This window comes from Squalius cephalus, assembly GCF_949319135.1.
Source record: "Squalius cephalus genome assembly, chromosome: 1".
Taxonomy (NCBI): domain Eukaryota; kingdom Metazoa; phylum Chordata; class Actinopteri; order Cypriniformes; family Leuciscidae; genus Squalius; species Squalius cephalus.
Window position 1 is genome coordinate 56,382,568 of NC_137122.1, and position 144,179 is coordinate 56,526,746.

Sequence of the window (144,179 nt, forward strand, 5' to 3'; positions counted from 1 at the left end):
AATGTTTCCATAGGTTCTTTAGTTTGGGTCGCTTGACTTGGTCTAAGCTCCTCAGTGTCGTGTGTGAAACCTGAGGAGTTTAGAGCAAGTAAAGGGTCCTTCACGAACTCGTCCTCTAATCCTGAAGACATCACATCCCGCCAGGAGCTTGACGGACATGTCTGAACGCATCATGGTACTAAATCTAGCTCTACCTAAGAAAACTGCATGTGCTTTTCTAATGTTTCAGTTCAATAAAGATTCAACAGAGAGCGGGCATGAAGCGAATCTGTGTTTATTTACAAAAATAAGATTGCAAAGCAACAGCAGATACAGTACATTGTAGCAAAAAAATGTTTGTTCTCTCTGTAAGGTTGGACCATATTTGCACAAAAGCAAAAAATATAACAGCTTCGAATAAGGTTGCCATAGCAACCACTGTCACTCTCTCAGTTCGAGGCACTGGGGAAACAGCCAGTTGACATACAATTGAGGAACACAGAGATGTGGAAGATAAGGTTAAAAGAAAGAAGTGTTGCTGTGCTTCAAACGAACACCGACCGACGGCAGAGGCAAACGCACACAGAGGATAATGGGGACGTGCGGGGGTAGGGGGGGAGGGGGCAGTGCTGGTGCATGTGTTCTCCGTCCCTCAATCCGCTCATCTAAGGTTTAATCAGGAAGCAAAAGCTAAATGGTTTTATCAGTTAACTAGCCAAACGTTCACAGTGTACTGCATTAATTGGCCCAGTATTGCTAATATGGTTTCAAATGCCTTCGAGATAAAAAAAATCGCCCGATCTTGACATTAGCAGACAAATGTGACACACTGAAACTGAGGAACAGATTAGACAGAGATGAGTTTTACATGCCATTTTCACTCCTTTCGTTTTGTCATGTAGGAGTATATGTAGGAGTATATGGAGAAGTATTCACAGTACTTGCTTCATTCAGAGCTTTTTTGTTTTGTCTGTAACACTTTACAATAAGGCTTCATTTGATTAAATACTTAACCGCATTCGTTAATAATAACATTTTTAAAATTAAAAGTTGTGTCTGTTAACATTAGTTAATGCACTGTGAACAAACATGAACGAACAATCTTAACAAAGGTTAATAGATGCTGTAAAAATATGTTTCTCACAGTGAGTTCATGTTAACCAATGCATTAACTAATGTTGAGGCCTTATTGTAAAGTGTTACAGTTTTGTCCGATGAAGTAAACATTCATGACACGTATAAACCAACCAAAACCAGTCAGAAACCAGTATGTTCTGTAACATACTATATTGTGGTTCCTTAAGCCTAAAGTATACTTCCACCATCCGCGTTCTGCGCCGCCCGCGCACTGTTCGAGTGACGTCATTTTTGTCAGCAGGAGGGTCGACAACTGCACAATAGTAATGCACAACTGCTCATGCTCAAGTTCAAAGTTCAGACAGAAAAGACAGTAGTCGAAGAAGTGTGTGGACAGAGGGATACAAAACAACATGCTGTTCCAAGAACAGTAAAACCAAGCAGCATATCATTCTCCATCGATTTGGTTCTGGTTCTTGTTATAAACTTTGCATGCAATGGCAGATCCGCTTCTTCCTCTATCCTTCTGAGTGAACGCCCTGCGAGTGACACGACTCAGTGCTGCCCTCTGATGTCTGGTAGTTTGGACGTTTGGACACAACTGTGCGCGGGACGGAGCGGAGCGCAGAAAATGAAGTATACCCCGGGCCTTTAATGTACACTGCAGATATCAAATTGTTAAAGGAATCGTTCACCCAAAAAAGAAATTCAATATTCACTCGCCATCACATCCGGCCAAACCTGTATGAATTTCACTCTACCTTGGAACACCAAGAATATAAAAAAAAGTAAAAAAAAAATAAAAATAAATCGAAGAATATTCTGGATGCTCTCATCTAAATAATACTGGCAAATAGAAACCTTTTTGCCGTGTGTGTGTTCCACAGATGAAAGAAAGTCATATGGGTTTAGAGCAATATAAAACGAGTAAACATGAAAGAATTAGAATTTTTGGGTGAATTCTCCCTTTCATTTTGAAGCAACTTTATTAGGCAGAATTAAACCAAAATAAACCAAAAATGACCAGTTTTTTTATCAGAAAAGTAGATCCATAACTGACGGTTTTAATGCAGAATATCACTTGAAGGTAAAAACAGATGTACAGGAAAGTGAACACTTGCATAATTTCTATTCTTTGCACTGGAATCTAACTTCATATCTGGATGTGTGTGTAAATTTACAGGTTTGGGTAATTGTGCATTTATTTTGGAATTCATGTAATTTGGCAATGGGAGTTTGTTTCGATTGTTTTGACGAATAAAAGCGGTTTATTTGAGAAATTAAGGTGATTGTAGGGCTTGGTTGTGCTGGGAATGGGGAACTGCATTGGCACACCTCTCAACTGCATAAGATACTTCCCTAAACTCTACACCTCACCTTTGCCTCTAACCCAAATGTGTCTGTTGGCTAGTCGTCTACTGTGATATTGCGGAACAGGTAGGCCATTGACTCCCCGTTGTGAATGCGTCGGATAGCCTCGGCCAGGATCATACTGACATCCACAGTCTTGATCTTAGGACACTGCAGCTTTTGCACCTCATGAGGGACAGTGTTGGTCACCACCACCTGAAAGACATCCCAAACATTTGGTCATGCAACATCATTTTAATATCTGTTAAAATCAACGTTTGTTGATGAATGCATTAAGCATCCATGTACATGAGGGTAAGTCACTGCTGATGGACATTTAAGCTCATTATCAAGAAATAGTGCCTCTTGTGAACTTCATAAATATCTTTTTATTCCATTTGAAAGAGTTACTGCTGAACTTTTTTTTCCAAGAAATCACCTTTTATTCCCAAATCGCGCATAACGTATCAGGGCCATATTTTCCATAGACATTCGCCTCAGTTTTCAAAGCAATGGTCAATTACATCTTTGAATGGCAGTTTCTTGAGGTTCCTCCAATCCTAAATGGTAAGGGCTGGTTAGAGCCTTGCAAAATGTAACTGTTACTTAAGTTACATTACTTTAACCCTCATCCTTCCCTCGCACTTTCTAACACGTCTTTCCCTCGCGGGTCAAAATGACCCGAAGCCCTAAAATTATACTTTTTTTTTTCTTCTTTTCTATTTCACTTTGATAATATTTTTTCTATTTTTTTATGCAATTATTGGGAGAATTTTTTGTTATTTTTTATTTTATTTACCTTTAAATTACTAGATTTGATCAATAAATAAATAGTCATTTAAGCACATTCCTCACATTCTTTCAACTTAAATTCAAAATAACTCACAATGTCATGCATAACCCTTTTAATTCAGCTCAAAATATCTTACATTTGGTGTCTTTGTCGACCTCTTGTGGGAAAAAATATATATATATATCATGACTCTTGCCACGAAATGGCCTTATTTCCTAAAGTCCTAAAGTCAGTTCCTTCAGTATGCATTCAGATACACATGTAGACATTATAAAATGTTTTTTTGGTAAAGTTTTAGCATTTTTTGTTTAAATTTTGAGCATTTTTATGTTTTTCTGTATGGACAGAAGCATTCCTCACATTCCATTCATTCCAATTGGGGTCAAATTGACCCACGAGGGAAGGATTTGTTAATTTTTTTTTAAATTTCAACCAGAAAACTCCTCGAATCCATTCAAATTATTATTATTATTATTATTATTTTATGTATTCATGGTTCAAGTGCGACAAAAGTCCCAGAGATTTGGACCCCTCTGATGAACACTCAATTTTAAAAGAAAAATTTAACAAATGAGTTTCAGGTCAAAATGACACAAGGGAAGAATGAGGCTGTCTCATGGTAAAACTGGAATTTTCATGCCTCAAATGTGCATAGCATAACTTAGTCTTTAATGTGCTTTTTTAGAGAACCAGAATGTAAATGAACCAGAAAGAACCAGAGAGTAAATGGGCTGAAAGACTCACTTCGTCTATAGCGGACTCCTCGATGAGGCGCGGGGCGTCCGCAGACAAGAGCCCGTGGGTGGCCATGATGTAGATCTTATAAGCTCCTCTCTCTTTCAGAATCTCAGCTGCTGCCACAAAGTCCTCCACATCATCAATGATGTCATCCTACAGGACGGAAACCACATGCATTGCTCATCATGTCAATCAAAAAACAATTACTGTCATACTGCTAACTAGTCCAAAAATCTGCATTTCTTACGACAATGATGGCGATGCGGCCTCCAACATCTCCGACAACAGTGATGGGTGGTTTCTCCTTGGCCATCATTACTATAAAGACACATATAAACTGGTGTTGCACATCATTTCAGGAAATCGTTTTTTTTATAACCAAGAGTCCAATCAAATCACATTCCATCATCAAAGTAGATTGGGTAAGATGGGGTAAGAAGTGTATATGTAATGGCCCAACCAACCCATATAATCAAATGGTAAAACTCAAATTTAAAGAGTCCTGAAGGGACCCGATAGCATAGCATAACACTAGCCTATTTGTTGGAGAATGCTTCCCATTTTACCCCACCTACAATTGAATTCAATCCAAATAGCAATGAAAAAACTCATCGCGGCACATGCCATGCAGAAATCAAAATGATCATCTCTTGGTCCCCAATGTACCCAATCATAGAGGCAAATGTCTAGAGGTTTACACTAAGAGTCAGTGCAGGAAACTACACATCAATCAATCAATCTGTCCTCGAGTCAGCATGACAGACTCCAGGACATTGCTGTAATTTAGGAGAGGTCAAGAAGGGCTAATGTCATTCATCCAGAGGAAAGACACTGGAACACAGCCAAAAACACACCGACCCAAGTAAACACGAGAGAGGAAGACTGGCGGGTCGATTTCAGAATACATAGGGTTAAAGGAGTTGTGCATGCCTTCAACACATGCCTTTCATCAACAGCAAGACCCACAAAGCTTTTCGATATTTACACTATCAGATTAACAAGGTTTGCAGACCTTACGGGCTTATAGACCCACTTCTGCAAGGAGCTGCTGTGATATAAAAATCTAAAATGGCACATTTGAAAGGAGCAATTCACAGAGGACGAGATCTTGACCTGAAAAGAGCTAGAGCTGATGGAGTGCATTGGAGGCGCCAGCACACAAATATCTTTCTTCACTGGTGACCAAAACCCACATGCACATGGTCTCTTTTTACAGACTGCGATAATGCATTTCCACCATTATTAACATTGTAAATCTAGCAATTTTAAAACCTATATTCATTTATTTTTATGTAATGAACATCTAGATTTTTAACTCGTACTGTGTGTTACATTGGCTTTGCATTAAATTTCAGAAAACTAGTTTACACAATGAGCGTTTCTTACATAACGGTCGAGAGAGCGATGGCAAATTTGACATCTTTCTGTCTTCTGACCAACGTACTAAATAACTTGAATTTTTTTTTTTTATTTTTTTTTTTTTTCCTTTTCGGAACATCATAGAAACGCCATTGTGGATTTTATTTTCTTCAGCTATTGGAGCAAACGGGAAAGCAAAAGTTATGTATGTATGACATAGTTTCTGTTTACCACTATAGGTTTTCCTCTTCTGAGAACACCGGAAATGTGAAGGGGGCCATTTTGTAATTTTTGTGAGCAACATTTTAAAATAAAATCAAATATTTCATTGTAGATGCAATCTGTTTAAGACTGTGTGCATTCTTGCAGTGTCATCAGCCAATCAGTGTTGAAATTACATCATTTTCCACAGTGATTAGTCACATGGCAGAGATTATCTTGGTGCAAATGATCAGAGACCTGACGCAGCGACTACCAATGCAGTCAGTGATTTCCCGCCTGACATAGGCTAGTTAGATATTGAATTCGAGTACTAGAGAGCAGCAGCACACAGACTCCAGGAGAACTCCAGGTTTAATGGCTTTCAGTGTGAACAGGGCTTTACGTGACACAATGTCGTGAAAATAGTAATGCACTGAATCTCTGGCAACTGAAAATATTTGGCCAAACCAGCAGAAAAAGGAATGTATCTATATTTTTCTTATTGTGACACATCTAGTGGTGTTAATTTTGTCAACTTCTTTCTTTCTTTCTTTATTTTTATTTACTCTTAGTCCTGTGTCAAATGTACTTTTTAGTTTATCATCATATATAGTCAACCTTGTCATGTTTTTGTTTAGTCAAGTTTTAGTCAACTTAATAGCTGGGCATTTTAGTCTAGTAAATGAAAACTTCACATTTTTGTCATGCTGCATAATGGTTAAATTGATAATCATTGCCTTCCATAGTATGAAAAAAATATATATTATGGAAGTCAATGGGGTCCATCAACTGTTTGGTTTCTGACATTCTTCAAAATATCTTCTTTCGTGTTCAGCAGAAGAAAGAAATTCATACAGGTTTGGAAAAACTTGAGGTTGGAAAATGATGACAGAATTTACATTTTTTGGGTGAACTATCCCTTTAAGGTTTTTCTATTAAACATGGTTGCCAGATTGCAAAGATGAAGTAAAACACCTGGCAAAAACAATTATCCTTTTAACAGAAAAGCTCTGATTGGGGGATTTAAACTCCTAACATCTGGCAACCGCAAGCATGAAAGCTCATAGTCAGTGTTGCCAAGTTTTTGTAGTCCGCAGGTTAAAGCAACCAGAAAGCAATTTTTACCTCCAAGAACACTAGTTTTGGCCATGATCAGGCTAGTTTTGATTAGCAAATGGCCAGGTATAGTTGTGCAGACCTGGAAACCCTGCTCGAGGTAGAGGCTTGTACAGCAGTTTGTAAATTATTTGTCTCTCTTTTTTTTTTTTTTTTTTTTTTTTGACAAAGGTAAAGTTTTTATTTTTTAACTACATATTAGTCTCGTTTTTTTCGTCAACAATATTGCATATTAATATAGTCACAGTTATCGTTTAATGACCTTGTTGTCTTGTAATCAGTCTTAGCCATAAAAAAAAAGTCACTGAAGAAAATTTTTCATCATCATTTTCGTTAACAAAATTAGACACCAAATATAGAAATGATGTAAAATAACGCAGATGGAATGCAAGATGACGTCCTGTGTGAACGACCCCAACAAGTGCTGATAGACAACGGCAATTTTGAAGTCTGGTAGTACATATTAACAAGTTTTCTATTGCATAAGTTATATTCTCAATGGTGATGTTAAACTGTTTCTCACTGTGTATTTCTACAAGCTTATGTGGCCACAAAGCATATGCTGACTTCACATATGCTAGCTTGTTTTTACATTAGCCCTGTATCAAAAACTCTAACCCTTGATAGGAACTTTCAGCGAACACCTTCCTCTAGTTATCAAGGTCATGTGTTTCAAGACGATGCAAGAGCTTTGGATACAAGCAGCTAAAAGACTACCATTTAAAAACTCCAGTCTAGGGGTTTTCATAAGCAGGCATGGTGTGTTGATTGGCAAGATGAGCCTGGATCACAAATAAAGGCATATCTCTCGGACAGACATTCAATGGTTCCATTTCGATGGAACAAATGATGATAATTACATGGAAATTGAAAAAAAAAAGCACTTCATTTGAGGTTTCTTAGTTCTGTTTGAGTGAAGCACTCTGAAGCTTAAACATACATTTTTACAATTATTTGGTAAAATTATATTAAGGCTGGGCGGTATGGCAGCATCTATGGTGGATGTATTTGAACAGCCATGTACAACGGCTTCTAATTAACCATTTCAAATAAACATATAACATAAGATGAAGTACCTGATTTGTTTAATAGTTAAAGGGGTCCTATTATACCCTTTTACAAAGTCTTGTTTTTGGGGTGTACTAGAATATGCTTTCATGGTTGATTGTTCAAAAAACACACATTATGTTTCACATATGTTACATTACAGCACCCCTCTCCCCAGTCTGACTCGAATGAGTCATTTACTATGATGCCCCTCCTTCCGAAATACGAAATCTGCTGTGATTGGTTAGCTGGCCCAGTGTGTTGTGATTGGCACCACTTAGCACGTGTTCGAGAAATGTCACGCCCCTTACCATAACCGCAAGCTCCTCTCAGATGTTAATATTAAGGATGGCGTCAATTTCAAACCAATTCAGACTTAAGAATGTTAAAATGAGGATCGTTCAGAATGGATTTCATGCACAGATTTCACAGGACGTTTCAGTGTTGTTGTTGTTTTCTTATACATTTTAGATACGATGTTATACACAATTTAATCATGATATTTGTCGGAAACTATGGTAACACAAACAGTAATCAATCTTAAAACCATGGTTAATTTTCCTAATGGGTGGTAAACGAAGGCAAGAGCAAACAAGAGCTACAGTAAACACTATATCAACACTAAAGTTGGCTAGCAGGCTAGCGAAGTCAAACAGCTTTGCCCTTTGTTACATCGTAGCAACAACATAAAACGTATAATTGGATCTGTTAATTGAAAACGCATCTACAAGTAATAAGACATACTTACAATTTGTGATCCACAAACAACAGATTGTCCCGACAAAGTGGGAACTGCTCCATTTCAGAAGAAGCTTTTGTGCATTGTACTCTATTAGGTTCTGGAAGCCGTTCTCCGTAAAATGTGCAGCACAGAGACAAACGTTTGTGTTTAAGAACAGTGTTTAAAATAAGTCAAGCACTCTAAGTTAGTCCACCTTAGGAAGGTCAAACAAATGAGTTTTGGAAACGGGGTGGAAAAAACAGCATCTTTTTGACAGTGACAACAACGTCTTCTCGCTCAACCAGGCCTCGCACTGTTTTTGCATATTCTGTGGGCGGGGATTATTTAAATGAGTAACATCTGGGAAAAACATGTTGTAGTTCTTGGAAAGTGGATTCTCTTAAATAAAATAGCTTCCCTTTGGAGTGGACTTTGAGCTTTGTAAACTTCTTTTTTTACACATTACACAGCAACTAAAATTGAAAAAGCATAAGACCCCTTTAATTAAATGGATTATCCAAAAATAGTCAGTACGACATGCTTATTAAAATATAAACTTTTATAATTGAATTTATATTGAAAATAACTAAATCGAGATACATATTGTTTGCATACTTGTATTGTGATATTTTAGATATACCGCCCACCCCTACTCTTCGTAATAGCTTACAATTGCTATTGTTACAATAATTTAAACATTTTTAACTGCTCTTGTGCTCATAATAATTATAATAATAATAATAATAATAATGAGGAAAATATAAAGGGTTTGATCACCCAAAAAGTTTAATTCTGTCATCATTTACTCACCCTCATGTAATTTCAGACCGTGTTACGCAGCACGTTTGAGCTTCTGCAAGAACCAGTGAGATTCATTCTTTTGTTATGCAGCACGTTTGAGTTTCAGCAAGAACCAATGAGATTCATTATTGTGTTACACAGCACGCTTGAGCTTCCTCAAGAACCAATGAGGTTAATTTTCATGTAACGCATCACGTTTGAGCTTCAGCAAGATTCATTATTGTGTTACGCATCACGTTTGAGCTTCAGCAAGAACCAATGAGGTTCAATCTCGTGTTACGCAGCACGTTTGAGCTTCAGCAAGAACCAATGAGATTCATTATTGTGTTACGCATCACGTTTGAGCTTCAGCAAGAACCAATGAGGTTCAATCTCGTGTTACGCAGCACGTTTGAGCTTCAGTAAGAACCAATGAGATTCATTATTGTGTTACGCAGCACGTTTGAGTTTCAGTAAGAACCAATGAGATTCATTCTCGTGTTACGCAGCACGTTTGAGTTTCAGCAAGAACCAATGAGGTTCAATCTCGTGTTACGCAGCACGTTTGAGCTTCAGTAAGAACCAATGAGATTCATTCTCGTGTTACGCAGCACGTTTGAGTTTCAGCAAGAACCAATGAGGTTCAATCTCGTGTTACGCAGCACGTTTGAGCTTCAGCAAGAACCAATGAGATTCATTATTGTGTTACGCATCACGTTTGAGCTTCAGCAAGAACCAATGAGGTTCAATCTTGTGTTACGCAGCACGTTTGAGCTTCAGCAAGAACCAATGAGGTTCAATCTCGTGTTACGCAGCACGTTTGAGTTTCAGCAAGAACCAATGAGATTCATTATTGTGTTACGCATCACGTTTGAGCTTCAGCAAGAACCAATGAGATTCATTATTGTGTTACGCATCACGTTTGAGCTTCAGCAAGAACCAATGAGGTTCAATCTCGTGTTACTCAGCACGTTTGAGCTTCAGTAAGAACCAATGAGATTCATTATTGTGTTACGCAGCACGTTTGAGCTTCAGCAAGAACCAATGAGGTTCAATCTCGTGTTACGCAGCACGTTTGAGTTTCAGCAAGAACCAATGAGATTCATTATTGTGTTACGCAGCACGCTTGAGCTTCAGTAAGAACCATTGAGATTCATTCTCGTGTTACGCAGCACGTTTGAGTTTCAGCAAGAACCAATGAGGTTCAATCTCGTGTTACGCAGCACGTTTGAGCTTCAGCAAGAACCAGTGAGGTTCATTCTCGTGTTACGCAGCACGTTTGAGTTTCAGCAAGAACCAGTGAGGTTCATTCTCGTGTTACGCAGCACGTTTGAGCTTCAGCAAGAACCAATGAGATTCATTATTGTGTTACGCATCACGTTTGAGCTTCAGCAAGAACCAATGAGGTTCAATCTTGTGTTACGCAGCACGTTTGAGCTTCAGTAAGAACCAATGAGATTCATTATTGTGTTACGCAGCACGTTTGAGCTTCAGCAAGAACCAGTGAGGTTCATTCTCGTGTTACGCAGCACGTTTGAGCTTCTGCAAGAACCAATGAGGTTCATTCTCGTGTTACGCAGCACGTTTGAGTTTCAGCAAGAACCAGTGAGGTTCATTCTCGTGTTACGCAGCACGTTTGAGCTTCAGCAAGAACCAATGAGATTCATTATTGTGTTACGCAGCACGCTTGAGCTTCAGTAAGAACCAGTGAGGTTCATTCTCGTGTTACGCAGCACGTTTGAGCTTCAGTAAGAACCAATGAGGTTCATTATTGTGTTACGCAGCACGTTTGAGTTTCAGCAAGAACCAATGAGATTCATTATTGTGTCACGCAGCACGCTTGAGCTTCCTCAAGAACCAATGAGGTTCATTCTCGTGTTACGCAGCACGTTTGAGCTTCAGCAAGAACCAATGAGATTCATTATTGTGTTACGCAGCACGCTTGAGCTTCAGTAAGAACCAGTGAGGTTCATTCTCGTGTTACGCAGCACGTTTGAGCTTCAGTAAGAACCAGTGAGGTTCATTCTCGTGTTACGCAGCACGTTTGAGTTTCAGCAAGAACCAATGAGATTCATTATTGTGTCACGCAGCACGCTTGAGCTTCCTCAAGAACCAATGAGGTTCATTCTCGTGTTACGCAGCACGTTTGAGTTTCAGCAAGAACCAATGAGGTCCAATCTCGTGTTACGCAGCACGTTTGAGTTTCAGCAAGAACCAATGAGATTCATTATTGTGTTACGCAGCACGCTTGAGCTTCCTCAAGAACCAATGAGGTTAATTTTCATGTAACGCAGCACGTTTGAGCTTCAGCAAGAACCAATGAGATTCATTATTCAGTTACACATCACGTTTGAGCTTCAGCAAGAACCAATGAGGTTTGTTCTCATGCATCAAGCAAATAAGGTTGAGCTTCTGTTTATGTTCACTCATCAATGTTTATATGTGAATAAAAGCCTAAATCAAATCTATTTATCATATAAAGCGATCTAGAGAAAAAAGATAAACTGCTCGATTCATATGGATTAGTTTTACGATCCCTTTATGAACTTTTTGAAGCGTCAAAGTGGTAGCTGCGTAGCTGTCAATGGAGGGACAGAAATCTCTCACATTTCATTTAAAATATCTTGATTTGTGTTCCAAAGATGAACGAAAATATTAAGGGTTTGGAACGACACAAGGGTGAGTAATAATGAAACATTTTTGGGTGATTGATAAGATAAAGACCCTATGGTGAATAGAGTAAGTACTTCAGAGTGCTGGGATCACAGACACTGAGAGACCTCAGCCACTGCACGCATGCAATAGGAAACATTTCAGCGTGTTCACTGATGTGATCGGTAGCAAATATAGTTAACCATCATACTTGGGAGCTCTATGCCTGGGAACGGAACTTGTTGTTTGCCTATTACCAATAAATAAACATCACGTTAAACAAAAATCCACACACAAATGATAGAACATACAAACAAGAAACTAGGACTTCAACAATCCTTATTAAACCTTAAAATATTTTTCTAAGCTTTCAAATAAACTTTTTTTACACTTCATGTTAAATTAAGTGCCTTCAAATTGAGAACAAAGACAAGAGAGGGTCTTTTGAGGATTGTTAAAGTCCACACAAAAACCATAAATGTACATAGAGCTAATTGGAGTGAACTCCTCTCAGGCAATGTGAGTATATAAAGGCCAAGACACATACCACACAAAATCTGCTCATTAATTAATATGCTAAATATCACAGTGTGTTTATGAACTTCTTAAGTAAACTGTGCTCAAGGGAAGACGCAGGTATCTTAAAATCTAAAACAAATAGCACATGGAACATTGAAAATAATAGCTGTCTCTCAAAACCTAGATGACTTGTCTAATTCCTTTATTGGCCAGTGTCTACCTAAACAGAATGCCGTAAAACTTTCGTTGTGGAAAACAAGTCTTGTAATGGTAACTAAAAGGGCTGCACAATATATCGAAATTATCTAAATATCGCAAATGTATATATTGCAATATGCATATCGCAACGGCTTGCAATAACTGGGGTCATCAACAAAAGACAGAGAGAAAATCACTCACTGCTCTTGGCTGAATTACTTTTGTAGCTTTAATAAGCATCAGTATATATTTAATGCATACAGTGAAAACTAAGCAGTTTTATTTTTACATTTGATTATTCAGTTTCTGTTGTTAAATAAACCTAATGTAGGCCTACCTGAACCCCTGAACCCCTTAACCCTGTGATTTACACTGATGTTAAAATAACACTTACTTCTTATTCTACAGTAAAACACTGCTGTTCATTTTCAGAAGTTGTAGGGATGTTTTCTAGTCACAAAGAATGTGAAACACGTATGTAGGTTATGTAATTTTAAATATATTTTAAAGATAATTTAAGTTTATTTTACACACTTTAAGCATTATCGTATTGCATATCAAATATCGCACTATATCGTGCAGCCCTAGTACTAACTAACATGAGTCAAGCATATTCTAAGAGTTTGTGCAGTTCTTTAATTGTTGGTTTATATTTGCACATGCTTCAGAGAGATATATATTTCAAAGTTTGTTTAAAAATCTCAGGACCATACAGTATTGGGCACTGTTGATTATTGGAATGAAAGTTACCAATCAATTTGCCGACCCACTCTAACCAATTGGACTGCTAGTAGGTCCCACTCAAAATCTTAAGAGTTAAAGCTGAGGTCTCCATTTTGAAATATTTGGTTAGTTTCACTGTGATATACAGTATGTCACAATAGGGAAGAACTTTAATCAACTTCTAAATACTTAGACATTAATCAAGAGCTACCAATATTGCATAAACTGTTTTTCTAGTTTGGTGGCTTGCTGGGTTTTGGAACAGAACTGAGCGGATTGTCTAGGTAGCTCACGTACTGACTAGGTTTTGAGACAAAGCCTTAGTAAACATCTAGAGACAGTGCTAAATGAATGTGGGAGGGTTAAAAAACCTCTTGACCTATCTTGAACTACTTAACAGATCTCCAGAATCAGCTATTCGGCAGGCTGAATGCTGCAATCGACCCCCTCATTAACTGGATCACGGTATAAATCTTACAAAAACATGTCTAGATTACATTTCACCCCAAAATCAAAATATATATAGATTTTTTTGGTACATTTAAATTGCATAGGCTAAATCAAATTAAACATAATTGTTTCCCCACCAAGTCTTGTTTGTACTGTGGCTTTATTTTCATGACAGTTTTTCATTTTGTGTACATTCTTTTTTTTTTTCTTTTTTTTTTTTTTCGGTTTAATACTGGAAGCAGGAAAAAAAAATAATTTACAATTAAAATTTTCAACAAGAATTTGGCTTGATCAAAAAAGGCTGTTGTATCACTTTTCTACTTTCAATATTAAACCAAAAACTAATGAATGCAACACACATTTCCACCCTAATTCTCAAAACCACACTGCTTCTTTATATTCTACTTTTGAGTTTTTTATTAAATTCCCATATTTCTTACTGGTAATTATTAATACTGTAATATAAGTAAAAGATTACTGAAATACAATGTTTTTACTTAATAAACTTAAAGGCAGTACAACACATACTACCATGAGGTACAAATACTTCACAACCTAAATTTCATATCTTTGTTGTGTTTTTAATTAATTAAATGTTTTTAATTATTATTATTACACTAATAAGAATGAGATTTTTGCCAGAAAATAAAATCTCAATGTAAAATTATTAACATTCATTTTGTTTATAAAAAATAACCATTACTTTTTTTGATTTCAGGGTCAAACATAAGCAGGACATGTTTTGTGAGAGTTTGGTGAAGCCCAATCAGCTTTCTTGCTGGTCTAGTTAGAGTTTATAAACTAGTTAAAACTCTTAATAATGCTTAGTCACAGGGTTCAAGCTGCTGGGTCGTGCAGATCTACAGTGTGGTGGCTCTTACATGGCAGCTCCAAGCCGGAGTGTCCAAAGGTGTTGCGGACACATGGAGGAGAATGCCGCCCATCCGCCATGTCTGACTCCGAACACTGAGCTTCTCCGTGCATGACGGCCAGACCGAGGCGCAAACGCTCCGCATACGACTGAGCCCTGAAGAGACAACGACAAGAGAGGGGACACGTACAGAGATGTTGCTTATGGGCCTCTTGCCTAGATGATCATGAGTGTCAGCTTGTGATTCAGTGATTCTAGGAGTTTTAGCATTCCTGAAAACTTTTCCATAATAATGACAGTTCATAGTAACCGTGTCTGTCAAGCTCTTAAACTGAAAAAGCATGTAAAATCCATTCAACTTGTCTTACATTATCTTGTGTGGGAAATAGAAAAAAGTTTTTTGTTAGAACTATACAGTTAATGGAATTGTTCTGGTTCTGATTCAACTTGACAATTCTGGTTTGTTACCAGTGTAAATCTGTATGACACTTATTAAAGTGCCCCATTATCCTTTTAAAGTATGTTTTGAAGTCTCCTAAAATAGGTTTACATGCATCCAAGGTCAAAAAACACTTTCATTTTCTCATAATATTCATTGCAGCATCTCACAGTGTCTGAAACTGTTCAATAAAAGATTTGGTCTCCCTAAACCCCTCATTTCCGAGAGGATAGTCTACTCTGCTCTGATTGATGTACTCATGGTCAACATTGGTCATGTTGTGATTGGTCAGATGACCCAGTCTGTTGTGATTGGTCTACTCTGCTCTGATTGGTCAGATGGTTCAGTCTGTTGTGATTGGTCTACTCTGCTCTGATTGGTCAGATGACCCAGTCTGTTGTGATTGGTCTACTCTGCTCTGATTGGTCAGATGGTTCAGTCTGTTGTGATTGGTCTACTCTGCTCTGATTGGTCAGATGGCCCAGTCTGTTGTGATTGGTCTACTCTGCTCTGATTGGTCAGATGACCCAGTCTGTTGTGATTGGTCTACTCTGCTCTGATTGGTCAGATGGCCCAGTCTGTTGTGATTGGTCTACTCTGCTCTGATTGGTCAGATAGCCCAGTCTGTTGTGATTGGTCTACTCTGCTCTGATTGGTCAGATGGCCCAGTCTGTTGTGATTGGTCTACTCTGCTCTGATTGGTTAGATAGCCCAGTCTGTTGTGATTGGTCTACTCTGCTCTGATTGGTTAGATAGCCCAGTCTGTTGTGATTGGTCTACTCTGGTCAGATTGGTCAGATGGCCCAGTCTGTTGTGATTGGTCTACTCTGCTCTGATTGGTTAGATGGCCCAGTCTGTTGTGATTGGTCTACTCTGCTCTGATTGGTTAGATAGCCCAGTCTGTTGTGATTGGTCTACTCTGGTCAGATTGGTCAGATGGCCCAGTCTGTTGTGATTGGTCTACTCTGCTCTGATTGGTTAGATAGCCCAGTCTGTTGTGATTGGTCTACTCTGGTCAGATTGGTCAGATGGCCCAGTCTGTTGTGATTGGTCTACTCTGCTCTGATTGGTCAGATGACCCAGTCTGTTGTGATTGGTCTACTCTGCTCTGATTGGTTAGATAGCCCAGTCTGTTGTGATTGGTCTACTCTGCTCTGATTGGTCAGATGGCCCAGTCTGTTGTGATTGGTCTACTCTGGTCAGATTGGTCAGATGGTCCAGTCTGTTGTGATTGGTCTACTCTGCTCTGATTGGTCAGATGACCCAGTCTGTTGTGATTGGTCTACTCTGCTCTGATTGGTCAGATGGTCCAGTCTGTTGTGATTGGTCTACTCTGCTCTGATTGGTCAGATGACCCAGTCTGTTGTGATTGGTCTACTCTGCTCTGATTGGTCAGATGGTCTAGTCTGTTGTGATTGGTCTACTCTGCTCTGATTGGTCAGATAGTCCAGTCTGTTGTGATTGGTCGACCGGTTACAGTGATTGTCAGAAACACTATTACCATAGCTCTTGGAGCTAGGGTGTAGGGTTTACCCTATCAATTTTTAACAGGAAGTAAGACTGTAATTGTAATCGTTTCAGGCAGTTCAGAAGTGGTAAACTCCATTTATCTGCACTATGATCTTCAAAATTTCAAAGACCTTTAACATTCACAAACAGCTATATTATATATTACATGAAAGGAAATATCCCAAAAAAACATAATGAGGCAATTCAAGCAACCTGGAAGTTTTGTTTATGAAATACTATAAACAAGCAGACCCACATGCAATCTGCACTCACAAATCTCTGCAAATGTGCAGCCATCCACAAAGTGATATGCTTTATCTGCCCCTTGCATGTTATTTAATTGGATAACACTTTCATCTAAAAATGTAGGGTTCTCAGCTCGGTTTAAGCCATTTCACAATGTTTAAATCCACTCCCTCATCCACTTCCATCTAGGCCTGCTTTCACCCACAAAACAAACACACATGGAAAACAAATCCAGGAGCAGTTACCGTTTTGCAGCAGATGGGGACTTGGCTACAATGATAGCATTTCTATAATCAGGAACCTATGCAAAACAGAAATAGGAAAAGGAGAATTGATCAATATTAATTAATTATTTATCATTTTAACAATTAAAAAGGTGACGCTTTTGGCTGTGGATGCTGCCAACCTCCTCCTGAATGTACTGCAGCAGGAATGGAGAAGCCCGCAGGTTGTCCACAGGGAATGTAAAGAAGCCCTGGATCTCTTTCTGGTGCAGATCCATTGTGATTATATGAGTCAGACCTAGTCATCAATGCAGAGAGTAAAATTTTTTTGTAAAATTATTAAATTAATAGTTTTCATTTGAAGCAGACACTAAAGGAACAGCAGTCATCAAGTGTTCAGCATGCACGTATAATAATAAACACTGAATGTTACGTCCAAACATGTGAGTGGTAGTGTGAAAACAGAAGTAGGTACATCATAGACATTATAATGCATTACCTGCTTTAGCTAACATGGAAGCGAGCAGTTTGCACACTATAGACCCTCTCTTCCTCATCTTACACTGTTTACTGTAGGGGAAGTAGGGGATCACGCCGATGATGTTCTTGGCACAGGAGGTCTTCAGTGCATAGGCCATGATCAGCAGCTCCATAATAGCCGTGTTGACATCTCTGACAGAGACAGAAAAATAGATTTTAGCTGACTGTCCTAAGACGCTTCTGGGCCTGAAAGACGACTACATGCAGTTCAGAATAAAAGGTAAGATGCCATGTATATAAATACTAAAAAGCATGGCTTTTCACCTTTTGATTTCAATGGAGGGTGAGTAAATGATTTTTGGGTGAACTAACCCTTTAACTGGCAACTGCAACTCACATTAAAAACATCACCTTGTGTGCAATGATGCATTATATATGATTTTAGATTGCAAAATGCACAGACTCAAAAGTGCTGATTGCTGATTTTTTAACTCTTACCTGGGAATGGTTTGAATGATGAAGATTGTTTGGCCTCTCACAGACTCTTTGATCTCAACTCTCGTTTCTGTAAGATAAAAGCAAACGCATCGAAAAAGCAACATTACATGGATTATTTAGTTGCTACTAACTGGTGTTTGGATGAAATGTAATATTTCACCTCAAACAAAAATAAGAAATTTACTTGGCGACCATTGAAAAACATCTGTATATAGTTTGAACGCGTGTAGAGTATGAATGAGGTTTGGACATCTGTCATCATCATGTGACTTAGTACATCGCTTGAGCTTCACTGTCACAAATCCTCTCATGTGGCCTCATGGGATAGTAAAGTGTCGATCAGATACGCATTTCATACGTGGATACACAATCTGGCCGTATGAAGAAGGTCATCCGGGTACTTTTCACCTACTGGTCTATGAATGCTATGAATTCGGACATACTGTGTTTTTTCAGAGTGTTTTTCTACTATAAAGTTGTCTTATTCGGACACATGGTCACTAACACACAAATGTTGACAATTCTTATTTATATGGAATATTGCAGGATTTATTATAAACAATTTATCCATGCACATATTTTGTTTTTAATTAATGCGTCTTGTAGTCTTTAATCCAAATATCTTCCCCTCCAGCATCTCTCCTCTTCTCTGATGATGCGTTTACTGGCGCGAGGGCGGAGCAACCTGTCACTCACATGAGATCCACCAATAGCAAACCACAGCCATCCAACCAATTCCACATGGACACAAACAAGTCTCGTCCTACAGTTTTTTCTTATTCGAGAAGCCGTTTCACTCTGACTTACGACACAAGAAAGAAGAAAAGACTATTGCAGCTTCAATTTCATCATATCCAGTGAAATATTAAGAAGTAAGCCGTGTTATGGCTCATCTGCAAGGTTTCTCGTGGTAAAATCTGGGTAAAAGCTGTTTGTTGTGTTTGAGCTGGTTTTTGCAGATGCATGTGCTCTCAGATACGTCTTTAGAGAAGGCCACATGTTTGCTGAGCGTGACGAAAGGCTATAAAGGAAGGGTCGCACAGAAAGCCCTTATTTGGAGATTGTTTGGGTGTGTTTTATGCAAACGACTATAACCTCGGGCACACGGTCGCTCATTTAGAATACTCCAGATTCATTAACATTAGAACAAATTCATGTGTGTGCGCATGTGTTGTCAATTAGCTAGAATAATTTTGTGAGAAGTTCTCCTGTGCGTACAGATATGAAATAATCCTTTTAGCTTTGTGTGATGTAGGAACATCATTGTCATAAATAGTGCAGACTTTGAGAGATCCAGATGAAGCTTGAAATTGAGAAAATGCAGTGATGGCCTTCGAAGTCTAGTAATTACAAACAATTCAGTAAGGAGAATCACATTTTGGTTACACTTTAATTTACAGTGTCAATGTTACATATGTTACATTTAGTTACTGTAGTACTAAAATTATGCATAATTACATGCAATTAACCCTCAACCTAATCCTAATCCTCACACTATATTAAGTACATGTAGTTACTTAATATTACTCAGTACTTAAATATATAATTACAGTGTAGCAAAGACATTGTACAGTGTAATTATATATTTAAGTACTGAGTAATATTAATCAACAACATGTACTTACTATAGGGTTAGGGTAGGATTAGGTTGATGCTTAGTTGTATGTAATTATGCACAATTTACTGTTATTACTATGGGAAGTGAATGTAACATATGCAACCAAATAAAGTGTAGCACTTTATTTCAAGGAGTCCTTGTTACAGTGTAATTATATAATTAAGTACCAAGTAATATCAATTAACAACATGTACTTACTGTATAATTAGGGTTAGATGTTTGCAATTATGAATGATTTACTGTTATTATTACTTAAGCACATGTAACATGTACAAGGACACTTAACCCATTTATGTATTAAGATTATCAGCATTCAAGCTTTATGGTTTGCACAATACATGACTTTTTAAAATCAAATTATAGTGAAAATGCGTTCAGTCCATGTCAAAACGTACAGGGTATCAAGGGTCAACCTGTATTTGAACAAAGCAAGCATTATTGATCACCTCTGTTTGACTCCTGGTAAACAACTGATTTCCCCAGCTCCACTCCAAGACGCCTGTGCAAACACAAGCAGAAAATCAGGACAGGTTTGCAAAGAGTGTCTTATCATGAAAGGAACTGTGAAGCAGAGTTGCATGACAATGTGATTAAATAGATTTGTATTCCTTCAGTCAAGAGTTTGCAATGAATGCAGGATATTTGTCAGTCACATGCACAGCTTATGTGATGAATAGCCCACTGTTCCTGAGCTCTTCACGTGCACAAGATAAACATTAAATTTACTTCCCAAAGCAAGTACACTTATTACAGGTCCACTTCTCTGATGTTCAAGAGCACAATGGTGATGATCAATAGATCAGTTATCAATTTTACAACTAGCCTACATGAAATCATCAAAGTGATGATGCGAAGAAACAGGCCAGGATCTGCTGATCTACAGGCCACTGTCACAATAACATCACATTTATACATCAAGACCATGTTAAATATCGAGCAATTGGTCGTAGGATACTTTACTTACTCAGTAATCCTCTTAGAGAGCTCAATGCATGCGGGCGTAGAGTTGGCCGAGAAGACACGATAACCACTTTTAGCCACGTTCATGATCAACTACCTATTGACCAACAACAAAACTGAGCCGTTTTACAGGTGTTCTGCTACAGAGTCTCGTGGTTTTATCTTCGTATTTACAAAGGAAAACCTGTGAATGTTGTAATAGCTATTAAAGAAGACCAACGTTTACTGCGGTTTCCAAACAACCATACCGATTTCTTCTGCGCGAGCTCCAATGTTGTCTATCAACGTACGGCGCCTCACTACTGACACCTAGTGACGGGCGTGCGTGAATCACTCCTTTGTGAAGCTTCGAAACCATAGAGTTTGAGAATCAAAACCTTTGAGAATCATTTGGTTTGAATCAGTGATTCGGAGCGGGTGTCGCACTATTTTTTACAGTCTACTGCTCTATGGTGTCGCACTGCTAAAGTCACGTGATTTCAATAAACGAGGCTTCGTTACTTCAAACTGTTTTCAAACGTTTCGATATGTCACTTTATGAACCAGTGTCTATATAGTTTTACCTGATTTCTGTAGACATTGTAATGCCACATTTGTATAAAAGGGACACTTATAGTCTCTTAGACCTGATTAACCAAGCAGCCCCCATAAAACAAATCAAGCCCTATATTTGAACAAAATAACACATTTTATACAGACACTTCATTTGTTATGGTATATAATAGCATTTAATAGAGTACACTTTCAATCAAATATTTGCAGTTGGTACGTAAAAGGTGTTTTTATGGATGTTTGGGCTGAATTTCGACGCATTTACACGACATTGACCAGCAGGGGTCACCGGCGTGTCGCGTTTTGAGGGCTTCGAAACAACGAATCATTTTGCGAATCATTCAATTGATTCAAAGTTAAAAAAAAAAAAAAAAAAAATCTGGCAGTAATAAAGTGAATTGTTTCAGTAATAGCTTTGTTTAAATGCATAGGTGACGACACTTACTAAGGAATTAATGCTAGGCAATATATTGAATTTTAGGCTATAGTTATGTGTGTGTGTGTGTGTGTGTGTGTGTGTGTGTGTGTGTGTGTGTGTGTGTGTGTGTGTGTGTGTGTGTGTTGTTCATATAAGAAACCTGCACTCAAATTGTCTTTGAGTGAGATGGTATACTCTTTTATTCATTTGTGTAATTTTTATCAGGGCTTCAGACTAACTTTTTTTACTAGAAGCAATGTAGCCCCTTACTGAAACTTTTAGGAGCACAAGCATAAAATTTAGGGGCACACCTTAAATCAACCTGCAACGCAATTAGATATTCACTATACACCAAAACCACCAGCAGAAAGTAACAGTTTCCTTCGTTTCCCCGTAATCACAATGAACAGTTGTGGCACCTACAAATAATATATATTTATTTTAGGCTTAAAAAGTTTAATGGTTTCACTCTTGTAGTAATTCCTGGCATACATTTCTGAAGTGACTGTTGTGTTATTGAGAGTAAGCACTAAATTGGAGTCAAATTCAGTTACTGTAAGTAACATACCTTGAGTATTTGCATGCTGAACTTCCATGTGGTCAATCAAATACTCATTGGTTTACCTTATTGCAGGATCCTTGCGTACACTATTTCACAATCTTTAGTTGAAGCATCTGTGTCACCAATGCCATTGATTATGAATGAGAGATTACTAGTTTCCTTATTCTTTTCATGAGTCTTCTGTTTGAGTGAATCTGCAGTAATGCCAATGAACTACGCCCATGCTGTGTCATTGCTGTGTGTAGAATAACATTTTTTAACAAATCAGTTTGACCCTTGAATTTGGTGAATAGTTCCTCCTTAGCCATGAAATACGCTGTGTTAAATTTCACTGTCATTTTAGCCTCATCTGCTGACTGAATGTTATAGCTTCCTGTCTTCGAAATGCTGTTGGAAATGGCAATGCAGTTTAATTAATGTATCTGTCTCTGCATTTTTATGCTTCAAGCTGCTGTTGTACTTCACTACTTCACCCATACATGTGTAAGTACCGATCTTTTATACTACAAGTATTAGAACACGGTTGGGTAGATGAGAAGGTAATAAGTGATGTAACAATTGAGTCTTCCCGGCAAAACTTACGCTAAAGTTTTCATTTCATGGTGTTAGTGTTTTTGCGATATCTAGCCTATGCCAAATAAACTCCCTCAGCCTATTCCTAAGTATCTAAGCCTAGTAAACTCTAACTATTTTCCTGTCGAAAATATTGTTGTCTTGCCTTTTTCTCAGACTCCTGCTTCTTCTGACTCGTCATCTGATTTTTCCTTCTCTGCAATTTGTGTGCTGTAGAGGGTCTAGCTCTGGTGATAAAAATGGTTCGTTTCGTCATTTCTGACTGAGCTGTGATGTTAGAAGTGACAACAGCATGACACACACGACTCGTGACCCACGCAGTTGACTACTCGCTCCCAGAATCTCACCCTCTCACACACATAGGCCTACACTGGTGGACTCGCTCCTTACTAATTTTTTTAACATGAAATAAAATATACTCAAATTTGCAGGTCACACGCCCATGAGTAGTTGTAAAAACAATACTTAGCCCTCGTCCCTCTAGCTTCGCCTTGGTCAGTCGTTGTTATGCCTAAGCCATTAACTTCTGGATCTCTGGCAGCACCTTGTCCCTCCACCCCTTCAGCTCCATCAGGCTCCTCCTTCCCCTCTGGCTCCAGCTTGGTGTCACGATACACACACATGGGAAAAGGTAAGATCCAATCGCAGTATATATTAGGGAAATCCGTACTCACAAACTAGTCCAGGCAAGGGTCAAAATCCAATAAGGCAATCCAAAAACAAGAAACAAACAAGAACAAGCAAAAACAGACTTCCAGAAGTGGTGTGACAATATACAAGGACTCCGTGACAAACACTAAACAGACAGGGTATACAGGTGCTGGTCATAAAATTAGAATATCATCAAAAAGTTGATTTATTTCAAGAATTCAACTTAACAGGTGAAACTAATATATAGACTCATTACATGCAAAGTGAGATATTTCAAGCCTTTATTTGTTATAATTTTGATGATTATGGCTTACAACTTATGAAACACACAAAATCAAAATCCCAGAAAATTAGAATATTACATGAAATCACACAGTATTTACACAGTGATACCATGGTCATTGAACCAGGTTTTGGTTCTTTTGGCAGTGTGGGCAGGTGCAAATCCTGCTGGAAAATGAAGGAAGCATGAAGTGCTCTGGAAATGTCCTGGTAGACGGCTGCGTTGACTCTGGATTTAATAAAGCACAGTGGACCAAAGTCCTCTTTTCTGATGAGAGCAAATTTTGCATCTCATTTGGAAACCAAGGTCCCAGAGTCTGGAGGAAGAATGGAGAGGCACACAATCCAAGATACTTGAAGTCCAGTGTGAAGTTTCCACAGTCTGTGTTGGTTTGGGGAGCCATGTCATCGGCTGGTGTTGGTCCACTGTGCTGTCCACTCAACGCAGCCGTCTACCAGGACATTTCCAGAGCACTTCATGCTTCCTTCAGCAGACAAGCTTTATGGAGATGCTGACTTCATTTTCTAGCAGGATTTGCACCTGCCCACACTGCCAAAATAACCAAAACCTGGTTCAATGACCATGGTATCACTGTGTAATTACTGTGTGATTTCATGTAATATTCAAATTTTCTGGGATTTTGATTTTGTGTGTTTCATACATAGACTGTAAAAAAAGATGGACGACGCCCCTTCGCTCTCTTCCATTGATGAGAACTGAAGCCGCCAGAGTCCCGATATGGCGCTGACATATTGGAACTTGAGTCTGCGCAGTAGCGATCTCGGGACCAGACCTGCGCAGTAGTGAGCAGGAAGTAAAGCCGCGAAATCAACGCTCCGCCCTCACTCGCCTCAGGGAGAGTGGATTCTGCACACTTTTTTAAAAATTGATTGCAGTACGACAAGAGGCTTGTTAAAATAAAGTAAATACAATCTCCTCAGTCCTCCGAAGATCCCGAAAAAATGTCCGTTGGTGCTTCAGTGACTACTTCGCTCGGAGAACCTGTCAATCATGACGTTACACCACCGCATCACGTAACTAACTAAAAAACAACTTATTTTTGAAACAGACACTTGAACTTACATCAGCGTGATACAAAACGACAGCAAATGAAAGAAACCACCTTTGGAAAAAGATATTTGAAGTGTAATTTAATTGTTTAGTTGGTCTCACATCCCGTTGAATAACACGGGGAGGCGGGGCTTATGACCTATACTAGGACCAGCCACCGGGGGGCGATCGAGACGTTTTGGCTTCACTTTTCAGGGCTTGTGCGGCACGCTTGGTTTCATAAGCTGTAAGCCATAATCATCAAAATTATAACAAATAAAGGCTTGAAATATCTCACTTTGCATGTAATGAGTCTATATAATATAGTTTCACCTGTTAAGTTGAATTCTTGAAATAAATCAACTTTTTGATGATATTCTAATTTTATGACCAGCACCTGTACACAGATACTAACAATGTGATAGGGAACAGCTGAGTGCAATAGCCGCTTTCCGACCGGAGGAACCTTTTCACAGTTCCTAGAACTATTGGCTAAAGTACCCGTATGTTCCTGCGGTGCAAACACGCCGACTAGGAACGATTTTAGTTCTAGGAACTCCATTTGGAGGAACTAATTTAGCTCCTACTTCAGAGTAGGGGAAAACAGTGATAGATGGGCCTCTAAACCTTTATGCTGAAGAGAAAATCCAACGCAACTTTGAGGGGACCAAGCCAAACATGATTATGTATTTCAGCCCAGCTAGCAACTGGACATCAACCACACGGCATAGGCTAATAACTTTTTTTTCATATACTGTGTACTTTCTATAACAATTCTATCTAATAACATGTTAAACAGTACTGTTAGACAGATCGCTAACTAATGAACACAGAGAATGCGAGCATTGTTTGCTCTGTCGTTCTCAGCGCCGTCAAAATAAAGGTCCGTCGCGCCGTCAAAATAAAAGTCGCCGTGCTTGCGTCACTCCCTTACCCCTCCTACCAGTTCCTATGGCCACTTGGCCAGTGCGAACGCAAACAGCAAAACCGAGTTTGGGGGAGAGTAGTTCATAGAACTGTTTAGAAGTGGACAGTTCCTATAACTAAGTTCCTGTAACTACTTGGTCGGAAAGCGGCTATTGATCAGTGATGAGTCCAGACAAGGATTGTGGGAAATGCAGCTCATGAAGTAATGGTGACAGTATGGGGAAGAGACATCTAGTGGACACCCGGGATACACAAGCCAGACACTGTGACACTTGGTCCTCGGTCTCACAGGCTCTGCCTCAGTCCTCCGGCACCCTCACTCCACCTAGGCCACTAGGCCCTAGGTAACTCCCAGTCTCCTGCAGTCTCTAGCTCTCCTCCAGAGCACCTACCCTCCCTCGTTTGTTGGACTTTATTGTTTGTTGCAGCGCGAGGACGTGCCTTCCGTGAGGTGGTGTAATGTCAGGTTGTTAAGTTTCATTGTGTTTTGGTTTCGTTTTCCCTGTTTCTGTTTGCCTGAGTTCTCATTCATTGTTAGTTGCCATAGTTTCTGATTTGAGTTTCGCACCTGTTCCACTTTATGTTTATAAACCACTTTATGTTTATGTTTATTTAAGGCTGGTCACACACACAAGAAGATTTTAAGGCTAATTTTGAACCCGATTAGCATCCCCCAACAATCTGGGGGGTGTGGCTACGTAGCAACTGAATTTTTGTCCAAAAAATCTTCAATTGTTTGGTGTCATTACTATTATTTTACTGCTCCTGATCGCATCAGAGCCTCCACGATCCAAAATCATAAATATCAAACTTGTGAACCTGCCGTTATGATGATGACTGCGTGTGTGTGCTTTTCCGGACAAGCCTCAATGTGTAGATGAGAGCGTGGTTGCCCAGAAATTAGCCTCTAGGGACTTTCATGGAGTACGTGGAGTGGGTACTCCTCCACAACAGTCTGCGAGACCGAGGAAGAGATCAGCGTACCAGCCTCTGACAGCAGCACAGCGCAGATGGCGAGCCAGAGCCCGCCACGATACCAGCGCCAGTGCCAAAGGAGACTGAGCCAAGGAAAAGTCTGACCAGGTGCGTGAGCTAGCATCATTGCCTGTGCCCCCAGGGTTACTGATGGAGTTTAAGGGGATGTCATGGAGCCCAGCAGCTGATGAGATGCTTATAGAATTTGAGTGTATTTGTCCTGCCCATTTTTGTTTCCTGCACCGAACCTGTCTTCGTTATCAGTACTTAAATTTTAGAATTTGAATTCCCGCCCTGCCTCCCGGTCCCACCTTCTCTGCCGGTTTTAAGTATGCCTGTTCCAAGTCTACCTGTTCCGTGTCAACCTAGAGATCCATTCCTGAATTGTATGCCTGTCCCGTGTGACCATGTTAAGTCTGTTTACCCCCACCTGCACTATCCAGACCGCCAGCCCTGCCTGCATTGCCTCTCCTCAGCCCCTTCATCTCTCTCTCTGGTTATTATTGGTTCTCCTTGGTCAGAGTATTTGCAAGCTCAGTCCATGATTATTGACCCAGTAGCTCCACCTAGGACCTCTAAGCAGCCTGTGGAGAGCTGTGTGGCCCTCATCGGTATCTCTTTGTGAATGCATCCAAGTTTTGGACAGAAGCTCAGAGATAATGCAGAGATACATACAATGATATAGGTACTGTTGAAAATTAACAACTGACAACAATATTTAACTGATCTATTGATTCCGTACACTCCTTTTAGAAACCTGAGATTTTGTGACCTTGGCCTTCTCACAGTTCCTAGAGTAAAACTTGGTGATTGCGCTTTCCCCACTGTTGGACCAAAGCTGTGGAATAGCCTTCCTCCCTTTATTACGCATGCCCCGTCTGTAATTTTAAATCTTATCTTAATACTTATTTATTCACCCTGGCTTTTAACACTCCATAGTTTGTCATCCTAGTTTTCTCTTTTATTCTATTGATTGCTTATTACTTATTTTGGCTTGTTTGGTATATATGAATATAATTTTTGTGCAGGAGGAGCTGGAGAGAGTCAGTGGTGCAGGTGGAGCCGAAGAGCTGGAGAGATTCAGCGGTGCAGGTGGAGCTGAAGAGCTGGAGAGAGTCAACGGTGCAGGCGGAGCCGAAGAGATGGAGAGATTCAGCAGTGCAGGTGGAGCTGAAGAGCTGGAGAGAGTCAGTGGTGCAGGTGGAGCTGAAGATCTGGAGAGAGTCAGCAGTGCAGGTGGAGCTGAAGAGGTGGAGAGATTCAGTGATGCAGGTGGAGAAGAGGAGATGGAGAAAGTCAACGGTGCAGGTGGAGAAGAGGAGATGGAGAGAGTCAACGGTGCAGGTGGAGCTGAAGAGCCGGAGAGAGTCGGAGAGAGTCGGAGAGAGTCAGTGGTGCAGGTGGAGCCAAAGATCTGGAGAGAGTCAACAGTAACATTGTTCCAATATTATTTTAGCATTGATTTTTCAACATTGATCCAATATTATTTAGCATTGAATTTTCAACCTCAACCAAAATGATGATTCTGATGGAATTTCAACATTTAATCAATGTCACCTTGCTATCTGGGTATATATTTATACCAGTATAAATATAGATATAGATATAGATATTTCCAGTCGCCTGAACTTAAGAGGGGACTGAGAAATGTGTGAGAAATGGAGGTTGGTCCGGCCTCGGCGGGACTAAAACACTCTCTTTTCTCCTTTCGCTGGTGCGTGACGCGGCAAGAGTAAAAGTCATAGAATTTTGTACGAGTACACTTGTACAATATCATATGAATTTGCTGACTTGGTAAATTGTATGAATTATTACTACTTTGACATGACGCTTTATTAGGGATTCTTACTGATGGGGACATGTGGTATGTAAAACAAAGTTTAAGAAAGATCAAATGCTGTGCAAAATGTAACTGCAGTAATGTTCAATCAAGGGTTAAGACCAACATAGACATACCATTGGAAATGTTTGCCTTTGCAGCTTTTTGTCTTCTGCGTTACGCACAAGATGGCCGAACTCATCCCTCTCCATGAAGACAGGTTTAACAAGCCCTTGACAGCACTTCCTTTTCAACTGAAACAAAGAGAAATAAATAATGTTGAGACGTGTGTTAAAAATAATCTGTGACCAAAATATTTGTGAGGAAGGACTTTAAGGAAAGTTAATAACACACAAAATAAGGATACGTTCGTTAAAGCAAATCACTTATAACTAAATGTGTTCAACATTACCTGTGAATGTTGAACCTTTGAAGAACTTGTTCAGCCTCCTTCTTCAAGATCAGCTGTTCTTCAAGGCAGCTTCTTCAAGATCAGCTGTTAATAGCAGCTTTCTGACAGAATTGGTCAAAAAAAAAAAAAAAAGTATATGCCATGATAAAGAAGAGAAAGAAAGAGAGCAAAAATATGTGTAAATGAATTACAGTTCAGAAAAAAAGCTGAGAAAGAGAGAGACAGACAGACTCACAGGTTACTCATAGTTACTATGCTTTTGCTACAACTACCACAGTAAAACTATGGTAAGTACTGTGGTTACTGTTCTTTAACAACACTTACCACAGTAAAACTGGTTACTGTGGTAAAACCATGTCAAGTGTTGTGATTACTGTGCTTTAACTACAAAAAGTAGACAGTGACAGTGTTACTGTGGTAAAAACATGGTAAGTTACTGTGCTTAAACTACAAATTCCACAGTAAATCTACAGTTACTGTGGTAAAACCATTTGAGGTACTGTGTTTTAACTACAAATACCACATTAAAACCACAGTGTTAAAGTGTTATGTTACTCTTATTTAACTACAAATACCATAGTGAAACTGGTTACTATGGTAAAAATATGGTAAGCGTCGTGGTCACTGGGCTTTTACTAACAGGATCGAGCTACATTTACTATGGTAAAATCACAATTGTTTAGTGGCATTAGCAACTGATTTGTAAAGAAAACATCAAACTGCACTTACTTACACATGAATGGCCGACAATCAGAACGATAGCTTAAAAAGAACATTAAAATAAAAATTCACCTGTATTGATGTTCAGGGTCACTCTTTCCTCTCACCGCATTTTTTTTTATTTTTTTTATTGCCAATGACGGTCAAAGGTCATTTGATGACGATACGCCTGATAAACGACACTGTTGTTATTTATAAGACCACTAGATGTCGCCTAATTTTAAAATGTAACTATAGGTCGTAATACGCAGCGTGTACAAACGACTTATACGGTCGTTTTTCACAGGAGGACAGTCTCCGATCTGCAGCCAGATGAAAAAGATGGGCTGAGGAGTTTTTCAGCAAGATCTGCCATACAGTCAGAAGATCAGGACAGTCACTCCATGAGCCAGTCAATGAGTGCTGGATCATCAACTTCGACATGGAGCAGCTCCTGTCCATCTCCAAACCCCCAAACTCTTCCCTTCTCACTACGGTCCTGTCAATGTCATTGATAACCCTGTCCCGCCCAATGTCCTGCCCACCCCATTGTCTCCACACTCACGTCCGGCTCCACCCAGTCTCCTGGACTCACCTGTTCCTCTTGTGCCACGCAGCTCTTCAGCTCCACCTGCACCGCTGATTCTCTCCAGCTCTTCAGCTCCACCCTCACCACTGACTCTATCCCACTCTTCCACTCCGCCTGCACTGTTGACTCTCTCCAGCTCTTCAGCTCCACCTGCACTGCTGACTCTCAGAGAGTCACCGCTGACTCTCTCCAGCTCTTCAGCTCCACCTGCACCGCTGACTCTTTCCAGCTCTTCAGCTCCACCTGCACCGCTAACTCTTTCCAGATCTTCGGCTCCACCTGCACCACTGACTCTCTCCAGCTCTTTAGCTCCACCTGCACCGCTGACTCTATCCAGCTCTTCGGCTCCACCTGCACCACTGACTTTCTCCAGCTCTTCAGCTCCACCTGCACCACTGACTCTCTCCAGCTCTTCAGCTCCACCTGCACTGCTGACTCTCAGAGAGTCACCGCTGACTCTCTCCAGCTCTTCAGCTCCACCTGCACCGCTGACTCTTTCCAGCTCTTCAGCTCCACCTGCACCGCTAACTCTTTCCAGATCTTCGGCTCCACCTGCACCACTGACTCTCTCCAGCTCTTCAGCTCCACCTGCACCGCTGACTCTCTCCAGCTCTTCGGCTCCACCTGCACCGCTGACTTTCTCCAGCTCTTCAGCTCCACCTGCACCACTGACTCTCTCCAGCTCTTCAGCTCCACCTGCACCGCTGACTCTTTCCAGCTCTTCAGCTCCACCTGCACCGCTAACTCTTTCCAGATCTTCGGCTCCACCTGCACCACTGACTCTCTCCAGCTCTTCAGCTCCACCTGCACCGCTGACTCTCTCCAGCTCTTCGGCTCCACCTGCACCGCTGACTTTCTCCAGCTCTTCAGCTCCACCTGCACCACTGACTCTCTCCAGCTCTTTAGCTTCACCTGCACCGCTGACTCTCTCCAGCTCTTTAGCTTCACCTGCACCACTGACTCTCTCCAGCTCTTCAGCTCCACCTGCACCACTGACTCTCTCCAGATCGTCGGCTCCACCTGCACCACTGACTCTCTCTGGCTCTTCAGCTCCACCTGCACCGTTGACTCTCTCCATCTCCTCTTCTCCACCTGCACCGTTGACTCTCTCCATCTCCTCTTCTCCACCTGCACCGTTGACTCTCTCCATCTCCTCTTCTCCACCTGCACCGTTGACTCTCTCCATCTCTTCGGCTCCGCCTGCACCGTTGACTCTCTCCAGATCTTCGGCTCCACCTGCACCACTGACTTTCTCCAGCTCTTCAGCTCCACCTGCACCACTGACTCTCTCCAGCTCTTCAGCTTCACCTGCACCGCTAACTCTTTCCAGATCTTCGGCTCCACCTGCACCACTGACTCTCTCCAGCTCTTCAGCTCCACCTGCACCGCTGACTCTCTCCAGCTCTTCGGCTCCACCTGCACCGCTGACTCTTTCCAGCTCTTCAGCTCCACCTGCACCGCTAACTCTTTCCAGATCTTCGGCTCCACCTGCACCACTGACTCTCTCCAGCTCTTTAGCTCCACCTGCACCGCTGACTCTATCCAGCTCTTCGGCTCCACCTGCACCACTGACTTTCTCCAGCTCTTCAGCTCCACCTGCACCACTGACTCTCTCCAGCTCTTCAGCTCCACCTGCACTGCTGACTCTCAGAGAGTCACCGCTGACTCTCTCCAGCTCTTCAGCTCCACCTGCACCGCTGACTCTTTCCAGCTCTTCAGCTCCACCTGCACCGCTAACTCTTTCCAGATCTTCGGCTCCACCTGCACCACTGACTCTCTCCAGCTCTTCAGCTCCACCTGCACCGCTGACTCTCTCCAGCTCTTCGGCTCCACCTGCACCGCTGACTTTCTCCAGCTCTTCAGCTCCACCTGCACCACTGACTCTCTCCAGCTCTTCAGCTCCACCTGCACCGCTGACTCTTTCCAGCTCTTCAGCTCCACCTGCACCGCTAACTCTTTCCAGATCTTCGGCTCCACCTGCACCACTGACTCTCTCCAGCTCTTCAGCTCCACCTGCACCGCTGACTCTCTCCAGCTCTTCGGCTCCACCTGCACCGCTGACTTTCTCCAGCTCTTCAGCTCCACCTGCACCACTGACTCTCTCCAGCTCTTTAGCTTCACCTGCACCGCTGACTCTCTCCAGCTCTTTAGCTTCACCTGCACCACTGACTCTCTCCAGCTCTTCAGCTCCACCTGCACCACTGACTCTCTCCAGATCGTCGGCTCCACCTGCACCACTGACGCTCTCTGGCTCTTCAGCTCCACCTGCACCGTTGACTCTCTCCATCTCCTCTTCTCCACCTGCACCGTTGACTCTCTCCATCTCCTCTTCTCCACCTGCACCGTTGACTCTCTCCATCTCCTCTTCTCCACCTGCACCGTTGACTCTCTCCATCTCTTCGGCTCCGCCTGCACCGTTGACTCTCTCCAGATCTTCGGCTCCACCTGCACCGCTGAATCTCTCCATCTCTTCGGCTCCACCTTCACCACTGAATCTCTCCACCTCTTCGGCTCCGCCTGCACCGTTGACTCTCTCCAGATCTTCGGCTCCACCTGCACCGCTGAATCTCTCCATCTCTTCGGCTCCACTTGCACTGTTGACTCTCTCCAGATCTTCGGCTCCACCTGCACCGCTGAATCTCTCCATCTCTTCGGCTCCACTTGCACTGTTGACTCTCTCCAGATCTTTGGCTCCACCTGCACCACTGACTCTATTGTGAAAAAAATAAAATCTATTGTTATAAAGCGATTTGAATCTATTGAGTACTCCTGCCCTGAGAGCAGCGCGTAATACACTAAAATAACAGCGATTTGAATCTATCGAGCTCCTGCCCTGAGAGCAGCGCGTAATACATTAAAATAAAAGCGATTTGAATCTATTGAGTGCTCCTGCCCTGAGAGCAGCGCGTAATACACTAAAATAACAGTGATTTGAATCTATCGAGCTCCTGCCCTGAGAGCAGCACGTAATAAACTAAAAATAACAGCGATTTTTATCTATTGAGTACTCTTGCCCTGAGAGCAGCGTGTAATACACTAAAAATAACAGCGATTTGAATCTATTGAGTACTCCTGCCCTGAGAGCAGCGCGTAATACACTAAAATAAAAGCGATTTGAATCTATTGAGTGCTCCTGCCCTGAGAGCAGCGCGTAATACACTAAAATAACAGCGATTTGAATCTATCGAGCTCCTGCCCTGAGAGCAGCACGTAATAAACTAAAAATAACAGCGATTTTAATCTATTGAGTACTCCTGCCCTGAGAGCAGCGCGTAATATAACGAGAAGCACCTGGCTGCAGCCTGCAGATTTGGGCAGGATGCTTCTCATTGGTCAGTGGCAAGTGATGACATCGATCGGGGCGGGGCCGCACCTGGGGCGGGGCTGCACGTCTCTTTCCGCCAACATCTCTTCTCATTGGTTAGTGGCGTGAAGTCATGACGTCGATTCTAGCATGTTTTCATTTCCGATGTTCATCGCTGCATAGTGAGTACTGTGAATGTAGGTAAGCTATTCTTTTATTTACATTTTATTTTACCATTTTTAATTCTGAAGGGGTGTTTAGTGTTATGTTAAAATTAAGTGGTGTAAAAATGAGATCGTGTAACTAACTTTACTCATCATATCACACAAATAACTTGGGCAGCGTAGGTCTAAGTGTGTGTGTGTGTGTGTGTGTGTGTGTGTGTGTGGTTTTGGTGGGATTAGGATATAGTGTTAAAACCACAGGTTAAAACAATAAGGCCCTTAAAAAGAAATACAGTGGCAAAACTGAACCAGGAGAAGAAATATAGGATTTAAGAGTTAATAGTTAATAGTAATATACAAAGCTATTGTAGGATTTTTTTTTCTATGAATAAATTGATTAAATGTATTTTGATATTATTGTTATTAATATGTAAATATATATAAATATAAGGTTATGAAAACCTTCAAGCTTTTAAAACTATTTAGAACTATATAAAACTTTATTTAGAACTTTCAGGATAGGCTTTCTCAAGCCAAATTAAAGTTTGTGTTGACACACTTTTTTTAACTAGTTTGTTGTTCATAAACAAATTAAGTCTCTTAGGTACTTTACAGGCAAACCCAATAACACTCATGCATATCTTGTCTAACATTTTCCTATAATATGTTTAAAATGTATAAAAAAGAAATTCCTTGTATGACTCTGTACTATGTTAATGCCTTTCTTCAAAATTATTAAATATTGTTTGTTCTGTATTTGATCTAAATTAGGTGTTGTGAACTGGAGTGCATTTTCCAGACAATATAGGCAAGAGTTCCGGGTGCCCTACTCGCTGACTGTGTGCTTGCACTGCACTGAAGTATTCAAGGGCTGCACACCTGGATATGTGGGTGATGGCCGAAGGGGAGTCCTGCGGGGACTTTATTCTGAGAAGGAGGTTGAGGGCTATTGCTCGGTTGACTGTTTTTTTTTTTTTTCAGGCTGAGTAGATTGTGTGTGAGTGTAAGTACGTCTGTGAGTGTACGTACGTGTGTGAGTGTAAGTACGTCTGTGAGTGTACGTACGTGTGTGAGTGTACATACGTGTGTGAGTGTACGTACATGTGTGAGTGTAAGTAAGTCTGTGAGTGTAGGTACGTGTGTGAGTGTACGTACGTGTGTGAGTGTAAGTACGTCTGTGAGTGTACGTACGTGTGTGAGTGTACATACATGTGTGAGTGTACATACGTGTGTGAGTGTACGTACATGTGTGAACATACATGTGTGAGTGTACATGCATGTGTGTGTACGTACGTGTGTGAGTGTACGTACGTGTGTGAGTGTACATACATGTGTGAGTGTACGTACGTGTGTGAGTGTACGTGTGTGAGTGTACGTACGTGTGTGAACATACATGTGTGAGTGTACATGCATGTGTGTGAGTGTACGTACATGTGTGAGTGTACATACATGTGAGTGTACATACGCGTGTGAGTGTGCGTACGTGTGTGAGTGTGCGTACGTGTGTGAGTCAGGCAGGTGTATGTGTGTACACGTACGCACGCGCGTGTGTGTGTGTGTGTACGTACGCGTCTGTCTGTGTGTGTATGTATGCGTGTGTTTGTACGTATGCGTGTGTGTGTACGTACGGGTGTGTACGTACGTGTGAGTGTACGTACGTGAGTGTGCGTACGTGTGTGAGTGTACATACATGTGTGAGTGTACGTACATGAGTGTGTGTGTGTGTGTGTGTGTGTGCGTACGTGTGTGAGTGTGCGTATGTGTGAGTGTACATAAATGTGTGAGAGTACGTACATGAGTGTGTGTGTGTGTGTGTGCGTACGTGTGTGAGTGTGCGTACATGTGTGAGTGTGCGTACGTGTGTGAGTTTACATACATGTGTGAGTGTGCGTACGTGTGTGAGTGTACATACATGTGTGAGTGTGCGTACGTGTGTGAGTGTACATACATGTGTGAGAGTACATACATGAGTGTGTGTGTGTGTGTGTGTGCGTACGTATGTGAGTGTGCGTACATGTGTGAGTGTACATACATGTGTGAGTGTACGTACGTGTGTGAGTGTACGTACGTGTGTGTGTGTGTGTGTGTGTGTGCGTACGTGTGTGCGTACGTGTGTGAGTACGTGTGTGAGTACGTGTGTGAGTACATACATGTGTGAGAGTACGTACATGAGTGTGTGTGTGTGTGTGTGTGTGTGTGTGTGTGCGTACGTGTGTGCGTACGTGTGTGAGTACGTGTGTGAGTACGTGTGTGAGTACATACATGTGTGAGAGTACGTACATGAGTGTGTGTGTGTGTGTGTGTGTGCGTACGTGTGTGAGTGTGCGTACGTGTGTGAGTGTACATACATGTGTGAGTGTACGTACATGAGTGTGTGTGTGTGTGTGTGTGTGTGCGTACGTGTGTGAGTGTGCGTACATGTGTGAGTGTGCGTACGTGTGTGAGTGTACATACATGTGTGAGAGTACGTACGTGTGTGAGTGTACATACATGTGTGAGTGTGCGTACGTGTGTGAGTGTACATACATGTGTGAGAGTACGTACGTGTGTGAGTGTACATACATGTGTGAGTGTGCGTACGTGTGTGAGTGTACATACATGTGTGAGTGTGCGTACGTGTGTGAGTGTACATACATGTGTGAGTGTACGTACATGAGTGTGTGTGTGAGTGTGCGTACGTGTGTGAGTGTACATACATGTGTGAGTGTACGTACGTGTGTGAGTGTACGTACGTGTGTGAGTCAGGCAGGTGTATGTGTGTACACGTACGCGCGTGTGTGTGTGTGTACGTGATTATCTGTATGTGTGCATGTCTCTTTTACACAATATTTGTTTTGGTTTTGAAATAAAAAGTTATCACTGGTATGAGTTTGTTTTTTTGAGTTGGCATGCATAATATGGGATACAGAGATTGACAATGTAGTAGCTACAGTACATACAGTAGCTAACTACAAATGTATTAGTTTAACTTCAAACTACTTTATTGGCATAAATGTTTATAATAACCTAATGCACAAAAATAAACAAGAACTATTACAGAGGAATGATTTAAATAATAAATATATAAGGTGCCATTAATGTTTACAGTAATTTTGTAATTTACACATTGAAGTGCAACAGAATGTGAAAAACTTAAAATACTACACAGATATTACACAATATATAGCCTACTCTGTAACTCCTTATAAGTTTACCTTAGATCAGGCATAGTTAAAACTATGGATAAGCGCTCTACTACTTTTTGCTGCTTTCATTATTACTGTAGAGTTGTTTTAATACTTTATTATTTTATTAAAGTTTTGATTTCAAATTTGCTCATGCGTTTTGAAGACGCGTGACGTCACCACTTAAAGCAAATACGACGCATGCGCTGTCAGCGCGATATGGCGCATGCGTTTTAAAGACCGCATTGTTTTCAACCGCATTTCCTGTGTTACCGTGGCGTCGACGTCATCACTTTGCCCCAACCAATGAGAAGCGTTATGGGCGGGGCCCAGGTGCAGCCCCGCCCTGATCTGCAGGCTGTAGCCAGGTGTACTTGAATATAACAGCGATTTGAATCTATCGAGCTCCTGCCGTGAGAGCAGCGCGTAATACACTAAAATAACAGCAATTTGAATATATCGAGTACTCCTGCCCTGAGAGCAGCGCGTAATACACTAAGCGATTTGAATCTATCGAGCTCCTGCCCTGAGAGCAGCACGTAATAAACTAAAAATAACAGCGATTTTAATCTATTGAGTACTCCTGCCCTGAGAGCAGCGCGTAATACACTAAAATAACAGCAATTTGAATATAGGCCTATCGAGCTCCATGCCCTGAGAGCAGCGCTAAGGCGGGAGATGTATCATTTTGACCGTTGAAATATCGCGGAAAATTTGAAAAGTTCTGTTCTCGCATATCAATTTAACAGACAGCGAGGTAGCATTGGAAAAGCATGTTTTACACCAGTTACCCCATATGCAGCTTTGTTTTGGTCGACTGATGAAACAGTCAAATCAAAATGCATACAATACGATATTTAGACGATGATTAGTCCTGTGCATTTTTAAATGTTCGCTTATTATCTTAGTAAACTTTAGAGGATGTTGAATTGTAACAAAATATAGTAGTAAATTCACTTACCTTGCAATAAATGCGTTCTCCCACAAACATCGGTCTTTTTTCCCGACTATTCCTCAAGAATCCCTCCGCAGACCGCAGCGCACATCAAATTCAAACGTCTAAACCCCGCCCTTGCTTCAGTTTCATTGGTTGAAGCTGTAAACCAATCATTTTCCTTTCTGCCCTCAGAACATGTTTGAGTAAGTAAAACTCCCATCTGCAAATAGCCTACACGCATTTGACAAGCAGATTTTCTCTCAATTTTCTCAAGTTTGCTTTCACTTTAGACATAACCGACTTTGTTTATGTAAACCTTGTGTGTATTTAACAGTATTAGCACAATAAGACTCGAAAGATAACTTAGAATTAAATGTTTAACCGACAAGGCATTAAAGCACATGCAAATTATGAACTTTTGTGAACTGCAGTGTCCCGTTCCGCTGCGTTAACATTTTATGTGAATATACGTCGCATTGTTCAGTATGTTGGGACAGAGGTGCCAGAACAGCAACTGATAGAATGCACGATACTACGATATTTCTTTAAAAGCAGATCGTGGAGACATTTTAATCGTCCACGATCAAAAATCATCATATCACACACCCCTAAGCTAACTTAAAAAAAATAAAATAAGGCAACCTATTGCATTCAACTTTAAGTTAACTCAACTAATACCCAGTTAAAATCAACTAATAATTGTTAATCTAATAGCAGGTAGTCTTAACATAAAACTTATTGTCAAGGCTACTAAACAATGTTTAGCATTTAGCAATGCAAGCAGCTACAATCTGTCACATCCATAATAAGGCAGACAAGGTAGAGTGTACAAAGAAACAAACTTTATTAAAGTGCAGAGTGAGCGATGCAGGATGAGAACACGGCAAGGCAGGCGAAGACGGATATCTCGGGAGGATAACCATACTTTTTGTCAAGGGTGATACTGTGGTGCCTCAGATCTTCGGGCGTTGGCCTGAGCTGTGTGTCTCCGCACTGCCTACTGTAGATGTACATGAGCTGAGTCCCACACCCTCTCGCTCTGCTCGAACCAGTGGTTAACAGCTGGAACCTCAGATGGCTCACCGGACCAGGGAAACAGGGGAGGTTGATATCCGAGGATACACTGAAACGGAGTAAGGCCGGTGGTAGACTGGCAAGAGAATTCTGGGCATACTCCGCCCAGGGAAGGAACCGGCTCCAGCTGTTCTGGTTCTGGTGGCAGTATGACCTCAAGTATCTCCCGATCTCTTGGATCTTACGCTCAGTCTGGCCGTTGGTCTGAGGATGATAACCGGAAGATAAACTGATGGAGACTCAGAGGAGCTTGAAGAAGGCTTTCCAGACACGGGATGGATAAACTGAGGACCTCGGTCGGATACAAAATCTTCAGGAAGGCCGAAATGATGGAAGACATTGTGGAAGTGCTTTGGCTGCTTCGAAGGATGTAGGCAGACTCTTTAGAGGGATCAATTTGCAGGCTTTGGAAAATCGGTCGACAATGACGAAGATGCAGGTATTGGATTCAGAGGGTGGAAGGTCAATCATGAAGTCGATTCCCAGATGGGACCATGGGCGATGATGAATTGGTAGTGGGACCAGTTTGCCTGCTGGCAGTCGACGTGGAGTGTTGAAGGCACAGACTGAGGAGCCATTGAGATATCAGGAGATGTCTTGGGTCATAGAGGGCCACCAGTAGCGTTGACTGAGGAGCGAGAGGGTCCGCTGGCTACCTGGGTGTCCAGAGCCCGGAGAGGTGTGAGCCGAGTCCAGAAGGGGTAGACGACAGGATGTTGGTACGTAGATACACACTTCTGGACCTCCCGGCTAAGCAGGTTCAGTTTGCGTGGCTAGGTGAATGTCTTCATCTATAGACCAGAGGATGGGACTGACGATCATGGCTGGAGGGAGGATGGGTTCAGGAGTAGTGGATTCCAGATTAAGTTGATGAAGACGAGAGAATCGGCTTTGGAATTCTTGTGCCCAGGTCAGTAAGTGACTAGGCAGTCGAATCTTGTGAGGATGGACCATCTGGCTTGACGAGGATTGAGACGACGAGCTTCTCTGAGATTTTCAAGGTTTCTATGGTCGGTGATTACTTCGAATTTGTATTTGGCTCCCTCCAGCCAATGTCTCCATACCTCTAGTGCAAGTTTGATGGCGAGGAGTTCCCTGGTAGACACCAAAGAACAGTTGTGTGTTTAGTGTCTCATAGGAGTCCTATGAGACACTAAACACACTAGGCTACTGAGGAGGACTTCGAGAACGTTCAATGCTGCCTGCTTTTCCCAAAAGCATCGTAAGCAGTTGATCGTAGAACAATTGCCACCAGTGGTCTCCACGATCAATTTAGGCTTACGATGCTTTTTGGAAATGCAGCCCAGACCAGTCAAAATACAAATTCTATTCTTGGTAAGAATAGGTAATGCACTTCTTGGGTAAAGCATCGTTTAAAAATGTATATTTGCATATTAATTGTAATTATCCTAATTAATCTAATGCAGCATGTAGTTCCTGAGCGATCGTGACAGAAGTTAAGTCCAACAACGGATGATTAACATTTTGTATAATCAGAAAAGGTTTGCTCATGGGAGGGTGTAAAAAATACCATTCAGTGCCTATAGAGAGCAGCATCAGCCCGTGGACTCGGAGCATATCACCTTATTCACTGCGGCCAGAAGGGACTGTTTTTTTTTTTTTCTTATCCGAAACTTTTCCTCAGAAAACGCAAAGCAAACATCAAGTGTATTAATGGTTGTGTAATCACATATTTTTCTGTCAGTCATATCTGTTTTCTGTCATATTTTTCACACAGTCTTCTCAATCGCAAATGGCTCAATTCTCGAATGAGATTTTTTTTCTTCTTCTCAAAACAAGCTTAGATCTCTGAACAATTAGTTTCTTGTTCACATCAGATTTGAATTTCTTATTGATTTAAGCAAATTTCATGTGTGCAAAAGAGTCTACAATTTGCACAATAACTAAATGCAAATGTCTTGTTGATCAAAACTGATGAGTTGATTCACAGTGAAACGGTCAAACTCTTAACGCCAACAAAATAGAAAAAAAAAAACCAAAAAACATTAAATTTGTATATAACAAATATTACCATGGTGAAAAGACATTTAAACATTTTGACCAGTGTGGATCACACAATGACAAAACATTTTTTATTTTGATGTCATTGGCCAATTTATTGACACAATAAGCAGGTTTTGATGTTCATTTAAACAGTGACAATTCAGCGTACAGTTCAGATAAAGTTAAGACTGTTCCAAATGTGCCAAAGCAATTGAGAAAAAAACTGTAATGTAATCTTACACTCGCTTATTGCATACGAACATAAATTATTCGTTCTAAAACAGCAAAATGCCAACATTGGCATTATAGACTTTTATTGTGCTTTATAAATGCATTGATTGATTGATCTCAAACAAGCCTTTTGTTTGTGTAACTGCCGTTCCATGAGTTTATGCTGTGTCAAGTTTACGCTCAAGCCAAGTTTCACCTTTGTTCAGGTCATTGTTTTGTTCTGTTTATGTTGTATTCATTCACTTTTAGCCTGCTTTAATAAAACTGCAATTGGATTCTACACAACTCATCCTCAGTGGACTCACTCTAACATAATTCATTTTAAAGCAGTATCTATTGTGAAGGGTTATTTGTAGCACTGTGCTGGAATTTATTCTCAAGTACTATTAATGGGTAAAGCCACAGTAACATCTTCAGCTAGTCACCTGGAGATCCTTTCCATCTGTTATATCTCTTAAGCCTAGTAGGGAATGTTTTATGAGCAGTAGGAAAACTTGTTCTTCTGCAAAATGCATGCATGCAAAGTCTCAGCCTTTTAATTTTTTTTTTTATAATACAAGATAGTGATCCACATAAACTTTAACATTCCAGATGTCTTATATATTAGTACATTAACAACATATGTTTACAATGTGTATAGTAAGGCATTATAAATGGAAATAAAGAGTAGGACATTCTACAGCTCTCAAAACATTGCCATTGTAAGCCAACATTTATATTAAAGACATTTAAATTTATTTATTAATTTTAACATTCATTTTTGTAGCAATCTCAGAACTTAATCCATCCTCAAATCCTTGATTAAATGTAAGAACAGTTTTCTTTATCAATACCCTTTATATATTGAAATCTTGTTTCTGTGCTGAAGTTGATGCATTGTTTTGTTTTCAATGTCTCCTTTATGAGGGCCGCCTTTAAAGTGAGTGTGAGATTTGTCAAAATAATGATGCCAGGTTCCATTACTTGTAGCTCCAAACCCAAAGACATTCACCTGTGTAAAAGACAGAGCTGTCAGGAGTTTTGCCATTTCGGGGTTATCTAGCTGGTGGCAATATGGCACTGGGTTAAAAGCTATTCAGATATCATTTCATAACGGTACATTTCTACATGCATTTCTTAATAGTGCATTCAGTATTTTTTTCTCATTAAATAAATTGGTAATATTTTTGAAAAGATATGCACAAGGTTTGGGGCTGGGATAAAAGGCATATATGCAAATACAAAATGTTAATAACATTACTGTTATTTAAAAAGGAAATGATCATTAAAGTTAAGGACTGTCACCAAGTGCAAATAGCCCACCTTTTTGGCAGAGGTTATTTACTCAAACTCTGCCACCATTATCTGATTGAGCCAGACAGAATTACCAAAGAAATCCAGCAGATAACAGAATCAGTGAAGTGGAGAGTAAGGTGGGTGCAGGCTTCACCGTAATTTTGCCAAGCAAGGCATGTTCCTGGATCAACATATTTTGTTGAAACTGGAAAAATATTCCTGTCCGAAAGGACAAACCCTATCCATACCCCTAAATCTATGACCCTTCCCATAACTTATCCATAAAATCAGATGAAAATAACACTGAGGTAGAAGCACCTAACCCTGGTTGTAAGCCTAAACTTGACATAAACTGTAAACTTGTCCCTCAAATCAGATTGGTTCACTGGAATGTTTTTCCAGACCAGGATCAACAAAGATGTTAATCCAGGAACATACTAGGCCTATGAGTAGCATTTATTTTAAATAGAGATTAAGAAAATATTTGAACAGTTGAAATAAAGTGCCTAGCGGGCATTTAATAGTGGAATATTATTATAAGTAATGTCCCAATAATACAGCATATGACTTTAACAAATATAATCATACTACACAGCAAAATCCCCAGTGTTAAATTAACACTGCTCAGAGTTTATATGAGTCCACACTCAGAGTGTTATAATTAACACTGAAGCAGTGTTAAAGTTAATGAGATAATTAAGTGATTAATTGATTAATTGAGTGATGATTGACCATTATTGAAGACATCTGATGTTAACAAGCAGAATCACTGAAGGAGAAAATAAATTTTTTAAATGGTCACCATTATGGTGATGGGTGTTTGGTTTAGTTGGACTCTTGACCCTTACTTTATTAACTTTAAATTGTGTTTGGCTGCTGTAATTCAGTTATAACAGCCAGATGAGCAAAGAGAAAAGGTGATCTGATGGTGTTGGTTGTGTTTTAACATAATCAGTAGTTGGCCTGAATCACTGAACTCATTGAGAGTAAAATTTCTGAGTTAAGTTTCCCTAATGGATTATAGCAGCACTGTCCTTGTTGAGCATGCCATTTTTAGCCTTTTCAATGAAAACCAAATGATCAAATCAATTACGAAAAAAAAAAAAAAATCTTAAAAAGTGTTCTTTTCAGGCACACACAGACATCAGGAATTAGCGTATGAATCTCAACAATGGTGACAAACAGATCAACTCTGAACATAAGCTCATTATTTATTCATGCAGCAATGCATGATGGGAGCCATGAATGAGTTTTGATTGGTGGTACCCAGAATGCACTGCAACATGCTTTATTATTGTCACCATTGTTGAGATTCACAGGCTGATTCTTGATGTCTGTGTCAAAAAAAAAAAAAAATTTGGGGGTAATTAGTTGGATTACATTGTAAAAGTTAAAAAATATTATGCTTTCCAAGGACAGTGCTGCTATAATTAATAAAGTATATATAATTCAAAAATTAGGCACTATATGAGTTCAGTGATTCAGGTTAAATGATTGTGAAATAATGATTATATTAAAACATAACCAACACCATCATAACACCTTTTCTCTTTGTTGATCTGGCTGTTATAATCGAATTACATCAGCCAAACAAAATCTAAAGTTAATAAAGTAAGGGTCAAGAGCCCAACTAAACTAAACACCCATCACCATAATGGTGACCATTAAAAAAATATTTTCTCCTTCAGTGATTCTGCTTATTAACATCATATGTCTTCAATAATGCTCAATCATCACTCAATTAATCAATTAATCACTTAATTATCTCATTAACTTTAACACTGCTTCAGTGTTAATTATAACACTCTGAGTGTGGACTCATATAAACTCTGAGCAGTGTTAATTTAACACTGGGGATTTTGCTGTGTATGTTAACAATAAACAAACAGCTATTATTGCACACTGATTTATTTAAAATTAAAATTGCTATTTGCACTTAGTTTGGGAGGGATTACATTTAAATTACGATTAAATTTGCACAGTTTAAAACTGAAGCATCATGTGAAAAATGCAAACAGTTTTACCTGATCACAGACATGCAGGGCAAATACTATTGTAATGAAGCCAGTAGAAGGATATTTGCCATTTTTCTGCAGCCATTTCTCGTAGGCGTATTTCATAAAACCAGGGTGGAGGATCATCACCTGGACAGAAACCAAAACATTTATGAGACATTCATTCCTGCTTATTATAGGGCTTAAAAAAGAGTTTCATTTACATTGATTTAATGACATGGGCACTTACCTTGTTCTTGTTTACTTTGATTGAAGATTTGACTCCTGTGTATGTGCTGAGAAACAAAAAGATATAGATAATCATTTATTTGCTTTCATGATTTTTTTTATTGTTTGATTAAACAGTACTCACCGTGTGATGTGTCTAGTGGTGAAGATGCTTATGAGCCACTGCATGTCACGAATCTTAAAGGGAAAAAGCACCAGATGTGTGTTGTCATCCAAGTCCACAGCGCTCTCGGGATACATAATCCGGTGAGTGGTCTTAGACCCCACGTCCTTCTCGTAACCTTTTGTCGGGCCTTTATTTATCCTGAGAGAAAAACAGGCAACGGGTATTGACAGGCTACCAAAAGAAGATTATTGCTAAAGATATACCACGAACAGGGTAGAGAACCACTGCTGTATAGAGAACATTTATCAGACTTATTCTGTGCAATAATCTGTTCTTCTAAGGCCGGCTACACACTGGCTGCGTGGCGTGTCCGTTTTTATTTCGGCTCCCATGTTAACAGGTTAGAGCTTGCAAACGCGTTCATGTTAGAAATAGAACCGACGCCTATTTTTCACGCGACACGCAAGCGTGCCGGAATCGTTTCCAAGCAAAATAGAATAGGAAAAGATGTCTATATGTCATTTTGACACGAATACATATTAATAAATTACATTTTGATATTTGAAAGTCTCTAGGTTTTGACATAAATGCAGATTTAAATGTAGCCTAATTTTAAAATAATAACAATGATAATTATCGATTTTCAAATATTGCACCTGTCAATACAGAACGAAATATTCTGTGACCTATTTTGCCGTCAATACATGCCGACGCTGTCTTTGCTGCTATACAGGGGCGGAGCTAGACTCTCATTTTAAACAAGTCATTTTAAAATTAAAACCGTAAAAAATAAAAAAAATAAAAACGTAAAATATCTGATGAATGCATATGTAATAAAGTGTCACTTGTTGAGCCAAGTAAGCTTATATGTTAAATAAAACACAAAGAAAAGGCACTTTTTTTGACAAGTTTGTATTGACAATCAAAGAAAACAGTTTGCCAGTCAAGTAAAAATGTTTCAGCACCACACTCTAAAAAGAGATGTGTTAAAAATGACACATGTTGTGTCAGTTTTAACACATGTAGTGAGTGTGCTCAGGGACAACACATGTTGTGTCAGTTTTAACACATGTAGTGAGTGTGCTCAGGGACAACACATGTTGTGTCAAATTTAACACAATAAATGTGTAAGTCATTTTAACACACAAATTGTGTCATTTTAAAAAATAAAGCGAAAGCGGCAGATGCAAAAATATTAACCGTTTAATCAATAGTCGAGTACAGCATGCATGTGAACACAAAGTACAACACAATGTTTCAAGCTCAATGACTGGACAGACTCACTGTACTGGACATTATTCAGTTATTCACGCTTCAACCCCTAACTGATAATGCTGCTTTTGACAAAAGTTCATGAAGAGACAACAGTTAACCGAGTTTGCACTTTGAATTTAATTAAAATGTAACAACTGACAAAATATTGTATATTAATAACTTGTATTTTCACTGGCCTGTTTGTTTGAGAACATAGCAAACACTGCATACCATTCACAGTGATGGTGAGTGTCGGCACTCAAAATGATGAGTTGAAAACAACACACCCTGTAAAAAGAGATGTTAAAAATGACACATGTTGTGTAGATTTTAACACATGTAGTGTGTGTGCTCAGGGACAACACATGTTGTGTAGATTTTAACACATGTAGTGTGTGTGCTCAGGGACAACACATGTTGTGTCAAATTTAACACACAACCTGTGTCGATTCTTAACACATCTCTGTGTTTATAAGGACTACACATTTTGTGTTACCTTTAACACAACTAATGTGTTATTCCTCTTACACAGAAGTGTGTTGCGTTCTCATACCCAAGGCGTCACTTTCAACCATGCTTCAATATCTGACGCTCAAAGCACCCTTTAGCGTCCATATGAGACGCATAACCCTACCACATACCTAAACCTACCCAACCGAAGCGTCACATATGGACGCTAAAGGGTGCTTTGAGCGTCAGATATTGAAGCATGGTTGAAAGTGACAAAAAGTGACGCCTTAGGTATGAGAATGTGTTGCTAATGTGTTATAGTTACACAACTTGTGTCAGATATGTGTCATGTGACTGTAGTCGGTGTGTATTTGCCAGAGTTACTTCCTGTGTTTTTACAACTGAGTGTTTGGATGAACACTGAAACGTATTGTTAACTTGTGTTTATGGAGTCCAGTGACGTTTAATAAAGAGTTTGTTTGAACATTTGGATGGTTTAGACATCATGAATCTACATAGACAAGCTCTTATTGAGAATTAACTGAGGTTTAGATGTTGATGTTTCACTGAATGTTTTATTTGAAGTCACCAGAATCGTGATTAATGGCTCCTTTATTTGAGCTCTTGACCCTTGACTCTTCTTTTAGTTTTTCTCTTGCTGTAACTGTATTTTAATAAAATACATTTGTTATGGCGAGTGAAAAGATGATCAGATTTTTCTTGATGATGTCATAATCAACAAGTGCTGATCAAGTTTATGAGTAAATGGATGGTGTGCATTTAATTTATTTATGTGCTGTTAGTTATAATGATCTTGTGACACTACATCGTGCTATCCAGCAGTGCAGAAAAATAAAATAAATGTTTTCTGAAAAAATGAATCTGCAGCAGAAATTAGTCAAACACAGACATCAAGAATCAGCGTATGAATCTCAACAATGGTGACAAACAAAAAGCTTCATGCCGCAATGCATGCTGGGAGTCATGGATGAGATTTGCACTATGGTGGCACCCAGCATGCATTGCGGCATGAAGCTTTTTGTTTGTCACCATTGTTGAGATTCATGTGCTGATTCTTGATGTCTGTTTGATACCTTAGACAAGGTGTCACCAACCCTGCTCCTGGAGGGCTACTGTCCTGCAGACTTTAGGTCCAACCCTGTTCCAACACACCTGCCTGTAATTATCAAGCAACCCTGAACAGCTTGATTAGCTGGTCCAGGTGTGTTTGATTGGGGTTGGAGCTGAAATCTGCAGGACTGTAGCCCTCCAGGAGCAGGGTTGGTGACACCTGCCTTAGACTGTAAGATTCTGGAACTGTGTATTTAAAAATTAATTTTAAGCTAAGTGCATTATGCTAATCTTTTATGTGTTACACTCATCTTTCAAATATTAAACTCTTTCTGAGCTCCATTTGAATAATCGTACATGTTCATGATGATAATATTATCATCTGAGCATATTTTTCTCATGATTATTTCTGCTTTTTCAAATGTGCAGATTAAATACACATTTACAGCAATCAGAGAAAACTAATGTTAAAGAGTCAATAGCTCAAATAAAGCTGACACTAATCACGATTCTGGTGACTTTAAATGAAACATTCAATGAATCGTCAACACCAAAACCTGTTAATTCTCAATAAGAGCTTCTGTAGAGTCTGACAGAAATAAAGTTAATCTGGTTATTAACCCTTGTGCATCAATTTAAAAAAGTTACTCATAGGTCCAAAGCGGACAAAAATGTCCATGTCAAAAAACGGCCATAAAAAGTTGAAGCTTGGGAGCACAGACTTAACTTTGGTATCATTTTAAAGAATACCCTTGGCAGATTATTGCTGAAGTTACATTTTTTTATAAGTAAATCCAAAAAAAAGTTATATAGGTTTAAGTTTATGAAAATTATTTATGAATATTATTTTATATAAAATATATATTTTATGAAACAAGTTGAACTCTAAAACGGCTAGAAAATCAAAGCCATAAATCTAAATAAGTTGTGTTCCAAATTTGAGGTTGATATCTCAAAAAATGAGCTTTCAGTAAGATTTTGTTTGGGCGCAGTACCAAACTTTCCCCATTGGATCCCAGCAAAACTCCTCTGGTCACACAGTGATTGGCTTTGTTATTTGCAGTTGAGTTTTTCTCTATCAATACTACAAACACACAAACACATTTTTTTTAATATAACACACATACCAACCACACTCTGACATCCATACCAACACACCCACACAATTATCATTGCATAATTTATCCAGTTGGCTCTATAATATGCCGAAGCAGAAAACAGGAATAAAGCGAGTATTTGCTTTATAGGCCTAACCTGAAAAAATGGCACCATCTGATAAAAAATGGTAAAAATGTCAATTTTGAAGCCTTGCCAACAGAATGAAAGCCTATTAAAAAAGATTACATCATTTTATAGTTAAACGGCACAGGGATTAAAAAATGCAGTTTTAATGGGTTTCAATGGGGACATTTTTGTCCAAAAGGCGCTGAGAGGAAGTATTTTGTGTAACTAGTGCAAAATAGATTTTTTAAAGGAAATGGTGATGAAATAGTAAAATTCCAATAAAAATACACACCTGTGCCAAATTTTATGCAGTTAGCATTAACACAGGCAAAGTGATCCAAAAAACAAAACTGAAAAGGACAAAAATGTCCTCAAGGATGCACAAGGGTTAATAACAAGTGAAAGCAGCATTTGAAAAAGACATTGAAAAAGAGGCATGATGTGATTGGCTGAAAAAAAACCCACCCGTTAAGTTTTCATTAATTAAGATTTAATTTATTTATTTGAATATATTGCTTTATTTATTTTAGAGCATTTTATGGGATACCATATAAAATATACCTATAATTTTTTTCATAAAAACAAACTCTCCTCCACCCAGTGCTATTCTATCCAGAGTTACATTTTAACACACATTGTGTGTTAAAAATCTACACAACATGTGTCAAAATACCATCAACACATGCTGTGTGTTGTTTTTTAACACATCTCTTTTTAGAGTGTTTCCAGAGTTACATTTTAACACACATTGTGTGTTAAAAATCTACACAACATGTGTCAAATTCCATCAACACATCTTGTATCTCTTTTTAGAGTGTTGCAGACAGTAATGCACACTTCACAAGATATCACAGCTGGATTCGATTAAATCTGCAAGGTTTGTGAAATTAAATGTTTATTAGATATTCAGAGATTTGCTTTGATGTAGATGCGCATTTGCTGAATGTTGACGGCAAATGAGAAAGTAGGCTATTTAGCCTGATTGTTTGCCTTTACTGTTACAAATAATATTAAAGCAAACGCTTTACTTTCCTTACTTCGCATAAGTTACCATTTACTTTCTTTGTTTACCAGTTGTCTAACAAAGTATTAGATGTGACTGACAAAGATCGTAAATTAATGAAGATGGAGACTGTGAGTGCTGTGTGCGCAGACGCTGGTGTTCTCAGCGCCGCCCGTCAAAATAAAAGTCCGGAGCGCCGTCAAAATAAAAGTCACGCTTCCAACACATCGGCCAATCAGAAAAACGTATCGGCCGATGCCGATATTTCAAAAATGCCAAATATCGGGCGATATATCGGCCTTGGCGATATGTCGGTCGACCACTAGTTAGAAAGAAACAAAGAAGGAAAGATTAGTCAGAAAGACAGAAAGAAAGAAAGAAAGAAAGAAAGAAAGAAAGAAAGAAAGAAAGAAAGAAAGAAACAAAGAAACAAAGAAGGAAAGATTAGTCAGAAAGAAAGAAAGAAAGAAAGAAATATTAGTTAATTACTTAATTATCTCATTAACTTTAACACTGCTTTGTGTTACTTTATGTGTGCTCTGAGCACTGTTGTTTTAACACTGGGGATTTTGCTGCCCTGAAGATATTGATCAGCGTGTTAAGGTGTGCAAGACTGAAACATGATCTCTTGTTGGCTTCTGTGGAATCACGTCCAAACTGCCCAGATAAGCAGATTTCCAGAGAGCAGGTTATGTGACGTACCTTGGTCTTTTAATAGTAAGTAATCTGATAACCAAAACCTTCAATTCCAATAACCGAGGTAACTTTCCGGGTATGTAAGAGGCCATAATTATACAGAGAACTGGACATTTTGATTTTGTACATTTGCAGAACCAACTCTGAATATTTGGACAGCAAGCCTCATCCTGGACTTGCTGTCATAGCAACAGGTCTGTAAACTTAAACCTGCTCGGGAGGATTATTTCATGTAAACAAGATTAGATTGCGGCTTTATAAGCGGAGGTGATATTGGAAGTCCTTTAACACAGCGCGATAGTGTACTTTTTGAGAGATATCGTTTTACTCGTCATTTACATAATTAATATGCTGGAACCACACAAATGTTTGACTCGGAGTCGCACTTTAACAACAGCACAAACTGTGTGCATTGCCCTGAGATTCTTTGCAAGTCCATTACTGAAGAAAAATATATGGCAATATACTGCAAAATACAGTGCTATATATTACATAATACATTTCCATAAAATGGGAAACTAGTGAAAATATATATGGCAATATACTGCATATATGCGATACTGCGCCACAAAGTATGTATGTATTATGCAATATATTACATAATACATTTCCATAAAATGGAAAACTAGTGCAAATATTTTTCAATATACTGCAATATATGCATTGACCATATATGGCTATATTAATACATTAAATATTTTAAATTAAGACAAAAATAGCATTACATGTAATATTCAAACAGTTGTATCCTTTATTGTGTACATATATTGCACATACATGTTCCCATATAAATGTGAATTTATGTTCACACACACACACACACACACACACACACACACACATACTTGGATATGTGGTTTGCGGGGACTCTCCATAGGCGTAATGGTTTGTATAAACTGTATAATCTATCTCCCTACACTCAGTGGCGTACCGCACATCTCTGAGGCCCCCCCACAAAGAAGGCGACGGGGCCCCTCCCACCAGCAGTGATGCTATGCCACGAATTAAAATTTTATGGCGCATCTGCTGCAGTATACTATTGAGTCCGTCTTCCCCATTTACAGAACTGATTTAACAGTAATGAATGTGAAAATTAGCATTGCATTGGTGCATTTTATATTATTATTGAATAACATTACAAATATGCGTACTGGTTTTGATATCGCTTTTTAGTAAGAAATATCCGCTGGAATAAATAATTAGTCTGAACGTGGAGGCATTAAAAGTGCCGCTGCCTCAAGTTATTTTAGCAATAGCATGAGGATCATTCAATAGGCTAATAATAATATTAATAATAATAACACACAATGGCCCCGGTACGTATTTTATTTAACAGTATAGGCTCAATAAAAGGTGCAGAACAAGTCTAAGCTGGCCTACACAAGTATGCGTAATTGTAGAAAATAAATTATTTTGTAGTAAAAAAAAATGAACAGTAAAAGAAAAAAGAATGACTCTACATTTTACGATATATGCTACATTTAAAGAACTACTTTACATTTGTAATGTGCCGGAGAAAGCAGGCGGAAGCAAGGATCTAAGCGCAAGTTTTTAATGAAATAAACATAGAACAAATAATAAAGAACTTCAGGGAAAAAGAAACAAAACCACGAGCATGACAAGACTAGAAGCAACCCTTACATGTACAACAACTGACAAAGTAACAAGTGAAACACAAGGGCTATAAATACACAGGGACCAACAAGCTAAACAAGATAACAAGGGGGTGTGGCTAATTAGAAACACCTGGGGATACTAATAAACTAGAAAAACTACAAGGACTACAAAACATGACACAGAACAGGAAATAACAAGTCCACACAAGACGAGGGAAACACAAGACAGGAATCATGACAACATTTAAAGAAATTCGCATACCAACTTCTGACGATCAACTGGCAAACAAAACATCTAGCGAATCCTTTGTGCTCTCCGCGCGTTTTGCTGCGCAAAGTCTTTCACTGCATCTTTAATGTCAATGTTGCGAGCACAGGCATTCTCAATACTCAAGAGAGCTAAACTCGACAGTCTTTCTTGTGACATTGTGCTCCGGAGGAATGTCTTGATCAATTTCAACTTCGAGAACGATCTTTCAGCAGTTGCAACCGTTACAGGTAAAGTCAGGAACAACTTGAGAGCTGTTGCAACATCGGGGACACTGGGCAGAATAGAGTGGTGTTTAATAAACAACAGCTAAGCAAGATCTGCAATGGAGCCACGCTCAATCTCCTGTATTTCGGGCTTCAGCGCATTTCTGAACGATAACAATTGCATGGCAAAGTCTGGTGACAGGTCGTCAGTGTACTGAACCGCTAAAGTATTTGACATTTGAAACAGGTCGTTGTCAGAGAAGCGCAGCAGCGGACCAGGGTTCAAAAACCCAAAACGCGTTGCCACTTCATTCATTCCACAGAACCTGCATTGCAGTTGTCCTGTACATGTGTCAATCGTTGCGCAAAAAACTGACACCCTGAAGTACTCCTTGGCGTTTTGCAGACGCTGGTCTTCACATAATTCATCAAAGTGTGTCTTAATGCGCCTTGCGCGCTTGTGAGTAAATGAAGACCTAATGCCCCATGATTCTGCCAAAGCTTCTGCTGTGGCTTGTAGGCTCTCAAACTCCCCTCTTAGTTTGGTGAGAGTGTCTAGTGCATTCCCTAGGAGTTTGCTGGCCAGCATGATGTCAATGTTTTTGTCTTGGAGCGCACGCGAGGCAACGTTTACGGTCTTCAAAATTTTGCCCTGCATTACTGTCATTAGGACAAATTCGAAACTTTCCATTGCTTTTTTCAAACCTAGAGCTTCTGCGCACTCATTAGGTTTATTGGAGAGAAGAATGATTTTACTGAGCGCTTGTAAAACATCCACATAGCGAAATCGCAAGGATTCGATTGCGTCATTTCTGGATGGCCAACGCGTGGGACATAGTCGCTTCAAAGTGCGCTGGCCAGATGAACCAGAGAGATGTCCCTCTAACAGTTCCCACCTCTTTATGCTCCCACTAAAGAAGACAAAGTTTCTGTATGGTGTCATAATATTCACGCACCTCTGCCACATTCTGGCAGGCGTCGTTAAGAACCAGATTCAAGTTGTGGGAGGCGCAGTGGATGTAAATTGCCTGGGGTTCCTTTGCAAGAATGCGTTTCTGAACTCCAGAATATGCTCCACTCATTGCACTTGCACCGTCATATCCCTGACCTCGGCACCTGTTTATAGATATGCCTTCAGTCTCTAAAAGCTTTACTATTTCTTTTTCTAGCCCCAAAGCACTTTGGTCATGTACTGCAAGGAAACCCAAAAAGCTCTCATTAATTTTCATGTCAGTCGGTGTCTCACTGTGATCCTTAACGATGGTGACATATCTGAACACTTGGCTCAGCTGATCTACTTTGGAGATGTCTTGTGTTGTGTCCATTATAACAGAGTAAAAGTCGGCATCTTTTATTTCGTTTACAATTTGGCACTTCACTTTTTGAGCGAGCATAGTTATGATTTCGTTTTGAATGCGAGGACTCAAATAGTTTATCTTGCTTTTCCTTTCAAGCAGCCTTTGCAATACCGGGTCATATCGCGCAAGAAGTTCAATGAGCGACAAAAAAAATCCGTTGTTTGATTCACCAATTTTCTCCCGATGACCACGAAACGCTGCGTTGCAAGATGCAAGTGTGAGTGTCACATCTACAATTCTAGTGAGAACCTCTGTCCAATAACTGACCTCTTGCGCGTATGCGGATGACATTTGGGCATCAACAGTAAGGTTCCGTTTCCATGTATCGTATATCACACATGCAGACAAGTGTGAACGGGTAAGCTCATGCTCTTTTATCTTCCGAGAAAGCCCCTGCCAGTCCTTTATACCAACAGTCCAAGAGAGATTATGACACGCAGACTTTCTCTCTCCTAAAAGCCAGCATGGCTCGCAGTAAACTCGATCCATTTTAGGCGAGTAACAAAGCCATCTACGAGGAATTTTACTACCCTTTTTAGATGTTCTGTAGTAAAATTCTGCGGAGAAGCATCTATTCTTTACATCACGGGGGAATGGTCCCTCGGGCTGGCACGGGCCATTTCTTAGAATGCATCGTTTAATTTCATCATCCGCGATATCGACTGGGTAATTTGCCCTGTCTGATGGATACTGCGAGCAGGGTACTGGAGTGGATGCTGCTGAAGTGCAGGTGTTATCGCTGACAGTTTGGCTGGGACCGGGGTTGCTACATTCTGGGACTGGTGATAGTGGGGGAGTAGTGGGTTTTGATTTTGAACTACTAGGTGAAAGAAGGTCGATGCATGGTGATACTTCAGGCTCAGCCTCAGAGTTTGCTGGTTTGAGAGCGCTGCCGTTTTCTGAGAGTGATTCTAAGTTGGTTTCACTGTTGCTGGGCAGGGTCAAAGAAGCATGACAGTCCAGGAGCTGATCATTACTAGCTACGCTGACGGCCGATGGTGTAACTACAGGGCGAAATTAGCGATTTGTGATAAATATAAATAAATAAATAAAATAAAATAAAATAAAATAAAATAAATTAATAAATAAATGCCTCGGCAAAGATCAGGAGACTGCAAATTTGATTTTATCTGTTTATTTGTCTGTTTAGCTAACGGCACACTCCTACTAACGGTAACACTTACCTAGCACGTCAAGATGCGTGGGGCTGTCTATGGGTGATGGAAAGAATAGCGACGTTATTTTCGTAAATTTAGCCCTATTTTCTATGCTCTTTTGTTTAATCAGCCTTTTTTGGGCTCCACTTAAATATTTCCTTTTCATTTTCAGCGAATTAATCTTTAGTCAAATGAAGCGTCAGGCTAGCCGTTTTTTTTTTATTAATAACAGTGGGGGATGGGTGCTCGCACACGGACCAACCTCACTGGACCAACAGATAAATACGTGAGGGTAAGTGTAACCCCCCCATTGGCCCATTCCCCAGTCTGAGATGCTTAATGTAAAACTTCATGCGCTGCGTTCATATACTGGGCTCTTCAGCAGTTCGATCTTTTAATATCATAGCCAGTTAAGCGTAAAATTTGCTCTTCAAACACATTGTGTTTGTAGGCTATAGTGTTAATGACAAGTCAAATGTAAGAGAAAACTGATTTTCCCTGATTGCTGTTTTAGAAAATTATTTAGCATTATTAAGAGTTTTTCACATACTTTTTCAATCATTGCACTACCTTCACGCTTTGCGTGCCGTTTCTCCAGCATGACACGGCATTCTAAATTCATCTCAAATTCATTTGCCGCGTCTTGAGTTTTTCAAAGCAAAAACACGTTCTATCCTATGTGGTGTGTGAACGCATTTTAGAAGGGCCTGGGCGGGGCCCTCCAAAGAGGCGGGGCCCCCACGCACCGCGGGGGCTGCGGGGGTGTCCGGTACGCCACTGCCTACACTAACCCTACCTCTAAACCTACCAATCACAGAAAACTTTTGGCAACTTCTTGAATCTGCAATCCTATTACAGTATTTTTCATAAAGTAAATCCCAGTCAACACTATGATCTCACAGTGATGTCACCATGTGGTCACAACGTCTGCAATCTGAGTTCACAGTGTTCTAAAAGTGTAACCGCACAGCACTCTCACTGTGTGCTCAAACTATGACCACAATATGAGCTCATCCCAGCTAGAAATGTTATTGTTCTATGAATGTTTTGAGAGCATTATGTTATGTTCTTGTAATATTTTCTGTAGTTAATTTTATTTTTGTAACCAGAATGTTCTCCTAAAAGGTAGGATAACACTCTCTATAAACATTTCAAACATGTTTAGTGATGACATTGATAGAACATTATCCCCCCTAACATTCTTAGACAGTTATAGTGGGAAGTTTCGATGTTTAGAAATTATGTTTAAGAGGTTTACATGTTGAAGTTTGTTTGAAGAGTTTGGTCACCATTGTAGAGGTCAGTGTTTGCTGTAGTTGGGCTCTTTGGTCTTGACTAGGGTTGGGCGCTTTAAATCGCGATATTGTTATCCGCATCTCGTCAGTAAAGCCGGTTCCTTGATTAGTAGTAAATTGCCATCACCTGCTTTCAGATGGAGCGACATTGACTACAAAGAGCCGTAATTAACTGACAAGCTGAGCCATATCGCACTAATATCGTGGACGTATCGCCAGCGATAATTAATGCGATATGGCTCAGCTTGTCAGTTAACTACGGCTCTTTGTACACAGCAAGAACTCCAGTGTTAAATTAACACTCCTGGGAGTGTATGAGTCCACACTCAAGAGTGTTGAAGTTAATGAGATATAATTAAGTGATTAATTTTGTGATGATTGAACATTATTGAAGTCACCTGATGTTAACAAGCAGAATCACTGAAGGAGAAAATCTCAAATTGTAAGTTACCGTTATGACGATCAATGGTTGCTTTAGTTGGGCTCTAGGCCCATATATTATTAACTTTAGATTTTGTTTGGCTGTTGTTTCTGAATTATAATCACCAGTTGAACAAAGAATAAAGTGATCTGATGATGTTGATTATATTGTGACAATCATCATTTGAACTTGATCACTGAACTCATTAAAATCCTTCTTTCTGACTTCGATTTATGTTGTTGGTTAGTGAATCTGCATAAATGCCCAGAATTTTTTTATATAATATAAAGGATTTCTTAAAAGTTGTTAAAAAAAAAAATCATTCTTTTAGGCACACACAGATGTCAAGATTCAGTCTATGCATCTCAACAATGGTGAGGAGCAGAATATTCAATTAGGAAAAGTAAATTACATAGACAATTCAGATCATAATTTATTCATACCGCAATGCATGATGGGAGCCATTAATGAGTTGTGATTGGTGGCAGCCACTGCAAAATGCTTTATTATTGTCACCATTGTTGAGATTCACAGGCTGATTATTGATGTCTGTGTTTTAAATGAATTTATCTGAATGTCTATTGATCAGAAAAATGTTTATTAAGTATTTTGAATTATAAGTAAAGTATTGATATCATAGGCTGAAGAATCACTAAACTGCTGCTAAGTTAAACCAAACTATCTCAATAAGTTTCCTTTTTCAGATCACAGCATGATTATGTCAAAACATAACCAACACTATAACATAACATTTTACTTTGTTCATGTAACTGTTATAAATCAATAACAGCAGACAAACAACAGTAAATATTAAAGTAAACATATAATGGTCTAGAGCCCAACTAAAGCAAACACCCATCACCTTAATGGTAACTTACAATTTGTGATTTTCTTCTTCAGTGATTCTGCTTGTTAACATCAGGTGTCTTCAATAATGCTCAATCATCACTAAATTAATCACTTAATTATCTCCTCAGCCCTAAATGCCGCTTCATCTGAAAGCAGGTGTGGTGATTTACTACTAATCAAGGAACCGGCTTTACTGACGAGATGCCATAACAATATCGCGATTTAAATCGCCCAGCCCTAGTGTCCATAATATGAGCACACAGTGAGTGCACAGTGCGGTTACACTTTTAGCTCACTGTGAACTCACATTGTGGTCATATGGAGAGATCACTGTGAGATAAACATGTTGGGTGGGATGTTTAGAAATATGAATATGTGAATAAAAATAGTAAAACACTGTAAAAGGGCACAGTAATCTGGTAATTTCGTGCTGGCAATCATATTTTTTCAATAAAGAAAAGGTAACGCTAATTTTACATACAGCACAGTGAAAACGATATGAATATGACACAGTTGGCAACTATAATATCTATAAATATCAGCATATTTTAATTAAAATGAAGGATTTAAAGTTTTTCGATCGCGTCTCCCGAAGCTGATCTTCTGTTGGCATTCACTCATCGCACGGACCGACCGTCACTTGCAGACAGTAATGCACACTTCACAAGATATCACAGCTGGATTCGATTAAATCTGCAAGGTTTGTGAAATTAAATGTTTATTAGATATTCAGAGATTTGGAGATTTGCTTAAATGATGTAGATGCGCATTTGCTGAATGTTGACGGCAAATGAGAAAGTATTTTAGCCTGATTGTTTGCCTTTCCTGTTACAAATAATATTAAAGCAAACACTTTACTTTACTTACTTCGCATAAGTTACCATTTACTTTCTTTGTTTACCAGTTGTCTAACAAAGTATTAGATGTGACTGACAGAGATCGTAAATTAATGAAGACGGAGACTGTGAGCGCTGTGTGATCAGGCGCTGGTGTTCTCAGCGCCGCCCGTCAAAATAAAAGTCTTCTTCTTCTTCTTCTTTTTGATTTTTAACGGCGGCTTGCAACCAACTTAAATAGGTGCATTACCGCCACCTTCTGCTCCGGAGTGTGGAACAGAGTTTTACAATCTATTCACCAAACCCGTTTCTCTAATAAAATCGAAGAAAACTTTACTATTTATTTCACTTGCCCATTTTATTAAAACCTTAAAATGTATTTCCTGCTTTACCTTCTTTCTTAATTCTTCTATCATTGTTCCTCTTTCTTGCTCATATCTTCTACAATCAAGAAATACATGAGTTACTGTTTCTTCAACCTTACAGATTTCACATAACCCGTTTGGGTGTTTCCCTATTATTTTAAGTGTGCTATTTAAATTTGAGTGCCCTAATAATATTCTGCTGAAAATAATCTCTTCTTTCCTTGACTTACCTATACTCTTTATATTTTGATTTACCTTGTTTAATAAGCTGAAAAGGAATCTACCCTTTGTCCCATTGTTCCACTCTACTCGCCATTCTTCTATCAGTTTACTCCAGATTAAAACCTTCATCTCTGATTTACTTAATGGAACTTGTAACCAGGGCCTGAAGTTAACTTTTTTGACCACCAGCCACTGTGGCAGGTGGATTTAAAAATCCACCCGCCACAGTGACTTTTTACCTGCCTTTTTTTTTTTTTTTGGCCTCATAAAAGGTGAAAAAAAAAAGGATTTGCACAAACATTTGTTCTTTAACTTGTAAGAATACACATTTAAGTGCTGTCAAGTTATTAACGAGATCCATACAAGTAATAATAACTCTTAGAATACAGATATAGACCTAGTGCAGCTCGTATGTAAACAAATCACACGCGGCTGTGTTGATGGCTGGGCAGCTGTTAGTTACAGCGTTCAGGAACCGTTAAGCAGAACTAAATTAATATTGTTATTACTGGTAAAGTTACCGGGTAGGCTACCAGACATTTGGACAAAACATCTGTGCAACTGTCATCATTGTACTGTAGCCTATGTCAGCGTTGCATCATCTCACCAACAGTTTAATACAACTCACACATTCAAACGTAACTTAGTCAGAGAAGACGCATCTTTCTCTCCGATCACATACGTTCCGAAACACTCAAACTGCGCTGCTTTCACAGATGCTTTCTTTACTCCAGTAATGTGCCGCCACATTTTTAGCTAAAATCCAACGAAACATACAACTTCGTTTGAATCGTCAAAGAACAGTTGCAAAAAAAAAACACACACACACACACAAAAAAAAAACAATCGCCCCTTTAGTTACTGTTGCTATGTCCGACAAGCTACACCGCGCGCGCTCACGCCAAACCATGATCTCACGCAATGAAAAACAGATCGCGCAGCAGAGAGGACACTGACAACACGCTGACAGACAAGACAGTCCAGGTTACTTTTGATATTAAACAAAGTCTCAACGTTAAAATTTGGTCATTTTTAAAGAAATTTAGACAATACCGTTTTGTGGCTCTGTAATGTATCTTGACAGATCGCTGTGGTGCCTCAAGTTAAAGCTGCTCGTGAACCGATCATCTCTTCCTTCTAGTTAATTTATAGCATCAAATAAACATGAATGAACATAAGAAGGAATGTAGTTTTAACTGCGGAAAGATGTCAGTAGGCTTACTCAGTACACTCCGTTTTTTCAAGTTCAAATCCTCCAACTTTGAACTCTCCTGACTGCTTTGTCGGACAAAAAAAAGGCGGATTATGATTGGCCAGATCGCCTGTCAATCAAACTCCCCGCGAAGGGTCGATTCTCATTGGCTGCCTGCCAATGTGGCAGGTAGATTGACAGTGTTACCCGCCAATTGAAGAATTCACCCGCATTTGGCGTGTGGTCGGGTGTTAATTTCAGGCCCTGCTTGTAACTCTATTATATCTTTCTGTAAAGCTTGTTTTGCTAATATATCCACTTCTTCATTTCCCCTTATTCCTATGTGTGCTGGAATCCACATAAAACTGATTGATATACCATTTTGGACAATTCTTGAATGCATATGTAGTATATTAAAAAGAATATCTTGATGATTAGATTTGTAAGATCTCAAGCTCTTCAAAACTGAAACTGAATCTGTACAAATTAAAACATTGTCAGGTTTTATTTCCTCTACCCACTGTAATGCCAAAAGGATTCCTATCAATTCAACAGTATAAACTGCCAAATGATTTGATGTTCGCTTTACTCCACTAATCCACTGATTACTAGTAACTTTGACTAAAAAAGCAGCCCCAGTTGTTTGATGTTCTGGATCTTTTGATCCATCTGTATATACTTGTATATGTCGAGGATATTGGGCTCTGATATATTCTGAGAAAGCATATCTAAAGTCAACTTCTCTTTCTGTTCTTTTAACCTCCAGCAGATGCAGATCTATATGAGGTGTTATATAAACCCATGGTTCATAATCCTGGATTTCAACTGTTGGACTCATCTTGATATTATTTACCTGTAATTCTTCTGCATAAATTTTACTACACCACCCAAAGCTTGTTAAACATCTTACATTTTGTTCCCAACAATTCTTTAAAACCACTTTTGTAGGGTGTTCATCTTTATGCCCCTGGAGGTTAGCCCAGTAATTAATCATTAATTGTTTCCTTCTAATCTCTAGTGGCATTTCTCCTACCAGGACTTGTAAAGCTGATATGGGTGTAGTCTTTACTGCTCCACAACATTGTCTCATTGCTTGAGCTTGGATTTTACAAAGTTTTCCTAACAGGTTTTTTGAGGCAGAACCATATACCACACAGCCATAATCAAAAACAGACCGAATCATTGCTACATATATAGTTTTTAAAGAAGAAAAACTTGCCCCCCATTCCACTCCACTTATACATCTCATGATATTTAAAACCTTTTGACATTTCTCAACTATTTTATTAATATGTTCAGTCCATATAAGTTTTACATCAAAATAAATACCTAAAAACTTAAACACCTTTACCCTTTCCAATGTTTCCTCATACATCTTCAAACTCATTTCTGGAACAACCCTCTTCTTAGAAAAAATAATTGTTTTAGTTTTCTCCACTGAGAATTTAAAACCCCAGTCAAATGCCCATTCTTCAACTTTCCTAATTGCCTCTTGTATTTTCCTATTAATAAATAATAAATTTCTACCCTTTTTCCAGAGAGCCCCGTCATCTGCAAACAAAGACCTACCAATATCTGGTTCTACTTGGTTAAAAACATCATTAATCATTATAGAAAACAATAATGGACTTATTACACTCCCTTGTGGAGTTCCATTTTCTATCTGGAACGTACTTGACACTTCATTCCCTATTTTTACCTGGAAACTCCTATTCTCCAGAAAATCTTTTATCCAGTTATATATTCTTCCACCAATATTCATCTTTCTTAATTTTATCAAAAGTCCCTCCCTCCACATCATATCATAGGCCTTCTCGACATCTAAAAATACTGCTATCACAGATTCTTTATTTACCTGCGCCTTTCTAATTTCATTTTCTAAACATACTATAAAAATAAAAGTCCGGAGCGCCGTCAAAATAAAAGTCAGGCTTCCAACACATCGGCCAATCAGAAAAACTTATCGGCCGATGCCGATATTTCAAAAATGCCAAATATCGGGCGATATATCGGCCTTGGCGATATGTCGGTCGACCACTAGTTAGAAAGAAACAAAGAAGGAAAGATTAGTCAGAAAGAAAGAAAGAAAGAAAGAAAGAAAGAAACAGGCAAACAAACAAACAAACAAACAAACAAACAAACAAACAGAAAGAAAGAAAGAAAGAAAGAAAGAAAGAAAGAAAGAAAGAAAGAAGGAAAGATTAGTCAGAAAGAAAGAAAGAAAGAAAGAAAGAAAGAAAGAAAGAAATATTAGTTAATTACTTAATTATCTCATTAACTTTAACACTGCTTTAGTGTTACTTTATAGGTGCTGGTCATATAATTAGAATATCATGAAAAGTTGATTTATTTCAGTAATTCCATTCAAAAAGTGAAACTTGAATATTATATTCATTCATTACACACAGACTGATATATTTCAAATGTTTATTTCTTTTAATTTTAATGATTATAACTGACAACTAATGAAAATCCCAAATTCAGTATCTCTGAAAATTAGAATATTACTTACGACCAATACAAAAAAAGGATTTTTAGAAATGCTGGCCAACTGAAAAGTATGAACATGAAAAGTATGAGCATGTACAGCACTCAATACTTAGTTGGGGCTTCTTTTGCCTGAAGTACTGCAGCAATGTGGCGTGGCAGTCGATCAGTCTGTGGCACTGCTCAGGTGTTATGAGAGCCCAGGTTGCTCTGATAGTGGCCTTCAGCTCTTCTGCATTGTTGGGTCTGGGGTATTGCATCTTCCTCTTCACAGTACCCCATAGATTTTCTATAGGGTTAAAGTCAGGCGAGTTTGCTGGCCAATTAAGAACAAGGATACCATGGTCCTTAAACCAGGTACTGGTAGCTTCGCAGGTGCAAAGTCCTGTTGGAAAATTAAATCTGCATCTCCATTAAGTTGGTCAGCAGCAGGAAGCATGAAGTGCTCTAAAACTTCCTGGTAGACGGCTGTGTTGACCTTGGACCTCAGAAAACACAGTGGACCAACACCAGCCGATGACATGGCACCCCAAACCAACACTGACTGTGGAAACTTCACACTGGACTTCAAGCATCTTGGATTGTGTGCCTCTCCATTCTTCCTCCAGACTCTGGGACCTTGGTTTCCAAATGAGATGCAAAATTTGCTCTAATCAGAAAAGAGGACTTTGGTCCACTGTGTTTTATTAAATCCAGAGTCAACGCAGCCGTCTTCCAGGACATTTTCAGAGCACTTCATGCTTCCTTCATTTTCTAGCAGGATTTGCACCTGCCCACACTTCCAAAAGAACCAAAACCTGCTTCAATGACCATGGTATCACTGTGTAATTACTGTGTGATTTCATGTAATATTCTAATTTTCTGGGATTTTGATTTTGTGGGTTTCATAAACTGTAAGCCATAATCATCAAAATTATAACAAATAAAGGCTTGAAATGTCTCATTTTGCATGTAATGAGTCTATATAATATATTAGTTTCACCTGTTAAGTTGAATTCTTGAAATAAATCAACTTTTTGATGATATTCTAATTATATGACCAGCACCTGTATGTGCTCTGAGCACTGTTGTTTTAACACTGGGGATTTTGCTGCCCTGAAGATATTGATCAGCGTGTTAAGGTGTGCAAGACTGAAACATGACCTCTTGTTGGCTTCTGTGGAATCACGTCCAAACTGCCCAGATAAGCAGATTTCCAGAGAGCAGGTTATGTGACGTACCTTGGTCTTTTAATAGTAAGTAATCTGATGACCAAAACCTTCAATTCCAATAACCGAGGTAACTTTCCGGGTATGTAAGAGGCCATAATTATACAGAGAACTGGACATTTTGATTTTGTACATTTGCAGAACCAACTCTGAATATTTGGACAGCAAGCCTCATCCTGGACTTGCTGTCATAGCAACAGGTCCGTAAACTTAAACCTGCTCGGGAGGATTATTTCATGTAAACAAGATTAGATTGCGGCTTTATAAGCGGAGGTGATATTGGAAGTCCTTTAACACAGCGCGATAGTGTACTTTTTGAGAGATATCGTTTTACTCGTCATTTACATAATTAATATGCTGGAACCACACAAATGTTTGATTCGGAGTCGCACTTTAACAACAGCACAAACTGTGTGCATTGCCCTGAGATTCTTTGCAAGTCCATTACTGAAGAAAAATATATGGCAATATACTGCAAAATACAGTGCTATATATTACATAATACATTTCCATAAAATGGAAAACTAGTGCAAATATTTTTCAATATACTGCAATATATGCATTGACCATATATGGCTATATTAATACACATTAAATATTTTAAATTAAGACAAAAATAGCATTACATGTAATATTCAAACAGTTTTATCCTTTATTGTGTACATATATTGCACATACATGTTCCCATATGTGAATTTATGTTCACACACACACACACACACTTGGATATGTGGTTTGCGGGGACTCTCCATAGGCGTAATGGTTTGTTTAAACTGTATAATCTATCTCCCTACACTAACCCTACCCCTAAACCTACCAATCACAGAAAACTTTTGGCAATTTTTGAATTTCAAAAAACAACATTATGTATGTTTTTAAGCCGTTTGGTTTATGAGGACACACACACACACACACACACACTAACTGCAGGCCCTGACAGGAGGAGGACAGAGTAAAGGTACACAGGACCTACAGTTTCCACACTTTTATTAGACCCGGGAGACCCGAACATCCTGTGTGTAATATAAACTTGTAGGGGGGTGTACAGTGTGTGGTCATTAATATGTGTTCTGATATATGTTCTTCACAGAAAATGAGCCAAGGCCAATGATTCTGAGTATGAAAAATAATAAATTGTGTCATTTTTTTTTTTTTTTTTTTTTTTGATAAAAAATGATAACAAGTCTTTCAGACCCTAACACCATATAAAGGTTAAATAAGATTCAGCCAATCGTCAAATGACCCACATGGCTCTCTTCTTCAGCACAATGGTGACCCCAAAAACTCAGACATAGGACCAGAAAACCTTTTAAATTCCTAAAATAATAATAAACACTAACAGATCTCCCCCTATATTAATATTGAGCAAAACATTAAATAACTCTTAATTTGAACATTTGCTCTCCTTTAACTGTCAGAAGCAAAGCATGCTGGGAACTAGAAATCCGTTGTAGCCTAACCAAAGAGTATCCACAACTTTCCTGCGAGTCTTAGTGGGCGTCGCCATGACACTTGATACTTCCTGTTGCCGGTATCTCAGTTCCGGTTTAGCCTAATGGGCCTTTCACACAGGACGCGGTATGCGCGGCGCTGCGCTATAAAACCCATTCATCTCAATGGCTTGCGCCGCGCAAGCAGGGGCGTAAATTTCATCTAAATGTTGGGGGGGACAATAAACATAACATTCCTCACGAGCAATTTTTTGAAGGGGACACCAATAATATAGGCAAAATTGTACTTTCTATGGATATGTGTGTACACAGAGGAAAGCCTTACTGCTATTATTAGTGTAGCTAGACCGTTCCATTATCCTTCTTCTCAAAGTTTCTCTCTGGTTCATTGAAAAAGCTGATAAATTGACCAAAATATTCTTCATTGGTGTGCAAAATTGACAAAAAAATGATGGTTGATGATTAATTCAGGGCTTTTATCGATAACGATAATTAGACAATATTTTGCTGAGTGTGTTATTGTGCTGGTAACTTGGCATGTTTAAGACTGCCGAGGACAGCCGACTCCTAAAGTTTTTGATATTCTTCATATTCTGTGTGGCGGTTCAGTTCACAGCAGTGGCAGAAATAATTTTTCCAATAAGTTTCAATAGATTTTTACCTTCATTGGCATTTTTACCTTTATAAATGTATTTTTAAACCTAAATATATGCATGCATCATCTTTTGTGTCAATTTCATACATTAAATTAAATTATAATAATAAGTCACAATAGGGCTGTTACCAATCAAATTAAATAATATCAACAAAATCTTTGCAATGGAGAGGAAACACAAAAGTTGCATTTGAAATGGCATTTAGATTTTACACAGACATAAATAATGTTTTGTTTAAAACATAAAACGTTGAATATTGATATGTAAAATTATTTAAAACATGAAAAGATACTTTAAATGTGAAATTAAAACCGCCAGTAGGTGGCAGCAATTCATTGTTAATGAGTGAGTCATTGTGATTCAACTGATTCGTTCAAAAAGCTGATTCATAATTCAGTAAGGAAATACCTCAGTGTTTCTCAGAGACGCAAATACAGTGCTTTGGCTTAGTTTTCAACTATTTTCGTTGGCGAAATAGAGTTAAAACAGGCAATATGGTGTCTAAAAGTAAACTTTTCAATTATCAATTTATTAAATCACATTTATTATCATGTTAATATCTGGAGAAAAACTGCACTCTTTGTGTGATATTATATTAGATCAACTATATTAAATGACTAAATCACACAGTGAAAGCGTGAAAATCTAAATGCGCACCCGCACTTGTCTAATCTACAAGACTACACAAGGTGTATGCGTACACTCTTTGGGTGTGTGTGTGAGGGAACGGTTTTTAAACAATCTAGGTAACGTTTAACGCACTGACTGTATAAAACAAGGTTATAATCGCCAACATAGCGAGGCGGACTACATCGGTGACAAAAGTAAGTGATTGGTTATCATAACATTTTATGTCAATGATTTAATAATGACGCAGACGCAGCATATTCTGTATTAAAGAGAAAATAATCACTTCATCCGAGGTTTAAAGTAAATAAAATAGCCTTGACTTACTGGAGTTTATTGGAGTTGTTTGTGATGAGGTAAAAGGGGAGCGGGCAGTGGACCGAAGCACTGAGGCAAGGGAGGGGGGACTCAAAATTTTAAAACGTTTATTTGTATTTGCCCCGTTTGCATTTTTATTGTTTTACTACTTAAACAATTATTTTAAGTATATATCATTATATTATTTACAATACACATATTTTAATTATATTTTTAGGAGGGGACAACCCTCAGATAGGGGGGGTCCTGACCCCCCCGACCCCCCCGCGATTTCCGCCTATGCGCGCAAGGACGTTTTGTTGCTGCGTCGATCAAAGCGCAAGCGCAGCGGTGCGCATCATTGGCGTGGTCACGCGCACGCCGCGGTCAAAGTTCAAAATAGTTCAACTTTTGCCGCTGCGCTCTGTGACGATTACCAGCGCGGCCAATAGAATTAGGGATCCAAACAAGCACGGAAATCAAAATGGATGTCTCATAAAAAAACGTCTCATAGACAGACAGATTTACATTAAAAATAGTTGTGTTTTAACAGTCAGGTAACTTATAGGTAGGCAATGTATGTAAACAGTTTTTTAATATGTGTCCCCATATAAGTTTTTAAAACTCCGCCTACGTCATAGCGCAGCGCAAATCGCGTTGTATCTGAAGGGCAACGCTGAACCCAGTGGCAAGCCCTGCGCATACCGCGTCCTGTGTGAAAGGCCCATAACGCTTAATGAAGCTAGCGCACAAGGGATTCTCGCGTCGCGGTACAAACGGGTGAAACTGATTACTGACAAGTAGTAATGCTGACAGATAAGCAATGGCTCCTTGTGGCTCAACTTGTACCATTGTGGGGTGAACAAACAACACGCGAAAACTGAAGGATTTTATGAATGGGAGCTGTTTCCAACATAAACGAACCCACTACGCAGAAAGAGTGTTCCTTGCACTTACAAAAAACTGCAGTACAACTATATATATTTTAAGTGGTATGTTTATTGTTTTCAATAGTTTGAAAATTAATTCGAGAATTAACTTGAATGTGCAGCAATTTGTACAAATAGAGAGTACACAGCAAAAACTCCAGTGTTAAATTAACACTCCTGTGTATATGAGTCCACACTCAAGAGCAGGCCCGGAGTGGGTAATCGGGAGAATCGGGAGTATTCCCGGTGGGCCGCTTCACTTTTGGGCCGGTCGAGGAATTATTAGTTTTTTTTTTACATTTCAATGTCACATTAGTTACATTAGGATACACACGTTCCGCATTCTGCCACCACAGCGCGCAACTCAGCATGGGTTGTACCATGTGAGGGAGTTCTCCCCTCCCCTCCTATAGAAATGGTTGGGTCCATAGCCCGACTTTTCAAAACCTTTTCTCAGGGAGGCTACCGCGGCTCCGCCGGCGCCTACTGATAGCTGGGCCGGCCGTAACGGTACGCGTCAGGGAGGATGGATGGGAGGAAGAGGCCAGGAGGTATGCAGCTTTGTTTCCGCCACAGAATAAAACATTTTAAAAGATAATTGCGACTTTTTATCTCGAGTTTACATCTCGCAATTCTGACTTTTTTTCTCAGAATTGCGAGATATAAAGTCAGAATTGCCTGAAATAAAGTCGCAATTGCATGTTATAAAGTCAGAATTGTGAGATATAAAGTCAGAATTGCCTGAAATAAAGTTGCAATTGCGTGTTATAAAGAATTGTGAGATATAGAGTCAGAATTGCGTGATATAAAGTCGCAATTGCTTCTTATAAAGTCAGAATTGCAAGATATAAAATCAGAACTGCCTGAAATAAAGTCGCAATTGCTTATAAAGTCAGAACTGCAAGATATAGAGTCAGAATTGTGTGATATAAAGTCATAAAACGTGTTATAAAGTCAGAATTGCGAAATATAAAGTCAGAATTGTGTGAAATAAAGTCGCAATTGCTTATAAAGTCAGAACTGCAAGATATAAAGTCAGAATTGTGTGATATAAAGTCGCAATTGCTTATAAAGTCAGAACTGCCAGATATAGTCAGAATTGTGTGATATAAAATCATAAAACGTGTTATAAAGTCAGAATTGCAAATTATAAAGTCAGAATTGTGTGAAATAAAGTCGCAATTGCTTATAAAGTCAGAACTGCAAGATATAAAGTCAGAATTGTGTGATATAAAGTAGCAATTGCGTGTTATAAAGTCAGAATTGCGAAATATAAAGTCAGAATTGTGTGAAAAAGTTGCAATTGCTTCTTATGCTTCTTATAAAGTCTAAGTGAATTATTAATTAACCTTTACATTATTTGTTAACCCATGGTATTAATACTAACTACACAATAGTACGAGCTGAACTGTTGCTTCATTTATCCAATTTTAAAAAAGTGCTAATTTGGAATTACACCATGGAAAAAGTGGGCCGGTCTTGGGCCTGAAACTCCCGGGCTGAAAAGTGGCCCCACTCCGGCCCTGCTCAAGAGTGTAAAGTGTTAAAATATGAGTGTTAAATTAACACTCAAGAGTGTTAAGGTTAATGAGATAATTAAGTGATTAATTGAGTGATGATTGATCATTATTGAAGACACCTGATATAGCAGAATCACTTACAGTCCCTGTAAAGTCAAAATTAAGTATGTGTTCTGAGTTTGTCACACCACAAAAAAATGTGTTATTAGCCACCCAGCCAAATTTGAATGATAAAAAAAGCCGGCAAGTACATAAAATATGCGATCAAAATCTTGAAAAAATGAGCAGTAGTCTCTGCTCTCAAACGCTGGGGGCGTGTCCGCTGGCTGCACTGAAACCACGCCCACTCGCGGGAAAGCTCGCTGCAGTCGACTCACAACAACACTCAACTGTCACAGCTACAGCCGGAATGGATGCTCCTAGCATCTTAATTTCACTGTAAAACCTAATAAGTTCACAGAACTCAAAAATTATTTTGTAACAGATTACACAAAAACATTTGAGTGATGTTTTTAAATGTTTTAAGTTTATCAAAAATAAAAAATAAATTTCCAGTTGCCTTAAATTATCTCAATTTTATCTTATAAATATTGATATTCCTCAACTTATAATTAGGAAGTAATTCACTCAAAATTTTCACTATTTTTCAACTCATATAATGTGGGAAATACACTCAAAATTTTCACTATTTTTCAACTCAAATAATGTGTGAAATACACTCAAATTTTTTTACTATTTTTCAACGCAAATAATGTGTGAAAAACACTCAAAATGTTCAATATTTTTCAACTCAATGTGGGAAATACACTTCATTTTCAATAAATTTCAACTCATAATGTGGGACATACACTCAAAATTAATTCTAAACTGAAATACTGATGTCGGCCCACTAATCAGCTAATAATGTTAGAAAACATGAAAGTGACACCACAGTGACAGTTTAACAACTTTTTTTATTTAACACAATGCGCTTTTTAAAAGGCATGAATTAAAAGAGCAGCAGTCAAAAAGTGCTTGTGATAAATTAAAACAAAAAGGAAATGACTCCATAAAAACAAAACAAAAAATTAAAGTACAATAAGTGTTAATAAAACATTCAAATAAAGTACTGGTCGTACTTCAACTGGCAACATCACATTAGTGCATCAAGGTATAGGCAAACAGTGTCAGATCTTAAATCTGAGGTAGAGAAGGCAAACAGTGTCAGAACTTAAATCTGAGGTAGAAGAGGCAAACAGTGTCAGATCTTAAATCTGAGGTAGAAGAGGCAAACAGTGTCAGATCTTAAATCTGAGGTAGAACAGGCGAATTATTACATTTGTAAAGAGGGGGAAAAAAACAAAAACGTCCTCAATACTCAACAAATAATCCATTCTGAGTGATTCACTCATTAAACAAATCATTCTTCAGTGTCAGTAGACGCCCTTTCAATGGTTTGTTGTCCTCAAGACACATCACAACTTTTTGGATAAATGTGAACGTAAGCTCGAGATTCTTTGGGTACTGTAGGTCTAGTGCATAGACATACCCAAAGAGCAGGAGAAATGAGTCAGCCAGAGTGGTGGGACCACTCACAAGTATTTCATCCTCCACGACAATACAGATGCTTTCAGGGCTGAAGAGGGCCGCATCAATAGTGTCATCCGTGACGACTGTCAGGAGAGCCACCGGAGTGTCAGTGAGATCTGGACCAACTGCTGACTATAAAACACAAATAATACAAGAATGAGTTCAGCCCCTCAAGGATACAAATCATGCTAATGATGTCTAGACATCACTGTCACTTAGCACTTAGACTGCAACTAAGCTACATGTTTAAAGGGATACTCCACTTTTTTTTGGAAATAGGCTCATTTTACAACTCCCCCAGAGTTAAACAGTTGAGTTTTACCATTTTTGAATCCACTCAGCCGAACTTCGGGTCTGACGGTAACACTTTTAGCATAGCTTAGCATAGATCATTGAATCGAATGAGACCATTAGCATTTCTTTCAAAATGACCAAAGAGTTTTGATATTTTTCCCATTTAAAACTTGACTCTTCTATAGTTAAATCGTGTACTAAGATCAACGGAAAATGAAAAGTTGCGACTTTCTAAGCCTATATGGCTAGGAACTATACTCTCATTCCTGTGTAATAATCAAGGAACTGTGTGGCCGTACATGGGTACAGCAGGCGCAATATTACGCAGCGCCCAAAAATAGTCCCCAGCCAATCCCCAGCTAGATAACTTACAACGTCATTGGCACTAAGTTTGTGTTTGCGCTGTGTTATATCATTGCGCCTGCTGTACCCATGTACGGCCGCACAGTTCCTTGATTATTACGCCGGAATGAGAGTATAGTTCCTAGCCATATAGGCTTAGAAAGTCGCAACTTTTCATTTTCCGTCGATCTTAGTACACGATGTAACTACAGAAGAGTCAAGTTTTAAATAGGAAAAATATCAAAACTCTTTGGTCATTTTGAAAGAAATGCTAATGGACTCATTCAATTCAATGATGTATGCTAAGCTATGCTAAAAGTGGTACTGCCAGACCCGGAGATCGGCTGAATGGATTCGAAAACGGTAAAACTGTTTAACTCTGGGGGAGTTATAAAATGAGCCTATTTCCGAAAAAAGTGTAGTATCCCTTTAAACTATTTTCTTTACATATGCTTATATCTTATGTTAGTTTCACACCTATCTGTTAGCATTTATACTTACCTTTTCATTTATGTAATTTCTACATGTCAGTTTGCAGAATAACAATTCAAGTAAAACAGGTCCTGGGGGATATTCCAGAAAGGACGTTCAACAAACTCTGAGCCTAACCCTGAACTCTGAGTTGACTTACCCTGTGAAGTGAAACTGAATTTTTAGTTCCAGAACAGCTGATCTGAGTTAGGTAAATCGACTCTGAGTATGTTAACTCTGAGTTGAGCTCGTGCCTGAAGACTAGTAAAAAGACATCATCAATGAAGCTCCGGTACTGTGATTCACCATGGCAACAGGGGAGAAAACATCAGACATTTTCTGACTGCGGCCATAATAAAAATCACTGACAGAGTTTTAGATGCGCAAATCTTTACATTTTGAATTTAACATCACTTTATTTTATATTAGCTTAATTTAAATCAGCTGAAAATTAAATATAAATACAGTCTCACGATGGCTCCTCACTTTGGTTTCATTTCACATATTAAAGTAAAAGTTTATTCAGTGGATAATTTAACTTGTAGTAGCTTTTACCACTAAAAGATGCTGTTTTACACCCGAATGAAGTGGTACTCACCTCCACCTCGTCCGACAGAGGCAGAGGAGCTGGTCCTAGGTTAGGGTTTCCCTCTGGAATGGATAACTCAGAGTTTCCCTCATCTCAGAGTTCACTCTGAGTTGTCACATAACCTGCTTGCTGGAATACCCCCCTGGTTCTCCTAGAGTTATTTGAGTGATGTCATATGTTTAAGCTGATTGAATAGCTAGGCAAAAAGATTGATGGTGAGGCCAGTACACTTACATTACAGGTCCTGAAGAACTTGAAGGCATCTTCACGCAAGTACACAGGAAGTGCACGAAGGACGAGGGCCCGTCTCATATTTACATCATGTTGTTCCTAGATAGACAAAAAAAAAAATCCATTACAATAGTAATTAAACAAATGCAGAGCAAACACTTTATCGAAGTGTTAAATAGCTCCATATTCTGATGGTGGTCATTGCTATGGGGTCATCATTTCTTCAGTAAAACATTTTTCAAATGAATAACTTTCTATTGTAAATACTTTAACTCAAAGAAAAAAAAAAAAAAATTGTAAATCAAATTTCACATAAACAGTAGTTATTTGGACTTCTTTAAATTGAAGCTGATAAAGTATCTTTTTTAAGGTTCCTATTTCTGAAAGAATACATCTTGTCAAGACACCTATCTCTGATGAGATGACAACATTGTGTTCATGGCATAATCATTTAACCTCGGGGCACAATTCGAGTCGAGGCAATTCACACTATGGCTTCTTACAGTTGTCTGCAAACAATCTGTTAATAAACTGTTTCTGAATCATGCAAAGTTAAAAATTCACCTGAAGGTCATAAATCCTCATGAGCTTGGCTAGCTCCTCTGCTATCTTGCCAGTCTTGGTGGCCTTGTCTCTGAACAAGGTGATGAGTTTAGGCGTGTGTCTGTCCAGCTCCTTGTAGAATTGATTGCGCAGGTTAACGTTGTTTATTCGGTGGAACTCTGCAAACACCTGTACATGGACAGAATTACACAGAAATGCACAAAGATGAATTAGGAACAGAATTGTGAATGTATTTAAATAAGTTTTCAGTTGGCAGGTAGCAAAACCAAGGGCAATTCTATTAGGGATGAGTCAGAACCAAGGTCAAAATAGAAAGTTAATTGTCATTCTTTCATTTAAAACAGGCTGTATAATGTTATCTAAAGGAAATTAAAATAAATAAACCTCTGTATACTTTGTTTACTGTGAATGGCAAAAATATGTCACAGCGTGATGTGTCGTCAACTTTTACATCTGTCATTTGCTTTTTGGTGAATTTATTGAAAATTTAGATTTTTAAAACAGTCATTTAAATATTGGAAAAATCAATCATGTTCAAAGTGGACATGCTAAAGAGTCATGTTGATTAATTGATCTCATCACGGAGAACAATAAAAAAATGCTAAAGATTTTTTTTTTTTTTACCTGTGACTCCATAAGTAGGGCTGGCCATCTATCCACAACCTCTCTCACCCGTGGAGCTACAAGAGCTCCAACGATTTCTTGGCGACGAAGGGCATAGGTTGTGTTCATGAGCTTGCCTATGACTAATTGGTTTCTCTCTGTCTTTTCGACTTCATGTATAATTTCTTCTCTCACTGCTTCCAGAGAGGCTGGGGTTTGATCCTTCGGTAGGTTGATGATGTAGTTGACCTCAGCTTTTCGAGCTTTCTTTATGTTTTGATGGGGGTGATCACTGTCGGGATTGTTTCGGCTCCGCCTCCCTGTGTTGATGGCTACTTCTGCAACTCCAGCTTTGGCCAGATTGTTACGGTAAGACGCAACCTTGTACCCTATGTGACGTTTCCATCCCAACTCCCCGTCTTCACCAGCCGTCATTCTGAGACATGGATGAGCTGTAATCAAAGCTTGAGCAGCCATTGCCAATTCCTTTTCATGTGGGTATGGTTTAAAACTGTAGATCGTTTCTGCCATTTTTTTAAGGATTTCACTCTTCTGTGACCTCTTTAACTTCAGCAATTTTCCTGATTGTTCATAAGCACGATTTCCTTCTTCTAGTATATGCTCCATTTCATAACCAAAACCAGGAACAACAAAGTGATCAGGCCAACTCTTCTGGCGCTGTAACGCAGGTACATGTGGGAGTATGTCTGTGTCAGAAGATGCAGTAGATGAGGTGTCACCTTCAGGTCTGATGACTCTCAATGTGCCCTTCTCTGGTAACTCCTGGATGTCCACAAGAAGACAAAGATCACCATCAAAGTCCGGATCCTCATAGTGCAGACTAAAGTCCCCATCCAGTCTCGGCTTGAACCTCTCTTGCATTATTTTTTTCAGCTCCTCCACTGACTTTGGTCGCTCAAGTAGAGTAAGTTTCAGGGCGGTGTCTCGTGCAACATACACACGCAGCATATGCTTCTGGGCAGCAGCCATCTTTTGGTTACTAAAAGACAAAGACGCGTAAATTTTCATGGAGAGTGAAGATGACATATACAATATATACACATGTCCACATACCCACTGGTCCACCACTTGAACAAAGGGATGTATGGAAGGCTTGCTGCTGTAGTGAGGCAGTTTATTCATGGACCCACTGGTCTGCACAGCTCCAAGAGAATGTTGCAGTCATCTGTTTACCTGCTTCAACAAATATTCAGTTCAATAATATGAAACGTTTGGGTGTCAAGAGCAATCTTCCATCGATGTTGTAAGCGCAGAGAGGTGTTTTGTCATTTAGCTCTGATGGGGTGTGAACAGCCAGATTGTTTGGGAAAAGTTCGTAAGATCTCAGGTGTTCAATGTAGTGTGATGTGTGCTCTTGGCAAAGAAAGACAACACTACTCTTAACCAGGAGAACCTGTTCAATTCTACAGTAATTAGGCAGTCCTCCCTCTTGTCCCACAGACAAAAACATTCCTACATCATAATCAGTTCCATCAATGCAGACCTTTGATGTGCTGTAAATAACATTGCTTGCTGTTATTTGTTCAATGTATGTCTTGGCAACATTTGGAAGCATTGATACCAGTACAGAAGAGACATTTGATGTCTGCTGGTGAGGTTTGAAGAATCCTGAGGCACTGAGATGGTATGCTACCATGTATTGATGCCTGTCTGCAAGTGTTTTTAACACATTTTTAAAGTTTTGTGTGTCATGTACAACTCTCTTGAAAAAACGGTGTTTACCCTCAAACCTCATTGTCCACAAGTGTACAAGGGGCCCAAAACGGCGTACAAGGTCAGGATAGTGTTCAATGTAGTGATGCTTAGGACGGAGATTGAAATCGGGAAAGGTTTCTTTCAGCATCTCTCTATGATCCTGTATCTTGGACTGTAAATACTGGATGGACTCCTCTGTGAATTCTGAGCACAGCGATAACTCTACTACCTCTTTTAAGTCCATTAGCACAGTCCATGCTCCATCCTCTTCAGGAACTGCATTCCCAATAATCAAAGGGAGCAGTCTAAGCAATGTGGCATTTTCATGGCCATTACCACCAATGCTTTTCTTTACAGCGAATGTCTGTGGTATTTTATGAGGTTTGTCAAGCTTGTCTGTGTGCTGGTATGGAAACGATAGAATTCTCTCGTTCAAATATTCAAGGGTGAAGTATTTGCGACGGATCATCTCACCGATACACAGGGCGAGCTCCACGGGCACAATGCCCTCAAAAAGATCATGGAGGACATCAGGTGGAAAGCCAGTGACAGTATGAAAATGCTCTAGATGCTGGCTCAGGACACAATCTGCCTGAACACCATTCTGACTCTGACTATCCCCATGCATTACAGCATGCACATCACTATTATGGCTGTCTTTTGTCCTAAGACTGAACTCGCCACTTGCAACTTCATGAGTCTGAAGTTTAGCTTGTGTTGCTGTGCAGAATCTGCAAAAATATTCTGCTCTAAAAGACTTTGAAAAGCCTGCCAAATCATGGGCTGCAAGATTGTCAGACACCACACACATGACTGTCCCTTGAACTACCTTACCGACAGACTCAATGAATACCCCATCTTGTTCAAGGGTACGGAGGTCTCTCAACAAAGGACCAAGTGCTTTTTCATAGCCAAATGTCTGTATGTCAGCCACTTTACATAAAGCTGCAAGCTGAATCACATGCAGGGCTGATCTGTATTTACTGTGAAGATCAGCAAGCGTCCAGTATACTGCACAGATGTTGTGTATTTTGCGTGATGTGCCAAGTGGATTGGCTATTTCCAAATCATCAATGTACAAAATGAGTGTTATCTTTAACTCATCTGAAGACAAGAAGGTGTTCTCTTTGAAGTACAAACCATCCTGGTGGCTTACATAATGACTGTTTTGTGCCACTTTTGTTTCTTTAATTTTGTCCAGAATATCTGTATGATTGAAGATTTTTTGTATCATCTCAAGAATGGGAACATGCACTGCTGTGTGTCCTGGCTGTAGCAGATACTGTACAGGCTTTACCACAGGGTAATTATTTTCGATGAAGGTTTTCCTTCTCTTGGTTGAGGATAACTGCTTCCCCTTAGCTGTGGCACTGACAATAACATTACTGTCCATAACAGTACTGACAACCTCATTTATAAGTGTTTCACTGACAGTGATGTCATGACTCTGTAAGACCACTCTAATGTCATGTTTGAGTATCGGTTGGGACAAGGAAAATATCTGAGTCAAATGTTCCACTATTTCCTGAGATGCCATGTCAGATACATGAAGAATAGATTGCATCTTTAGGAATAATGATGCCAAGTTATGGTTCAACTGGACTCTTAAAGTGTCTGTGTCACACTGACTGTTTACCTCATTGAGATCAAATGTGTCAGCAGACCCTGCACTGTGACTTTGAGCAGGTTCCCCAAGACTTTCTGCTGCAACTACAACTGGGGCACTATCACTGTCTGCCAATACAACACATTCACCAAAGTCTGAATCACCACCATGTGTTCTACTTTTGTGTGCATTAAACGCGGAGTAGCTATTTGTTCTGTAATTACAGTTCTTGAATGGGCATGCTACCATCTCATGACTTCGTAAATGACTTCTCAAATGACCAAATAGAATTTCCTCAGAAAAGGGCTGCTTGAAGTTACACAAAGGACATGTAAACAAACCACATGCTCCTTCAGTTGCATCTACTCTACATGAATCATTATGAGATCTTGACAGATGAGCTTTCATCGCTTCGAATGATGGAAAAGTACAAATGCAACTGTCATAGAGACATGGCAGGGGGGACACTCTTGAATATTGGCTATGCAGTACAGTATAGTGCCAAAATAATTGTCCCCGGGTATTTGAAGTTACAGAACACAACTTGCACTTCCACTCCATTTGGCCAACTTCAGCCTGCAATTTAAATATTTTCAATTAAACTCTAAACCAATTCAGCCGGTTTGCATGTTTGGCTATTCAAAAAAAAAAAAAAAATTTGAATGAGGGGGGAAGGAGTATGCCAACCAGTCGACAACACATCAGTTATTTGATTAAGTCTGTTCTGCTGCAAAAAACCTAAACATTGTGAATAATTCAGGGCGAAAATCTTTCAGGTTTTTTTTTGTTAGGGCCTATTCAAATTAGTACACAATTTTACAAAACTCACCTATTGGCACCTGTCTGATGGAAAAACGCTGACTCTCTGTTGCACTCTTTGTAGTCCGATATCTGTACACAACATGCGCACAAAGATGATTTGTTGATGTTCAAAAACATTTTTAAAATAATACATAATGATAAAAGAAATTTTAAAAAGTGAATATACAGAAAAGTTTCCAAATCTATCAAAAACATTCATTGTACACTAATTATAGTAAAAATGTTAAAAGATGACTGAGCAAGTTAGTTATAACAAGCAAAGCATCAACGTTGTGTGCTTATAGATCTGCTATTTCTGTTGTTGTTGTTTTTAACAAAGTATTAAAAAAGGGTTCAAGTGATCAACTGTGGATCCCACAGTTGAGATAAAAACATTTAAAGAAATAGCAAAATAATGACTGTGGAAACACATAAAATAAAACCAATTGTTAATAACACTATTTCATAATACATCCTACCTGAACTGTTAACAGGATTTCGAGATGATCTCACAACCACACACTTGAGCCTACAAAGAAATACAAACACAGGCCTGGTTAGCATCATAACACACTCACATTAGGTTGTTTAGCATTGTTCGTTTCAAGCTAGCACACACATACACACAGTAACGTTATACTCAAAGTACGGACATGCATTAACGGCGAACAGCGAAAACATCCACCGGCAGAGACCCGGGAAGTAGGGATAACGTTAACTTACGTTTTCGGCCTTCGCGCCAGAGAGTTCAAATTCATGGACCTTCCTCCACCGTCAATGTCCCGGGCAAACATGCATTATAGGAAATGTAGTTCATCCAGGAAACCCGCTGATAACGTTACACCGTTGTAAGATGAAGTAAGGTAACTTAACGCTAACCTTAACGTTATATATATATATATATATATATATATATATATATATATATATATATATAATATAAAAAAAAGTTAGAGTTACTTACCAAATCAGGGCTGATGATAAGACGGCGCTTAAGAAAACGAGGGCAATAAGACTAATGAAAATAACTGAGGTGGTGGTGGTTTGAAGCGGGGGGATAAAAGTGCGCATTCCAAACAAATAAAAACAAATTAAACTGTGTTCCACATCCACATGGGCTGGCCAAAACTTCCCCGCATCAAGACAATTCAAGATGGCTGACTCAGCTTTCCTGAGGGAGAGATAAGATCCACCCACCAGAACGTCATGACGTCGATAACGTCATGACGCTACTGTATGGTTCCTAAACTTTTTGAGCGCTCCACACAAATTAGCTATAAAATATTGAGCCCTATTCAATTAAAGTGGCATAAATCTCAACAGAGCTCAACACTTTATAGTTTGGTCAACTGCACAACGACATTTGACTGTTATGACCTTATTAGTTATGAGCTAGTACAACTGTTTGGGATTACAGTGTTGTTTTACAAAGCCATACATGTTCGAGCCTGGACTACCTACTATAATTATAACATAAGCACACAAGGCAACTTACACTCATTGGTGGGCACGCACTGCCGATGATGGCACCAGTTGTCGGCGCGACGGGAGGGTGAAGGCAGAGGCGGGAGATAGTCGGTTTGGCCACATTCACCAGTAACAGCGGATTATCAGTGAATGAATCCCAGTTGTCTCCGACGAAATCTTATAAAACTATCCTGTGTAAAATGATCACTACAGAGGCGGGTTTTGGCGGTGATCCTCAGCTCTCCATCAAGGTGGCTCTTCACAAAATTAATCCACCTCTTGTTGATATGATAGTTTTTCGGAAATTTAAATAAGGACACCGATCTGTTTTTTACGTGATCGCATCCAGGTAATACGCATTTCCGTGACGAAGGCATAGCTAGCTAGCAAACTATAGGCAAACTGTAGGATGTAGTAGTAACTAATAGTACTGACAGTAACTCGCGATTGAGTTGCAAACTGATGTGAATGGGCTCCAGTGCGTCATCAAGTAGGGGCGTGTCCAGGAGCTCAGGGGCTCCAGTGCGTCATCGAGCCCCCGTTTTAGCCCCGCCCAAAAAATCCGGAACACAGCAACGGTGAAAAACTGTTTAACGGTCTAACTAAACAATTCAGTACTTCACAGTTCACAGTCTTTGTAATATGATTTAGCAATATATTTCTAACATTTATAATGTGTTTAGAATTTTTTTTTAGAATTGCCTTTACAGGGACTTTAAGGAGAAAATCTCAAATTGTAAGCCACCGTTATGGTGATTATTGTTTGCTTTAGTTGGGCTCTAGACCCTGATATGTTTACTTTAGATTTTGTTTGGCTGTTGTACCTGAGTTATAACTGCCAGATGAACAAAGAAAAAAAGTGATCTGATGGTGTTGGTTATATTATGACAATCATCATTTGAACTTGATCACTGAACTCATTAAGATCCTTATTTCTGACTTATATTTATGTTGATGATCACAGCATAACTGTGGTTCTGCATAAATATCCAGAATTGTAGATATAATACAAAGGATTTCTTAAAAGTTGTTTTGAAAAAAAACAAAAAAATCTTTCTTTTAGGCACACACAGACATCAAGATTCAGTCTATGCATCTCAACAATGGTGACAAGCAGAATATTCAATTAGGAAAAGTAAATTACATAGACAATTCAGATCATAATTTATTCATACCGCAATTCATGATGGGAGCCATTAATGAGTTGTGATTGGTGGAAGCCACTGCAACATGCTTTATTATTGTCACCATTGTTGAGATTCACAGGATGATTATTGATGTCTGTGTTTCTAAATAAATTCATTTGAAAATCTTTTGATCAGAACAATGGTTATTAAATATTTTGGATTATATGAAAATCATATGCTGTAGAAGCACACAGCTGCTGTAATTAAGTTAAACCAAACTATCTCAATAAGTTTTGTTTTTCGGATCACAGCATGATTATGTCAAAACATAACCAACACCATCAGATCACATTGTCTCTTTGTTCATCTGACTGTTATAAATCAATAACAGCAGACAAGCAAAACTTAAAGTAAACATATAAGGGTCAAGAGCCCAACTAAAGCAAACACCGATCACCATAATGGTGACTTACAATTTGTGATTTTCTGCTTCAGTGATTCTGCTTGTTAAAGGAGAACTCCGATCAATTTTAACATTGAGCTCATTTTTTTGTACATTTGGAGTGCTGTCAATACAGAGAACAACGACAAAAATCGGTGTTGCCTACACCGTGTTATCCTCTTTTTAAAATTTGCACCCTGTTGACTTCAATGGGGCAAGTTTTAAACCTGCTTTTAGCCTCTTAACATCCTTGATGTGTCATTACAAGTGCACAGCTAATGTGAGTGATTCCTTCAGAGTGATCACGGGTGAATCTGTAATGACACATCAAGGATGTGCAACTGGCATTGCACGTGAACAGGATCACATCTCATAATAAATTAACCGAAAACCTAGCCTATCTAAAGAAAGCTTTAAATGTCTTTAAACAAAACAATTCAAAATGAAAAGAAATAGGGTACTCTCTGATTATGTAATCCAAGATGTGCATTTCAGGCGCGTTCACTACGGAGATGGCGATCGTCAACTTTATCTTTGCAGCAGACACTGACAGAAAGTTTATTAGTAAAAATCAATGCATTGTGTTACAAATGCACATCTTGCTTGTTGCACGCACACTCGGCACACATATGATGTCGAAATAACGAGATATTGTGTTGAAATAACATTATTAATAATAATAAATCTTTAATAATATTTGATTGAATGCTGAATGTTGTGTTGTTCAATTTAATAAAATTAATACTTAAATTGTGATCATTAAAATAATTGAATATTAAATATTAAGTGGCCAATTTTTGCTCATTTATTAAAAGTATTTATATATAATATATCTAGCACCCCCTCAGCACATGTAAAAAAAATTATCTGGCGCCGCCCCTGGTTATAACGGCCCATGTATTAAAATTGTTGGGTCTAAATTGGGCTCGGGCTCATAATTACAGTTAATGTGTCAGGCTGGGCCGGGCTCAGACACAACGGGCTCAGGTAGGGTCGGGCTTGATTTTTTGGGCCTGATCTAAGCTACTCCTCATTACCCAAGCAAGTTGTTTGGGCTTGTCGAGGCTCTCTGATAGCAGTATCTTGTTCAGGCTAACGTAAACCGGAAGTTCGTTACCGGCTTGTTCTACGTTGCCATAGCGATCACGGGAAAGGTCAGAGTTCGGGAAAGTTGTGGATAGAAGCCCAAGAGGCGAAACCATAGACAGTAAAATAAATGGACACAGCGACCCCACACAGCAAAAAGTCCAGTGTTAAATTAACTCTCCTGGGAGTTTATATGGCTCCAGAGTCAGTGTTAAAATATGAGTGTTAAATTAACACTCAAGAGTGTTAAAGGTAATGAGCTCATTAAGTGATTCATTGAGTGATAATTGACCAATATTGAAGACACCTGATGTTAGCAAGCAGAATCACCAAAGAAGAAAAACTAATTTTTTAAGCCACCGTAATGTAGATCAGTGTTTGTTTTAGTTGGGCTCTTGACCATTAACCAATAAGCATTGACCAATAAGCCAATAAGCATTCTTATTGGCTTATTGACCAATATTGGTTATTCTTGACCAATAAGCATTAACTTTAAATTTTGTTTGGCTGTTGTATCTGAGTTATAACTCTCAGATGAACAAAGAGAAAAGGTGATCAGGGGATGTTGGTTATGATTTGATAATCATAATTTGACCTGAATATCAACTCTCATTTAGAGAGTCAGATTTACCTGGTTGATTACAGCAGCCTGTGATTCTATAGCAAATGATTTTCATCATTATCAATATAATTCAAATTATTTCTTAAAAATTGTTCTGATAAAAATTCTTAGAAAATTACTTTATATAGACACACTGACATCAATAATCAGCCTGTGAATCTCAACAATGGTGACAATAATAAAGCATGTTGCAGTGCATTCTGGGTGCCACCAATCAAAACTCATTCATGGCTCCCATCATGCATTGCGGTATGAATAAATTATGATCTGAATTGTCTTACTAATTTCCTTTTCCTAATTGAATATTCTGTTTGTCACCATAGTTGAGATTCATACACTGATTCTTGATGTCTGTGTGTGCCTAAAAGAAAGATTTTGTTTTATCAGAACAACTTTTAAGAAATCCTTTAGACTAGTTAGAAAAAAAGTTCTTATGCTGTTGAATCACAGTGATGCTGTAATCAACAATATACATTTAAGTCAGAGATTAGACTCTAAATGAGATCAGTGATTCAGGTGAAATTATGATTGTCAAAACATAACCAACACCACCTGATCAACTTTCTCTTTGTTCATCTGGCAGTTATAACTCAGATACAACAGCCAAAGATAATCTAATGTTTACAGTTTATGGGTCAAGAGCCCAACTAAAGCAAACACTGATCACCATAACGGTGTCTTAAAAAATTAGATTTTCTCCTTTGGGGATTCTGCTTGTTAACATCAGGTGTCTTCAATAATGCTCAATCATCACTCAATTAATCACTTAATGAGCTCATTAAATTTAACACTCTTGAGTGTTAATTTAACACTCACATTTTAACACTGACTCTGGAGCCATATAAACTCCCAGGAGAGTTAATTTAACACTGGACTTTTTGCTGTGCATTGGATTCAACGGAGAAAAGTGAAGTCAATTAGAAGCACTCACTTCCTGATGGCTGAGCGTACTGCGCAGACTCAAACTGAGCTTGACGACGTAGATGTGACGTGAGCAAACCATCTGTCTTCTAGTAGCTGTGCCAAGATCAATCTGAATCATTCCTTTCCGAAACTTGCAGAGACGGAGAGCGTGAGTAGGAGCTGTCCATGAGCTAGGAGCAGGAGAAACTTTTAGTAGGTGTTCTGATTAATTACTTTGTCATTTTGCCTCGACGTCCTCCCCATTGCCCGCGAGCTTCTCCTCCTGTCCATACGGTAATTTCCTACTGTGCGACAGAGAGTCGCGTGGTTATGACGCAATCGTTAGCCTATTTTTACAAAAATTGCTTCTACGGGGCCATAACGGAAGCTACAAGGTAATGAAGCCTTTTATACATTTTCGTGTTTCTTTAGAAATAAATAATGGACAAATGGAGTCTTTAAACGCCTCAGATGTAAAGTTATTCGCTGTCAAAGTGACGCCAAAATGAATGGGAGTCAATGGGATGACTCATAACAGCAGGTGGGGGTCCGCTAGCCAATGGCGGCGCCCGGGGGTACCTTCAAAATAATAGAAATCCATGCCCCCCTGGGCGAAACTCAATAGAACGCTCCATAGCAACAGTTGCCCCCATGACGTGACGGCGCGGCTGCCATTATGGACTGAAAACTGAAGGAAAACGCCGAAAAATAATGGCTAATAATAATTAAATAAATAAAATATTACTATAGAAGTACTATAAGACTACTATAGAAATACTATAGCGGCTCTAGGATATTATAGAGGTATTACAGAACATAACATACTTCTGTGATGTTCTGTAATACCTCTATAATATCCCAAAGCCGTATTTCTATCCTAAAAGTATTTCTATAGTCTTATCGTACTTCTATAGTAATATTTTGTCCCAAAATACTATTTTCCTAAGAGTAATTAGGCCATGCATAGGCAAGGCAAGGCTAGGCAAGGCAAGTTTATTTATATAGCACATTTCATACACAATGGCAATTCAAAGTGCTTTACATAGAAGAAATTAAAATAATAAAAGAAATAAGAATAATTAAAACAGTTTAGAAAAATAAAATAAAATACAGTACAAACAGTCGGACGAACAGTGGCACAGTGCTCATTCAGTAAATGCATAGCTAAACAGAAGTGTTTTGAGTCTGGATTTGAATGTGACTACTGTAGGAGCACATCTGATCTCCTCTGGAAGCTGGTTCCAGCTGCGGCTGGCATAATAGCTAAAAGCGGACTCACCATGCTTAGAGTGAACCCTTGGTATTTCTAGCTGATGTGATCCTAATGATCTGAGTGATCTGTTGGGTTTATATTCAGTGAGCATATCTGCAATGTATTGAGGTCCTAGGCCATTGAATGATTTAAATACCAGTAGTAATACTTTAAAATAAATCCTAAATGTAACTGGGAGCCAGTGTAAAGACCTGAGGACTGGTGTGATGTGTTCATATTTTCTGGTTCTGCTCAGAATCCTGGCGGCAGCGTTCTGTATGAGCTGACACTGTCTTATGGTCTTTTTGGGAAGGCCAGTGAGGAGTCCATTACAATAATCCACCCTGCTGGTGATGAAAGCATGCACAAGTTTCTCTAAGTCTTGTCTGGAAACAAAGCATCTAATTCTTGCAATATTTTTCAGATGATAGTATGCTGATTTAGTTATTGCTTTGACATGACTACTGAAACTAAGGTCTGACTCTAGTGACACACCGAGATTCCTGACTTGATTTTTAGTTGTTTGACCCCTAGAGTGAAGGTATGCGTTCACCTTGAGAACTTCATCTTTGTTTCCGAACGCAATGACTTCAGTTTTGTCTTTGTTTAACTGAAGAAAGTTTTGACACATCCAACTGTTGACTTCGTCAATGCATTGGCACAGGGAGTCAATTGGGCTGTAATCGTTAGGCGATAGGGCTAAGTAGATCTGTGTATCGTCTGCCAGACTGTCATGTTGCATCTGCATACACTCTAAAAAGTGTTGTGTAGATTTTAACACATGTTGTGTAGATTTTAACACATGTAGTGTGTGTGCTCAGGGACAACACATGTTGTGTCAAATTTAACACACAACCTGTGTCGATTCTTAACACATCTCTGTGTTTATAAGGACTACACATTTTGTGTTACCTTTAACACAACTAATGTGTTATTCCTCTTACACAGAAGTGTGTTGAAACCTTTTACACACTAATGTGTTATAGTTACACAACTTGTGTCAGATATGTGTCACATGTGACTGTAGTCGGTGTGTATTTGCCAGAGTTACTTCCTGTGTTTTTACAACTGAGTGTTTGGACGAACACTGAAACGTATTGTTAACTTGTGTTTATGGAGTCCAGTGACATTTAATAAAGAGTTTGTTTGAACATTTGGATGGTTTAGACATCATGAATCTACATAGACAAGCTCTTATTGAGAATTAACTGAGGTTTAGATGTTGATGTTTCACTGAATGTTTTATTTGAAGTCACCAGAATCGTGATTAATGGCTCCTTTATTTGAGCTCTTGACCCTTTACTCTTCTTTTAGTTTTTCTCTTGCTGTAACTGTATTTTAATAAAATACATTTGTTATGGCGAGTGAAAAGATGATCAGATTTTTCTTGATGATGTCATAATCAACAAGTGCTGATCAAGTTTATGAGTAAATGGATGGTGTGCATTTAATTTATTTATGTGCTGTTAGTTATAATGATCTTGTGACACTACATCGTGCTATCCAGCAGTGCAGAAAAATAAAATAAATGTTTTCTGAAAATATGAATCTGCAGCAGAAATTAGTCAAACACAGACATCAAGAATCAGCGTATGAATCTCAACAATGGTGACAAACGAAAAGCTTCATGCCACAATGCATGCTGGGAGTCATGGATGATATTTGCACTATGGTGGCACCCAGCATGCATTGCGGCATGAAGCTTTTCGTTTGTCACCATTGTTGAGATTCATGTGCTGATTCTTGATGTCTGTTTGATACCTTAGACTGTAAGATTCTGTACGAACTGTGTATTTAAAAATTAATTTTAAGCTAAGTGCATTATGCTAATCTTTTATGTGTTACACTCATCTTTCAAATATTAAACTCTTTCTGAGCTCCATTTGAACAGGGACGGACTGACAATCTGTGCGTTCTGGAAAAGTCCAGAACGGCCGTCCAACCGAGGGCCGTCGGCACAAAAAAAAAAAAAAAAAAAGTCTAATAAAGCAATATGAACAGCCAACAGCAGGGGCACTAATACGATCACTTATATGCTACGTGTAAAAAACAACAACTGAGGAAGAAGAGTCGGCCTATAGCCACTGACAGAAAGTTAGTTTTATAAGGCTGCACTTTTAAATTTGCTTACATTATATTTGAATAGCAGTGGTCTCCAACGTGGTGCCTGTGAGTTGCCCGCTAAACACATTCTATAAATAGCCCCAACTTGCCGTCGGGGTTCCAGACTTCGAATAAATGGTATAATTTTTGCGACCTTTTCAACTAAACGTTTCAATTTGAACTTTTGCCTCTACAAAATTACCCAACTCTCTTTGATTATACGCTGTCATTTGCGTTGCGTATGAGAAACATCAAATGGCAAACGCTCAAAAAGCGGAACAAAACTTGTTTGATCTGAGCAGCGCATTATTAGCTCGGCCCAAAAAACAGCGATCGCGGCCAAAGCACGTTACGCTGATCTCGATCACGCGGACATTATTACACAGAGCTGCGCGATCCACTGAGAAGCATTTAAATTCAGCGCAGAATTCTCTATCTCTATTATAAACCCACAAATGACTATGTGATTTAAGCTTGTAAAAAGCCAGATGAAACAGCGCTGATATTCTCAACATATTGACGCAAAAAAAAAAAAAAAAAAACAGGCAAAACATTGTTCCAAGAACAAACCAGTTAGAAGACATTTCACACCAAAACTTATGAATTAACTTTAGTAATGTGCCTGTATTCATATTAAAAATGCTGTTATATTAATATAGTCATGTAAAATGTAGCCTAATGCAGTAATGTTTTGTTTAGAAGTTATGGCAGTTTTTTTTTTTTTACTTTTTTTTTTTTTTAATTGATATTTATACTAAATGTTTGGGCTACTGTTTTTGATAACACATACAATAGGTTTATAGAAAATCAACAAAAAAATCAATAAATATTTTCATAATTTTTCAGGAATTTTTTTTTTTTTTTAAACGCTTGTAAGTCTGAACCAGAATATCAAGATATTTTATTATTTCCCATATGATGGTGAAAAGTAAAAAAGCTTCACCATGTTATGTATAATAAATATTGGAGTATAAGAAATAAAAATTCCTTCTAGATTATTTTATCCCTTGAGGTAGCCCTCGCACACAAAAAGGTTGGACCCTGGTATATAGTAACTATATATTTTATAATTAATTTGGGGTTACTGTAGCCAGTGACATTTCATTATTTGTATTTTATGGCATTGTACATTTTTTGTTTTTATTTGAAGGCTGAGGCTTCATTAATAAATACAACCCCAATTATCATCATTTGTTTTGAGATGTTACTTGCTGTGAATACCTTGTCTGATAGGCTACAGTATTGTGGCATATAGTATCAGGACATCCTGGCTAGTGTCAGTCGCACACGGCTAGAGGCGAATGGCCGGATGATGGGCCTATTTGGGAGAAAGTCCAGGGCTGTTTTTTAGCCCCAGTCCGTCCCTGCATTTGAATAATCGTACATGTTCATGATGATAATATTATCATCTGAGCATATTTTTCTCATGATTATTTCTGCTTTTTCAAATGTGCAGATTAAATACACATTTACAGCAATCAGAGAAAACTAATGTTAAAGAGTCAATAGCTCAAATAAAGCTGACACTAATCACGATTCTGGTGACTTTAAATGAAACATTCAATGAATCGTCAACACCAAAACCTGTTAATTCTCAATAAGAGCTTATGTAGAGTCTGACAGAAATAAAGTTAATCTGGTTATTAATAACAAGTGAAAGCAGCATTTGAAAAAGACATTGAAAAAGAGGCATGATGTGATTGGCTGAAAAAAAACCCACCCGTTAAGTTTTCATTAATTAAGATTTAATTTATTTATTTGAATATATTGCTTTATTTATTTTAGAGCATTTTATGGGATGCCATATAAATATACCTATAATTTTTTTCATAAAAACAAACTCTCCTCCACCCAGTGCTATTCTATCCAGAGTTACATTTGAACACACATTGTGTGTTAAAAATCTACACAACATGTGTCAAAATACCATCAACACATGCTGTGTGTTGTTTTTTAACACATCTCTTTTTAGAGTGTTTCCAGAGTTACATTTTAACACACATTGTGTGTTAAAAATCTACACAACATGTGTCAAATTCCATCAACACATCTTGTGTGTTGTTTTTTAACACATCTCTTTTTAGAGTGTACCTGCATTTACAGTAGATATAGCATTTTCCTTCAGGTCACTCCGTTTGAATGTCCACTGCGAGATCTTGTCCTTTTAACAGGTTTTCCATGCCCTAGTCATTTGTTAGTTGCATCTTGCTTCTCCGTGTTCAAAACAAGTTTCAGTCTTTCAATATAAAAGCCTTCTCTACTGACTGACTCGCTCATAAAGACAGTCTTTTCCGCCATAATGGCAAAATAATGTAACTGTGTGGTAACCGTTTTATAAAAGCTGGATTAAAGGTGCACTGTGTAATTTTTATCTAGTGGTGAGGTTGCGAATTGCAACCAACAGAAGTTACGGTGGCCTACAGGAAAATATAGCAGAGAGTAGCCAGTTAAGCAATAAGGTTTCTTTACAAAGATAAACTAAGAAATTAGGTTTGCTAAATTAGTCAGTAAAACGATATGTTATTGCGAATATTGTTGTTACTTGTTCATCATTGTTTCAGTGTTTTATTCGCTGACTTTAGTTAGCTTCTTTGCACGAAGAACAACATAGTGACGAAACGTGTTTGTCCGTTTAGGGCTACTGTAGAAACATGTCGTCGCATTTCAATGTAAGGTGACCCGCAGTGTTTGTAGATAGAAATGGCTCCTAAGAAAATAAAACATAATATTTGCGTAACGCCCTTCAATGCCCTTCAGACAATATTCACGAGACAGCACAGCCTCTCATACCTTATAGGTGACATATAATAGCCAGAAGGTTGTATAACCTGATGTCAATTATGGGTGTTGCATCATAATTTACATCAGGTTATACAACCTTCTGGCTATTATAGGTGACATATAATAGCCAGAAGGTTGTATAACCTGATGTCAATTATGATGTAACACCCATAACCTTCAAGCAATTAAATATGCAAGCAATAACAAGAGGCTGTGCTGGATCGTGAATAAGTCACAGCCTCTCATAGGCTTATTGGGGGGGCGGGGTTGTTGGTTGTCTCCCTCTGTAGTTTTGGTTTGAACTTTGGGGGGTTGAAGTGTGAACTGGTCGGACATTTCCAATCTCTTTATTGAACTCTTTGAAGCGTCAGTTGTGAAATTAAACCAGAAATGAAACCAACTGCTGCATTCCTGTATTGCTGCACGAGAGACCTATTCAGTGGCTCCACACCTCATTCCATTACATGCGCTATCGTGTTGGAATTCTTTATTTCTAACAGTAGCCTACTGAAATTTTGCAATTTCAAATAAGAAAATAAAGTGTTCTTTTCAACCAGTCATGTGTAAAACGCACAGCTTCAGAGTTTAACAGAGAACTGAAGATTACATGCATGCAAAACACCACGATGTAGGCTACTAAAATATATATATATATTTCTGCCTGAGCATTAAACATGTATCCTTGAGAATATCAAGGATATGAATGCTGTCCAGTTAGGACTTGGACAGCATTATTTCTTAATTTCTGCATTCAGTGTCTTAAATGCCACATGATCTTTCACAAAAAGGCCTATGCTGATCTTGTGCTCATTTCTTATCAATGTTGAACACAGTTGTGCTGCTTAATATTTTTGAGGAAACGGTAATATGTATTTTTTTCAGGATTCTTTGATGAATAGAAAGTCAAAAGAACAGCATTTAAAGGAAATAGAAATATGATGTAACAATGTCTTTATTGTCAATTTTGATCATTACAAAGCATCCTATAAATAAGGTCAAGTCAAACCCTGAATATTGATAACTAACCAGATTATATTCATTTAAAATTTTACATTTATTTGCATTATGTTCATCTAATGTCACATCCACAATAATACTTTTAATAAATAAAAAAAATGTAAAAACATTTTCTAAAGTGTCTTCACTAGGGCCGGGACTCGATAAAAAAAAAAAAATCTAATTAATTAGAGGCTTTGTAATTAATTAATCGAAATTAATCACATTTTAATTGCATATAAATTAGGGCTGTCAATCAATTAAAAATAATTGTGTTGAACATGTTATTGAAATAATGTTCAAATGTTCAAAGGGTGAGCATTGAAATAATTGTGCCTAGCAAATAATCAATACAATACAATTGAAGATTATTAAATTATTGAACATTATTAAATTATACATTTAATATTAAATCATATTATATTTATATATTATATTAAATTATAAACATTATTTACACTTGCTTTACAGGTTTTTAACATTACTTCGAAAATGCTGCAATTTAAAGTTTGAGATGTTTTTCATGTTTTAGAAAGTATTTTTAGACTTTTGTTTTTTCAGAATAAAACTTGTTTTACAATCTTTAGCATGTGTTATATTTTTAATGTGTTTAATGTGTTTAAGCCATTGCTGTAAGTAATTTGACAGTTAACAATATTTTAGTGTACAGTTAATCACAAATTCAGTCAGCATTGCCATGACTCATGCTCCAACTGCAAACAGGTTGTAATTGAATACAATTGTATTATCCCATGATGAAAGGTAAGACGGTGAAACAACGTCACGATATCAACGTTGATTCAATTTGCAAAACAGAAGCATAATTCAACATTGGTTCAACGTCGACATAGCTGCTACAATCTTTATTCACCAATATTGAAAGAAGAGACAGTGAAACAACGTCACGAAATCAACGTTGATTCGTTTTGCACAATCGAAACATATAATCCAACACTGATTCGACCTTGGTCCCTTACGTTCACCGCTGTTTTTTTTAGTAAGTAAATGTTCCAATCAATGATCCAGGCAGCGCCAGCGCGTTCTCGTCTCCCTCCTTCATTTTACAGTCGAATGGTGGCTAGAACAGCTCCAGGTTCAAAGGTCAATACGGAATGGATTAATCTGCGTTATTTTTTTTAACGCGTTATTTTTTCTCAGCGTTAATGTCACAGCCCTAGTCTTCACGTTCTGTTTACGCTGGAGGTGCGTACCGGCCTACTTCGAGCACTGTGTATATCTCAGTACAGGTGAATGTCATTAAATAATCGTGTAACTGAAACTTAGAGTCCTCGTCCTTCTCTCCACCCTGTATATACTGATCAGCTCCCTTTTCTGAAGTTCTAAGATGGTCTGGGTCTCAATCCCTCCACTGTGTTGACCAGTGCGTTTGAAATTCTTGGGCATGTTTTCGAAATAGTGGTGCCAAGTGCCTTTACTGTTTGCGTCAAAGCCAAACACACGGACCTAAGCACAGAAAAACACATCAGCAGAAGTACCTGACATTAGTGTACAGCACACAAACCGTAGACAGTAAGCCACAAGAGCTCTGTGAATGCTAAAAGCTTTACCTCATCACAGATGTGCAGGGCGAACATCAGCACAAGGAAACCCGTGGATGGATAAGATCTTTTAGACTTAGGGCCCTATTTTAACTATCTGAAACGCAAGTATCAAGCGCGAAACGCAAGTAACTTTGTGGGCGGGTCTTGGGCGCTGTTGCTATTATACCGGCAGGATAAATGACTCTTGCACCCGACGCAAATCTAAAATGGGTTGGTCTGAAGTAGCTTCATTACTCATAGGTGTGGTTTGGGCGTAACGTGAAATAAACCAATCAGAGCGACATCTCACATTCCCTTTAAGAGCAGGCGCGTTTGTTCCATAGCGGATTGATATTATAACGTTGGATTTGCCAGGCGCACGCCAGGAGCGGTTCACAGCCGAGGAGACCGACGTTCTCGTCAGGGCCGTAAAACACAGAGAAGTGACATTGGGGATGGAGAAACACACCCAAATTAGCTTCGGTTAAACAGGTGTATAATAATTTGGGTAAATGTGTAAGCTAGATTTATGCCTATTTTTTCACATCTTCATGGACACAACAATGATTTCCCTAATGTGTTAATATTTTTCCTTGTAATAATGTATGGTTTTCTAAAAATGAGAACTGCCTGAGAAGAACCTGTGTAGATGAGATAAGCAAAGTGTATGCGCGTTGTGCACACGCTACATTGGTTATGGCCAAGCATGCGCCCTTAAAATAGCATATGAATAACATGTGCAACGGGCCACTGACTTTAGACTTTTAGATTTTTCCTGGTCAGTGGCGGAATTGTTTTCTAAACCTGCAAAATACGTTTGCGCCGGAACATGCCTCCTCTTTGCGCTGAACCGCCCCCGGGAGCGCAAATGCATTTGCTAGTTTACCGATGTGCGTCTGTGGAGGGAAAAGTCCACTGTGCGCGGGTGCAAAATAGGAATGATACATGCGTCGGTGTACTAAGTCAATTGCGCTGGGTGCAAGATAGGGCCCTTAATGTGCAGCCACGAAGTGTGCACATAATGCATGAAAGCAGGGTGTATAACCATCACCTGGAAGAACGAGAGGACCGTTAGCGAAGAACAAAAAAGGAACTTTGATGTTGTAGCCTTTACAAGCTACTTCAGAATCTACAATGGGGTCTAAAAGTCTGACAAGATCTGGGACTCAAAACCAGATAATGAACAATTCATTTTAGGATTTAAACCGATTTAAAAAAAAAGAAAAGTTACAATAGCTATGTTTTCGTCCAAAGTTGCAAATTTAACTTTAATTGACCATTCGCAAAGACCCGCCCCTTTTAGTTACTGTTGCTATGTCCGACAAGCCATGCCGCTCTTGCGCCACACCATGTTCTCACAGTGAAAAATACATTGCGGAGGAGAGAGGACACTGACAACGTGCTGACAGACAGGACAGAGCAGGTTACTTTTGATATGAAACAAAGTCTCACCTTTCAAATTTGGTCATTTTTTAAAGAAATTTAAACAATAAATATCGTTTTGTTGCTCTTTAATGTGTCTGACAGATCGCTGTAGAGCCTCAGTTAAAGCTGCTCATGAACCGATCATTTCTTCCTTCTAGTTAAAGGGATACTTCAGGATTTAGCATTAAGCTTTGTATTAGTAGAAAACCTGTAGTATTTTCGAATTACCATGCTTTCCACCCTCATATCCCCCTGAGAGGAGAGATTTATGTATTTTTTGTCTGGAAAAAATCCTCCGATGACGCAAAAATCGTCATTTTGCGTCATCGGAGGATTTTCTGTCCAGAGGCTAAAGACTACAGCCAGTAGATGGCGTTGTTCCGCATGTTTTCAGCCCGCCCATACAGGGTGGGATCTCACTCACAGAATGTACACACAGTCAGCCGTCTTTCTTTGGAAGCTAAGCTATAGCAGGCTCTTGTTCTGTGGAGAAAGCTGAATAGTAGGAGAAAGCTGAGTAGTAGGAGAAAGCTGAGAAAGTAGGGGTTACCATCCTCCTTTTCCCTGACTTGTCCGGCGGCAGGATCGTTCAAAATGTCCGGGATTCGGCTTTTGCTTTCTGCGGTCGCCATTCATACATGCACACCTCTTGTTTCAATCTAACTGAATTCATTCCGATCGGTGAATCTGAATGTAGTGTTTACATGAACGCTAAACAAGTGATCGGTTGATGTGCGTTTTAACATTGCTAAGAAAATTCCCGCACCTCCGTTGCGAGACCGGCGCGTCTCAGTAATCACGCCACCGGCCTCGCGCCGTTCTCCCGCGGCCGTCAGCCTCGTCCTGCTCGCCACAGTAAACATAATGAATGGCGACTGTAGAACGCAAAAGCCGAATCCCGGACATTTTGGGCGATCCCGAAATCCCAGGCAGACTCGTCACGGAGACTCACTAGTAGCCTAACCTTGTTTTAAACTGCGATCTCTTACCAGTAGGCGTGGCCTCCTAGGGCAGCGAAGCAAGTGCATTCTGGGAGTTGTTGTCTTTCATCCACATGAGCCAAAAATACATTTTCTGGCTTTTCTCAGTCTAGAAATCTCCAAATTAAAAAAATTCTTCACATTTCTTCTACATAAATGACCTATTTTAAATACACATTCATCTTTCCAGAGGTGAAGTATCCCTTTAATTTATAGCATCAAATAAACATGAATGAACATAAGAAGGAATGTTGTTTTTAACCACGGAATGACGTCAGTACTGTACACACCGTTTTTCAAGTTCAAATCCTCCAACGTTAATCTACTAACTCTCCTGACTGCTTTGTTGGACAAAAATGCCGGATTCGGCAGATTATGATTGGTCAAATTACCTGTCAATCAAACTCCCTGCAAAGGGTGCACCTCATTCCATTCCATCACTTTCCACACCTCAATCCATTATATGCAAACAAAAGTCTCAGGTTAGCCTAGAAATCTAGACGCACCCTAGCGGCAGCAAAATTGATTTTGCAGTCAGGGTAGTCTAGCAACTCTCCGTTGACTTTCGGAGCTGTAAAAACCTAAATTGGGTCAGGCCAATCACATTGCGTATAGAGTATGCGGGGCGGGCTTAACATATTGACGACAGAGTTGCGACGGTTTCCTTGCTACTTGAAAACAAAGAATGGCTGCTGCTGCTGGCAAACAGCGGTCTTTCGAATCGGCTTTGGCCGCAACTCTGGAGGACTTGGAATTAAGCTTTTCTTTGAGAAAAGAGCAAAGAACGGCACTTAAGTCATTCTTAAAAAAGGAAGATATGTTCGTAGTTTTTGCCGGCCAGATTCAAAAGTTGAATCTATCAACTAACGTTAGCTCCGCTGTTGGGAAAACGCTCTGGTTGGTTGAAGCGCTGTCCTATTGCGAGCAGAGGGAATTTGAAAGACAACTGTTTATCCCGCCCCTCGGATTGAGCCGTGTCTATGGTGAGTTGCCAGACCTAACATCTTGATGTAGGTCTGGCTTGCCAGGCTAGTCTCAGGTAACTTTTTGCATAAAACATTTGCGAATAAAACAGCGTATCCATCTCATGTGTTCAAAAGAACAAAATTGTCCCTTCCTGGCAAATTGGCGCAAAATATCTAATATGGAAGTTGCGGCAATGTGGCTTTTTTCCCCTACATCATAAATGAGTTGTGTCTCAGAGCAAGCAGTCGAAACCCAATAAACACTGTCTTGTTATCTTACGTTCGAACGCCTGGTGTTTGGGAATCCAATCATGTGAGACACTTCTGGGAGGGAATTAAACCAAGTCATTCTGATGACAAACTTTGGCTCAGGCATATCAGAAGAATGACCAAACCAACATTTAAGATACTATGCAATGAATTTGGTCCACTGGTTAGTCCAGTTATGCCATCACAGTGAGACAGAGAGTTGTCATGAAACAGCAGTCATTTCCTCATAGTATCATTATTTCTGTGATACAATAGTTCAAATTATCATAGAAGTACTGGGATAAAAGTTTTAATATAAACACTGATGTCTACGATAGCGATAGAGTTAATCAGCTTTTGATAAAAACTTGGTGCTTAAAATAACGCATTTATCGATTACATTGTTTCGCCACAAGCGACAAGTGACTGTTAAAAAATGTATTTGTTATTGAATCATTTATTAAAGAGAATGTAGTACTGTATGATGCTTCTAAAATAAGTCAGAAAAATGTGATGAATTGTTTTTGTAAATATGACTCATCTTATACATCATGTACAGTCTGTAAGTGTATGATTTGAGTTTACCTCATTACAAAATCATGACTGTCTATAAGAGGACCATAGAATGATCCTACAAGGTTCCCAGAGTTCCCCACCACAGCACAGGTTTGGCAGCAAGATGGACCAGCGTCTCCGTAGTGTTCCTCTCCAGGAATGACAGAGAACAGCTGCTGAATCACTTGAGAATAACTAGCTTTGCTCTTAGTAGACTGTAGAGACTGTGGGTGGATTAAAAACAAATCTTATGTCACAGCATGAAATTATATTCAAATAAAAAATCAATATAAATAAGATTACATTTGAAAATCACTAAGAACAATTTATATAAACTAGCACTAATGATTAGTTAAAAGACATTAAAACTTTACAAAATATTTATATAAAAAAAATGCTGTTTTTGAACTTTCTGTTAATCAAAGAATCCTAAATAAAATGTATCAAGTTTCCACAAAAATATTAACCAACACAACTAGTTTCATAATAATAAGAAATGTTTCTTGAGCATCAAATAAGCATATTAGAATGATTTCTGAAGGATAATGTGACACTGAAGACTGAAGTAATAGAGAATAGTAAAATAGAGAACAGTTATTTTAAATGTTAATATTATTTCACAATGTTAATGTTTTACTGTATTTTTGATTAAATTGACAAACATTAAAAAAATTACAGACCCCAAACACACATTATATCATTAGAAAACCCATTCTCCATTGTTCTAATTCTACAGTCAATTTTTAAAGAATTCACTCCCATTCAAGTCATCATTGATAATCTGAACAGAATTGTCCACACCTCAAAAAGTTAGATTAAAACTTCACAAAAAAGGACAGCACTGCAATTCATAGAATTTCAAAGCAGTCACACAAGAGTATAATTTCTTTAGACCAACACAACAACAAACTGAGTCAGAACTGGTATTTCATGTTGTTGATTAGATCCACTATGAAGGTGTTGGAGTGCTATAAGGTCAAATGTTTTTTTTTTTTGTTTTTTTTTTAAGATTATGGCAGACGAGGCCAAGAGCCGTGAGAGCGGAACGAGGCTGGTGGAGTGAATGCAAGTACACAAGTCAACAAAATAGGGTAAGATGAGCCACCCCCTGTCTCTTGGCAACTGTACACTTTCATTGTCATGTGACCATGTATTTCGGAACCACCCACAACTTCTGCCAGACTGTGAAAATGAAAGGCACAGGGGAAGGCACTAGGCTTGCTACAATAGTCGGTGTTATGGGTATTACACAGTGTTCAGTCGCAACACCGGTTTCATCACTTTCATTTTTTTTTTTTTTTTTTCATTTAAAGCATTAAACGCAATTAACACAGTATCCGTTTTTTTCTGTCACCCATTGACTAGCGTTGTATGATCACACTCTTATTAATGCAAATGCTTTTAAACCATTCAAGCGGGACAAGACAAAAGAGACCGCGCTGTCTGTTAAATGCCTAGTTCACACTACACAACTTTAAACATCGGCAGATCGCTGTGCTGTTTAGACTACATGACTTGCTCTGGAGTCTTTAAGTCGTTGTGGTGTTCACACTATGTGACACTACGTAAATGATCTGCAACAGGGATCATTTGTACACACACTACACGAGCTGACAACAACTTTGTCACCCAACGACTCTATCCGGTCCCAAAACGTCTCAGGTTACGACTGTAACCTATGTTCCCTGAGAACAGGGAACGAGACACTACGTCATCGACGCTTTGGGGAAACGCCTCAGGCGTGACAGGTGTCTGAAATCAAATATCAACTCACGGCAATCATGTTGACCGGCGACAGCCCGTGAATCACACTGAGCTGTCAGTGACAGCACTCCCTACCAGTCATAACCCAAGCTATAAGATACCACAGAAAACCTCCATAAACATCTTAGTTTAAAGGAAGGTCTACCTGGGCCAGCTCAAGGGCCTAGGACCACAATTTCAATAGAAGGGGTCCCTACTAGGGAATGTGGCTAGGGAACCCAAGGGAACCCCAGCCAGTCACTATTCAGGGGAACGCCACCTGAAATGTCACCAGGCAGGCCTGATCTGGTGTCAAAACATAAGACACACAGTCTGGCTACTTCCTGTCTGTCCGAAGACAGAGCCTCTTGCCTTAGGTAAGGCATCCAACCCGAGGGACTGCAAAGCTGGCAGTGAACCACTCAGCCCAGATCTCAGATACGGAAAATACCGGAAAGTATGACTCAGCATAGTGCTTAATCCGGTAGGCAAGCCCTATCAGGGAGGCCTGGTGAGGCCTGCTACCTGATAACCACAGTATGTGGGAGCTATATTCAGGAAGGCCTGGTAAGGCCTATAACCTGATAACCACAATATGTGGGAGCTCATATTCAGGAAGGCTTGGTGAGGCCTATAACCTGATAACCACAGTATGTGGGAGCTCATATTCAGGAAAACCTGGTGAGGCCTATTACATGAAAACCACAGTATGTGGAAGCTCGTATCCAGGAAGGCCTGGTGAGGCCTATAACCTGATAACCACATTATGTGGAAGCTCACCTTCAGGAAGGCCTGGTGAGGCCTCTGACCTGATAACCACAGTATGTGGAACCTCATATTCAGGAAGGCCTGGTGAGGCCTATAACCTGATAACCACAGTATGTGGGAGGTCATATTCAGGAAGGCCTAGTGAGGCCTATGACCTGATAACCACAGTATGTGGGAGGTCATATTCAGGAAGGCCTAGTGAGGCCTATGACCTGATAACCACAGTATGTGGGAGCTCATATTCAGGAAGGCCTGGTAAGGCCTCTGACCTGAAAACCACAGCATGTGGGAGCTCATAATCAGGAAGGCCTGGTGAGGCCTCTGACCTGATAACCACAGTATGTGGGACCTCATATTCAGGAAGGCCTAGTGAGGCCTATAACCTGATAACCATAGTATGTGGGAGGTCATATTCAGGAAAGCCTAGTGAGAACTATGACCTGATAACCACAGTATGTGGGAGCTCATATTCAGGAAGGCCTGGTAAGGCCTCTGACCTGATAACCACAGCACGTGGGAGCTCATAATCAGGAAGGCCTAGTGAGGCCTATAACCTGATACTTGATAACCACAGTATTTGGGAGCTCATATTCAGGAAGGCCTAGTGAGGTCTATAACCTGATAACCACAGTATGTGGGAGCTCATATTCAGGAAGGCCTAGTGAGGCCTATAACCCGATAACCACATTATGTGGGAGTCATTCTCAGGAAGGCCTAGTGAGGCCTATGACCTGATAACCACAGTATGTGGGAGCTCATATTCAGGAAGGCCTGGTGAGGCCTATAACCCGATAACCACATTATGTGGGAGTCATTCTCAGGAAGGCCTAGTGAGGCCTATGACCTGATAACCACAGTATGTGGGAGCTCATATTCAGGAAGGCCTGGTGAGGCCTGTAACCTGATACCTGATAACCACAGTATGTGGGAGCTCATATTCAGGAAGGCCTAGTGAGGCCTATGACCTGATAACCACAGTATGTGGGAGCTCATAATCAGGAAGGCCTGGTGAGGCCTCTGACCTGATAAACCACAGTATGTGGGAGCTCATATTCAGGAAGGCCTGGTGAGGCCTGTAACCTGATACCTGATAACCACAGTATGTGGGAGCTCATATTCAGGAAGGCCTAGTGAGGCCTATGACCTGATAACCACAGTATGTGGGAGCTCATAATCAGGAAGGCCTGGTGAGGCCTCTGACCTGATAAACCACTGTATGTGGGAGCTCATACTCAGGAAAGCCTAGTGAGGCCTCTGACCTGATAACCACAGTACGTGGGAGCTCATATTCAGGAAGGCCTGGTGAAGCCTATTACCTGAAAACCACAGTATGTAGAAGCTCGTAACCAGGAAGGCCTGGTGAGGTCTATCACCTGGTGATAAGCCACATTATGTGGGAGCTCACCTTCAGGAAGGCCTGGTGAGGCCTCTGACCTGATAACCACTGTAAGTGGGAGCTCATATTCAGGAAGGCCTAGTAAGGCCTCTGACCTGATAACCACAGTACGTGTTTGAATGGGGAAATACTCCTTGACAGCCAACTCCTGGGAGCTCACCTCAGGGAGGCCCAAGCGCTGTCAGTTGCAAGATGGAAACTGGTCAAGGAGGCCTGCTAAGGCCTACTGCCTGACCATGCAGCCTCCGAAAAAGCTTAGTTTCTTTTTTTTTTACGAGAGGCGACACTGGCTCTCTGGGCCTGTCTATGGTCCTCAGACCAAGACGGGCCAGGCCTTCCCGCCTGCTTGGGTGCGGACCCGGATCTCAGCGGTATACAGATTTTAAAAGCAGCTGAGTGCACCCTCGCCTCCTTGAACTTTTCAACCACCGCCTCAACGGAAGGGCCAAAAAGTTCAGCGGGCGAAACTGGCAAATCGAGGAGAAAGGTTTTTTCTTTCTCTCCGATGTCAGCCAGGTTGAGCCACAGATGTCTCTCCATGGCCACCATGGCCGCCATCGACCGGCCGATCGTGGCAGCAGATTGTTTGGTGGCCCGGAGAGCAAGGTCCGTGGTGCGGCGCAGCTCAGTGACCACCTCAGGGATCCCGCAGCAGGTCGGCCTGGTATGCCTGTAACACCGCGAGAGTGTGCAGAGCAGCACCGGCCTGACCCGCTGCTGTGTATGCTCTGCCATTCAAGCGCCCGTTGTTTTTAGCGGCTTGGATGGCAGGGTAGGAGCTCTCAATGTCAACGCCTGCCCAGACACGAGATTAGCCAACGTCTCGTCAATGGGCGGCATCGACACGTACACATCATATCATTACGCCTGCTGGACTCATGGTACGGCAGCAAAGTTTCTTGATTATTACGCAGGGATGAGAGTATAGTTCCTAGCCATATCAGCCTAGAAAATCGCAACTTTTCATTTTCCGTCGGCCTTAGTACACGATGTAACTACAGAAGAGTCAAGTTTTAAATAGGAAAAATATCGAAACTCTTTGGTCATTTTTTTGAGAGAGATGCTAATGGTCTTGTCCGATTCAATGATCTATGCTAAGCTATGCTAAAAGTGGTACCGCCAGACCCGGAATTCGGCTGAATGGATTCGAAAACGGTAAAACTCAACTGCTTAACTCTGGGGGAGTTGTAAAATGAGCCTATTTCCAAAAAAAGTGGAGTATCCCTTTAAGTATTTCACACTTTGGCGAGCGCGGATCACCCGCAGATTTGCACGCAATTACAGCCCGACCTGTCGGCGAGCTCGTTAACTTGCAAATCGGGCTTAAATCGGGCTTAAAATCCTGTAGTGTGAACTAGCCATAAGTCCTGCCTTATGTGACACACACACACACACGACCCACAGAAAGACGTGCGTCAGTATCGAGTTCTCTTTCAGGCTTGAACGAACCATAACACACACAAATTATGCCAAAATGTCTGTTTTGTCGAGTGTCCTCATAAGAGCAGTCTTAAATGGGTAAAATAAAGTCTTAAATAAATGTTAAGATTGTGAGAAAATGGGATGCGTGTCAGATCTGCGTCATTTGCAGAAGCGGCTGGTCTTGAAATGTCACAAAGGTAAGAGAGGCGCCAGGATGATTATTATACCGGCAGCCTAATAATCATATATGCACTCTGCTATATTTTAACACATCTCTGGCGAACGTCTTCTTCGCGCAAAAGAAAAACTGTTCATGAAGCTCAGTGAAATGCAACGACCTATCTGGCGTTTCCTGATGGATCGAGGTTGTTCATACGTGCAATTCACACAAGCTCGTATGAGACTCCTGCGAGCATGCGCTTTGAGCTATTAATGTCGTGAAAAAATTCCTAGCAGGACACTGACAATCCGCGGACCGAGCAGGTAACATTTAATATGAAACAAAGTTTCAACTTTCAAATTTGGTCAGTCAAAGAAAATTAAACCATAAATAGGCCTACTGTTTTGTGGCTCTTTAATGTGTCGTAACAGATTGCCTCAGTTAAAGCTGCTCGTGAACCGATCATCTTTTCTTTGGTTGATTTATAGCATCAAATAAACATGAATGAACATTGGAAGGACTGTTGTTTTAACCGCGGAAAGATGTCACTACACGCCATTATTCAAATTCAAATCCACTGATGTTAATGTTCTAACCATAGATATCCATATAAGGCTAGATGTCTTACAGCGGAGTCTCGAACAGCATCACCGGCGGCCATCTTGTCACAGGCAGGCTTTCTGGCGGGCTCTGTGTTACCTGATGTAAGGTGAGTGATCAGCACGAACCCAAATACTCTTATCTCGCTGAAATCTTGACGGATTTACAAACGGTTTGGTTTCTTACAAATGTTATTAACGTGGCTATAATTCTGGATGCTTGAACATGTTGAAATATATAATATTATAATTATTCATAAGTATGCAGTGTCGTAACTACATCTCTGACGTTTATAACAAACCAACCCGTTTGAAAATCAGTAGAAAATTTAGCAAGTTATGGTTATTTAAAAAGTACATGCACCATTAAAACACAATGTTACGAGTGAGCGAGCTGACTGTGACAGGATGGCCGCCAGGTGCGGACGTCGACCTCCAGTGGCCAGCAGCGCGCACGAGACATCTAGCCTTTATTATATGATATCTATGGTTCTAACCAAGCGGCAACCTTCCTGTCTCTCTCTTGAAACCAACACGGAAGTGAATTAAACGGCAATTCATCAACTGGCCACTTGAGGCTGGCTGCAAAAGTGAGTCAAATCTGCATCTCTCCCATGTTGAAATGCCCAACTTTACTGCCTGTGAATTTTTTTTTATAACTCATCCGTTTAAATTATATTAAGCCTTAAATTTCTGCATAATTAAGGGTGTCCACTTTTGAGTGACAGGTGAATTCCCGCTGCTGTGGTCATTAGTCATCATTAGTCGTTTGTCTGCTGTCTGTTAGCCGTCACGTTACCTCAGCTAATTGTCTGACTGTAAAAATAAATAAATTCAGGATTGGCGCGCTGCAAGATGGCGACGGTAGGCTACGCCCCCTTTAGGCTTCAAAAACGGTTTTCAGAAACCTAAGGGTGACATCACGGACACTACGGACACTACGTCCATATTTTTTTACATCCTGAAATTACTGTAGGCTACTTTCATTGTAATTTTGCCTCATTTTCCCTTATTTTGAGAAACACACAGGTAAAATATGGCTCATTTTACCCCACTCTTCCCTATATAACATTGTGGTTTTTGGCCATTTTTAACACTAAGGATGGAAATTAAAAGGCCTACCTGCCACCAGGCATAGATGTCGTCAGTAAGCCCGCTGTTATTGAGAGAGAGCAGTGGTGGGACATCTTGTCTGAAGCGTTTGGTAAACCACTCATCGTCACTTGCAGTCAAACACTGCTCCATACAGGCACATGGTTCTTCATGAAACAACTGCTCCACCAGGCTATTGTTCATCAAATGTTTGAACCGATTATAAGGAACTTTATGTATGGTCACTGTACTCAGAGCCGCCTTAACCTAATGTTAGGCCCCGGGGCTGAGAGGTTTTGTAGGCCCCCCCCATCCCCTCAATTTATAGAGTCTCATTTTTAAAAAGTGTAATATCTAGGTAATCTACATCACAAAATGCATTAGTTTCTTTCGAGACCTACAACAGTGAGTTTTCCCTCTTTGAGCCAGAAAACACCATAATATTGTTATTAAAGGTCCCGTTTTTCATGTGTTTTTGAAGCTTTGATTGTGTTTACAGTGTGCAATATAACATGTGTTCATGTTTCGCGTGTAAAAAAACACAGTATTTTTTACACAATTTACTTATCTGTATACCGCTGTTTTCACTGTCCTAAGAACGGGCTGATGACTTCCTTGTTCTATGAAGTCCCTCCTTCAGAAATACGTAACGAGTTCTGATTGTGCCAGCGGTTCCTGTGTTGTGATTCGACAGCAGCTTAGCGCACGTTGCCCGGAAAGGTCACGCCTCTTACCATTGATCTCTAAGTACAGCGTCCCTGGGAAGGCCAAACAAAGGTGATTGGACTCCAGGATGAAAATAACAGAGTCTCGACGACATGGCGACAAACACACTCTACAAACGCAACTCTTCCTCTTCTCCGTGGGAGCGCAACAAGACCACGCCCCCTTTTATTGTGTATTCCTGTGGGCGGAGGTTAGTCAAAAAACTGTTCTAGTGACGTCATTAAAGAAGTAAGTAGAGGGATGTAGTCCAAACTGGCCGTTCACTGTAGGCGACTTCTGTTAAATAAAATATCTCGCTTGGCATTGAACTTTGAGCTTTATAATTTTACAGATATTATTTATACTCTAACAACAACATTACACACTAACTAAAGTTTGAAACATGGGATCACGAAGAACGGGACCTTTAACATATCACTGAGCCCACTTGAGCATAAACACAAAACACTTTATTTAACAACCACACACAGCAACTTATGGTGATGATAAAACCAAAATGTGTGAAAGTATGATTTCAAACAATATTATGAAAAACATCACCAACCATCACCTGTCTGCACAAACATTGATAATAACTGATAACAGCATAAGCAAAGAACAGCAACAAATCAAAGTAGGAGCCTCTTCTCTGGCCTCAGCGGGCCCTTTGAACCAATCACATGCACCTGCACAGACACACAAACACACTCCATTCAGCACCATGGATAGCAACATGGCCTAATGCCAGGTACCAAAAAGATAAAACTGAGCAATATTTATAGAAGGTTTGCAGTATAAATGTACATTTCTCTTAAAACAATGCACAACCACAACAATTTAAAACCTGCACAGCACAAGCTATAAATACAGCACTTTCTTACCCTTTTAGAAGTGCTTTTGTCTGATCTTCTTTGAAGAAAAGGCCCCAATTAATTCCTTAAAATCAATTTGCAGTTTGTTCATCTTTTTGTGCAGTGCCCTAGCCTCCCCTCTTGTGCTCAAATTCTGGTTCTCATCATCATCAGCAATGTTGAGTAATGACTGCTGGATCCCTGTGTAGTTCTGACATAGGGCTTTGGTTGCGACAGTGAGTGCTGACCTTCTTGTGTCAGAAAGTGATTTCAAAGTCTCTTTTCTCTTATAATCATTGGGCTGCAACCCTGCCCTGATCATCTGCCAGCGTGAAGTGGTCTTTGATGAAAAGTTGAACAAAGCTTGTACAAAACTGAAAAACTGTTCAGTCTCCTCACAGCAGTTCACACTGTTGAACCCCACCAGGTTTAGGGTATGTGCTGCACAGGGCACCCACTGTGCCAATGAGCTGATCTGCTTGATGCGGGCCTGCACGCCTTGTCATAACATTGTCCTCTACAGTTATTAATGTCAATGCCCATCTCCTCTAAAACACTAATAGCTGAGTTGAACAGTGCTTCTCCCGTGTGGCTCTCAATAGGGAGGAACTTTACAAAGCGCTCCTCTATACAGCCCTCTGGTGATACGTACCGCAGGATGAAAGTCAGCTGGTCCACATGTGTGATATCTGGCGTGGAGTCCACACTGATAGCGAAATACTTTGCGAGTTTCACTCTGCTGATTACTTCCTCAAGCACTTTCTGTCCCATCAGCTGTATGAATTCCTCACACACATTCAGGGAGAGGTAGGATGGGGTTCCTATCAGCGTTTCCGTATTTTTCAATATGAGCCTTTAAAAAAGGATCAAACTGACTGATCAGCTTCATGCACCCCAAATAATTGCCGTTGTCGGTGTCTCCAAACCTGTGGCTGTCACCCCTGAAAGCAAGTCCCCGTTCAGCCAAAAACTTCACAACAGTAACAACTCTCTGTAGAACCTGTGTCCAGTATTCACACTCCTCATTGAACTGTTTATTGAGTTCTGAGTCCACTGTCCCACTGTCAGCTGCTTGACTGATTTAAGCGATCATGGCTTTTCTGTGAATGTCACAGCTTTCATGTTCTGCTATCATTAGCATGTTTCCAGTCAAAATAACCCCCACACACAAATGCTGACTTTTCCTTGTTCTCGCCAAATATTTTGCATGCAAAACAAAACACACTACCTGCTGATGGTGAATAACAGAGCCATTCTCCGGGCACACACTCTCCGTTACTGAGTTTCCATTTGAAATACATTTTTGAGAAAAATCTTCTCTGCTGTTTAAATTGGCGTTCCGATGCCGACACGTCAGCATCTTTATTTTGACAGGACTCCGGTCCCATTTCTGCCCAATAAGCCTGCACTTTTCTGTCAATATTGTTTCCCCAGCGGCCCGGGTCACTGTTATATGAGTCATCTGACTCGTCTCCCCCTAACTGGTTTGCGGCCTGGTCCTCTCTCTGGGGCTCGTGTGCTCCCCCCTCCTTCTCCTCCTCCTCCTCCCCTCCACTGCTGCGGGCAGTCCCCTGCTCCTCTCAAGCTACATCCAGCTGCGCGGCCTGCGCCTCCTTCGCTCCCTCCGGTGTGTGGGATAGCGATCTTCCTCCGGTGCTGGGTCCATCTTCAGTAGCAGCTGGTTTAAAAAATCCGGAGAGCCAAATGGCCCATACAGATGAATAGCCCATTCAGATGTATGGCCCATAGAAACTGATTGGTGTCAATGAATAAAAAGAATCAGCATTGCTCAGAGTGTTAGATCGATCTCCTGTGGGAGGTCCTAACAGGTTTCTATTGTTTGTAGCCCATAGGCTGTCTCCATATAAAGTTCTGTTTCAAAAACAGAACTTTGGGTTAAGATTGTTGAAGGGCAACATGCTAACATCGCTGCTGAAGGACTGCTACACTACACACCTTCAATAAATTCTTCTCCCCACAAAACTCTGGTCAAGCTTACTTATTTTATGTATTGGAGAAATCTAATACATTGTCGAGCCACCCAAACCACTGCTCGGCCAAATACACCAAAATCTAACAGAAGTGTACTAGCGGAAACACTTTCCTAAAATTAATTTTCTCAGAAACGGAGACAACGATTTTAGAAACCGATTCGCTAGTCGGATTTTGCATGATATGAGAGAATACTCACCCTCAAACTTGTCTATGTAGCTCGAAATATATAATTTAAAGCCCTTCTCTTTCTTACTCTTAGATGTGACAGCTAACTGCCTCACAATATTGTTAACCGCTGGAAGTTCTTGTAAACAGCGAGTGTAATTTGCCATTATCTCCACCTAATGCAAAAACGGCTTCCGACGCAGCACCGGATGTAACTGGGTGGACTGAGACGAAACGCAGAAGCGATCGTGCATAGAGCCAATTTGATTGCCATGATTGGAATGTTTTTCAGACACTGGTTCACCTGGAGTGCGTTCCCCAAGAGCGTCATTGACGCAGTGTGAGTTCCCTCTCGAAAGGGAACCAGTCCCACAAGTTTAGGGACAAACATAAAATTGTCTTTGGTTTGGCAAGACATGAAGCTTTCAGCACTCAGATGCTCTAATGATCCAGATGACAAGAAATAAAATGTATTGCTGAGTATTGCATATATTTCCTGGCCATAATATATCTATACAGACTTCAAAAATACTTTTCAAGAAATACGAGAAACCTGCCAGCCTGACCTCATCAATTAGGTAAGTTTCACCATTTATATACAGCGGAAATGTAATTGTCTTATCTTGTGCACTTAAAATTCGATCAGTGTGATCAACTTAATGTTCTTGTCTTTGAAATGTAACGTTTATAAAATATTGTGATGGTGGACTGAGTAGACACTTCTATTGGTGAAACACAGTTTGATTTTTTTTATTTTTGTTTAATATTGTTTTATGTTTTCAATATTTAACCTAAATGAAATAAGTGATAACCTATATCTGAAACAATTTAATTTATGAACCCTCTGATGCATTAATTAGGCTATAAAATAATGAAGTAACATTTTTTATTATTCACGTCAAAACAATATAGATTCAATTATTTTCCCTAAATGAATGATGCGTTAAAAAAATAGCCTAATAATAATTAATACAACAAAAGTGCCCCTTTTATTGCACTATATGATTTGAATTACTAATCGAAAGTCGAGTTTAAAGTGACAATTCATGCAGAAAGGACAGAAATGACCGTGAGGACCGTTATACATGATTTTGATGAGTATATTTTTACAGTGCGGTGGTTTGAACATTACACAAAGAACTGTTAAACAGTCATTTAAAGCTATGACACTATAATGTAAATCATGCATAATTTTTCTGACATGTCTTTTTAATTACAAAACTGTTTTTTGTCCAGGAACACTACGCAGGCAAAATATGAAAGTCTTCAACAGACTGGCGCCTGGTTACATTACCTTGCCTTTAAGCTTCATGACAATATTTCTTCTGTACACTCAAAACGCCCCGATGGACGATACCACATACGCGTTTGATGATTTAATATTCGAACCTTCATGCTCCTGTAAAACTTGCGTCATGGGATTTCTGGACGATGACTGGTTCATTTATCGGTATAATCCCACCATACCAGCTCTCCTCAACAGAAAAAACAGCGTGTTACTTGGAGACACGAACAAATGGTGGAGGGTAAGAATTTAAAATATTAAAGGTGTGGTCCTATGATTCACTGTACGCCAAGTGAAATAAATAAATACACAAAGCCTATAGTGTGTGTGTGCGTGTGTGTGTGTGTGTGTGTGTGTGCGCGCGTGTGCACAAATTTGCTATTTTGCCAATTTGCTATTTGCTATTTGCTATTTGCATATTTGTGATAGCTCAGATTCCCTCAGGCATTTTATCCTGTAAAACATGATAGCCCCATTACATTAGTTATTTATTCTCTTTAACTCCAATTGTCATGACAAGTTTTGGATTTTGAACTCAAGTGTTTAAGTTTTCAAAAAGTAATCCATTGTCTTGACTATTTATGAGTTGAAACAAAGGTTGTCTTCCAATTGAGTTAACTTTTTTTTTTCTTTCTTTTTTTTTATGGCAGCAGGTTTCTAAAGGTCAACCAACTGAATATTTTACAATGGCAGTTTTCGATTTATGAGTAGTTCTTTTCATTTGACATATTCTGTACCAGAATAATTACTGCTTATCTTCTAGGCTTCTAGAAATCTAGAAACAACAGTCAGGCAGCCAGTTGAGGAACACCCTGTGAAAGTGAAGATAAAAACATTAGCCTACCTATCTTGATACTTATCTTGATGATCTTAACAAGATTGTTGTCTTGATGCTAATTTTGAATATTTCTATAGGGTCTACAACCGTCAAAGCTCAGAGTCAACTACACAAATGTGGTGGACACATTGTTTTCTCTCTTCCCCGATGAAGATCATTACTCAGACGCTGGTCCAGATCGCTGCAGAACCTGTGCTGTGGTGGGAAACTCTGGGAACCTCCTGAGATCCAACTACGGTCAACTAATAGACAGCCATGACTTTGTCATAAGGTATTAGGCCGGCGACACACTGGCTGCGTGGCGTGAACGTGGCGTTTCTGTTGTGTGTCAGCTAGCGGAGATAGGGTGCTTGGGTGCGGCCGCCGATCTTGCGTCACTGGACAGGAACGGTGTTCTTCTTGATAGCATTCTTTAAGCGCAAGACGCGAGAGAACACGTCTGCATGCCCGCTGTTTTGTCTTAAATGGTTGAGAAAGAAAAACAGTAAGCCGAATCAGTGCACTGACAGCATATACTCGCTGCTGCCATTATGTTGATCAAAGAACAAAAGAAAAAGAAAATCACTCACAGAACTTTTCTAACTTTAATTAGCTTAATATTTTATTTGTCTGTTGTTCGGTGATGACTGCTCCAACTGCAACATGAGTCTGTGCATGCGACCTTGAGATGCGCTCCCTGTCAAACATAATTTATCCTTATTTTCCTAATTTTGTTAAACATTTTTCTGGATTTCTTTATCTTTATTTTATTATTTTTTTAAAATTATTATTCGTATGCTATTTGTTTTTATACAATTTGTTCTGCAGAAGAAGAAAAAAAAACTATCCTGTTAATTCAGAATAGCAGAGATAGCCCATCCAATTTATTAATAATAATAATAATAATAATAATAATAATAATAATAATAATAGAGTAGGCCCATTTTATTTTGGTTTGCAGGCTAATAAAAGTTCATCAGACAAACAAACGGTAGAAGTAACTTTACCCGTTTCTGAATATTAATTTAAATGTTGCACATAATAAATAGGCCTAATCAAAAAGCACAAACATGACCATTGTAATAAAAAAAAAGAAAATTTCGTTATATCGCAAACGTGAAATTGCGTTGCTTTCAATAGGCTGCACGGGTTCGGAGTTTACAATGTTGGCAGCGCCGTTACAGTATAGGCTATATTGAGCATCTGAATGTGCAGAATCTTTCTGTGGTGCTGAAACATTTTTACTTGACTGGTAAACTGTTTTCTTTGTTTGTCAATACAAACTTGTCAAAAAAAAATATGTGGCTTTTCTTTGTGTTTTATTTAACATATAAGCTTACTTGGCTTACTTCAACAAGTGACACATTATTACATATGCATTCATCAGATATTTTACGTTTTTTTTTTTTTACGGTTTTAATTTTAAAATGAGAGTCTAGCTCCGCCCCTAGCAGCAAAGACAACGTCGGCATGTATTGACGGCAAAATAGGCCACAGAATATTTCGTTCTGTATTGACAGGTGCAATATTTGAAAATCGATCATTATCATTGTTATTATTATAAAATTACATTTATATCTGTATTTATGTCAAAACCTAGAGACTTTCAAATATCAAAATGTAATTTATTAATATGTATTCGTGTCAAAATGACATATACAGACATCTTTTCCTATTCTATTTTGCCTGGAAACGCTTCCGGCACGCTTGCGTGTCGCGTGAAAAATAGGCGTCGGTTCTATTTCTAGCATGAACGCGTTTGCAAGCTCTAACCTGTTAACATGGGAGCCGAAATAAAAACGGACACGCCACGCAGCCAGTGTGTAGCCGGCCTTAGAAGAACAGATTATTGCACAGAATAAGTCTGATAAATGTTCTCTATACAGCAGTGGTTCTCTACCCTGTTCGTGGTATATCTTTAGCAATAATCTTCTTTTGGTAGCCTGTCAATACCCGTTGCCTGTTTTTCTCTCAGGATAAATAAAGGCCCGACAAAAGGTTACGAGAAGGACGTGGGGTCTAAGACCACTCACCGGATTATGTATCCCGAGAGCGCTGTGGACTTGGATGACAACACACATCTGGTGCTTTTTCCCTTTAAGATTCGTGACATGCAGTGGCTCATAAGCATCTTCACCACTAGACACATCACACGGTGAGTACTGTTTAATAAAAAATAAAAAAAAATCATGAAAGCAAATAAATGATTATCTATATCTTTTTGTTTCTCAGCACATACACAGGAGTCAAATCTTCAATCAAAGTAAACAAGAACAAGGTGTGCCCATGTCATTAAATCAATGTAAATGAAACTCTTTTTTAAGCCCTATAATAAGCAGGAATGAATGTCTCATAAATGTTTTGGTTTCTGTCCAGGTGATGATCCTCCACCCTGGTTTTATGAAATACGCCTACGAGAAATGGCTGCAGAAAAATGGCAAATATCCTTCTACTGGCTTCATTACAATAGTATTTGCCCTGCATGTCTGTGATCAGGTAAAACTGTTTGCATTTTTCACATGATGCTTCAGTTTTAAACTGGCATGTGCAAATTTAATCGTAATTTAAATGTAATCCCTCCCAAACTAAGTGCAAATAGCAATTTGAATTTGAAATAAAACAGTGTGCAATAATAACTCTTTGTTTATTGTTAACATATGATTATATTTGTTAAAGTCATAAATGGATGCTGTATTATTGGGACATTACTTTATAATAATATTCCACTATTAAATGCCCGCTAGGCACTTTATTTCAACTGTTCAAATATGTTCTTAATCTCTATTTAAAATAAATGCTACTCATAGGCCTAGTATGTTCCTGGATTAACATCTTTGTTGATCCTGGTCTGGAAAAACATTCCAGTGAACCAATCTGATTTGAGGGACAAGTTTACAGTTTATGTCAAGTTTAGACTTACAACCAGGGTTAGGTGCTTCTACCTCAGTGTTATTTTCCTCTGATTTTATGGATAAGTTATGGGAAGGGTCAGATTTAGGGGTATGGATAGGGTTTGTCCTTTCGGACAGGAATATTTTTCCAGTTTCAACAAAATATGTTGATCCAGGAACATGCCTTGCTTGGCAAAATTACGGTGAAGCCTGCACCCACCTTACTCTCCACTTCACTGATTCTGTTATCTGCTGGATTTCTTTGGTAATTCTGTCTGGCTCAATCAGATAATGGTGGCAGAGTTTGAGTAAATAACCTCTGCCAAAAGGTGGGCTATTTGCACTTGGTGACAGTCCTTAACTTTAATGATCATTTCCTTTTTAAATAATATTAATGTTATTAACATTTTGTATTTGCATATATGCCTTTTATCCCAGCCCCAAACCTTGTGCATGTCTTTTCAAAAATATTACCAATTTATTTAGTGGTAAAACTTGTTAATGAGAAAAAAATACTGAGTGCACTATTAAGAAATGCATGTAGAAATGTACCGTTATGAAATGATATCTGAATAGCTTTTAACCCAGTGCCATATTGCCACCCGCTAGATAACCCCGAAATGGCAAAACTCCTGACAGCTCTGTCTTTTACACAGGTGAATGTCTTTGGGTTTGGAGCTACAAGTAATGGAACCTGGCATCATTACTTTGACAAATCTCACACTCACTTTAAAGGCGGCCCTCATAAAGGAGACATTGAAAACAAAACAATGCATCAACTTCAGCACAGAAACAAGATTTCAATATATAAAGGGTATTGATAAAGAAAACTGTTCTTACATTTAATGAAGGATTTCAGGATGGATTAAGTTCTGAGATTGCTACAAAAATGAATGTTAAAATGAATAAATAAATTTCAATGTCTTTAATATAAATGTTGGCTTACAATGGCAATGTTTTGAGAGCTGTAGAATGTCCTACTCTCTATTTCCATTTATAATGCCTTACTGTACACATTGTAAACATATATGTTGTTAATGTACTAATATATAAGACATCTGGAATGTTAAAGTTTATGTGGATCACTATCTTGTATTATAAAAAATAAATGAATAAAATTAAAAGGTTGAGACTTTGCAGGCATGCATTTTGCAGAAGAACAAGTTTTCCTACTGCTCATAAAACATTCCCTACTAGGCTTAAGAGATATAACAGATGGAAAGGATCTCCAGGTGACTAGCTGAAGATGTTACTGTAGCTTTACCCATTAATAGTACTTGAGAATAAATTCCAGCACAGCGCTACAAATAACCCTTCACAATAGATACTGCTTTAAAATGAATTCTGTTAGAGTGAGTCCACTGAGGATGAGTTGTGTAGAATCCAATTGCAGTTTTATTAAAGCAGGCTAAAAGTGAATGAATACAACATAAACAGAACAAAACAATGACCTGAACAAAGGTGAAACTTGGCTTGAGCGTAAACTTGACACAGCATAAACTCATGGAACGGCAGTTACACAAACAAAAGGCTCGTTTGAGATCAATCAATTAATGCATTTATAAAGCACAATAAAAGTCTATAATGCCAATGTTGGCATTTTGCTGTTTTAGAACGAATAATTTATGTTCGTATACAATAAGCGAGTGTAAGATTACATTACAGTTTTTTTTCTCAATTGCTTTGGCACATTTGGAACAGTCTTAACTTTATCTGAACTGTATGCTGAATTGTCACTGTTTAAATGAACATCAGAACTAAAAAATGTAGTGACTCATAAAACATTCATGCTTCAAAACCTGCTTATTGTGTCAATAAATTGGCCAATGACATCAAAATAAAAATGTTTTGTCATTGTGTGATCCACAGTGGTCAAAATATTTAAATGTCTTTTCACCATGGTAATATTTGTTATATACAAATTGAATGTTTTTTTTTTTTTTTTTTTCTATTTTGTTGGCGTTAAGAGTTTGATCGTTTCACTGTGAATCAACTCATCAGTTTTGATCAACAAGACATTTGCATTTAGTTATTGTGCAAATTGTAGACTCTTTTGCACACATGAAATTTGCTTAAATCAATAAGAAATTCAAATCTGATGTGAACAAGAAACTAATTGTTCAGAGATCTAAGCTTGTTTTGAGAAGAAGAAAAAAAATCTCATTCGAGAATTGAGCCATTTGCGATTGAGAAGACTGTGTGAAAAATATGACAGAAAACAGATATGACTGATAGAAAAATATGTGATTACACAACCATTAATACACTTGATGTTTGCTTTGCGTTTTCTGAGGAAAAGTTTCGGATAAGAAAAAAAATAAAACAGTCCCTTCTGGCCGCAGTGAATAAGGTGATATGCACAGACCGATCGGTTTATAACATCAAAGTACCGTGAGAGCAATTCAAAAGCATAAGGAGCAGTCTGCTCTCTATTCGCCCTCGCGGTATTTTGATTTCATTCAGCCATCGGTTTGTGCAGCGCCGGTTCAAGTCGAACAAGCCTTGAATATGCCCCGCCCCCAGGCACCTCCCCCTTCATGAGTGTATAGGCCTATGCCCCCCCCCCCCCCCAGGGTCCTCCCCCTTCCGTCAGTGTATTCACCCCCCAGGCATCTCTCCCTTCATGAGTGTGTACGCCCCCCAGACTCCTCCCCCTATCATGAGTGTATACGCCCCCCAGGCATCTCTCCCTTAATAAGTGTATAAGCCCCCCCAGGTTCCTCCCCCTTTCATCAGTGTATACGCCCCCCAACTCCTCCCCCTTTCATGACTGTATAAGCCCCCCAGGCATCACCCCTTTCATGACTGTATACGCCCCCCAGGCATCACCCCTTTCATGAGTGTATACGCCCCCCAGGCATCTCCCCCTTCATGAGTGTGTACGCCCCCCAGGCACCTCCCCCTTCATGAGTCTATACATCCCCCAGGCTCCTCCCCCTTTCATCAGTGTATACGACCGCCAGTCATCTCTCCCTTCATCAGTGTATAGGCCCCCCCTAGGCTCCTCCCCCTTTCATGACTATATAAGCCCCCCAGGCATCTCCCCCTTCATGAGTGTGTATGCCCCCCAGGCACCTCCCCCTTCATGAGTGTATACATCCCCCAGGCTCCTCCCCCTTTCATCAGTGTATACGACCCCCAGTCATCTCTCTTCATGAGAGTGTACTCCCCCAAGGCATCTCCCCCTTCATGAGTGTGTACGCCCCCAGGCTCCTCCCCTTTCCATGAGTGTGTACGCCCCCAGGCTCCTCCCCTTTTCATGAGTGTGTACGCCCCCCAGGCATCTCCCCCTTCATGAGTGTGTACGCCCCCCAGGCACCTCCCCCTTCATGAGTGTGTACGCCCCACAGGCTCCTCCCCCTTTCATGAGTGTGTACACCCCACAGTCTCCTCCCCCTTTCATGATTGTGTACGCCCCCCAGGCATCTCCCCATTCATGAGTGTATACGCCCCCCAGGTACCTCCCCCTTCATGAGTGTATACGCCCCCCAGGCTCCTCCCCCTTTCATGAGTGTATACGCCCCCCAGGTACCTCCCCCTTCATGAGTGTGTATGCCCCCAGGCATCTCCCCCTTTCATGAGTGTGTACGCCCCCAGGCATCTCCCCCTTTCATGAGTGTATACGCCCCCAGGCATCTCCCCCTTTCATGAGTGTATACGATCCCCCCCAGGCTCCTCCCCCTTTCATGAGTGTATACGCCCCCCAGGTACCTCCCCCTTCATGAGTGTGTACGCCCCCAGGCATCTCCCCCTTTCATGAGTGTATACTTTCAAAAGCATTTCTCAGAAACCCCTTACTGCACCTTTAACTGAATAAACAAAGTGTGAAATATTGGACACTTCATGTACTCAACAGTCAAAACTTTCCTTACATTGCAGAGAGACTGGTGCTGAAAGACAAAATAACCTTATAAGATTCATACACTATATGGTTGTCCAGCCTAGCTGGACATCACTTTTGGCCACTATACTGATATTATATAGATTGTGCTTGGAGTCATTTTTTTATATGTGATAACGCAATGAAACATGCCAAATTGGGCAAACATAATTTTTGTCCATACATAATTTGTCATACAAAGAAATTATGAAGATATGTAAAAACAAGAGAGTGACCAATGAAATATGAATCAAACTTGAAGGGTTATTCAAATATAACAAATAATTGGCCACTACTGTAGAAAATATAGGTTCATATTGGTGTGCCATTTGGGACACAACTTTGGAATCCATCTTATATTTGCCTCAAAAATATTTTGAAATAGCTCAGGTCTGAGTGGTCTGCTAGATAATACTGAGAGAGAGAGAGAGAGAGAGAGAGAGAGAGAGAGAGAGAGAGAGAGTGTGTGTGTGTGTGTGTGTGTGTGTGTGTGTGCGGGTTTTTGCAGTTGTAAACATTCCCGACTGGTAGCTAGGGCTGGGCAAAAAATATCGATTTCTCGATTTTAATCGATTCTCATTTTTACGAAACGATATCGATTCTTAAATCCCAAGAATCGATTAGTCATCCTGTTTTCAGTTGATGAATGAATGGAACATTGTTGCGCGCATCCAATCCAATAAATCGCAATCATCTTTGTGCTTTGTTATTATTGATATGAAACAAAGTCTCAGATTTCAAATTACGTCCATTTTCTTACGAAATTCAAAAACATAATTACCGTTTTGGCGCTGTGGCGTGAGATCGCTCTGGCGCAGCTCAGCTCAAGAGAAGCAGCAGCGCGAGCGCACATGATCTTCTCTTCCACCTTAATAACACCAGTTACAGCGCGAAATAAACATGAATGAGCATCTGAAAGTGTGTTAAAAGATAGAGTACAACTTATCGAAGTCCGTATCATGTCACATGGAATCGCTCAATCACTGTTTCAACCGTGGAAAGACGTTAGTAAGTTTTGTTAAATATATGCACCATATTACATATTCATTATAATGTTTAATGTTCTTCAATATTTAATGCATGTTTGAATAAATCTGGAAAGTTTTTTATGACAGCCACCATTTAAATTTTTATATAATTTCATATAACTTTATTATTATAAAAATAAATAAAAGTGTATTTTAAGTGTTTGTATACAAATCAATTCATTTTTACCTTCAATATTATAGTAGGCTAATGAAGCCTATAGGCTACAACTGACTCCGTTACAATAATAGTTAAGAGATTTGTTTTCCTTGAGAAAATTTGCAATGTATTTTACCTGATATCCAAAATAATCGATATTGAATCGAATCGAATCGAATCGTAATCGAAATCGAATCGAATTGCAAGCTTGTGAATCGAAATCGAATCGAATTGTGAAATTTGTGTCAATACCCAGCCCTACGTGGTAGCTGAAGAACTTCTGAACATTCAGTCTGATGTTTGCTGCAGCTGGTGGCTCCCAGCAACTAAACACACACACACACACACACACACACACACACACACACCCCTTTCGTTTCGATTTCTTTTATTTCACACATCATCATTGTATCATATAACACCTAGAAACAGTTCACTGTACAAAGTGATTAACTGAAGGCCATATTGTGCATATTGTGGCCATAAGGTCAATAGCTGTGTTTTATTCATGTGAAAACCTGACTGCTTCACCCAATGTTCTATGTATCACACTACACAACACCCATAGCAACCACTCTTCTCATTGATATTGTTCATTGAAGCTTATAGCGTAAAGTATAGTGTTTTATTCACGATAAAACCTGACCGCTCACCCAACGTTCTATGTACACAACACCCCTAGCAACCACTCTCAGCAACGTAAACATAATGTTCAACCTCTAATTGATATTGTTCATTAAAGCTTATAGAGTAGAGTATTGTGAGAGAGATCGAGTAGGCGAGTGTACCTGCATTTACAGTAGATATAGCATTTTCCTTCAGGTCACTCCGTTTGAATGTCCGCTGCGAGATCTTGTCCTTTTAACAGGTTTTCCATGCCCTAGTCATTTGTTAGTTGCATCTTGCTTCTCCGTGTTCAAAACAAGTTTCAGTCTTTCAATATAAAAGCCTTCTCTACTGACTGACTCGCTCATAAAGACAGTCTTTGCCGCCATAATGGCAAAATAATGTAACTGTGTGGTAACCGTTTTATAAAAGCTGGATTAAAGGTGCACTGTGTAATTTTTATCTAGTGGTGAGGTTGCGAATTGCAACCAACAGAAGTTACGGTGGCCTACAGGAAAAGATAGCAGAGAGTGGCCAGTTAAGCAGTGAGGTTTCTTTACAAAGATAAACTAAGAAATTAGGTTTGCTAAATTATTCAGTAAAACGATATGTTATTGCGAATATTGTTGTTACTTGTTCATCATTGTTTCAGTGTTTTATTCGCTGACTTTAGTTAGCTTCTTTGCACGAAGAACAACATAGTGACGAAACGTGTTTGTCCGTTTAGGGCTACTGTAGAAACATGTCGTCGCATTTCAATGTAAGGTGACCCGCAGTGTTTGTAGATACAAATGGCTCCTAAGGAAATAAAAACATAATAGTTGCGTAACGCCCTTCAATGCCCTTCAGACATATTCACGAGACAGCACAGCCTCTCATACCTTATAGGTGACATATAATAGCCAGAAGGTTGTATAACCTGATGTCAATTATAATATAACACCCATATAATAGCCAGAAGGTTGTATAACCTGATGTCAATTATGATGTAACACCCATAACCTTCAAGCAATTAAATATGCAAGCAATAACAAGAGGCTGTGCTGGATCGTGAATATGTCACAGCCTCTCATAGGCTTATTGGGGGGGCGGGGTTGTTGGATGTCTCCCTCTGTAGTTTTGGTTTGAACTTTGGGGGGTTGAAGTGTGAACTGGTCCCGGGACATTTCCGATCTCTTTATTGAACTCTTTGAAGTGTCAAAGTGTCAGTTGCGAAATTAAACCAGAAATGAAACCAACTGCTGCATTCCTGTATTGCTGCACGAGAGACCTATTCAGTGGCTCCACACCTCATTCCATTACATGCGCTATCGTGTTGGAATTCTTTATTTCTAACAGTAGCCTTCTGAAATTTTGCAATTTCAAATAAGAAAATAGAGTGTTCTTTTCAACCAGTCATGTCTAAAACGCACAGCTTCAGAGTTTAACAGAGAACTGAAGATTACATGCATGCAAAACACCACGATGTAGGCTACTAAAAATATATATATATATTTCTGCCTGTGCATTAAACATGTATTCTTGAGAATATCAAGGATATGAATGCTGTCCAGTTAGGACTTGGACAGCATTATTTCTTAATTTCTGCATTCAGTGTCTTAAATGCCACATGATCTTTCACAAAAAGGCCTATGCTGATCTTGTGCTCATTTCTTATTATTATCAATGTTGAACACAGTTGTGCTGCTTAATATTTTTGAGGAAACGGTAATATGTATTTTTTCATGATTCTTTGATGAATAGAAAGTCAAAAGAACAGCATTTAAAGGAAATAGAAATATGATGTAACAATGTCTTTATTTTCAATTTTGATCATTACAAAGCATCCTATAAATATTAATCTTTAGAAAAACAAACAAAATCTTGCTGAACGAACACTTTTGAACGAAGGTATATATAACAAAATATGTATATACAGTGCTTGAAGTGGAAAAAATAAAAAAATAAAGTGCTGGCGGGGGGTGGGGGGGGGGGGGGGTCAGGGGATGTGGTTTCTACAATACCTATCAAGTCAAACCATGAATATTGATAACTAACCAGATTATATTCATTTCAAATTTTACATTTATTTGTATTATGCTCATCTAATGTCACATCCACAATAATACTTTTAATAAAAAAAAAAAAAAATGTAAAAACATTTTCTAAAGTGTCTTCACGTTCTGTTTACGCTGGAGGTGCGTACCGGCCTACTTCGAGCACTGTGTATATCTCAGTACAGGTGAATGTCATTAAATAATCGTGTAACTGAAACTTAGAGTCCTCGTCCTTCTCTCCACCCTGTATATACTGATCAGCTCCCTTTTCTGAAGTTCTAAGATGGTCTGGGTCTCAATCCCTCCACTGTGTTGACCAGTGCGTTTGAAATTCTTGGGCATGTTTTTGAAATAGTGGTGCCAAGTGCCTTTACTGTTTGCGCCAAAGCCAAACACACTGACCTAAGCACAGAAAAACACATCAGCAGAAGTACCTGACATTAATGTACAGCACACAAACAGTAAGCCACAAGAGCTCTGTGAATGCTAAAAGCTTTACCTCATCACAGATGTGCAGGGCGAACATCAGCACAAGGAAACCCATGGATGGATAAGATCTTTTTTACATTAAAAGAAAAACACAAGTTATTTCGAAAATAAAAACCCAATTTTAGCCTCAGCTTTTTCACCAGGTACAGCACATGTGGTTTAAAAGTCAGGGAGTCATCAATCAAAAGACCCAGGTATTTATAGGAATTAACAACCTCTATTTCACTTCCCCCCATAGTGACAATAGGAGGGAGGCTTTGTGGCCTGGTCCTAGATTTAGTAAACAACATAAGTTTGGTCTTTTCTCCATTTAAAACTAATTTCAGCTGCATAAGGGTGTTTTGGACTTCAATAAACGCATTTTGCAAATATTCAATTGCCTGTACAAGAGTTGACGCACTGCAATATATGAGAGTATCATCAGCATAAAAATGAAGATTAGCATCTAACACATTTTGACCTATATTGTTTATATAAATAATAAATAAAAGTGGACCTAATACAGAGCCCTGTGGTACACCCTTAGTGACTGCTACAGTATTGGAACATAGACCATCACATCTAATACACTGAGACCTATCACTAAGGTAATTTGAGAACCAAGCAACTGCTTGCTCTGAAAGTCCTGAGTTAATAAGTCTAAGTTTCAAAACTTCCTGATCAACTGTATCGAAAGCTTTGGACAGGTCAATAAAGAGTAATGCCGAATGTTGCTTCTTGTCAAGTGCAACCAAAACGTCATTTACCACCTTCATTGCAGCTGTGATGGTACTATGTCTTTTTCTGAAGCCTGATTGATATGTAGATAAAACGTCATTTGAGTATAAAAACTCCTTTAATTGATCACTCACAAGACCTTCAAGAATTTTTGCTAGTACTGATAAATTAGATATTGGCCTGTAATTATTTAAAATAGCTGGGTCACCCCCTTTTAATAAAGGAAGAACAAAAGCTGATTTCCATATCCTAGGAATTTCCTTATTTTCCACTGTAAGGTTAAAAAGATATGTAAGAGGCACAGCTACACAATCGGCTGCCAATTTCAAGAAATAAGGATCAATAAGGTCAGGTCCTGAGGTTTTCCTGTCATGTGGATGTGAGGAGATGAACCCAAATGCTGACAGAATGCAATATACACAGTTTATTGATACAACTAGACAGAATAAACAGGAAAACAAAACCCACGATGGGGCAAAACAGAACAGGATGGCAAACTAAGGACTAGACTAAGACTAAGACTATTCAGTTAACTGGACTAACAAACAACAAATACGATGTAACAATAACTCTAGACAAAGGTACTCACACGGAGTGTCTCAAAGAGATGAACACGCAAAGTTAGACAAGTTTAGACAATGAACCGACACAGGACAGCAAACACGTGGGGATTAAACATAAAACATGGGTCTGTCATGATCTTGCCTCAAGACCAGGGAAAATCAAAAACAATTTTTCAAAATCAAACCCAAGGAGCGGCTTCCAGACGCTCCCTAAGGGGACACTAAACACGGGATATGACTGACTGAGACAAGGACACAAACCAACAAAACATAACAAATAACAATAAAGGCAGACAAGAAAAGACAATAACTGGGTTAGGGTGAAACATCAAAAACAATAAACAAGGCAGGGGAGGTGGAGGAAACACAAAGTTCTTAGGGGGCAGTACAGGGTGAATGGGTGGACTAGGGGTCTTGGGTTGACGAGGTGAAGGTTTTGGGCGTGGAGTCCGGGGAAAACTGGACGAGCACACACGAGGAACAGTCCGGGATGAGGTGGAGAGAGGTAGAACAGGGATCCGGACGGGGAAAACAGTAGAAGGCATAACAGGACTCATGACAGGGGAAATAGGTGACCATGGAGGTGACACTGGGACTGAGCTCAAAGAAGACGGCTGGGATCCCATGCTTCACATCTCTGACTCTGGTACGGCGCTCTCGGCAGCTGACTGGGGTACGGCGCTCTCGGTAGCTGACTGGGGTACGGCGCTCTCGGCAGCTGACTGGGGTACGACGCTCTCGGCAGCTGACTGGGGTATGGCGCTCTCGGCAGCTGACTGGGGTACGGCGCTCTCTTCAACAGTGGGCATAAGACTGGGGGACACAACAGGACTGGACGGAACTTCTAGGATCTTTGCAAGACGAGACAAATAATCAGAAAGGGTCTTAGCCGCAATGACGACCGGCATCTCCTGACGAGCAGAAACAGACCGCACCACTGCTTCCGCGGCTGAATCGGCCGCGTCCTTCTCTGCAGCGCTCACGACTGCAGGCTCGGGAACAGCCTCCACTACTGCAGGTTCTGGGGCAGTGCTTTCAGTAGCGTGCTCTGGGACAGTGCTTCCAGTAGCAGCAGCGGGCTCTGGGACAGCGCTTACAATAGCAGCAGCGGGCTCTGGGACAGCGCTTAAAGTAGCGGGCTCTGGAACAGCGCTTTCAGTAGCGGGCTCTGGAACAGCGCTTTCAGTAGGAGCAGAAGGGTCTGGGACAGCGCTCTCTGCAGCAGCGGGTTCAGGACCAAGCAGAAACGAAGAACGGGAGGCTCCCTTCCTCCTCTTCTTCCTCCTAGGTCACGGTGCAGATGCCGTTGGCGGACTGGTGAGTGGTTGGGGAACCATGGTGGGATCTGTGTCTGGGGTTGGAAGATCAGTCTCTAGGAGGGCTGATTCCGTCGCGGAGGACTCTGATGCTGACTCCCAAGAGGTCCGTCTCCCTCGCTTGCCGAGTAGACTTTCGGGTCCGGATGACGTCTCGGGAGTGGAAGTGGGACCAGCTTGATCCCCCTGGGAAACAACACCTAGGACACGACCCTCCGGAATCACTGGCAGCTTGACTGGTGGTGATGACAAGATGGACCCCCGCGACTCCCTCCTCGATAAACAATCCACCATATCAGCGAACGAATGGCAAACCAGCTTCTCCCGTTCAGCCAGGGGTGGAGGAGAGTTGAGACCCGCAATGAGGTAGCGGTTTAGGAGGACATCAGGCAGGAAAAACCTCCTCTCGTTCACGACCCGAGCATACTCCCTCAATGATAGCTCTCCCTGGGAGGGAATCGTGAGTTTGCCCCTCTTAGAGTCAGCGATGGTCCTGTGCCACCAATCCTTAAGATCATCTGGGTTATGCTTGACATAAGAGGACATAATGTCTGCTAGGTTCGGTCTTGGTCGGTTCATTCTGTCATGTGGATGTGAGGAGATGAACCCAAATGCAGACAGAATGCTATATACACGGTTTAATGATACAACTAGACAGAATAAACAGGAAAACAAAACCCACGATGGGACAAAACAGGACAGGGTGGCAAACTAAGGACTAGACTAAGACTAAGACTATTCAGTTAACTGGACTAACAAACAACAAATACGATGTAACAATAACTCTAGACAAAGGTACTCACACGGAGTGTCTCAAAGAGATAAACGAGACAACACAAGCACATGGCCCAGCAAAAGGCCATGTGTGTGAACATAAAACATGGGTCTGTCATGATCCTGCCTCAAGACCAGGGAAAATCAAAGACTAGAAGGCAGAATCATGACATTTCCTACAATCCAAGGCTTTTAGGGCTTGTTAAACTTCCTGCACCGAAAATGGTACGAAATTAAAAGACTGATCAACATATCCTGGCTTGTCAGTACAGGGATTCACAGACACAGAACAAGTAGAATCAAACAGAGAACCTGAAGATATGAAATGCTCATTAAAACTATTCAAGATCTCCATTTTGTCATGAACAGCAACTGAATCCTTCATAACAAAGGTGGGTACTACTTGCGAATTTTTGCTAACAGAAAGGGATTTTATGGTTTTCCAAAATCTTCTGGGATCATTTAAATTTTTAGTGGTGATAGACAAGTAATATTCAGATTTGGCTGTTTTAATAAAAGAGGTGCATTTGTTTCTTAGCTTTCGAAATGCAAGCCAGTCAGATGTAGAACCTGTTTTCCTTGCTTTTGCCCAAGCCAAGTTACGTTTATGAATAATTTCTGCTAACTCTGTGGAAAACCAAGGGTCATCACGCCCCTTTACTCTATATCTCCTAAGTGGGGCATGTGTATTTATGATTTGTGTAAAACCCTCATTAAAAAATGTCCAAGCTGTCTCCTCATCAGGGATAAGCTCTATTCTACTCCAATTCAAATTAAACAAATCATGATAAAACCCCTGTTCATTAAAATGTTTAAGATGCCTCTTACAAATGACACGTGATTTTGATTTAGGGACCTTAGTGTTCCTGATGGCAGCCACAACACAATGGTCACTTATGTCATTGCAAAAAACACCAACAGATGAGAATTTATGAGGAACATTAGTCAGAATCAAATCAATTAAAGTAGACTTCTCCGGGCATTTAAGATTTGGATGTGTGGGAGAATTGATCAACTGTGTAAGAGTGACAGAATCACAAAAAGATTTAAAATCATCAGATACTGGCTTAAACCAATCCCAGTTTAGATCGCCAGCTACAATAATTTCACTATAATTTAATCTACTTAAAAGTTGTATCAGAGACTGTAACGCATAATTTGTGGCAGATGGAGGTATATAACACCCAACAACAGTTATACTGAGGCCCTTAACAATGTCAATATTTACTGCCAGAAATTCCAATTGTTTGCAGATTGATTCAGACAAAACTATCCTGACATGAAATTTTCTTCCACCTTTCTTTGGTCTATCAGCTCGATAAACATTGTATTCATCCATGTTAATATCTTTATCCTTAACTGATTTTGTCAGCCAAGTTTCAGATATTACAACAATGTCCGCATCTGTTGATTTAACCCATATTCTTATCATATCCATTTTGGATATCATGCTGCGGACATTGAGATGAACAATAGACCAGACAAGGAATTACAATCAGATGGCATCTGAATACATTGCAACTCAGGGCCAGGATTAGGTTGCACGTTGCCAGATATAAGTAAAAGTAAAACAATCAACAATCTTCGTGTAGCAGCATTACATGACGATTCCTTAGACAGTTCATATGTAAAATCCGAACGAGATCTCTCATTGAATGTAAAATATTCATTCAAAGCCAAAAGGCTTTGAAGACGAGGTAAGACTCTGGGTAGCATACATGCTATATTTATGTCCTGATCCAGCCGTTTAGGTGTTTGCACAGGTTGTACAACATCCACAGAGCAAGTGCATCCAAAAGCAAAGTTCAGCGGGCAATCCACATTGTTAGATGTACTCACCCCGGAACGATCTCTTACTCGTAAATCCCACACAGACAAGGCGCATAGTAAAGTCCCGAAAAGCGCCATTGACTTAGTCCAGAAAATGCGTATCTGTGTATATGAGTGCACTGCAGGCCGCAGACAATGGAGTGCAAAATGGGAAAAAAGGCACTGTATTGAGTTTGGTCCAAGGAAAAGGCCAGGCAGGGAGATAGACGCAAGAGGTCTTTTGAGACCCAGAACCCAAACAGATTGCAGGGATATGTTCAGAGAATCAAAGCAGTATCCCAATTAAATAATCCAGAAAGGAGAAATCCACATACAAATCATAAAAAAGCCGTTTGCAAAGCACTATATAAATGCTTTACTTTAAAGTAAAAAAAAAACACACAAAAAAAAAACACTTAACACTGACACTAACATGCTGCCATCTTGGATTAGGGCGGGGAATGAATAAAAAGAATCAGCATTGCTCAGAGTGTTAGATCGATCTCCTGTGGGAGGTCCTAACAGGTTTCTATTGTTTGTAGCCCATAGGCTGTCTCCATGAATAAAGTTCTGTTTCAAAAACAGAACTTTGGGTTAAGATTGTTGAAGGGTGACATGCTAACGTCGCTGCTGAAGGACTGCTACACTACACACCTTCAATAAATTCTTCTCCCCACAAGAACTCTGGTCAAGCTTACTTATTTTATGTATTGGAGAAATCTAATACATTGGCGACCCACCCAAACCACTGCTCGGCCAAATACACCAAAATCTAACAGAAGTGTACTAGCGGAAAAACTTTCCTAAAATTAATTTTCTCAGAAACGGAGACAACGATTTTAGAAACCGATTCGCTAGTCGGATTTTGCATGATATGAGAGAATACTCACCCTCAAACTTGTCGATGTAGCTCGAAATATATAATTTAAAGCCCTTCTCTTTCTTACTCTTAGATGTGACAGCTAACTGCCTCACAATATTGTTAACCGCTAGAAGTTCTTGTAAACAGCGAGTGTAATTTGCCATTATCTCCACCTAATGCAAAAACGGCTTCCGACGCAGCACCGGATGTAACTGGGTGGGCTGAGACAAAACGCAGAAGCGATCGTGCATAGAGCCAATTTGATTGCCATGATTGGAATGTTTTTCAGACACTGGTTCACCTGGAGTGCGTTCCCCAAGAGCGTCATTGACGCAGTGTGAGTTCCCTCTCGAAAGGGAACCAGTTCCACAAGTTTAGGGACAAACATAAAATTGTCTTTGGTTTGGCAAGACAAGCTTTCAGCACTCAGATGCTCTAATGATCCAGATGACAAGAAATAAAATGTATTGCTGAGTATTGCATATATTTCCTGGCCATAATATATCTATACAGACCTCAAAAATTATTTTCAAGAAATACGAGAAACCTGCCAGCCTGACCTTATCAATTAGGTAAGTTTCACCATTTATATACAGCGGAAATGTAATTGTATTATGTTCTCAGTGTGCACTTAAATTCGATCAGTGTGATCAACTTAATGTTCTTGTCTCTGAAATGTAACATTTATAAAATATTGTGATGGTGGACTGAGTAGACACTTCTATTGGTGAAACACAGTTTGATTTTTTTGATTTTTGTTTAATATTGTTTTATGTTTTCAATATTTAACCTAAATGAAATAAGTGATAGCCTATATCTGAAACAATTTAATTTATTAACCCTCTGATGCATTAATTAGGCTATAAAATAATGAAGTAACATTTTTTATTATTCACGTCAAAACAATATAGATTCAATTATTTTCCCTAAATGAATGATGCGTTAAAAAAAATAGCCTAATAATAATTAATACAACAAAAGTGGTGTCGAAGTTACACTGCCCTTTTATTGCACTATATGATTTGAATTACTAATCGAAAGTCGAGTTTAAAGTGTCAATTCATGCAGAAAGGACAGAAATGACCGTGAGGACCGTTATACATGATTTTGATGAGTATATTTTTACAGTGCGGTGGTTTGAACATTACACAAAGAACTGTTAAACAGTCATTTAAAGCTATGACACTATAATGTAAATCATGCATAATTTTTTCTGTCTTTTTAATTACAAAACTGTTTTTTGTCCAGGAACACTACGCTGGCAAAATATGAAAGTCTTCAACAGACTGGCGCCTGGTTACATCACCTTGCCTTTAAGCTTCATGACAATATTTCTTCTGTACACTCAAAACGCCCCGATGGACGATACCACATACGCGTTTGATGATTTAATATTCGAACCTTCATGCTCCTGTAAAACTTGCGTCATGGGATTTCTGGACGATGACTGGTTCATTTATCGGTATAATCCCACCATACCAGCTCTCCTCAACAGAAAAAACAGCGTGTTACTTGGAGACACGAACAAATGGTGGAGGGTAAGACTTTAAAATATTAAAGGTGTGGTCCTATGATTCACTGTACGCCAAGTGAAATAAATAAATACACAAAGCCTATAGTGTGTGTGTGCGTGTGTGTGTGTGTGTGTGCGCGCGTGTGCGCAAATTTGCTATTTTGCCAATTTGCTATTTGCTATTTGCATATTTGTGATAGCTCAGATTCCCTCAGGCATTTTATCCTGTAAAACACGATAGCCCCATTACATTAGTTATTCTTTTTAACTCCAATTGTCATGACAAGTTTTGGATTTTGAACTCAAGTGTTTAAGTTTTCAAAAAGTAATCCATTGTCTTGACTATTTATGAGTTGAAACAAAGGTTGTCTTCCAATTGAGTTAACTTCTTTTTTTTCCCCCCTTTTTTTCTTTTTTTTTTTATGGCAGCAGGTTTCTAAAGGTCAACCAACTGAATATTTTACAATGGCAGTTTTCGATTTATGAGTAGTTCTTTTCATTTGACATATTCTGTACCAGAATAATTACTGCTTATCTTCTAGGCTTCTGCATATAGACTACATCCTGATAACAACATACATCAGGAATAGTTACTATATTTTTATTAAGCTTAACCTCCTGATGTAGCCTATGTTGTTATCAGGATGTATGCAGAAATCTAGAAACAACAGTCAGCCAGTTGAGGAACACCCTGTGAAAGTGAAGATAAAAACATTAGCCTACCTATCTTGATACTAAGCTTGATGATCTTAACAAGATTGTTGTCTTGATGCTAATTTTGAATATTTCTATAGGGTCTACAACCGTCAAAGCTCAGAGTCAACTACACAAATGTGGTGGACACATTGTTTTCTCTCTTCCCCGATGAAGATCATTACTCAGACGCTGGTCCAGATCGCTGCAGAACCTGTGCTGTGGTGGGAAACTCTGGGAACCTCCTGAGATCCAACTATGGTCAACTAATAGACAGCCATGACTTTGTCATAAGGTATTAGGCCGGCGACACACTGGCTGCGTGGCGTGAACGTGGCGTTTCTGTTGCGTGTCAGCTGCTATAAATATATAGCAGCAGTAGCGGAGATAGGGTGCTTGGATGCGGCCGCCCCAGCCAGGGCCCCGTGCCAATTAGGGGCGCTTCAAACGCCGCCGATCTTGCGTCACTGGACAGGAACGGTGTTCTTCTTGATAGCATTCTTTAAGCGCAAGACGCGAGAGAACACGTCTGCATGCCCGCTGTTTTGTCTTAAATGGTTGAGAAAGAAAAACAGTAAGCCGAATCAGTGCACTGACAGCATATACTCGCTGCTACCATTATGTTGATCAAAGAACAAAAGAAAAAGAAAATCACTCACAGAACTTTTCTAACTTTAATTAGCTTAATATTTTATTTGTCTGTTGTTCGGTGATGACTGCTCCAACTGCAACATGAGTCTGTGCATGCGACCTTGAGATGCGTTCCCTGTCAAACATAATTTATCCTTATTTTCCTAATTTTGTTAAACATTTTTCTGGATTTCTTTATCTTTATTTTATTATTTTTTTAAATTATTATTCGTATGCTATTTGTTTTTATACAATTTGTTCTGCAGAAGAAGAAAAAAAACAACTATCCTGTTAATTCAGAATAGCAGAGATAGCCCATCCAATTTAATAATAATAATAATAATAATAATAATAGAGTAGCCTAGGCCCATTTTATTTTGGTTTGCAGGCTAATAAAAGTTCATCAGAAAAACAAACAAGTAACTTTACCCGTTTCTGAATATTAATTTAAATGTTGCACATAATAAATAGGCCTAATCAAAAAGCACAAACATGACCATTGTAATTAAAAAAAAGAGAAAATTTCGTTATATCGCAAACGTGAAATTGCGTTGCTTTCAATAGGCTGCACGGGTTCGGAGTTTACAATGTTGGCAGCGCCGTTACAGTATAGGCTATATTGAGCATCTGAATGTGCAGAATCTTTCTGTGGTGCTGAAACATTTTTACTTGACTGGTAAACTGTTTTCTTTGTTTGTCAATACAAACTTGTCAAAAAAAAAAAAGTGGCTTTTCTTTGTGTTTTATTTAACATATAAGCTTACTTGGCTTACTTCAACAAGTGACACATTATTACATATCCATTCATCAGATATTTTACGTTTTTTTTTTTTTTACGGTTTTAATTTTAAAATGAGAGTCTAGCTCCGCCCCTGTAGCAGCAAAGACAACGTCGGCATGTATTGACGGCAAAATAGGCCACAGAATATTTCGTTCTGTATTGACAGGTGCAATATTTGAAAATCGATAATTATCATTGTTATTATTATAAAATTACATTTATATCTGCATTTATGTCAAAGAGACTTTCAAATATCAAAATGTAATTTATGAATATGTATTCGTGTCAAAATGACATATAGACATCTTTTCCTATTCTATTTTGCCTGGAAACGCTTCCGGCACGCTTGCGTGTCGCGTGAAAAATAGGCGTCGGTTCTATTTCTAGCATGAACGCGTTTGCAAGCTCTAACCTGTTAACATGGGAGCCGAAATAAAAACGGACACGCCACGCAGCCAGTGTGTAGCCGGCCTTAGAAGAACAGATTATTGCACAGAATAAGTCTGATAAATGTTCTCTATAGCCTACAGCAGTGGTTCTCTACCCTGTTCGTGGTATATCTTTAGCAATAATCTTCTTTTGGTAGCCTGTCAATACCCGTTGCCTGTTTTTCTCTCAGGATAAATAAAGGCCCGACAAAAGGTTACGAGAAGGACGTGGGGTCTAAGACCACTCACCGGATTATGTATCCCGAGAGCGCTGTGGACTTGGATGACAACACACATCTGGTGCTTTTTCCCTTTAAGATTCGTGACATGCAGTGGCTCATAAGCATCTTCACCACTAGACACATCACACGGTGAGTACTGTTTAATCAAACAATAAAAAAAATCATGAAAGCAAATAAATGATTATCTATATCTTTTTGTTTCTCAGCACATACACAGGAGTCAAATCTTCAATCAAAGTAAACAAGAACAAGGTAAGTGCCCATGTCATTAAATCAATGTAAATGAAACTCATTTTTAAGCCCTATAATAAGCAGGAATGAATGTCTCATAAATGTTTTGGTTTCTGTCCAGGTGATGATCCTCCACCCTGGTTTTATGAAATACGCCTACGAGAAATGGCTGCAGAAAAATGGCAAATATCCTTCTACTGGCTTCATTACAATAGTATTTGCCCTGCATGTCTGTGATCAGGTAAAACTGTTTGCATTTTTCACATGATGCTTCAGTTTAAAACTGGCATGTGCAAATTTAATCGTCATTTAAATGTAATCCCTCCCAAACTAAGTGCAAATAGCAATTTGAATTTTAAATAACAGTGTGCAATAATAACTGTTTGTTTATTGTTAACATATGATTATATTTGTTAAAGTCATAAATGGATGCTGTATTATTGGGACATTACTTATAATAATATTCCACTATTAAATGCCCGCTAGGCACTTTATTTCAACTGTTCAAATATTGTCTTAATCTCTATTTAAAATAAATGCTACTCATAGGCCTAGTATGTTCCTGGATTAACATCTTTGTTGATCCTGGTCTGGAAAAACATTCCAGTGAACCAATCTGATTTGAGGGACAAGTTTACAGTTTATGTCAAGTTTAGGCTTACAACCAGGGTTAGGTGCTTCTACCTCAGTGTTATTTTCATCTGATTTTATGGATAAGTTATGGGAAGGGTCATAGATTTAGGGGTATGGATAGGGTTTGTCCTTTCGGACAGGAATATTTTTCCAGTTTCAACAAAATATGTTGATCCAGGAACATGCCTTGCTTGGCAAAATTACGGTGAAGCCTGCACCCACCTTACTCTCCACTTCACTGATTCTGTTATCTGCTGGATTTCTTTGGTAATTCTGTCTGGCTCAATCAGATAATGGTGGCAGAGTTTGAGTAAATAACCTCTGCCAAAAAGGTGGGCTATTTGCACTTGGTGACAGTCCTTAACTTTAATGATCATTTCCTTTTTAAATAACATTAATGTTATTAACATTTTGTATTTGCATATATGCCTTTTATCCCAGCCCCAAACCTTGTGCATGTCTTTTCAAAAATATTACCCATTTATTTAGTGGTAAAACTTGTTAGAAAAAAATATTAAGAAATGCATGTAGAAATGTACCGTTATGAAATGATATCTGAATAGCTTTTAACCCAGTGCCATATTGCCACCAGCTATAACCCCGAAATGGCAAAACTCCTGACAGCTCTGTCTTTTACACAGGTGAATGTCTTTGGGTTTGGAGCTACAAGTAATGGAACCTGGCATCATTATTTTGACAAATCTCACACTCACTTTAAAGGCGGCCCTCATAAAGGAGACATTGAAAACAAAACAATGCATCAACTTCAGCACAGAAACAAGATTTCAATATATAAAGGGTATTGATAAAGAAAACTGTTCTTACATTTAATGAAGGATTTCAGGATGGATTAAGTTCTGAGATTGCTACAAAAATGAAAGTTAAAATGAATAAATCAATTTCAATGTCTTTAATATAAATGTTGGCTTACAATGGCAATGTTTTGAGAGCTGTAGAATGTCCTACTCTCTATTTCCATTTATAATGCCTTACTGTACACATTGTAAACATATATGTTGTTAATGTACTAATATACAGTATAAAACATCTGGAATGTTAAAGTTTATGTGGATCACTATCTTGTATTATAAGAAAATAAATAAAATTAAAAGGTTGAGACTTTGCATGCATTTTGCAGAAGAACATTGTTTTGTTTGTGCTTAGGCTTTGCATACTGTAAGTTGTCCTACTGCTCATAAAACATTCCCTACAAGGCTTAAGAGATATAACAGATGGAAAGGATCTCCAGGTGACTAGCTGAAGATGTTACTGTAGCTTTACCCATTAATAGTACTTGAGAATAAATTCCAGCACAGCGCTACAAATAACCCTTCACAATAGATACTGCTTTAAAATGAATTCTGTTAGAGTGAGTCCACTGAGGATGAGTTGTGTAGAATCCAATTGCAGTTTTATTAAAGCAGGCTAAAAGTGAATGAATACAACATAAACAGAACAAAACAATGACCTGAACAAAGGTGAAACTTGGCTTGAGCGTAAACTTGACACAGCATAAACTCATGGAACGGCAGTTACACAAACAAAAGGCTCGTTTGAGATCAATCAATCAATGCATTTATAAAGCACAATAAAAGTCTATAATGCCAATGTTGGCATTTTGCTATGTTTTAGAACGAATAATTTATGTTCGTATGCAATAAGCGAGTGTAAGATTAGGCTACATTACAGTTTTTTTCTCAATTGCTTTGGCACATTTGGAACAGTCTTAACTTTATCTGAACTGTATGCTGAATTGTCACTGTTTAAATGAACATCAGAACAAAAAAATTTAGTGACTCATAAAACATTCATGCTTCAAAACCTGCTTATTGTGTTAGGGTTAGGCCCACATTGGCCAATGACATCAAAATAAAAAATGTTTTGTCATCGTGTGATCCACACTGGTCAAAATGTTTAAATGTCTTTTCACCATGGTAATATTTGTTATATACAAATGTAATGTTTTTGTTTTTTTTTTCTATTTTGTTAAGAGTTTGACCGTTTCACTGTGAATCTGTCATGTGTAATGGAAATGTTCTAGTGGACTTTTGTCTACTGCGCAGGTGCGCAGTAAGGGAGGGGCTCCGGGGGTTGGTTGTGTGAATAAATCAGGCAACTGAACTGACAGATGTTCGGTTGGTGTTCAATAAAGGAATGACCACTGTTTAACGAGAACCTAACGACTCGTGTGATTAATTGGTGACAACCATGACATGGTGTCAGAAGTAAAAACGGGGTATTAATAACGTGAGTTGTTGTGAGATCTGAAGTCTGCATCGCCATGGCAAAGTTCAATCCGCCGGAGCAGTTCGACTTTTGCAAGCCAGAATCGTGGCCGGACTGGAAACAGAGGTTTGCCAGATATCGAGTCGCATCACTGCTTACAGAGGAGAGTGAAGATGTGCAGGTAAATGCCCTCATTTATTCGATGGGAGCAGAGGCTGAGCATATATTCAGATCGTTTACGTTTCAAAACGAGGAGGACAGCAACAAATATCCTGTGGTAATGGCCAAATTTGACGAACATTTCATCCCGAAACGCAACGTTATCTACGAGCGTGCTAAGTTTCATTCGAGAGTACAACTTCCCGGCGAAAATGTGGAAACATTTGTCAGGCAGCTATACGAGCTAGCTGAAAACTGTGATTTTGGCACACAAAAAGAAGAGCAGATGCGGGATTGCATAGTAATAGGGATTCGGGATAAGCAAGTGTCACAAAAACTACAGATGAAAAGTGATCTAACACTGCGCACTGCTATTGAAATGGCCAGACATTGTGAATTAATTAAATTCCAGAACACAGAGGGAGTTAAGAGCACGGAACATGTGGATAATGTGAAAGCGGTGAGAAAGAAAGAATATAAGAGAACTGGCAGCCCAGCAAAAATGTACAAAAACGTGAGAAAAGGAATATGCACAAGATGTGGGCGTAATCACGATGGCAGTGAACTGTGTCCTGCTAAAGGAAAAAAATGTATGAAATGTACTAAAGTTGGACACTTTGCAGCCGTGTGTCACTCAAAAGCAGCAGTACAAGAGATAACTGAAACGGATGAGGACGATTGTATGTTTTTGGGATCTGTTGAGCAGAAAAAAAAACAGAGGTGCATTGTTAGCAGAGGACGAGCCACCATGGCGCACCACTTTAACTTTGGCACATACGCCAGTCTCATTTAAAATTGACTCCGGGGCCGATACCTCAGTAATTTCCGAAGCTACTTATGAAACACTGCAAAACAAGCCTAAACTGACGGCAGTGAAAAACACTCTGCAAAGTCCAGGCAGCGTAGTGGCCACAAGGGGGCAGTTTTTAGCAAAAATTAAAGCCCATGTCAATGGACAGCTACGTGATTGCAGCTTTAGGGTAGTAGTAGTCAAAACTACTGGGGAAAACCTTCTAAGTCGAACAGTGGCAAGCAAACTAGGCTTGATCAAGCGCATTGACGAAACCTGTGTGCTTGGTGGTGTGGGTACTTTAAAAGGGAATCCAGTGAAAATCATCTTAAAAGATGGTGCACAACCGTAAAGTGTGGCTGCACCACGACGGGTCCCTATTCCCTTACTCCCGAAGGTAGAAAAGGAGCTACAAAGAATGGAGTCAATGGGCATAATAGAAAGAGTAACGGATCCAACAGAATGGTGTGCCCCCATGGTTCCAGTTATAAAGAAAAATGGAAACATAAGAATCTGCGTGGACTTGAAATGTCTCAATGAAAATGTGAAACGTGAGAAGTTCATCCTGCCCACATTGGATGATATACTCCCTAAGCTAGCCAAGAGCACCGTGTTCTCCAGTTTAGATGCAGAAAGCGGGTTTTGGCAGATACCCCTGGAGGAACATAGCGCACGCCTGACCACCTTTATTACACCGCTGGGAAGATATTGTTTTAAGCGGCTTCCTTTCGGCATCACTTCGGCACCTGAAATCTTTCAACGAAAAATGTCAGAGCTGCTGTATGGACATGACGGGACAGTCGTATATATGGATGATATCTTAGTTTTCGGAGAAACGCAAGAAAAACATGATCAAAACCTTGAGAGGGTTGTGGAGACCATACAAGCTTCTGGACTGAGACTCAATAAGGAGAAATGCCGGTTCAGCCAGCCAGAACTGAACTTTCTAGGCCAAGTGGTGACCAGGCAAGGCATCGCTCCAAACCCAGAGAGGGTCAAGGCAATCACAGCTATGGATGCGCCCCAAAACATTAGTGAGTTGAGACGAGTGTTGGGGATGATAAATTACATCGGGCGATATCTACCGAATCTCTCCACTGTGCTACAGCCCCTCAATGAACTGCTTAAGTCCGAACGTGGCTGGTGCTGGGGACAATCGCAAATGCAGGCATTCACGGAAGTGAAGCAGTTAATCTCGTCAGCTCCTGTCTTAGAGTTTTTCGACCCTGCAAAGCCGACTGTCGTTAGCGCAGACGCTAGCAATTATGGGCTTGGAGGAGTGCTTATGCAGAACCATGATGGACAGTTAAAGCCTGTGGCATTCTGCTCACGCACATTGACCGACGCTGAAAAGAGATACGCGCAGATAGAGAAAGAGTGCCTCGCAGGAGTGTGGGCCTCTGAGCGTTTCTACCAGTATCTGTGTGGCCTGGAGAAGTACAAGTTGCTTACAGACCACAAGCCTTTAGTAACCCTCATCAATTCAAAAGACCTCGACAACACACCCATACGCTGTCAGCGCTTGCTCATAAGGTTAATGAGATTTAACCCCATCGCTGAATATGTTCCAGGGAAACATCGTGTAATCGCGGATGCCCTTTCCAGACACCCCAGGGCAGATATTCCACCGGGTGACCTTGCAGCAGAGGTTAAAGCATATGTGGATTCAGTGGAAGTTGACCTGAGGGTGAGAAAGCCAATCATTGAACAAATTAAAGATAAGACTGGAATGGATGGTGAACTGCAGTGTGTGCTCAGGTACATCCGAAATGGGTGGCCAGGATATTTGAAGAGCATCCCATCAACTGTGAGAGCATACTTCAAAGACCGTGGTTCACTCGCTGAAGTCGGTGGAATGGTGTTAAGGGGCAGACAGATTGTGATTCCTGAAAGTATGAGAGGAGACATGCTCCTGAGGATTCATCAAGGCCACCAAGGCCTTACTAAGTGTAGGGAGCGCTATAGAGGTGCTGTGTGGTGGCCTGGTATCGCTGGTGATGTGAAAAGGCTGGTGTCATCTTGCAAACATTGCAATATTCACAAGCCTAGCCAAAACAAAGAACCGCTAATCACTACACAATTACCTGACTTACCTTGGCAGAAGCTTGCAGCCGACCTGTGCGAGCTTAAAGGTCGTCATTACTTGATTGTGATCGATTACTTTTCAAGATGGCTTGAAATCTTAGAACTGCCAAAGATGACCTCAGAAACAGTCATACAAAAGCTAAAAGGTATCTTCACACGCTTTGGAATACCTGAGCAGTTAATGACTGATAATGGTCCTCAATTTTCAGCTGAACAGTTTAGATACTTTGCAATGGAGTACGATTTCCACCATGTCACCTCAAGTCCCCATTTCCCACAGTCCAACGTTATGGCCGAACGAGCTGTGAGGACTGCAAAAGGGATTTTGAAACAGGACGACCCCCACCTGGCACTATTGAGTTACCGTTCAACCCCTACCGAACCAACAAAGGAGAGTCCAGCTAGACTGCTGATGGGTCGAGAAATCCGTACAACACTCCCAGTCCTCAAAGAAAGCCTTCAGCCGATGTGGCCAAACCTGAAAAAGATCAAGACAAATGATGCAAAAGCGAAGCAGGCCTATGAAAAGTACTATAACCGTAAATACTCTACCAGACCTCTCCCACCACTGAATATTGGTGACAGAGTCAGGCTGAAGATCGATAGTGGAAAGGCGTGGACAACCACCGCAACGGTAAAGCGTCAAGAAGTAATGCCGCGCTCTTTCACACTGGAGACTGAGCAAGGCGATACACCCAGGAGAAACCGACGCCACATCCAACTGGTGAGCCAAGAACACTCCTCACCTTCAAATATAAACTCTTCCCAACCAAAGGATCAACAGGGACAGTGTGGACCATCAGAACAGGACTTAGTGCAGAGCCAGGGTGAATTTCCTGCTGAACCACCCTGTTCTCCTAAACCTTTGAATCAAGTCATCACCAGGTTTGGACGAACTGTGAAACCAAACCCCAAGTATGCTAGTTAGCTGAGATGTTAGACATTAAGGGCAGAATAATCCCTGTCTCATCTCAAGGGATCGTGGTAGTCTACCCACACCCTTAGTAAGTTTTTTTTGTTATTGTGATAAAAAAAGGGAAGGTGAAAAGCGTTGCTGCAATACCCCTTTTGTTTGTTGTGTGACAAGAATTTGTTTTGATTAGATAACTAGTTAATAGAGGATTAATCTTAGAGGGTTAAAGTTATTGTTGTGTTTTCTTACTTTTAAAAAGGGGGAGATGTCATGTGTAATGGAAATGTTCTAGTGGACTTTGTTGTCTACTGCGCAGGTGCGCAGTAAGGGAGGGGCTCCGGGGGTTGGTTGTGTGAATAAATCAGGCAACTGAACTGACAGATGTTCGGTTGGTGTTCAATAAAGGAATGAACACTGTTTAACGAGAACCTAACGACTCGTGTGATTAATTGGTGACAACCATGACAAATCAACTCATCAGTTTTGATCAACAAGACATTTGCATTTAGTTATTGTGCAAATTGTAGACTCTTTTCGCACACATGAAATTTGCTTAAATCAATAAGAAATTCAAATCTGATGTGAACAAGAAACTAATTGTTCAGAGATCTAAGCTTGTTTTGAGAAGAAGAAAAAAATCTCATTCGAGAATTGAGACATTTGCGATTGAGAAGACTGTGTGAAAAATATGACAGAAAACAGATATGACTGACAGAAAACACAACCATGAATACACTTGATGTTTGCTTTGCGTTTTCTGAGGAAAAGTTTCGGATAGAACAGTCCCTTCTGGCCGCAGTGAATAAGGTGATATGCTCCGAGTCCACGGGCTGATGCTGCTCTCTACAGCCACTGAATGGTATTTTTTACACCCTCCCATGAGCAAACCTTTTCTGATTATACAAAATGTTAATCATCCGTTGTTGGACTTAACTTCTGTCACGATCGCTCAGGAACTAGATGCTGCATTAGATTAATTAGGATAATTACAATTAATATGCAAATATACATTTTTAAACGATGCTTTACCCAAGAAGTGCTTTACCTATTCTTACCAAGAATAGAATTTGTATTTTGACTGGTCTGGGCTGCATTTCCTAAAAGCATCGTAGGCCTAAGCCTAAATTGATCGTGGAGACCACTGGTGGCAATTGTTCTACGATCAACTGCTTACGATGCTTTTGGGAAAAGCAGGCAGCATTGAACGTTCTCAAAGTCCTCCTCAGTAGCCTAGTGTGTTTAGTGTCTCATAGGACTCCTATGTGAGATACTAAACACACAACTGTTCTTTGGTGTCGTCGTGCTGTTCTTAAAAAAAAGAAAGCGGCTGCTGCCATCTAGTGGATTTACAATGACATTGTTCTCTGTTAGTTAGTCCTGGCATCAGAGAGAGACAGAAACCAGTAAATGAGGAAAAGATTAGGCCCTAATCAATCGGAAATAAATTTATAATCATACACATAAATTACAAAAATTAATGAAGACTACATTTTTCTTAAGCAGCAAATCAGCATATTAAAATGATTTCTGAAGGATCATGTGACACTCAAGACTGGTGCTGATGCTGAAAAATAAGCTTGGCATCACATGAAAAAAAAAAAAAAAAAAATTTTTAAACATTAAAATAAGCAAGAAAGTTGATGGCCGCACACTGAATCCAGTGCAGACTGAAGAAGTCAAGTAAAAAAAAAAAAAATTTTATGAGTTGCATCATGCAAAAAGTGCTGGTGAATTAAAAACAGGTAAACTGGTGTGATTAGGGGGCGTTTCTTACAACCAGTGGGTAAGGCTTTGTTCCTTGACAGTGACATTGGCCCTGTCCCAAATTGCACACTTCCTGTGCACTTGTGGTCTTGTAGACTTACAAGGGCCTCCCTCACGCCCTTTTTCAACAGTTCTGGCGACCCTGACCTCTGAAGCCCCTCTGCACCCCCCGATTCGGTGGAGATAATGGCAAATTACACTCGCTGTTTACAAGAACTTCCAGCGGTTAACAATATTGTTAGGCAGTTATCTGTCACACCTAAGAGTAAGAAAGAGAAGGGTTTTAAATTATATATTTCGAGCTACATCACAAGTTTGAGTATGAGTAGGGGGTGAGTATGAGTAGGGTTTGGCATCAAAGATGCAAGTGAAATATTTGAATGTTTACGCCCCAAAGGCACCTTCCCGCTCATGAGTGTATACACCCCCCCCCCCAGGCACTTCCCCCCTCATGAGTGTATATGCCCCCACCCCCAGGCACCTCCCCACTCATGAGTGTGTACGCCCCCCAGGCACCGCCCCCCTCATGAGTGTAGGCTTGTTCAACTTGAACAGGTGCTGCACAGACCGATCGGTTTATAACATCAAAGTACCGTGAGAGCAATTCAAAAGCATAAGGAGCAGTCTGCTCTCTATTCGCCCTCGCGGTATTTTGATGTCATTCACCCATCGGTTTGTGCAGCGCCGGTTCAAGTCAAACAAGCCTTGAATATGCCCCGCCCCCCAGGCACCTCCCCCTTCATGAGTGTATACGCCCCCCCAGGCTCCTCCCCCTTTCGTCAGTGTATTCAGCCCCCAGGCATCTCTCCCTTCATGAGTGTGTACACCCCCCAGACTCCTCCCCTTTCATGAGTGTATACGCCCCCCAGGCATCTCTCCCTTAATGAGTGTATTGATACTTTGCAGTCACGTGACTACCACGGATACCTGGCGGGCAACAAACGGGTATTTTCAACGTTGAGTCCTGTAGTTCCAGGACTTTCTAGTAGCTATCAAGTCTGTTAGCGAGCTAGCTGCATAACTATGGACTAGGATTAACTCCAAGGTAGCTAAATTGTGTAAAGCTGAAAAGTTTTTTTTAAGATAATCGAGCAGTAATAATTCCTCCGTAAATAATCTAGCTCTACTGTTGGGTCATCTCTGGTTCTCATTGAAAATCATAGATATCGCAAACCTCAAAACAACCTATCACACACTTCTGTTATTGTTAGCAAAAGACGACGGCTGTTACTGTGCGTTCACAAAGCCACCGGCGAGAGCGTCAAAGTGCCCGGAAATCATTCATTTTCAATGAATTTTGCCGCTCTCGCCGGCGGCGGTGTGAACGTACGGTTAGCCTAGCTTAGACTCATAACACAAACAGCTGACTCGCCGAACCAGCTGGTGAATACTGGTGGTGTTGATTGACAAAACTACAGTAACTTAAAGACACGATTAATTACATGATCATACACCCATTGTATTCAAACAAATGTTGAAATTACCTTTGATGGTAATTTGCACAGACGTGTGTATACTGTGAAGGTTGCTTATCTCATCTGCGGTTAGTGCATCCAATTGCACAACAACTATCTGGCATGTCGTTTACACCTGAAAACACCAACTTTTGTATAGTAAAATTGGCGACCCTTGATTAGTTTACTGGGTTTCGTTGCTGGAGAACGACGTTCTTGCCCGCCAGCCAGTACTTGTGACGTCACGTGCAAAGTATCAATACGCCCCCCCAGGTTCCTCCCCCTTTCATCAGTGTATACGCCCCCCCAACTTCTCCCCCTTTCATCAGTGTATACGCCCACAGGCATCTCTCCCTTCATGAGTGAAAAGGCCCCCCCTAGGCTCCTACCTCTTTCATGACTGTATAAGCCCCCCAGGCATCACCCCTTTCATGAGTGTATACGCCCCCCAGACATCACCCCTTTCATGAGTGTATACGCCACCCAGACATCACCCCTTTCATGAGTGTATACGCCCCCCAGACATCACCCCTTTCATGAGTGTATACGCCACCCAGGCATCTCCCCCTTCATGAGTGTGTACGCCCCCAGGCACCTCCCCCTTCATGAGTGTATACATCCCCCAGGCTCCTCCCCCTTTCATCAGTGTATACGGCCCCCAGTCATCTCTCCCTTCATTAGTGTATAGGCCCCCCCTAGGCTCCTACCCCTTTCATGACTGTATAAGCCCCCCAGGCATCACCCCCTTCATGAGTGTGTACGCCCCCCAGGCACCTCCCCCTTCATGAGTCTATACATCCCCCAGGCTCCTCCCCCTTTCATCAGTGTATACAACCCACAGTCATCTCTCACTTCATGAGAGTGTACGTACGCCCCCAAGGCATCTCCCCCTTCATGAGTGTGTACGCCCCCAGGCTCCTCCCTTTTTCATGAGTGTGTACGTCCCCAGGCTCCTCCCCTTTTCATGAGTGTGTACGACCCCCAGGCATCTCCCCTTTCATGAGTGTGTACACCCCCCCAGGCACCTCCCCCTTCATGAGTGTGTACGCCCCACAGGCTCCTCCCCCTTTCATGAGTGTGTACGACCCCCAGGCATCTGCCCTTTCATGAGTGTGTACGCCCCCACAGTCTCCTCCCCCTTCATGAGTGTGTACGCCCCACAGGCTTTCCCCCTTTCATGAGTGTGTACGCCCCCACAGTCTCCTCCCCCTTTCATGAGTGTGTACGCCCCCAGGCATCTCCCCCTTCATGAGTGTGTACGCCCCCCAGGCATCTCCCCCTTCATGAGTGTGTACGCCCCACAGGCTCCTCCCCCTTTCATGAGTGTGTACGCCCCCACAGTCTCCTCCCCCTTTCATGATTGTGTACGCCCCCAAGGCATCTCCCCATTCATGAGTGTATACGCCCTCCAGGTACCTCCCCCTTCGTGAGTGTATACGCCCCCCAGGCTCCTCCCCCTTTCATGAGTGTATACGCCCCCCCAGGTACCTCCCCTTTCATGAGTGTATACGCTCCCCAGGTACCTCCCCCTTCATGAGTGTGTACGCCCCCAGGCATCTCCCCCTTTCATGAGTGTATACGCCCCCCCATTTACCTCCCCCTTCATGAGTGTATACGCCCCCAGGTACCTCCCCCTTTATGAGTGTGTACGCCCCCAAGCATCTCCCCCTTTCATGAGTGTATACGCCCCCCAGGTACCTCCCCCTTCATGAGTGTGTACGCCCCCAGGCATCTCCCCCTTTCATGAGTGTATACGCCCCCCAGGTACCTCCCCCTTCATGATTGTGTACGCCCCCAGGCATCTCCCCCTTTCATGAGTGTATACGCCCCCCAGGTACCTCCCCCTTCATGATTGTGTACGCCCCCAGGCATCTCCCCCTTTCATGAGTGTATACGCCCCCCAGGTACCTCCCCCTTCATGAGTGTGTACACCCCCAGGCATCTCCCCCTTTCATGAGTGTATACTTTCAAAAGCATTTCTCAGTAACCCCTTACTGCACCTTTAACTGAATAAACAATGTGTGAAATATTGGACACTTCATGTACTCAACAGTCAAAACTTTCCTTACGTTGCAGAGAAACTGGTGCTGAAAGACAAAATAACCTTATAAAATTCATACACTATATGGTTGTCCAGCCTAGCTAGACATCACTTTTGGCCACTATACTGATATTATATAGATTGTGCTTGGAGTCATTTTTTTATATGTGATAACGCAATGAAACATGCCAAATTGTGCAAACATAATTTTTGTCCATACATAATTTGTCATACAAAGAAATTATGAAGATATGCAAAAACAAGAGAGTGACCAATGAAATATGAATCAAACTTGAAGGGTTAGTCAAATATAACAAATAATTGGCCACTACTGTAGAAAATATAGGTTCATAGTGGTGTGCTATTTGGGACACAACTTTGGAATCCACCTTAAATTTGCCTCAAAAATATTTTTAAATAGCTCAGGTCTGAGTGGTCTGCTAGATAATACTGAGAGAGAGAGAGAGTGTGTGTGTGTGTGTGTGTGTGTGTGTGTGTGTGTGTGTACAGGTTTTTGCAGTTGTAAACATTCCCGACTGGTAGCTGAAGAACTTCTGAACTTTCAGTCTGATGTTTGCTGCAGCTGGTGGCTCCCAGCGACTAACACACACACACACACACACACACACACACACACACACACACACACACACACACCTTTCGTTTCGTTTTTTTTTATTTCACACATCATCATTGTATCATATAACACCTATAAACAGTTCACTGTACAAAGTGATTAACTGAAGGCCATATTGTGCATATTGTGGCCATAAGGTCAATAGCTGTGTTTTATTCATGTGAAAACCTGACTGCTTCACCCAATGCTCTATGTATCACACTACACAACACCCATAGCAACCACTCTTCTCATTGATATTGTTCATTGAAGCTTTTAGCGTAAAGTATAGTGTTTTATTCACGATAAAACCTGACCGCTCACCCAACGTTCTATGTACACAACACCCCTAGCAA

General features: G+C 39.9%; 4 protein-coding genes across 7 annotated transcripts; 2 read left to right on the top strand and 2 right to left on the bottom strand.

The window, feature by feature from the left end:
- Window positions 1–257: 257 nt before the first annotated feature.
- On the bottom strand, window positions 258–20,852 carry prpsap1 (phosphoribosyl pyrophosphate synthetase-associated protein 1). 4 transcript variants are annotated; one of them, XM_079866499.1, is made up of 12 exons: window positions 20,553–20,852; window positions 20,035–20,087; window positions 17,971–18,037; window positions 17,492–17,664; window positions 17,175–17,290; window positions 17,014–17,069; window positions 14,585–14,730; window positions 12,025–12,063; window positions 4,185–4,255; window positions 3,944–4,090; window positions 2,434–2,622; window positions 258–644 (listed from the first exon to the last, which is right to left on the bottom strand). In XM_079866499.1, the coding sequence occupies exons 1-11, from the start codon at window positions 20,633–20,635 to the stop codon at window positions 2,464–2,466; spliced, it is 1,110 nt and encodes a 369-aa protein (XP_079722625.1). In that variant the 5' UTR covers window positions 20,636–20,852; the 3' UTR covers window positions 258–644; window positions 2,434–2,463. The 4 variants fall into 4 exon arrangements, with proteins under 4 accessions (XP_079722625.1, XP_079722627.1, XP_079722624.1 ...); XM_079866501.1 differs by lacking the exon at window positions 12,025–12,063; XM_079866498.1 differs by lacking the exon at window positions 258–644 and having other exon boundaries at window positions 2,024–2,622.
- Window positions 20,853–41,762: 20,910 nt separating this feature from the next.
- LOC307171738 (CMP-N-acetylneuraminate-beta-galactosamide-alpha-2,3-sialyltransferase 1-like) lies at window positions 41,763–106,005 on the bottom strand (the record flags this gene model as incomplete). The annotated part of the gene is made up of 7 exons (XM_079893532.1): window positions 41,763–41,927; window positions 44,236–44,355; window positions 44,456–44,501; window positions 44,579–44,758; window positions 96,529–96,722; window positions 101,076–101,200; window positions 105,756–106,005. 7 exons carry the CDS (start codon window positions 106,003–106,005, stop codon window positions 41,763–41,765), a joined length of 1,080 nt encoding a protein of 359 aa, XP_079749658.1.
- Window positions 102,613–113,208, top strand: LOC307155765 (CMP-N-acetylneuraminate-beta-galactosamide-alpha-2,3-sialyltransferase 1-like; the record flags this gene model as incomplete). The annotated part of the gene is made up of 7 exons (XM_079866694.1): window positions 102,613–102,696; window positions 108,631–108,920; window positions 109,595–109,788; window positions 111,472–111,651; window positions 111,729–111,774; window positions 111,873–111,992; window positions 113,044–113,208. The coding sequence occupies exons 2-7, from the start codon at window positions 108,651–108,653 to the stop codon at window positions 113,206–113,208; spliced, it is 975 nt and encodes a 324-aa protein (XP_079722820.1). The 5' UTR covers window positions 102,613–102,696; window positions 108,631–108,650.
- A 14,684-nt stretch (window positions 113,209–127,892) lies between these two features.
- On the top strand, window positions 127,893–132,581 carry LOC307155692 (CMP-N-acetylneuraminate-beta-galactosamide-alpha-2,3-sialyltransferase 1-like; the record flags this gene model as incomplete). Its single annotated transcript, XM_079866535.1, has 6 exons — window positions 127,893–128,162; window positions 128,932–129,125; window positions 130,861–131,040; window positions 131,118–131,163; window positions 131,264–131,383; window positions 132,417–132,581. 6 exons carry the CDS (start codon window positions 127,893–127,895, stop codon window positions 132,579–132,581), a joined length of 975 nt encoding a protein of 324 aa, XP_079722661.1.
- Window positions 132,582–144,179: the final 11,598 nt, after the last annotated feature.

Excerpts from the sequence above, each read along its gene's own strand:
- prpsap1 (XM_079866499.1), bottom strand. The coding sequence starts at position 20,635 with ATGAACGTGGCTAAAAGTGGTTATCGTGTCTTCTCGGCCAACTCTACG. Across the intron at positions 17,291-17,491 it reads TTCCATGTTAGCTAAAGCAG|GTCTGACTCATATAATCACA; the intron begins GTAATGCATTAT and ends ATTGATGACTAG. Across the intron at positions 4,256-12,024 it reads CCCAGGCATAGAGCTCCCAA|TAATGATGGCCAAGGAGAAA; the intron begins GTATGATGGTTA and ends GTGTCTTTATAG.